This window comes from Euleptes europaea, chromosome 9 (assembly GCF_029931775.1).
Source record: "Euleptes europaea isolate rEulEur1 chromosome 9, rEulEur1.hap1, whole genome shotgun sequence".
In the NCBI taxonomy this organism is placed as follows: Eukaryota; Metazoa; Chordata; class Lepidosauria; order Squamata; family Sphaerodactylidae; genus Euleptes; species Euleptes europaea.
This window is the reverse complement of record NC_079320.1, coordinates 79,165,179-79,309,357: the sequence shown is the minus strand read 5'-3', so window position 1 is coordinate 79,309,357 and position 144,179 is coordinate 79,165,179. Positions and strand designations below refer to the sequence as shown.

At 45.5% G+C, this 144,179-nt stretch overlaps 1 protein-coding gene across 1 annotated transcript; it reads right to left on the bottom strand.

Annotated features, from left to right (window-relative positions):
* Window positions 1–34,600: 34,600 nt before the first annotated feature.
* DHX15 (DEAH-box helicase 15) lies at window positions 34,601–107,635 on the bottom strand. The gene is made up of 14 exons (XM_056855106.1): window positions 107,562–107,635; window positions 95,197–95,533; window positions 89,106–89,299; window positions 81,562–81,721; window positions 78,810–79,028; window positions 72,617–72,784; window positions 68,985–69,071; window positions 67,985–68,134; window positions 65,364–65,472; window positions 60,473–60,664; window positions 57,284–57,406; window positions 52,462–52,652; window positions 43,149–43,318; window positions 34,601–35,184 (listed from the first exon to the last, which is right to left on the bottom strand). Exons 1-14 carry the CDS (start codon window positions 107,633–107,635, stop codon window positions 35,067–35,069), a joined length of 2,292 nt encoding a protein of 763 aa, XP_056711084.1. The 3' UTR covers window positions 34,601–35,066.
* Between the last annotated feature and the right edge of the window lie 36,544 nt (window positions 107,636–144,179).

The window sequence follows — 144,179 nt, the reverse complement described above, 5'->3', positions numbered from 1 at the left end:
TTACATTTCTGCTAACCCACTTGCGCATGCAACCAGCGAAGTATTTTCTGCCCTCTTCCTCTAGTTATATAACTGTAACTACTAACACTTCCTCTTCCTCTTGCAGCCATGCAAAAAATATCAATGAAATTATTTTAAGACCATTGAGGGGATTGTATTTCATCTTACAATGTCTGGTTAAGTATGCTGATATGAACAAATATACTTTCAAAGGAGAGTGGTAACTTCTCAGTTTAGAAAGTTGAATGTTTTGTTTTTAACTGGTATCACGTGCTTATGCTCAATCAAGCGTCTCACTGTTTTTCTCTGGGGCATCAACAGATTTTCTATATAGGGTTGCCAGAATTGGGCTGGCAACCAGCAGGAGACCAAAATAGGGGAACATGGATGAGAAGCCATTCATTGGCAACAGTGGGGTATCACTTCCAGGACTTAGAAAGGTTATAGTTAAATATGTCATACTGTTACAGTTTATATTATTGTTCAAGTATGTTTGGTGCAGGGAAAGCGGCATGATAAAGCCCGATCTCGTCAGATCCTGGAAGCTAAGCAATGTTGGAGACCACCAAGGAAGACTCCATAGAAGAAGACAATGGCAAACCACCCCTGCTTCTCACTTGCCTTGAAAGCCTCTTGCTGGGGTTGCCATAAATCAGCTGTGACTTGATGGCACTTTACACACACACACACACACACACAGACACATTTGGTTCAGTCATGTTGCTCTTGTGGTTGATGGTAATTGTGAATGTGGCTCTCCGTAAGCCACAATGAGTACCACTGTCTTAAGTCATAAGAACAACCACCTCTGCAATACAATTTGTTTAGGGCAGAACTAACAGCAGAAGCTTGACCCAAAATATGAGGTAGCACTGTACTATGTACATAGTACTATGTACTATGGGAAGAACATGCAAGAGAAAACAAGGAAGCTCAAGAACATTATAAATCTGCAATGCCAAGTCAAGGTCAGTTAAAGGGCTGCAAAGGTGTTACCAATTCCACTTCAATTTCTACTTCAGTTACTGAAGAACACTTCCGTACATCCCACCCTTCCTCTCAAGAATTCAGAGCAACATATTTTTCCTCCTCATTTTATCCTGACAACAAATCAGTGAAGTCTGGTCAAAGGTCATCCGCTGAACTTCAAGCAAGGATTTGGACCTGGGTCTCCCTGGTGGTAATCCAACACTAACTGCTACTGTGGTTTACTGTTGGTAGATTTCTATGCTCTGATAGTTTTGCATGAACTGAACAAAATAAATGGGTAAATCCCTCCATTTAGAACATGTAGACCAGAAAGGGCTATACCTGCCATTTAAAAGGGGGATAGAAACAACCATTTTAAGCCCAACTATATTAAATGCTCTGTAAAGACCTTTTTTAAAACCTAAATTCATTATCTGATGATGTACCAAATTTAAAGTAACTCTGCCATAATTGTAACCTACTGTTGAATTTCCAGTTCAAAGTCATACAAATGTATACCAGGAGCCTTAAATGTTAATATCATTATAATCCAAAAATACCTAAGGTAAAGAACGCATGACCAGCAATTTCCATCTACTTTCCATTTTATCTATGGTGTCAGAAATAAAGATAGAAAATCTGTTTTATTCTTTAAATGCAGATGTTGTGCGGTACAATCACCTTGTTTTAAGATAGCCTAACCTTAGTCAACTTTTCTCATAGTTCAAGAACCTATCATTTCCAAATGAAATTAACATTAAACAAAAACATGCTAATTTAGTCAACCAACACTTACTAAATAAGTAAGACCAAGGAGAGCCAGTGTGGTGTAGTAAAGAGCAGTGGACTCTAATCTGGAGAACCGGGTTCGATACCCCACTCCTCCACATGAAACCTGCTGGGTGACCTTGGGCCAGTCACAGTTCTCTCAGAACATTTTAAGCCCATGCAGAGGCAGGCAACTGCAAACCACCCCTGAACCTCTCTTGCCTTGAAAACCCTACAGGGTCACCATAAGTCAGCTGTGACTTGACGGCACACACACATACACAAGGAGAGGAGCTCACAAATTCTTTTAGATTGCTGGGAAGCAATGGGCTTATTCAAAACAGCTGGTGGCCTCATTGACTACCACCATAATGATCTTCAAAGTGTGAGCAGGATCTCCCAAGGAACAGAGGTTTCATACGAGATGTACAAACTCCTCCTGGGCATCTTGTAGTTCCATTTTAGCCAGAAGGTTAAGAGCCATTATTTCTGCTGTCTACATCTGTACAATATTCCAGTATTGGAGTCTTTTCCTGAGGCTGACTGCAATGTTACCAGCACAAGGGACAATCCTTTGCTTCAAAATGTTTAGCTTCCTTCGGGAGCTTGTCCTAATAGGTTTAAAACATGTATGCATGTAGTCCTATTCACTATTTGATGCTAGTGAGCACTGATAGGCAACTTTTGTCTTTGTTTTAGGTAGAAATTCAACTACTGCATGGGTTTGTTTTCTTCCTCTATATTCCAAGAGGGTCTTTGGCCATTTGTAACGGAAGCCTCCTATAATTTTTTTGGGATGTTCTCTTTTCACTTAGAATCCTCAGAAGTAATTAATTTCTTTTCCTCTATGACTGTATAAACAAAGTTCAGTCTAGTCCCATAGATCAATGGGTTTTTCTTCATTACCGAAAATGATTGGCTGGCTGTTTCCAAGGAATGTAAATGTGCTCTAGCTGCTAATGGTTTCATTTCTTGGTTCTGCTGGAGTGCTGCTAGCTGTGCAAATAGAACAATAGTGACACCTAGTGACAGATTACAAGCATTGGATTGGATGCAGTGATCTGTACGGAGAAGGAGCTGATATTTGTGGGTATTTTCCCTCTTCCTTCAACCCCACAATCCCTTCCAAACCCCAGAATCTTGATTCCCCCTGTCTCAGGACCTATGTGGGGCTGCAGTGAGGAGGGGAAAAGAGGCAATATTTCTCTTCTGTCAGCAGAGTTGGAATTTGCTGAAGAGAGAGGAGATGGCAATTTCGTCACTCTCCTCTATGTTGCAGATCCAACCAAACCAGGAATGATCTCTCCTATGATCAGAAGGGATTGCTGGGGAAAGGGGAACATGGAATAATACGCAATCCTTGCATGAAACAGATGACTGCATCCAACCCATTACCAGCAATCATTAAGGCCAAAAAAATGTTATTATTGCTATTAACATCTTACTTGCTTATTTTAAAACTATAAATATATGCCACAGGGTGTGTGTTTTTTAAAAGAGAGAGAAAGACTATGCTATTATTATTTTTAAATGTCTACAATCCTCTGCCACATTACATATATTCCAGATCGCTTGTAAAGAACCTAAAATAATCCAGTAACTCAAATAAGATTCAAATTAAGAATAATATACCTTTACAATAAAACTATTATTCAGCCCGGAGATAGAGTGGGATATAAGACTAATAAACAAACAAAAATAATACTAATATTACAATGCCTATCTAAATAAGATCATTCTTGCTATTATATTTTTATCCAAGGCATAATTTATGCGACAGTCACTTCTTCAATTTTATCATCACAACAACCCTAATTGGCTGGCCCAAGCATGTTCCATGGTAGAGATCTGAACAGAATCCTCCCCAGTTCAACATTCTATATCACAATGACTTTCAATATGGCCTACAACATTTTGTAAAGATGAGTAGAGATACATTTAGGAGCATCCCCCAAAGGAAGAAGCTTGTGTGGGGAAGGAACTGGGACAGAGAGAACACAGTTCCATCCATGCACCTTTTAACTGCACAATGTGGACTGAAGAGATCCTAAACATGGCCATCCTTTAAACGGCTAGGCCAAGGGTCCCCAACCTTTTTGAGCCCATGGGCACCTTTGGAATTCTGATACAAGGTTGTGGGAGCAACCCCAAAACAACTGCCACTGGAGGCAGAACCACAGACACAGAGGAAGCTCAAGCAGAGGGGACAAGAGAAGTAATTTTAAAAATACATTGGCAAAGAGGAGTGGGAGAGAATAAAATGAACACTGTGGTGGCAGCTGCCACCCAAACATTATTTTAATTTGCACAGCCAATCAGATCTCCAATGGCCAACCAGGAGCTCTGTTGGGCATAAGACCCGCCTACTTTCTAAAGACACTTGGCAAGAGCCAGGAAAGTGTCAATGGGCACCATGTTGGGGACCCATGGGCTAGGCTCTAAACACCTATGAGACTTTGGATACATGTTTCTCAAACAGCATGGCAAACGGTATTTGAAACAGGGCAGTTTCAAATGTGTGATACGGTACTGGAAAAAGGGGAGAATAAAAAATCCTTATTGGGCACATGCAAACACTTTGGAATGATCGGACTAGCTCTTTGTATTCCAACTATGTTATACAGCATTCATTAGGACATGATTTCAATGCAGGGAGCCTTGGACCTCCGTTTGGAATAGTCAGCTTGGCACCTGGATTAGCACATGCAATTTCCCTGGTACAACTCTTCTGTGGTCATTTATGCATGTGGTCATTTATGCATTGGACTCATGTTCGCCCCCTGCCTGACTCAATTGTTCCTTGGGGTTCTACATGAGTTTTCCGGCCATTAGAAATGACTTCACTGCCAACCCTTGCAATGCCCAGGTCTTCCCATTCCTCTGTTAACCCAACTCTTCCCTCTCCCCTGAGCTCAGCTTGCTGAAATCTATGTGCAGAAGGCAAAGCACTGGACACAGAAGATGGGTTTATCTCACTGCCAATCAGAAAGCAGTGTGTAAAGAGGCGGGGATTCAAATGCTTCCTGCTTCCTCAGAGCTCTTTCTGAGCAAAATAAAGATTTTTTAAAACCGAGGCTTGGATTTCTTCCCTACACACACACTATTTCAGATTGCTCCGTTTTTTGTTTTTAAAATGCTTTTTTATGCGGCAATTGGGTTTTGGGGGGAGATTTTCTCTCACAGTGAGCACTGTGAAGTAAGCCAATTACAAAGCAGCATTTAAAGGGGTTGGACTTGATTTGAGCCTGGAGACTGTTGGTGTAGAGATTCCCAAATGGAAAGTGCAGGTCCAGCCAACAACGAACCTCAGGTAAAACACCCATGCACAAATGACCTGTGAGAGTTTTATGTTGGTTTTTGTTTTATAAGATGACAAAAAGTATTTTCCCTGAAGAACACTCCCAACAAATCATCCTCATATACCTGGTTCTGAAAGATGAAGATGGTGCTGAAAGATGAAGAAAAGTTTCACGTGCAAGGAATGAGGAAAAAAGTTAAAACCTGTAACATTTTATTTATAATAAATTGTTCTGATTTCAAAGTTGTGTGGTCTTAAGCGCAAAGAATCCTCCTCCACTTAAGAGTTCATTCTATGTTTATGTTCTTTTGTTTATGTACAGTTTTATTACAATAAATACCCCTCTATGCCAGGAACAGTTTTAGCAAGTCCTGGTTGAACTTCTATTGATATTTAAAAAGGATGCTTTCATATAGTATTAGACGCTCCCAGAGTGCATCATATCGATCTAGGAATAAAAAGCTATCTCCCCCCCACACCCGCTACATTCTGCCTTCCCTCTTTATAAAACATTTTGTGGTATACTGAACTTTTGAGGAGTTCCTCCCCTCAACCAAATCGTACTACTACTAAACAACAAAAGCAGGAAACGCTGTAAACTATATTTAGAGAGAAGATACAATATGCACACTTTTGGGCATAGCTTCATGCAAAAGTAAAAGAATGCAGCTGTTTTTGGAATTCAGGCCACAGTACCATCAGTGTTAAAATACCAAAAATAAAGAAGTAAGCCAGTACCCTTTATATATATATTGATTGCAAATTGATATTGAGCTGCTATTGTGGTTCTATATTGGATGAATATGAAATCAAGCAACGTGGCATTGAAAAGCAGTCAGGAGCAGAGAGAACTAGAATGAATATATTTACATACACAAATATAGTGTATTCATATATATAGATGAGTTCATAAAAAACTTAAAACGTGACCATCTTTTCTTGAGGCAAAGGCAACTATGATTAAGGCTTCTGCTCCTCACCCAAATCAGCTTCCCTCCCTATGCACCATGAAATGAAGTTTAAGTACTACATTTCAATAGTTTATATAGGCCTACTAAAAACAGATCACATACCTAAATTATCTTTCTGTCTTTTGCCTGAAATCAGATTCAACATTAGGCAGGTGTTATAATTGAGCAAGCTACTAGAGATTTGTCAGCATTTTTTCCTGTTTTTAACTCACCCTAAAATTCCTTCCAAAAATATATGCATTAGAAAAGACAATTGGGCAAATTTGAGTTTAGTTCTCTTCCCCCCCCCCCCAAAAAAAACAACCCTATTTTAAATTTTGGTTTAAATTTGATTTTTGTCTGTTCTACAGTGAATCATTTCCTCTAGCTCCTCTCCATAGAAAAATATGACAAGACTGATTTTAAACAAACCACAAAAGTATTTCATAAATTACAGGCAGAAGTGGCATATTTATGCATACATATGTTCAGGGCATCACACTGTACTGAAAATATGAATAACGATCCAAATGATGCATTACAAAATTGTGGTACCCACGTACGTTGGGCTACCAAGAATGCCAGCTTGGAAATCTAGTTTGCAGGAAAGCAAAGGAACGAAAACATTGTAAGTCCATGCAGTTTATGGAAAACGTGTCCCTCACATACACACATTCATACAAAGTGTTTGCTTTCATGATGTACCCATGTGTGCTAAAACGAAGTGAATGAAACGTTAGGTTTTGACACATGCCCTCTACTATTCCTTGGGGCTGGAGGGTCAGCAGGGAAGAGAAGATAAAATGCATTCGACATAAGCAAACCCCTCCCCAAACACCCTCCCCGCTTTGCCCAGTCTGGACTTGCAAAGTCATCCATCATGTTGACCTGACACCAGGTGCCTTCCTCAGGGGGAGGGAGCTGATAAATATCTCCTCCCACCCCATACACACTAGGAAGAGTCTGAGACTAATTCTGCTGCTGGGAAGAGTCTGAGACTTATTGCTGCTCACGGTGAAACAGAACGCAGTTGCCAGGGCACCCCACCTTCCTTCTCTGCCGCTCTCCCCCTTAATGCCTGGCTGCTCTCAGACCGGCTGCTCAAAGCTGCTCACGAAAGAACACTCTGTGTTATTAACTCGTGGAGGCAGAGAGTGAGCGAGACAGCGAGAGAGAAATGGTGCGGTGCCTTGATGCCCGGCTACAAGGTGTAACTTTAAACTGGCAACTGCTAGTTTGGGGATTTTGGTTTCCTGGAAACCAGGACTGCAAGCAGAATGTTTTTCCATGAGCTCAGAAACGCTCCTGCCTTGTGGAGAGAAAGAGCAGGGAGCCCTCCCTGGCCACAGCAACCTCTTCCCCCCCACACACATGCTATTACCCCCCACCTGGTGAGCAGAGTGCCAGAGATGCTCCGCTTTACTCTCCACAGGTTTGCCAGGAAGAGGGAAGGGGGGTGTCCCCTGCAACTGGAGCATCCCACCTTCTTCTGAAGCTCCCTATTCCGCCGCAAGTCAACTTTTCCCCATCCTCAGATGTCGTTCCCCCCCCCTCCACACACACACACCCCCATTTCAAGTCCACGACACAACCAGTTTCCCAAACGCCTCCCTTGCCTCTATATTTTCACCAACCGAGCAGTGGGGGCAGCAGAAGCCCGCTCCACCAGCGACTGAATTCCAAGGAAGCTCGCAAAAGGGGGAGGGGGGACCCGCACTCTTTGCAGTCTCAGATCTTCACAGTGTTGCCTGCCGATCGTATGCCTCTTCCTTTCTCCAAGGCTTTTTTTTTAATAGACTTTTTCAAAAAGAAGAAGAAAACAAAAATGGTTCTTTTTTTTGGGGGGGGGGGATGCAAGCCCTGCATTGCACAGTCATCAAAGTGGGTCGCCGTGTTAGTCTGTCTGTCTGCAGTAGTAGAAAAGGGCAAGAGTCCAGGAGCACCTTAAAGACTAACAAAAATATTTTCTGGTCAGGTAGGAGCTTTCGTGAGCCGCAGGCTCACGAAAGCTCCTACCTGACCAGAAAATATTTTTGTTAGTCTTTAAGGTGCTCCTGGACTCTTGCCCTTTTCTACTACAGTCCTCAAAGTTAAGTACGAGGGTTGGAGCAAAAGGGGGGGGGCGGTCAGCATCCCCAGGTGGCGACGACAGGTCAGAAAATGGGGGTGGGGCGATGGCTTCTCCCAGAGGGCAAGGGCCTTCCGTCTTCTTGGGACGAAGACGCGGGAGCCGGGGGTGGGGGGGAGCTTTGGGACGTCCACCTCAGCCGGACTCTCCCCCCCCCACTCTAACCCAGTCGGGGGAGGGGGGGGGTTTGAGGCGAGCGGCGCTCTGGAGTTGCGGGGGGTCCCCGTCCCCCGCCTCCTCCTCTCTGAGGGGAAAGGGGGCGCGAGGCGGCCGGACCGGAGCCCCCGCGAAGGGGCGCCTTGGGGGCGCGCGCGGCCCGGGAAGCCCGGCGGCCCCTCGCCTCCCCCCCACACCCCAGCCCCGGGTGACCCCGTCAGGCGTCGAGGCCAGCCCCAGCCCCGAGGGGAGGGGAGCGCCGCGCCGCCGCCTGCTGCTGCTGCTCCACTCCCCGCCTCCCCCCATACACACACACCCCCCGCCGGTGGGCGCCTCTTTTTACCTGGTGGCTGAAGGGGGCTTCCCAAGAGGCGGCCAGGTTGCAGAAGGGGGAGGCGGCGGCGGCGGCGGCGGCGGCGGGGGAGAAGGCGGCATCTCCCGAGAGCCCGCAGCCGGCCATGCCTGCCTGCCTGCCTGCCTGCCTCCGGGGCGCAGAGCCGCTGGAGCGCGCGGGGACCGGCGGCGACGGCGCGCGGCTGGAGCCTGGGCGAGGAGGGCGCGCGGGCTGGGCACTGGGCAGTGGGGCAGCGGGCAGCAAGAAGCGACTCTGGGCCGCTGGGCTGGCTGGAGCGGCGGCCAGGGCGAGCTGGGGCTCTCCGGACGCTGCGCTCTGGAGAGAGGCGCTGTCAGGAGCCGCCGCCGCCGCCGGGATGGCGTGTGCGCGCTGCCTCCGCGGCCGCCGGGGACAGGCGCTGCGCCCCCCGCCGCCCCTCCAGCGCGCGCCGCGCAAGCAACCCTCCCCACCCCCCCTTCGCCCGCCCCCTCCCTCCCTCCCTTCCCCGCGCCCCGCGGGGCCAGCCCGGCCCGCGCGCGCCGGCCGCTTGGAGAGCTGCTTTGCAAGCCGCGGCGAGGCTGGAAACCGGGGTCTCCCGGGCATGCACGGAGCGCGGGTCTCTCTCCCCGGGGGGGGGGGGTCTTGGGGGGGAGGGTCTGTGCTCGCACACTCAGGGCGGAAAGGTACGGTCGCTTTAGGGCGAAAGGCACGGTGGCTGGAGCCTCCTTTCTTCCCTGTTCCAGCCAGGATGCAGCCAGGATCGAACGCACGGACGTTCTTCGAACGTTCGAAGAATGTTCATGCGTTCGATCCTGGCTGGAACGTTCGAAGAACGTCCGTGCGTTCGATCCTGTTCCAGCCAGGATGCAGCCAGGATCGAACGCACGGACGTTCTTCGAACGTTCGTGCGTTCGATCCTGGCTGGAACGTTCGAAGAACGTCCGTGCGTTCGATCCTGGCTGCATCCTGGCTGGAACAGGGAAGAAAGGAGGCTCCAGCCACCGTGCCTTTTCTCCCTGCGGGGCCCGGGCCCGGCGCGCAAAGGCGGCTCGTTTTCTCCCGCGCGCCCGGGAGCCTCCGTCGCCGGGCTTCTGAGCGTACGCAGAGGCCCTGGCCGCGGCAGGGGGGCGGGATCGGGTGTCCGGTTTGCGCCCCGGGGCCCAGCGCCAGGCCTCGCCTTGGGGAGCGGGGCCGAAGCGCGGCTCTCCGCTCCGGGGCGTTGCGTCCACCCGGCGGGCGGCTGGTTGTCTGGATCCCGGCCCCTCCGGATCCCCCAGGGGGAGAGCTGGCTTTCCCGAGCGCGCTAGGATTGGGCGGAGGGGGGGGGGGGCTCCATCACTCTTTTCTTTTTGCACGCCGCTTGCAGGGAAGAGGGAAGGAAACTTCGGGGGATCTTGATCGGACACGCTTCTCTTTCTCGGCGGCGGTTGTTTCTCTCCCTCCCCGCCCTCCCACTTCGGAGCTCATGGTCTTTTCTTGCCTTTGCAACTCACACACACACCCCAAATAGAAACCAGAGTGCGTCCCCATGTCCTCGATCTGCCTGCTCCTCTGCATCGGGAGGGCACGGTTGGATTTCTGCCCGGGAGGCGTCGCCTGGGCTCCGTGTGCCGCTCTCTGGATGCGCCTTTCCCCCACCTGCATTGCCAGAACTCTGCACGGGGGGCTTGTCGCTGAGTTTGGAGACCCTGGATGGGGGAAACGTGCATCTCGAGAGCGGCCGATCCGAGGCGAAAACCTCCCGGGCAGAAACGGCACACTTGGGACGGGTTTTCTCCTGGCGGGTAGCGCCGTCGAGCAGCCCGCTGCCGCGTGAGCGGGCGGGGCTCGCGACGTGTGCATCGGGCGACGCGTGTCATCCCCATCGTGGCTTCTGCTGTTTGGCCGCGCGACGTCGAGGCGAGGCGCTCTTCCCAAACCCGCGTCCGCCCCCCGCCTCCCCCCCCCTAGGAACAGCTGGCTGCAGAACGGAAGGGGGCGGGGAAAAAGTTTTTTCGGACTTATGAGCCCGACTCTGCCCTTGGTTTTTGCCCATTCCGGGTCCGAAGTGCCAGGCAGCGTCTCCACCGCTGCTTCCTCTCCTTTTATTCCTTTTCTCCCTTAGAAGCTCCTTGCTCCGTTGATCTTGAGCAGCGCACAGCTAGCGTTGGAGGGATGCAAGGACTGCCACAAATCTGGCCACTGACCCTGTCCACCGCCGCTTCAGCGGACTTCGGCGAGGGCGACGTCTTATAGAAAATATGTCATTTCACAGGCAATTCCTTTATGAACGTCTCCCGGCATCGAGAAGGAAAATCCTGATTAATCGCAGAAAGATGGGATGGGGTTCAGCCTGGTGGAAGAGGCGGTGGAAAAGATGGAGAGAGAGGGGGGGGGAAAGGGCTCTTGAGCGAGGCAGAGGGCTGAGGACTCCCGCCCAGGATGGGGTCCCCTTTCTCCAGCCAACTGCCTTCCTGGCGGCTGCCACCCTCTCCTGTTGACACGGGAAACCTAAGAGCGCCCGCATCAGCCCACTCCACAGCAGCCCTGGGGAAACTACCACTAGGAAACAAAGGCCATTTGCGCAGGGGAGGGTTGGCATTGGACTGGCCTGCTCCCCAGATGCAAAGGCTTTCATCCGGATGCCAGAGCGGAAAAAGTTCTCATCAAAGTCCTAATAAACATAAAGAGGAAAGGAGTGCAGGTTTTAAAAAAGAAACTCACAGAACGTATGGCATTCTTGTTTTTCCTTAAGCAACCTGATGCTGTCTACGTTGTTTACAAGTAAATTCCTTTTTATCCAGCAAGTTAGAGAGCCAGCGTGGTACGGGGGTCTCCATCACGGTGCCCGTGGGTGTCATGGGGTCTGCCAACCCCTTTTCTGGCGCCCACCAAGGGTTTTTTAGGTAGTGGGTGGAGCCAGGTGGGGCTTTTGCCCAGCAGGGCTTCTGATTGACTATTGGAGATTTGATTGGTTGTGCAGATTTTTTTTAAAAAATGTTGCTTTGGCAGCAGCTGCCACCACAGCCCAAGGATCTGCACTGTGTCACTGAAGTTAAGCTGTGGCGGCCATTTTGTGGCTGGCTCCGCCCCCTGCGGCAGCCATTTTGTCGCTGCGCCCACCATGTCGCGTCAGAATTCCTAATGTGCCCACAAGGTTCAAAAAGGTTGAGGAACCCTGGCCTAGAGTCTCACTCCCTACTTTGCCACCGAAGATCACTGGGTGACCTTGGGCCAGTCATTGTGTCTCAGCCAAACCTACCTCACAGGGTCATTGTGAAGATAAAACAGAGGAGGGGAGAATAATGTAGCAAGCTGTTTGGGGTCCCCATGAGGAAGGAAAGTGTGACGTAAATATCTAAATATAACGTGCATAAGATTGCAGCTGTAATCAGATTCTCTTGAACGTTCTCCAAATGCTCTTATCTTCTCCCTGCAGTCTTCAGCTGCCCGCCTTCACTGCTTCCCTATCCTACCTTCGTACCCATCAGCTCCATTTTAACTGCTGCATGCAGAGATGCATCCTAGTAAGGTGCTGCTCGATCTTGCAGCCATTGGTTTTGGAAAGCCAAAGCCTTGGCTGGCACACCAACACATGTGGCTGCCTCCCACCCAGTCAGACTCAAGAAAGGCCATGTATGGGGCTGATGTCACAGCAGCGCCCCCAGGCGCTGCACTGGTGGTCATTGTTAGACCATGGTGCTAGGAAACCAGCAGCCCATTGTCACTGGGACCCACTTCCAGGTAAGAGTGCACAGGGGTTGAGTGCAGCCGGAGTCCCAATCCATAAACCTCACCAGGTGACCTGGAACCGCCATAAAGGAACCACTTCTAAAGAAAATGTGAACTTATACTTTTATAGTAACCCAGCTCCACATCCAATCATGGTTCCTACTAATTTATAATTTTCCATAATACGGGATAGGTTAGAAATCTTGTTCTAAAACTATTCCTAACTAGTCTCAGGAGTACATAATTTGCCTACAATTAGAAGCAAAATGAATTGCATTTCTGTGCTTTGCGTTGTCATTCCAGTTTCTTGTCCCGTCTTGGGTGAGAAATCTGAGTCAACTTCAAGCCTTATTGCTTCCAGCACTTATTTAAAGTTAATGCCATTTGGGTAATGGTGCAGATTTTATCAGCATCTCTTGCCTTCCTGCAGTTGGTTTTGTTTGTACCTCGCAGATTGTGCATGTTGTAATTTGTGTGGTTCAAGCAGATTTTGTGTTGAAAAATGCTGGCCAGGTGCTGTTCCCCTTCTTCACCCGTTCCCAGTCCCTGACAACATCTCTGCTTAACCACTCAAATGTTTCTTTTGCTTTTAGCCCATAGGTATGTAAGCCATCTGTGCTGCTGAAGATCCTTTCTACCTGAAGAACATATTTGCAGGTATATTCCAAAATATTTAACTGGATTTGATGTTACTTTACATCCTGTAGTGCTTCTGATGTCTTCCTCTTCCTCTTCCTGCTTTGTTAAACATCTTAATAATATTTCATCTTTTTCATATTGATTTTATAAGTCGAAAGATCGAAATTTTTCAATTTGTTCTATTATGTATCACATCGACAGGTGGGGTTTGAAATTGTCAGCACTATGTCATCAGCATGACTTTTCATTTTAAACTCCTCTCCATCCACTTTTAATCCTTTAATTCTATGTCTTGTCTGATATTTGCAGCCAGAACTTCTACCGCAAGCATAAATAAAAGTGGCAATAATGGACACCCTTGACATATTCCTTTTTCTACTTGAAATACATCAGTTAACACTCCATTTATTGAAAACTTTTCAGGCTGTTTTGTATAAATACTCTGTATCTAGTTTATGAGTCTTGAGCCGCAACTAAAACTTCCAAGTGTTCTCAATAAAAAATTCCAAGCCATATTGTCAAATGCTTTTTCAGCATTTAGAAACATAAACATTGCTTTCTTCTCTCCCCACCCCCCGCCGCCACAAATTCTGTTGCATTAATAACAAAATGTGCATTGTCTTTCATGTATCTCTTTGGTACAAAGCCAGTCTGATCTGTATAAATTAGTTTTGTTATCCATTTCCTTAGTCTCTCTAACATTAAAGCGTTTACAATCAACATTCACCAATGAGATGGGTCTGTAAGAGTGTGGTAGTGTTGGATTGTCGCCTTATTTGTGTATCAATGTTATATAAGCTTCCTGCCAAGATGAGGGCAGTATTTTCTCTTTGCCTATTTCATTCATACATTTTTGCAGTAGTAATATCAAATTTTCTTCCAAGCACTTATAGTACATTGCTGTAAGTCCATCTGGGCCCATTTTCTTTATAGCTTATGATATTTATTGAATCATAATAGTTTGATTCAATATATCCCTATGTTCAGATGTGAACTTCTCAGTATGTACTTTCTTTACATACTCCTCTGTTCCTTGTTCTCTTGCCCTTTTTGTGTAATTGTCCTTTTTGTATGATTGATAGCAAACTGTTCCTGTACCTTTTTCTACGAGTAATTCAATCTCCTTTCTTCACTCCTGTTACCATTCTTCTTTCTGTTTCTTTCCTTAGATAATGTGCGTGACATCTTCCAGGTTTGTTTGCATGTTCAAAATGCTTCTGCTTTAAAAATCTTAATTTCTTCTGAATCTCCTCAGTTCCAAGCAAATCTAATTGGTTTCTTGCTTAATCTTAGTTAAAATTGCTTTATTAAGGCAATTTTTATGCTGTTCCTCCAGCATTTGAGCTTTCCATTATTTTCTTGGTTTGCTCCATTTTTTTCCTTTACTTTTCTTTTGAAGCTATGGCTATTAAGTTCCCTTTCAAATAAGCCTTACTAATTTCACATATCGTTGCAATGGGGATATCATCTGTATTGTTTACTCTAAAAATTCTTCTATATCTTTTCTACATTTTTATTATGTCTTCTTGTAGTAGATAGAAGATTATCATTTAACCTCCATCTTCTGCCTCTGTTTTGTTACCAAGTTACTGCTAACTGATTGTGGTCTGCAAAGATGTTTGGTTGTATCTCTATACTCTCTTGATCAATAACTAAAGTTTTTGATATCGGGCACATATCAATCCTTGAATATATTTGGTGGAAAAGAAAGTATAGTCTCGAGTATTCGGATTTTTGATCCGAGCATCTTGTAATAATTGTAACATTTCCATGTAATTAAAAACATTTTTAGGAAGTTTACCTCCTTTGGTTTTTTTGGACCTATCTTTTTTTTTATCCATTACCCCATTAATGTTTCCAAAGATCATTATCACTCCTTGAAAATCTAATATGGATTGGAAAAAAATCATAAATTTTTTCTCTTGCATTGTTTGGGACATATACCATTACTAATGTGTAGACCTTACCTTCCAGGAGCCTGATTTTCAAAATAATATATCTTCCTTCAGTCTCTTAATTCCTCTATCACATTTATATATAAGTTGTTTGTGTAACCCACAACTCCTTTTTTTTGTTATTTGCTGAGGCCACATACCCTTTGCCCAACTTATTATTTAAAATATGTTAATGTTTTTCTTTATATGAGTTGAATACATAATATATTTGAGGGTTTTTTTAGTTAATTAAATATTTTTGTTCACTTGGAAGGAGAATTTAGACTGTTGATATTTATCGATACAATATTCATTTTGTCCATTTTATTCTAATGCTGTGGCCTGATCTAGCTTATCTTCTTTATCTGGTGCTCCTTTGTTTTGTTCCCCCCCCCCCTTGTTTTCAGAGAGTTTTCTTTTGAACTAACAGGAGTTTTTCTTTCAGATTCTCTCAGATTCTTTGGATGTATTCTTGGTTGACGGTTCTTCTGCCAGCTGCTTAGCTTGTTCTACGGTAGTGATTATTCTTTTGCCCTTGGGTAATGCAACTTCTGTAGCAAACTCGACTCTCCAATGATACTTTATTTCTTTCCTTTGTAGAATTTGTCTTAAGAAATCAAAGTCCCTTCTTTTCCTCAATAAACTTGTAGGCAAATCTTGAGAAATCTGCACTTCTTTGCCTGCCACTTTGAGCAGAGATTCTCTTTGTTTATTCAGTATGGCGTCCCATGTTTTCTTATGCGTTAACCTGACCAGTAGATCTCTGACTGTTGATAGGTTTTGGAACAAAGCATCAACACGTAAATTAAAGTGCGTTAAAGTGCACATTACACACAGCTATATGTTTTCAGAGGCCATGACTGCAAGCCAAGCGGGGGGCATGGCTGTTTGTCCACAGAGCAAAGCTAGATAGGAGGACCATTTTCAGCTTGAAAATGATGAAGGGGAAACGTTCCACAGCCTTTCCCAACTGTCTCCCATAGACCAATTTTCACTAAAAGGAGAAAAATAATTTTAAAGAATATTCCCTGCAGCCCAGCCCCCAACAGTTCAATGCTGAGTTACCTCAAATGGATTCCCTTTGAAGTATAAAGACAAGGACATGGTATGGTATTGCCTTTCCTTAATGTAGCTCAAACATCATCTCCTTGTGTTGATTTGCTGTGTCAAAGTCCAGCTCAGACTTTTTCAGTCCTCGACACACAAAAACCTGGTTTCTCTCCAGGTTGGAGAAGAACCCCAACGTTTGCTTCAAATTTAACTTCAGGTGTGGCAGTTCTAATTGGAACACACCCATGGTTTGACCAGCTCCATGAACCCACAAAATGACCAGGGTGTTCAGAATGGTGTCACCTCAGTCCCACCACATATTTTAAGTGTTTGATTGGGCAGCATAAGTATTCTGCTTTAAGGGGATTAATAACTAGTAAAATCTAGCTTCTGACTAGAAAAGATTCAGAGATATCCAGGAGCTACCATTGTTTAACAATTTCAAGGACTTCTAAGAACATTCATGTTCTTTGTTTTGGATTTTTCCTTAACAGTATTTATAGTAGGACTCTATCCTTATCTGCCTAGTTGCTGAGTAATGCTGGCTTGGAGACGCCTCATTATAGCCGCCTCGTTATATCACGGAGCCAGCTTTGTTGGCCTCAAAGATATTTTGCACTTAGGCTGTGTGCCCATTTGGGGTCCGGAGACTGGACTATTTCCAAAATTTTATTACCTGGCCCCACCCACTTCCTAAAAAACACTTGCCAATAAAGGTGTTGTGGGAGCAATGGTGGCCATAGGCATCACACTGGGGACCCCTGGTTTAGATGAACATAGAGATTCATCCATGACATGCCAAACTGACTTAATATGGTAAATGGAAATAGACAAATATCCATCAGGGCCAAAAAGGGGCACTTTTCAAGGGAGGATTTATTGTCAAGGTCTGTTGTCAGTGTAATTGTTGCTGCTGAGAATCTGATGCAAAGACTAGATCCTCTCTTTCTTCCAACCCTAAGTGAGCGCACAAAACTGAATTTACACTTTAGTTACATATTGAGTATCATTCCCCTCAGATATCAACATCCGGTGTTACCGAAGAAGGAATGGAAAATTCACATTTGTAACTAATACAAAATACCACCTGTATGTCACAGTAAGCAGCTGATCGATACTGGCTGTTCAGCCAAAACAGCAACATATGAATTGCTCTTGACTGTAAATTAAAGTGATGGGGAGCAGAAAAGTAATGGAAACATTCTTTGAAAGCAAATTGAAAACTGCCAAGAGATAAGAGAACAAGATAAATGGATTCAGTTGTCGTTGTTGTTCATCTGAAGTGCATAAAGATCTCTTTGGATTCGACATGATCGAGTGCACAGCTGAATAAACGTTTTTGTGTCTTCAAGTGGAAGCAGCCATTGATGAGGCTAATAACCTCCCCATAATAAGAAACTTTCAACATTACTGTAGTTATTAAAATGAAGCGATAATTGAATGCCCTCCTCAAGCCTCTTAGCAGCGCTTCTCCATCAACATAATTGATGGGTAGTCTTTTGCACCCCAATAAATGGCAAAAATGAACAATTATGCCATTAAAGCCAAACTTGCAGGGAAAACCTTGAACTGCATAATGAAAACAAACTCTTTTTATGGTAGCAAAAATAGAATTTTCTGAGTTTTTTTTTTAAGTGAAAGGGGGAAAGTTAAAGCATTTCCCCCTCTCCCAAATCTTGCATGCAGCTTTTTTTGTACAGATGTGGATCTCCAAAAATTCATACTATACCTCCTGCAAAGAAAGAAAAGACCTCTGGAAAAATTGGTTTAGAAGAAGAGTTGGTTTTTATATGCCGACTTTCTCTGCCTGTTAAGGGGGACTCAAACCGGCTTACAATCACCTTCCCTTCCCCTCCCCGCAACAGACACCCTGTGAGGTAGGTGGGTCTGAGAGAGCTGTGACTAGCCCAAGGTCACCCAGCTGGCTTCATGCATAGGAGTGGGGAAACAGCCAGTTTACCAGATTAACCTCCGCGGCTCATGTGGAGGAGTGGGGAATCAAACCCGGTTCTCCAGATCAGAGTCCACTGCTTCAAACCACTGCTCTTAACCACGGCACCACTACCCTTTTTGTATACGTGTTGTATGAGAGTGGGCGGCTCCAATATATGCTGCAAGTTCACTTGCCCAAACACTGAAAGATCCAAAGTGGCTTAAAGTCTCTGTATCATTCTTGCTCTCCGAAAAGCTCCTCTCCCCACCTTTGCTTTGCCAGTTAAACCATTTCCCCCCTCTAAGTTCTCAGAGCACCTTCTAAGAGGATTTTTATAAAATTGGGTTCTGCAGACGGGTTCTCTCTAAGTATTTGAAAGGCTGTTATGTCGAGGAGGGTAGGGAGCTGTTCTTGTTGGAAGCAGAGGATTGGACTCTCAGCAATGGGTATAAATTATGGGCGGAAAGGTACCGGCTGGATATTGGGGGGGGGAATTACAGTAAGAGGAGTTCAGCAGTGGAATCAGCTGCCTAGGGAGGTGGTGTCACTTGCAGTCTTCAAGCAGCAGCTGGACGAGCACTTGTCAGGGATGCTCTAGGCTGATCCTATATTGAGCAGGGCCTAGATGGCCCTGTATGGCCCCTTCCAACTCTATGGTTCTATGACAGACTTCTCTCGCAAGGCTTGGGGCTAAGAGACAGATATGACGCAAGGTCACAGCACACAAGCACATTAGAAGGGCCTTTCCTTTCCATTTATTTCCTGTTCATTTAAGAAACAACTGCTAATTAAGAAACACACTAAAGCTTCATTAGGAGATTATGAATTTTTCTTATTTTTCTTAACCAGAAAGAAAAGAAGATGCTGGCAGAATATTGCAGTAACTAATCCAAAAGTGATCCTCAACCAGTTTCTTCTTTGCTTAAGCAGTTGCCAACAAATAAAGACGTCACAGGACTTATATGTCAAATCCTCCCCTAGCAGGAATTCACAATTAGATTTGGGGATTCTGGCTGTAATAGAAATGTTTTCTGAAATGGAAGTGATCAGAGGCATCACAACCAGCTAGGAGAAAAACTGTAGGCGTCGCAAAGGCAGTGCCTTGAACGTAGAAGCCAGAATTGTGTGTGTGTGTGTAGAAAAGAGCAAGAGTCCAGCATGGTGCAATGGTTTGGAGCGGTTTGATTCCCCACTCCTCCACATGAGCGGTGGATGCTAATCTGGTGAACCAGGTTGGTTTCCTCACTCCTCCACGTGAAGCCTGCTGGGTGACCTTGGGCAAGTCACAGTTCTCTCAGAACTCTCTCAGCCCCACCTACCTCACAGGGTGTCTGTTGCGGGGAGGGGGAGGGAAGGTGATTGTAAGCCAGTTTGATTCTTCCTTAAGTGGTAGAAAAGTTGGCGTATAAAAACCAACTCTTCTTCCTCTTCCAGTAGCACCTGAATGACTTACAACATTTCTGGTAGGGTATGAGCTTTTGTGAGTCACAGCTCACTTCTTCAGATGCAGCTAGAATGTAAGATCTTCTATCTTTAAGTAGACAAGGGTAAATTCAGACACCCAATGGTAATAGAATGTAAATGTCAATAGCAGGTAAATGACATTAGCAGGCGTGCTTGGATTAGGTGTGATTTGCAGAGAGGGGTGGTAGGCGTGGAGAAATCAGCATCAGTAATGAGACAGGAATCCCAGGTCCCTATTCAAACCAGGAGAATGTATTGTCTTGACCTTCATTATTAATTGTAATTCAGCAGTCTCTTTCCAATCTCCCTTTGAAATCCCTTTGTAGGAGAACTGCTACTCTTAAATCAGCAACTGAATGTCCTGGAAGGTTAAAATGTTCTCCCACTAGTTTTTGAATGTTGTGGTTTCTGATGTCAGACTTATGTCCACTTATTTTGAGTGTGTGTGTTTGTGTGCCGTCAAGTCACAGCTGACTTATGGTGACCCCATAGGGTTTTCAAGGCAAGAGACCTTCGGAGGAGGTTTGCCATTGCCTGCCTTCGCATCACAACCCTGGTAGTCCTTGGAGGTCACCCATCCAAATTCTAACCAGGACCGACCCTGCTTAGCTTCATAGATCTGACTAGCCTGGAGCTATCCAGGTCAGAAGCCACAATTGGGGGGGGGGGGAGAGAGGTGGCAGGGGGCACCCAGTCTCTGTGAGAAAGACAACGATCTGTTCACCAGACCCAAATGGTCTCGCTGAGGCTAGCACATTTGAAGCAGGTGACGCAATGGAGGTTGCAGTTTGCATTTTAAGTCTGTGCGCTGGGGCTGTCTGTGCTACAGGTATGCGACCTTCCTTCCTGCCCCTGCCCAGTGCACAGACTTGAAACCCTTACTCCTTAGGAGGAGGTCCAGAACCAGGCTGCATAAGGTAATCTGCTGTAAACAAGCAGTGCCACCCAGTTTCACCTATCTCCAAATTATTCTCAATTTTAACACGTCCCCCCCCCACATCTAACCTAATTATATTTAATCTTATTTCTTATATTTCATCTAGTGTTTTAAATAAAGGGAGAAGCATACCTCGCTCACTCTAAAAGGGCAGTTCCACCTATTAATTGCCTCAAAAGATCAAATGTTAAATGTTCTGCCTGTAAACATAAAAGCAATAAATCACTGGTATGGGCAACAATACAGGAAAAAAGATCCAGCTAGGGTGAAACGGCAGCCATCTTGAAAGCATTTACTCATAAGATAATGCACCATGCGATACCCAATCCTTAAATACTGTTTCGCATTTTGTGAAAAATGAATCAGTCATCAATCCCTTTTATGATACAAATACTAATTACATTAACATGTAACACAGCAAAACTCCCACTTACTGTATGAGATTCCTAAAGTTGCATTTTTAATATGCAACATAAGGAACCACGTTTGAAGGTTGAAGCCCCCCCCCCAAAAAAAAAACTTTTGACCATCTATCTGATATAAGTTCCTTGATCTAGCTCAAACATAAGAGTATTAAACTAAAGAGAATGCCAAAATGTTGACATGAGTTAACAGAAGAATCACCCAAAGGAGAACTTTCTGACATTCATAGTATGTATGGTCAACCTCAACATTTATCTATAATTAGTTTTCTGGTAGTGACTTCATGAAATTAAGGATCTTTTAAAATTGGTCCCCACAATTCCACCAATGAAATGAGATAGCTCTTATTATGAATGGCAATAGCCATTGTCAAGGGAAGAAGAGTTGGTTTTTATATGCCAGCTTTCTCTACCACTTAAAGGAGACTCAAACTGGCTTACAGTCACCTTCCCTCCCTCCCCACAACAGACACCCTGTGAGTTCAGGGCCGTCTTAACAGCATTATGGGCCCCTGGGCAAACCAGTGTGCTGGGGCCCCTACGACAACCACTCACAGGAATAAAAAGTAAATGGTCGATAATATTAAACATATGGCAAGTCACTTAACATACACAGATTAGCATAGGGCCCCTATGCTCGTGGGGCCCCCGGGCAAGTGCCCATCGGGCCCATGCGTTAAGATGGCCCTGAGGTAGGTGGGCTTAGAGTGTGACTAGCCCAAGGTCACCCAGCTGATTTCATGTGTAGGAGCGGGGAAACAAATCCAGCTCACCAGATTAACCTCCACCGCTTCTGTGGAGGAGTGGAGAATCACAGTTGCTCCCCACCCCACCCCGACAGACCAAAAAGGCTGCATAGATCGGGTCTAATAGATGGTCATGTTACTCTTGCTCTTTCAGGGAGAGTGGCCGCTCATGCAGAATAGGCCAATTCCTCCTTCCTAACCAGATACTTTTTCAACCATCACCACCTCTTTCGTCTGGGGATGCCCAGCATATGGGCCCTCCTTCCAGCCCATTACTGCAGGGGGTCCCCAACGTGCAGGGGATCCCCAATGCGGTGCCTGCTGACACTTTTCTGGCACCCGCCATGTGTTTTTAGGAAGTGGGTGGGGCCAGGTAGGGATTTTGCCCAGCAAGGCTTCTTATGGACTATTGGAGATTTGATTGGCTGTGCAGATTTTTAAAAATGTTGCTTGGGCAGCAGCTGCCGCTACAGCACAAGGGTCTACACTGTGTTATTGAGGTTAAACTGTGGCAATCATTTTGTGGCTGGCTCCACCTCCTGTGGCAACCATTTTGTGGTGGCCATTTTGTTGCTGCGCCCAGCATGCCGTGTCAGAATAACAAATGTTGCCTGCAGGCTCGAAAAAGGTTGGGGCTCCCCACATCACTGCATCCAAACTCATGTCGACTAACCAGCGGTTGAAGGGGCGGGTGCGGTCAACGTAGACAGCACATCATTCCAGCCTGGCTTGGACGTTTTAACACCAGTATGGGGGCGGGGTGTCAATTTCCCCCCTGAAATTTTACTTTGACGGAAAGGGAGAAAAGGAGTTGTTGCAGGGGGGGGATATCTGGGTGCCATTAAAACTGCCCCCAAGCATCTCCCATCACATGGACCCGTTTGCAGAATATAATAATGAACGGCTGACCTTGGCCAAAAGGTGCACGTGGCCTGCAGATTTGCATTAATAGCCCCACTCTTGAGTGTGTGTTTTTAACTGTGACCAAATGACAAAAGTCTAAAAGCAGAAATGACGTAAGAATTCAATGCTATGGAATGACCTAGAGATGCAGGACAGTTTGCGAATGTCTTATGACCGCTATCAGCTATGAATTTGCAGATGCTTATAAACCTTCAGCTATGAGATCTCAGGGTGTCAGAAAGGTCCGCGGAAAATAAAATGATACCATTTTGCAGAACAAAACATTCAAAATCCGACTGTTTCAAGCTGTCACCCTTTAAAGTGTTGCGCACGTTTTGATGCCAAATGCGAGTGTTTCTGTATATCAGGAAAGGGTGATGTGAAAGAGGTTAAAACCCATTTACACTAACATCAAATGAAAAGCTGTTTTTACTGTTGATCTGAAAATGTGAATCAACAGAAGTGTTTATGAAATAGGCAGGTACGCGGGAAACTCTTTACTGCAATCGCAGGATGGCTTAAGTAGGTATTTGAGGCCTCGGACAGTAAAATAGCAACAGGCGAGGAATGTAAAACGGGCTTCCTTTACTTAAAGAAGACAGTACTAATTTTTTTTAAAAGATAATTTAGGCCTACCCACTTTGATTAGCGTAATCTGTAAATCAATCAATTAAAACTTGTGCAAACGAGCGTTAAGAGCACATATTTATGGTTCCACTAAGCTACTGTAATTGGGAATAAGAAAATGTTAAAGAAGGCCTTTCTATGGAAGGAATTGCAGCAGCTTTCATCTCTTTAATGCAATGTACTCCCGTATCTCCAAGAGACACCTGTACTGATGTTTTGATAACATGCAGTCCTCTGCATATTTACTCTGGAGTCAGCTCTACTGAACTCAATGGGATTTACTCTCAGGTAAGCAGAGCAGATGGGCAAAAGAATTCCTCTAAATCATTTAGCCCCAATCTTTATTAACAGCATTAATCAGAATGCACCCTCCTCTTTGCTTCTACACAAGGCAATTGCTGCATAGGTATCAGTGCAAAGAGGAAGCTTTATTAGATTTAAGAATGTAAGAACTCATCGTAGAGGCATTTCCAACACAAAGAAGACCTGAAAGGCTACATGGTATTTAAAATACAAAGCTAAGCTGCTTAAATTAATACCTATTTAAAGCATGCACAATTATAAGAATACTATTTTAATTGCTGGTTTCCATACCACTGTTACTAAAAGCTATAGTCCCCCAAGGCAGAAACAAAGGAATTCAAATGCATGCATGAAAAAAAACGAAGAACTTGCTTGTTTCCAGCACCTCTATTGAAGAAGCCAACGTTATAAAAAGTGGAAAGGAGGAAATTACGGTTTATAAACCAACTGTTCCCTATTGCTTGGGACCTTGTAAAATTTTACTAGAATAAAAAGTGAGGAAATAATGCTGTATTGATTTGAAGGACAATGAATTACGTAGTTCCTAAACACAGTACAGACTCATGAATATTTCTCAGACACACCAAATTTAGAAAAATGAGTTGGATCTTACTACCATCAGCAGAAGGAACACGGATCTTTTCTATGTTCTCCACGCTCCAGTAATCCCTTCTGACCTAGATTCTGGGGGTCACAGGACCTATAAGGAGTTGTGGCAGAGCTGTAGGTAGAGGTAGTCAGGACTTCACTCCCTTCTCCCTCCCCACCGGAACCCCATGATTATTAATCTAGTTTCTGGGGATCAAAAGAAAGTATTGGAGGAAGGGGAACACAACAACTCATGCTGTTTCTGCAGAAGTAGATAGGATCCAAATCAATGTCTCAGGACCCATGGTCAATATTTAAATCTACTCAGTATTAAAATATTGTCGAAGGCTTTCACGGTCAGAGTTCATTGGTTCTTGTAGGTTATGCGGGCTGTGTAACCGTGGTCTTGGTATTTTCTTTCCTGACGTTTCGCCAGCAGCTGTGGCAGGCATCTTCAGAGGAGTAACACTGAAGGACAGTGAAGACACTGTCCTTCAGTGTTACTCCTCTGAAGATGCCTGCCACAGCTGCTGGCGAAACGTCAGGAAAGAAAATACCAAGACCACGGTTACACAGCCCGCATAACCTACAAGAACCTACTCAGTATTTTTTAACACTCGGTTCTTTTGGGTGCAAAGAATGCACAGCCTCGTTTGTAACCTCTTTTTTCCGTTCAGACGTCATGTCAAACCACAGCCAAGGAACCTTAACGGTGGTGTGGCGTGAACTGAGAACCAATGGTTAGCTTAAGAACAGCAAACCTGAATTAGAAGCAACAGCTTGAAGTGGAATTTGCAAATCGCAACTTTGTACCAACTGTGGTTGGGCATGAATGGACAAACCAGAATAACACCTGCTCAACAATCTTTTTTTTTTTTTTTTGCTATTAAACATTTCCCCCCCCCCCAAAAAAAAATGGTTTCTAAGATTTTTTTGGAGAAGCTTGAAAGTTTTCTAAGGTTCCTTCATGAGCAGATCAGTAAAGACAGACAGGCGTCCTTTCATGACAGCTTGTTTGGTGGTCCTGATGAGGGCAGAAAGATGGGATATACAAAATATTGTCGAAGGCTTTCACGGTCAGAGTTCATTGGTTCTTGTAGGTTATCCGGGCTGTGTAACCGTGGTCTTGGAATTTTCTTTCCTGACGTTTCGCCAGCAACTGTGGCAGGCATCTTCAGAGGATTAACACTGAAGGACAGTGTCTCTCAGTGTCAAGTGTGTAGGAAGAGTAATATATAGTCAGAACGGAGCCTTGTTTACTCACCGTGAAGGCTCCTTCTGTTCTGGATTGGAGGTCATCTTGAAACTCGCGGGTATTACCATCACATGCCCAGGGTAGGCAGGACCAAAATATCTTTATTCTACTTCCTGCCGCCTGGGCGGGAACTCCAGTTTACGGACTCGCCGAGCTAAGGAGACAGGTAAGTACAAAAGACCAACCAGGCAACAACAGTGTACCTTATAAACAAAAACATGAACTCCTATAAACACTAACATACCGGGGGGAAACAGGTAAGTGGAAAATACTTGATTCAGGTAAGATGGTGAACATAAAGAGCACTCTGCATTATGCCTCTAACATTAGGCAACCACACCCCTTAGGTACTGCAATGAACAAAAGGAGCTAAGTCTTGGATAACTTGATACCCTTATGATTTTTGGGTGGGCAAGATGACCTCCAATCCAGAACAGAAGGAGCCTTCACGGTGAGTAAACAAGGCTCCGTTCTCGTTCTGGTTGGAGGTCATCTTGAAACTCGCGGGATATCCAAGAGCTGTTTGCCCGGGTGGGACTATGGTGCATCCAAGACGTGCCGCAGGACCCTTCTACCGAAGGCTGCGTCAGCAGAGGCCCTGGCATTAATCTTGTAATGTTCTATTAATATAGGTGCCGTAGACCAATTGGCCGTCCTACGTGTCTTGTCTAAGGAGGCGTGCGTATCAAAGGTCGCCTAGGTGGCTGCACTGTGTACCAAATGTGCAGAGTTGCCAGCAGGAGGAGGCAGATTACTGGCTTTGTATGCCTCAGTAATGCACTGTTTCACCGGGCAACTAATGGCAGCGTTAGACATTTTGACCTTTAGATGGATTGGTTAATGAGATAAATAAGGTATCTGAGTGTCTGATAGGTTCTGTATGACTAAGGTAAACCTTGAGTAGTTGTCTCAAGTCTAAAAGATGCCACTCTTTTTTCCTGAGATGAACAGGATTGGGGCAGAATGACGGCGAAAGAGTCTTCTGTGAATGGTGAAAGATGGAATTCACCTTTGGCATGAAGGTGGGGTCCGGTCTGAGGACCACCTTGTCACTGTGAAAGATAGAGTCCTTCACGCGCTGACAGTGCCCTAAGCTCGGAAACACGCCGGGCTGAAGACACTGCTATGGGGAAGGAGGATTTCATCCTCAGCATCCTTAAGGGAATACCCTTAATGGGATTAAAGGGAATGCATATCAATGCTGTGAGGATCACATTGAGGTGCTACGTGGGAAGCGATAGACTACTGGAGGCTTCCTTTGAACCACTCCCTTAGAGAAGTCAAAATGTGGGGATGCCTAGAAGGAGATAAATCTTCGGAGACCCTAAGAATGGTGGATATGGCTGCCCCCTGTCTGTGCAATGTGGAAGCCTTGAGACCCTGTGCAACTCCATGATGGAGGAACTCTAGGGTCTTGAGAATCCCTGGTAACAATGGATCAATGTGCTTGCGCCTACACCACAGAACAAAGGCTTTCCGGGAGGTATTAAAAATCCTTCTAGTGGAAAGTCTCCTCGCTTCTATCATGGTAGCCATCACCACCTTGCTGTATCCCTCCTCTAAGAGGGACTTCCTTTCATTTTCCAGGTGGTTAAGTGAAGCCATTGGGGTTCTGGATGAAATAAGGGATCCTGATGAAGCAGGTCTGGGATGTTTGGGAGTTCCCAAGGCATCTAGACGGATAACTCCTTCAGGCTGGGAAAACCTGGATTTTCTTGGCCAACGAGGATCAATAAGAATGACGTTTGCACCCTCCTTCCTGATCTTTCTTATTACCCTTGGTAGAATGGAAATGGGCGTAAAGGCGAACAGTAGTTCTTTCGGCCATGGGACAGGAGGGCGTCCCTCTTCACCTCTTGGTGGGAATAACGCGTAAGGAATCGCGGGAGGTGGTGAATGCTCACCGAGGCAAACAGGTAACCCCTTGGGCTGGCCGAATCTCTCCGTGATCTGATTGAAAACTATCCTGTGGAGAGACCATTCCCCTTTGTCCAGAACCAGACGGCTCGCCCAGTCGGCCTGGAGATTGATAACTCCCCTGACATGTTCCGCTGAAGGGACAGAAGATACATTTCTTCCAGGAGAGAATGATCTCGGCTTCCTGATGGAGCCTGGGAGACTTTGACCCCTCCTGGTTGTTAAGGTACGCTTTCGCGGACACATTGTCCGTGTGGATCAGAATGTGTCTGCGATATAGGAGGCTCCTGCAGTGCTGTAGAGCCAGTTGAGTGGCTCTTAGTTGTAGTATGCTTATGTGTAATCTCTTTTCTCTTAGAGACCACTGGCTTTGAGCCATTTGGCCCTGAAAAGTAGCTCCCCAACCCTCTAGACTGGTGTCTGTGTATACCTGTATCTGGACCCCTATGATGAAATGTACCTCTGGTACCACCGCAGGTGGGATTGGCGCAATTTCTGGGGGAGGGGGAAGGACTTGCCCCCGCTGTGTGTGATCAAATCCTGATAGGGTTGTAGGATTCCCTGGAGCGGTCTCGAGTGGAACCTGGCCCACGGGACCAAGGTGAGACAGGCTACCGTCTTTCCCAGCAATTTGGCAAGGAACATGATCCTGCCGTGGCTGAAGCTGATTACTGACTGGGACATGGAATGGATTTTGGTGATCTTGTCCTGTGGAAGACATATCGGGTTCATGTGACTGTCTATGATAACCCCCCAGGTGTTCTAATCTCTGTGCTGGCTTCAGTTGGTTCTTTTCTAGATTGACAAGAAACCCGTGGTCGCCTAGATATGGGAATATTGTAATTCACTCCTGTCGGAGTAACGCCACCGGCATCACCAGTATTTTGGTGAAGACGTGGGGAGCAGAAGCCAAACAGAAGGGAAGCGCCCTGAATTGGTAGAGTCTCTTGGCATAGCAAAATCTGAGAAACCTCCTGTGGGAGGGGTGAATAGAGACGTGAAGGTATGCCTTATTCAGGTCCAAGGAGGTTAGGATCTGGCCTACCTGTAGGGCTTCCATAATGGAACTGAGGATCTCCATATGGAATTTCCTGTATCTAACCCTCTGTTTAGATGATTCCGGTCCAAGATAGCCCTCCAGTTTCCATTTTTCTTGGGGACTGTAGGGAGGATGGAATATACCCCGTAGCCAATTTCGGGATGAGGGACTGGTTCTATGACTTGAATTCGGTGTAGGCGGAATATGGCGTCCAGGGATCGCTGATGCTTTGTCCCTGCGAGGAGATTTTGGGGAGTTCACAATTTTGTCTCTTGGGAGAGATGTGAATTCTATGAGATAACCTGTTGATAACGCCTGAGAAACCCATGCAAACCTTTCCAGCTTGTGGCAGAATCGTAGGGTCTCCCCCCCACACACCAGCTGTGACTTGGCGTCACTGCTTAGGGGCTTTGGAGAACTTGTCTCCCTTGTTGCCCGAGAACTGATGTTGTCCCTGAGAGGAACTAAAAAATTTGTTTCCCCATCTGTGAAAGGAGCCTTTATTATTATTATTCCAAGAACCCCTGCATTGTTCTGGCCTGAAGGGGGCCAGAGAGTGGAAAGTTCTGAAACTGGAGTAGGCAGAGGAATGTCTTCCCTCTTTGTTGTAGGATCTTGGAAGAACCCTTTTTCTTATCCTTGTTTTCCATAAGGATTTTTCTATTCTTTCCCCAAAGAGTCTTCCCCCAGTGTAGGGGTATGACATGGTCAGTGTTTTGGTTTTAAGCTCATTTGCCAGGGACGAACCCACAGTGCTCCTCCGATAGCAATGTTGGAAGAAGTGGCTCGAGCTGTGAGGGACATAGCATCAAGAGATGCGTCTGTCATGAATGCGGATGCCCTCAAAAGTCTGTTAAGGTCTTCCGCAATCTAACGATTTTCTCCTGCATAGAGCTGATAATTTACCTGAGCCACACAATGGAGGCTCTGGTCATAAAGGAGGTTGCTGCTGAGGCTTAGATTGCCAGGGCGGAGGCCTCCTGAACCTTTTTGGAAAGAATCTCTGCTTTCCAATAGAGTGGGTCTCTAACTGACCCCATTCCATCTTCAGATGGTAAATCAGATGAGTGAACTGCCGCTACAGGGGCATCAATCAGGGAAAGTTGAAAAGGGACACGGCCTGTGGAACCATGGTGTACAGTCTCTTGTATTGGTAGGGGACTGTCTACTGGCCAAGGGTTTGTCCAATTCAGCTTGTACCTAGGTTTCAAAAAATTCTGGGAATGGGATCTCCCAGATGCGAGGTTTGGTACTTGGGAAGAACTCCTTGGCCCCTTTTTCGTGGGTTTAGGAATGGAGACGGCCACAAGGCCTGGATCCTCATTGAGGTCTAGGGTTACCAGAGCCCTGCTTAAGAGTCCCTAAAAATCCTCCGCTGAAATAGGCGGGGATGTTGTTCTTTAAGGAGAATGGGAGTGTCCTCATCGGAATCAATTCCCCTTTTTCTCTGCCTTTTAAATGTGGGGCCACTGAAGAGGTATGCTCCAGGGCTTGAAGGGATTGAGAGTGGGGGAAGGGGCCCTGAGTGCGGCTTTAGTGCGCCACTGAGGGTTAGATTGGTCTCCCTGCCCCTGGAGGGAGCGTTGTGAGGTGATTAGAGCAGGATCTGAACCCGTGCCCTGTATGAGAGGGGAAAGGGATTCCTTGAGGGCCACCATCATTTAAGCCTGTGTATCCAACACCTAGTTAAACAAATCCACAATTTCCCGCCGAGTTAGAGAAGTCTCTGCCTCGGTACGCGTTACATTACCCCCTTGTGGAGACTTCGGAATGAGCTGAGAGCAACAATAGCCATGCAGATTAGCCTTGGATTACACACATTAACAGATCACTTCAGGATCCAATGGTTCCATATTAACATACCATACCCTCATTAGCACATTATCTTGATACTTACAGGACAATGATTAGCACATTACTTTTGCAGGACAGTACTCAGCTCAAACCCAACCCCTTTCTGACTATATATTACTCTTCCTACACACTTGACACTGAGAGACACTGTCCTTCAGTGTTAATCCTCTGAAGATGCCTGCCACAGTTGCTGGCGAAATGTCAGGAAAGAAAATTCCAAGACCACGGTTACACAGCCCGGATAACCTACAAGAACCAATGGGATATACAATTTGTAAATAAATAAATGTGTTAAATTTACAACCTGAGAGGATCTGGGCATTCTCTAGTATGCACACTCAGTTGACTGAGACCAATAAGGAGGCTCGAAAGAGATAGCCCTATGTACACTAACACTTTTCAAAATTCACCATGACTCACACAGGTTCAATGTCAAGCATACAAGACTCCTTTGAGAGGCAGGATGATGTGAAAAGGGGTAGTCAGTGCCTTAGGACTATTTTATACTGTAGGTCTAGCTCATCTTGCAATATCAAATCTTGCTGCAGAATGTATACACAGGTCTGCAAATAATTCACCTGGCTCTTCCAGCCATAAGAGTAGGTAGTTTGTTCCATTGTAGGGAAGGGCTGTTTACCCTCTGCCTTGTAAGCCACACAATCCAAATGCCTGTCCAGAATTCCCACCCAATTTGAAGCTGGGCACAGTTTACATATTTACTGTAAGCCACACAGTTAACATAGGCACTGCCATTGAACCAGGACATTCCAAACATGTATCAAGTGAATGTTAGAGTTACCCAAGGGCCACTTGCAGACTGTGAGGGGCCCACCTCCAAGACCGAATATACAACAAACCAGGTCAATAAAAGTATGTGTTTGCACTACGTGGCTGTGAACTGCATTGATGTGGCAGCTTCAGAATTGCATAGACTCATTCCAGATACTAATATCTCCCTAATAAATTAAGTATTATCTTGGGCTGAAGAAACAGTAGAAGAAAGAAGATACCAACAAGCATGAGACTATGACTATTTTATTTCTGAAGGAATGGTAACTCTGCTGAGAACTTTAAAATACCCTATGTCATAGTCCATGACCTAGGCAAATTATCTATGTAGCAATGGATGTTTGATTAAAGTACAGGCCATCTATAAATGTATGAATAAAGACTTCCCTCAGCTTCTTTTCAGACAGCTTGGAGCAAACTAGCTTTTAAAGTACAACCAGTCAATGGTAGACAATGCTTCTTTGTATGTTTACCGATTTTACCAAACCCACCTCAATAAGTTGCCTATGTGCCTCTTGATATTGCTCGACATTCATCCCCATAGCTCCATAAAAGCATCCACGCACCTCTTTAATGTAATAGATTGCAATCAGATGTGTATTTTATGTAGTTGGCTATATACGCCAAAATTAAAACCAATCTCCCTCTTCTTAACTATTTTACAAGCTCGTGTTCAGCAATGTATCTCATTCCATAATTATGTTCTTCCAACTGCTCTCTCTTCCTTAACTAGAATCATTTTGTGATCTTGCACATGTAATTCACTGGTTGAATGTGTATACAAAATTTCCTTTCCAACTAGTGTTTCTCTGAAAGCCAGGCATTCTAAAAGACACAGGGTCCAGATTAGATGTGATGTGGCGGGCATGACAGGCCAAGACAGAATTGGGTGTGGGGGCTTGTTTTTGTGGCGAGTGCGAGGGTGAGCAAGCACATGCACACAAATAATTCAGGAGGAGGTCTATTAATTGTAACTGCGCTTGCAGTCTTTATACCAATAAATGTAGGGTCGGGGGGGGGGGGGGCAAGTATCCCCTTCCCCTTTGTTATCTAGCTGAACTCCAATATTCAAAGCTCTTTTCCCAGCTCTGTTTCAGTGCCTAAGTGAAGCAATTAAGTATAGTGAGGTAAAAGGGGACGTGGGTACATCTGGGGACACTGATCATCTCTCCTGTGCCCTCCTTTCTGGGTAAACAGACTCCCTGGTTTTAATATGAATGTGTCACCTCATTTCATCTAAGCGGGCCCTGCAACTGTGAGAAGTTGAGAGTGAATTAAGTTAGATGGATTCTGCCCTATTGCATTTGGCAAATGACATAATGAAATTATCTACAGCATAAAAAATACAAGTGATCTTTTCTCAGGAGATTACACACATAGTGGTCTTCACAGAGGGTTGGCACCATTTCTCATCAGTAATCATACACTCATCTGAATGCATTTGTTAACTTGCAATAAATATTTAATAAATACCACTGGAGATGGGAAGCCACCTATTTATTGATATTGTTTATAGTTGTAATTGTTTTGCTGTGCAAACTTTTGTACACAACCTTGAGCTATCACAGTTTGTGGGAAAGGCAGGATATGAATATTCCAATCAATTTGCAATATGGAAGACTGTTACAGATACTGTGGACTGCCAAAAAACAACAAATCAGTGGGTTCTAGATCAAATCAAGCCTGAACTGTCCCTAGAAGCTAAAATGACTAAACTGAGGCTACCATACTTTGGTCATATTATGAGAAGACCAGAGTCACTGGAAAAGACAATAATGCTAGAAGAGGTTGAAAGAGAAAGACCCAACATGAGATGGATTGACTACAAAGGAAGCCACAGCCCTCAGTTTGCAAAACCTGAGCAAGGCTGTTAAGGATAGGATGTTTTGGAGGACATTGATTCATAGGGCTGCCATGAGTCGTAAGCAACTTGATGGCACTTCACACACACACACACACACAAATGTTTCAAGCATATATGAAATATTCTAGGCTGTGACTAGGTTTCTATTTTTCAGGAATATATTGAAATGTTAATTATCTAAACTTAATGTATTAATGCTACACCAAATCTATGTCTCTGTGTTACTAGATTAGGTCCATCCACTGTTGGGAAGGGCATTTTTATAGCTTGCTATGTGGAAGGATGGTTGGAAAGGTCTTTTCCCTTTCATCTCCATGGCTGGTCTACTGCCGAGAGGTGGAGCTCCTTCAACCCATGACTACCAGCTCAAGACCTTCTTGTTGCCCTTCTCACACCAGACAGAAAAACACTTTAGATAAGACTAGTTAAAAGACAGTTACCAGCTCCTCTGTCAATCGTTCTGTCTCATCTTTGCAGTTGTATTTTGGGAGAGGAAAATCTAAAAACTGACCATACATTCTTGCATGCTAATTGTTAAGACAGACACACCCTCCCCACCCCTATTATATAAAAAAGTGATACTCAGTGGCTCAGGAGCCAGTGTGGCACCACCCTATGTTACAGGAAAGTGGGCAAGAAAGTGGTTCCCCCCACAAGTCCTTGGCCACAGGCAGTACAATCCTGAAGGAGCAGTTCCATGGCGGCCATGAGTGGCATATCTGCACCGCCTCCTTCAAGGCTTCCCAGCCTCCATCGAGGCATAAAAAGCCTTTTTAAAAAATATACATAGGGGAAGCCCCCATTGCCTCCCAACGGAGCTGCGCACCCCACTGCTGCTCGGGGTGAAAGGCAGGTCCACTCCCAGGAACACACCACCACCACCACTCCTGCCAGCATGGCTGTACTGGCGGCGGGGGCCAGTGGTGCCCGGATGCTGTCATGTTTGCCCCCACGCTGGTACCACCTTATTCTGTGATAAGGTGGCACCTAGGGCAAAGCAGGGTCATGCCGGCTCCTAAGGAGCTTCACCCCCCACCCCACACACTTTAGGAAGGGGCTCTAAGACTACACACAAATGTTACTTTCAATGGCAATATGCAGTTGAAAGAAATGCAGTCAAATGGCAAAGAAATGCAGTCAAATGGCAATATGCAGTTTGACCACAAGCCCATTAGACAAATCAGAGGTTGGTACCAGAACAGCCTTGTATCTCTCCTGTACTCACATCCCACCTATGCATTTTAAGACCTCAGTGGCTTCAGCCTCATGTCAGCAAGTACTCATAAGGATCAAGCCCCTTAATTTATTTCTTTAGCTAGCTATTCCTTAATAGCAACTTTACATATTTGTGATAAGCAGTCTCTGGATTTATGGGAATAATCCTGTCATAGCCTTCATTCAGCAATGACAATTTTAAAGAGGGTTCCTTTCAAAAATTCAGGTTCTGGGGATACTTTCTTAAGGGGAAGAATGGTGGTCAAACTCCCTAGTGTGTGTGTGCTGCTGCAGATATAACCAAGAGCCTAAGTAGATACACAACTATTTTGCGTATACATGCTGCCCAGACAACTCTAGCAGAGGGAGAAAATCCAAAGAAATGCACAGATTGATATGCTTCACCAGTCCAAACTTCATAAGAACATCAGAAAGGCCCTGCTGGATCAGGCCAAGGCCCATCAAGTCCAGCTGTCTGTTCACACAGTGGCCAACCAGGTGCCTCCGGGAAGCCCACAAACCAAAAGACTGCAGCAGCATCCTTTGTGTTCCACAGCACCTGAACTTCAAATGCCATGGTTCTTTTTCCAGGGCAGTTTAAAAGATTTAGGCATTTGAAAGCATGGTACATGTAACATTAATATGTATTCGTTAAATTAGCACTCTTTTCTAGTTAAGCTCCTTAGTTAATTGTCGGGACCAGTTATACGTAATGAACTGAAACAGACCAAACCACTGATGATTTCAGGCTAGAACTCATCGTTTCTTGACAAACAAACAGAAATACTAATTTCCTATTCCACAACATTAGTATAAATAGACTTTATTGAAGTCAGTACCGCGGTACTGAAGCTGAAGATTGTGTCTACATAAGCACAAGTTGTAACGTTTCACAACTTCTAAAAGGAATGTCAACAATTACAACGATCATGCATACCATGGTCGATAATCACATTTTAGAAGCATTTTCAACCATTTCTAAAGAAATGCTTGTAACATTGTTTTATATATATATAGAACTACTTTCAATAAACTGCAAAACATTGATCAGCTTTTCCAGTATGAGCTACAGTGTGAACACAAAAAAGGGAGGCATAAATGTTTAATTTATGAAATCAGAATGGAATATTTACTGTAAAAGAAATTTTTTTTAAAAAGCTTTCAAATAAAGGCCATTATTGAACCAAAGCAAAGAGCACAACTTGGAACTTAAAAGAGTTCAGTTTCATTGTTTAAAGCTGTCCTCTGAGCAACTTCAGTTGAAATAATTAATTCAGTACTGTGAGTATTCCTTGGACTGAAGTTTGGCAATGATGCGGTCCAACTGTCTCTTTGCTTCACACTGTGGGAAATTGCTCATGTCATAATATTGAGGGGCAATTTTCACCAACCTGCCAAAGAAAGAAAGGTTTGTCACTTCCGCACAGATCTCAACATCATGCAGGCAATAGCACCGGCCCAATTAGTAGCTACTTATGATAATTAGATGATCAATCTATTTAATAATGGCTGGAAATATGGAAATCTACTTTGTGTATAAAAAGCAAGCAACTGAAAATACGCTGGGCTGCTTCAAAATAAGAGGCACCTCGAAGTTCAGAAGTATCGATTCTGAAAGTTACCAAGCTGCAAAATAAATGGCTTCCTCAAACGATCAAAACAGAACCTCTGGTAACAATTGTCAAGAGGAACTTTAGAATTTTGTTTGTATATGCGGTGTTAAGAAAAAAAGAGAGGAAGGGATACCCTTTGACCACCAAAAATACTCTACTGGGGATCCTCGGATCTGCACACACAATTGCCATGTGGGACGGGCACCGCAGGAAGGACATCGAATGGGTGGGACTTGAGTGGAAGAGCTGGCTGGATGCAGCCCTCAGAAAGGACAGGCCTTTGGGGTGTGGTTAGCATGTGGGGTGTGGTAGCATGACTGCAACTTTCCTAAGTCTATTTGCTTTTTTGAAAAAATTTGGTCCGAACACTTCCAGAAAACATTTGCAAAAAACAGGCGTGAATATGTACTTTTAGTCACATTAGTCAAAGCATCTTGGCTTGGATCTTATCTAGGGTGAGCACAGCAGGCGCTCACATAAGCAGAGATGTAAAAGTTATGGAAATTTGGAAGCTATGGGGGAGAAAAAGTTTCCCCCAGGGTTTTTTCCACTTAGAAACAAATTTTGAGGGAAATTGGCATGTGAAATATTTACTCCTGTCATACGTAAACTTTTTTTTACCAATTTAACAACAGAAAATGCATCAGTTATAAACCTGCATATAAAATTGTACTATTTGGCATATTGATGGCATTTAAAAGTATTAATGTCTGAGTTTTCTTTTAAAAAGATGCAAATATACCCAATACTTGAGAGAGTGGCAAACTGCTGCACCCTATGCTACCTTAGCACATGTATCTTTGGTTTTTAGTTTTTCAGATGGCAAAAACTAAGGCCGGAAATAAATTCTGTGGTTAACAGAGAAATTGTATTATATGGAAAGAAGCACTCTCATACAATCACAACATGTAGAACTACCAGTATATTTGTATATCAAGTTATTCATAACACTGAAAACACTGAACTCTTTAAATATGTATTATCATTAAATACATTATAGTATATTGCTGCCCAAATTATTTGTCAGAGTCATGCTTATTTCTGTTTCAGAGTCATACTTATTTCTGTTCAAGTGTGTCGGTTCGTTCTGCTGTTCAGCCTGCCAGGAGTCCAGGCAGGCTCTTGACATGAGTTAGGCCGATTCCTGTGCAAGTGTTATTCTTTCGTTTTGTTTCTCTGAACGGGTCAAGCTGCCCCACTCCTTCCCCCTCCCTCTGCTCTGGCCTTGAGCTTCATGTAGGCACTTACAGTATTATGGCTTACTCCCTCCCTCCTTCCTGCTAGGCTCCGTTATCACCTAATTCCCAGGCAGCCTGCTTCTGACCCTGGGATGACTCTGTGCTTAAAGTTATGCTTTGTAGTTTGGTTCACCATTAGAAGCTTTGAACTCGTGGATTGCTCATGCTATGTTCCTACGTGCTCCTTAATAAACGTTTACCTGCTTCTGATTTACCTGTCTGAGCAAGTGACTTACTGGGATTGCCGAGGGTAGATGAAGAACCTCACATTATTTACATGTAAACAATTCAACATATTTTCAAGAATATGTTGAATTTATCAACAGAATACATAGGAATTATTACCTAATGCTGTATGGCTGTCTTATCCATACCATGCATTTTAAATAAAACCGTGTCTTAAACATTTCACTCATTTCAAAAGGGGGAAATGAACCTTTAAAGTTTTCCCCCAAATTTCTGATTTCCGCTGGAAAAGCTGAAAAAAGTACTGACATTTTCATGCTCTACTTTTTGAGGGAGAAAAACCTTGCCTTGATGGATTTCCGCTAGGGCAGTGGAGCGAAGCAGTCGTCTCCCTGGGGGCTCCCAGAGGGGAACCAAGAACGTTGTAAATAGGGGCTTAAATGCGCCCCTGAGTTCGTGGACTCCCCTGAGGGCTTTGGGAAGCGCTAGCTCTACAACCACTTCGTTGATCACTCTTGTAATGGGATAGGGACCTACATATTTGTCACTGAGCTTTTTACACGGTCGTAGAGTTCAAAGGTTTTTGGTGGATAGGTAGACTTGATCTCTCACCTTAAAGTCCCACCCCAGGGAACGATGTTTATCTGCATGCTCTTTGTATTTGTGTTTAGCTCGCTCCAGATTTTTCTGGAGCCAAGGCCATGTGTTCTGGACCACCTGCACCCAATCTCCCACTTCACTTTTAATCCCCTCCTCCTGGAGCAGTTCTACGTTCCCAAAGGGTCCGAAATCCTTGCCATACACCACCTGGAAGGGACTGTACACCCCGTAGACGAATGAGGAGCAGTATTATAAGCATATTCAGCAAAAGGCAGTAAATCTACCCAATCATCCTGGTGATAGTTCACATAAGAGCGCAAATAACATTCTAACACAGAATTGACTCGTTCCGTCTGTCCATCTGTCTGAGGATGGTGTGCTGAAGACAAACCTTGTTCTACCCCCATTAGTTTTAAAAAGGCTTTCCAGAACTTTGCCACGAACTGGGGCCCCCGTCGGTGATTATCTTGCGTGGGTACGAGTGATGTTTCATCACGTGTGTAACGAACATATGTGCCAGCTTCTGGGCTGTTGGTAAGCCCGTACAAGGAACAAAATGCACTTGCTTAGAAAACAAGTCCATCACCACCCACAACACTGTCTTCCTTCGGCTGGGGGAAGATCCGTAATAAAGTCCATGGCAATGACTTCCCAGGGAACGGACGGGACTTCCAAGGGTTTGAGGAGTCCAGGGGATTTCCCCATAAGTCTTTTAGAGGTTGCGCAGGGGGGGCAACTGCGCATGAAAAGGTCCACATCAGCTCTCATACCCAGCCACCAAAATTGACGCCTTAATAAATGCAAAGATTTGACAAACCCAAAATGTCCTGCAGTTTTTGCCCCATGAGCCATCTCCAACACCTCCCTCCAAACAGTTTCCGGAACATACAGTTTCACCCCATGAAACCACAACCCCCCCCCCGGCAAGTAAGAGCTTGAAGAAGCTTTTGGCCCCCTTCTTCTTGGCGTGCGGCTTCGGCCATCCTTGCACGGAAAGCTTCCGGGAGTCCGCTCGCCGGGTCAGAATCCACAGCTCAGCTCTGGGCACGAGTAACCACGGCCCATCCTGGCACCTCCCCCCGTTGTTCCAGGGTGAATAAAGACTCTATGGGGCGGTCGATTTGACAGTGGTATTGGGGGAGTCGGGACAACGCATCAGCCAGACAATTTTCTTTTCCTGGAACATGTTTCAGCACAAATCGAAATTTGGCAAAGAACTGTGCCCAACGAACCTGTTTGGCCGATAATTTTCTAGACCCTTTTAACGCCTCCAGATTTTTGTGATCAGTCCAAACTTCAAACGGAATGTAAACCCCTTCTAAAAAATGTCTCCAGACCGTAAGGGCATGTTTCACGGTTGCTACCCCCTTTTCCAAAATAGCCCAGTTTAGTTCAGCTTGAGAGAATTTCTTAGAAAAATATGCACACGGTTGCAGTTGGCCACCCTCACCCACTTGTAAGAGTGCCCCCGCCATGGCAACATCTGAAGCATCCACCGGAACAATGAATGGTTTTTCACAATCAGGGTGTTTCAACACTGGTTCAGACGTGAAAAACCGTTTTAGCGTATCAAACGCTTGCTGATATTCAGGAGTCCAAAGTAACCTGGCAGACGGCAGCGTGGCTGCAGACCCCTTTCCTTTCGTTCGCAGAAGAGAGGTGAGAGGCAAGGCTACGTGCGCAAAGTTACTAATAAAATTGCGGTAGAAATTAGCAAAACCGAGAAATTGCTGCAGTTGCTTGCGTGTAGGGGGGACTTCCCACTCCACCACCGCCTGAACCTTTTCTGGGTCCATAGCGAGTCCCTGCTGTGACACTATATATCCCAGAAACGTTATGGAAGACTGATGAAAGTCACATTTGGAAACCTTGGCATACAACCTGTGGGCACGCAATCAACTTAACACTTCTTTCACGAGAGCCACATGCTCGTCCATGGTTTTGGTGTATATTAAAATATCGTCCAAATAAACAATCATGCCTTTGAACAATAACTCATGCAACACCTCATTAATCATTTGCATGAAGACACTCAGAGCCCCCGTCAATCCAAACGGCATGACTAAATATTCAAACATTCCAAAGCAACTAGAGAAGGCAGTCTTGTGTTCATCTCCTTCTCTGATTCAAATACGATGGTAGGCTTCCACTAAATCAAGTTTAGTAAAAATGCGACCGTCCTTCAACTGAGCTAGCAGATCTGGAATAAGAGGAAGGGGGTAGATTAGTCTGCGGGACCGAACTGAGTCTGTGGAAATCTATAGAGTCGCAAATCACCAGTCTTTTTCTTCACAAAGAAAGCGGGTGCCGAGTGAGGCACCAAAGACGGACGTATGAACCCCCTTGCCAAATTAGTGTCCAAATAGTCTCTTAACACTGCCTTTTCCTTAGGGCTCATGGGGTAGATTTTCCCTTTGGAGAGTCTGCCCTCCCCCACCACCTCAATTGCACAGTCCGTGGCTCGGTGGGGAGGCAATTCATCACACTCGCGCACATCAAATACATCTGCAAACTGTGCATATTCCTTGGGGAGTCAAGGCAGTGGAGCCTCTGCTGGCGACTGCTCCTGCAACGTGGCTACTTGTTCTCTAAAAGCCACCTCTCTCCTGTGTCGGTCGCACTGAGCTTGCGAAAACACAATAGTCCGTTCTTTCCAGTCTATGGTAGGACTATGACCACGTAGCCAGTTCATTCCCAACACTATGGGGTACTTAATGGTGGGGGCTATGGTAAAATGGAGCTGCTCCCAATGCTCCCCAACTCCCAAGGCGACCCAGGCTGTTCTATGTGTGACCGCCCCCCCTAAAGTCACTATTGTCCCTCTGAGCAAACTGAATGGGCTCGGGCAACTCAACCCTCTTCACCTGTAATTCACGTGCCATCTCTTCATTTATTAAAGTCCGAGCACAGCCTGAATCCCCTAGCACCGATACTCATGACACCGGCCCCCAATAGGTAACGCTAGGGCGACCTTAATGAACACATTGTCCTCATGATCGCTTATCATCACCGGAGCTCCCTGCTCAAGGTCTGGAGCAGCCTGCTGTGGAACTCCCTTTACAGCAGACCGACGGCGTTTTTTGCCGGCGGGCTCCACTCATCCCCCTCACTGGAGGACGAGTCTTGGTTTGTAATCCGCGGCTCCGATGATCCAAAGGAGTCTTGGTTTGTAATCCGTGGCTCCGATGAGCTTTCTGCGGTTCTTGGGTAAGTTGAAGCTGAAGAGTCGTGGGTGTCCCCCATTGTCCCGGCGGGATGCTCTTACGGCGAGCCTGTCCCTTGGTGCGCGCTTTCTCCGACTCCACAGCAGCTGGCTGGACTGGAGCTAGTCTTTCGGGCCGGGATGGGCAACGAGCGGCAAAATGCCCCAAGCCTCCGCAAACGAGACAGGCACCACTCTAGAAACGTTTACTCCGTTCCGCCACTAACAGACCTCCTCCTTGCATTGACTGAAAGTCTTTCGGGGCGCCAGGCCTGTCTCCATGGGGCTTGGTTTCCCGTGCGGTACGCTGCTTCGAGAGTTGCAACAGTTGCCTACGGTTTTCGATGTCGGCTGCATGCCGCACCCATCCCTCCACGTCCGGAGGATTCCCTTGCATGAAAGCCCAGTGTTGCAATTTGGGATTGAGCCCCTCTCGAAAATACTGTACTCGGGTGGCCTCGCTCCAGTCCAGAATTTTACTCAAGAGCAATTGAAACTCGCTAGCATACTGCACAACTGACTTAGTCCCTTGGCGCAGCTGCAGAAGAGCCGTCTTGGCCCGTTCCCCCCGGTGCGGGTCTTCAAACCGGTTACGGAGGGCTATCATGAAGTCATCCAAACTTCTCAAAACTCGAGAATGCAATTTGTACTGTTGCATCATCCATGCCGCTGCTTCCCCCTGAAGCAGCGATGCAACGTATTGAACCCGGCTTTCGTTCGAGGGGAAGGTTGCACCCTGTTCCCGCATGAACACATCCACCTGTTCCCATCAAACGTCACCTTCAACTCACGTCGGGTTGGAGGCGCTGGTCCCGGCTGCCCTGGAGGCGACGGCGGTGGTGGTAGGACCGGTTGGTTTACCTGGAAGCAGCTGAGGCTGCTGTTGCCGCAAGTCGTTCAACTCATGCCACATCTCTTGCATCAAGGTTTGCATGGCATCCATCCTTTCCGCCATCTCCTGCTTCTTGTAGCGGAGTTGCTGACATTCCTCCTCCCACTGACGCTGCCAGACTGATTCCCTCCAAGCCGGGACTTCCTCGAACCCCTCAAGCATCCCGGTAATCGCTGGCCTCCGGCGCCTACTGTCCACCCCCAACCCCATCCACGGTCGGGGAAAATCCATCCAGAATCGAAAAAGAGAAATCTTGGGTACCGTACCCTTCCCGGTGCCGCTCGATTTCTCAGCCACTGGCTTGTCCCCTTCCGAGCCAAGATCGGGCTCGGTCGGAGACACCGTTTTGTCCTTCTCGTCTCCATTCTCCGTCATAGCCACCCTGCGTCGGGTTGGGCGCGGACAACAGAGCAAAAAAGAAGATTAGCAGCTTAATGTGAGGTTCTCCAGCCAACCTCGGCAATCCCAAAAAGCCACTCGCTCAGACAGGCAGGTCTAAAGCAGGTAAACGTTTATTCAGGAGCCGCAGGATACAGCATAAGCAATCCACAGGTTCAAAGCTGCTAATGGCAATCCAAACTACAAAGCGTAACTTTAAGCATAGAGTCATCCCAGGTGCAAACCCAAGCGGCCTGGGAATTAGGAGATAACGGTGCCTGGTAGGAAGCAGGGAGTGAACAAGCCATAATACTGAAGCTGTCTGCTAGAGAGACTCAAGGTCAGAGCAAGGTGAGGGGAAGGAAAGGAGCAGGGACAGTTTGAACAGCTCAGAGAAACAAAACCAAAGAATAATGCTTGAACTGAAATGGGCCTATCTCATGTCAAGAGCTTGAACTGAAATGGGCCTAACTCATGTCAAGAGCCTGCCTGGACAGCATGACTCCTTACAGCTTGCACAGCTCAGAGAAACAACACCACTAGACACATATGAACAGCAAAACCAATAGTTACACTTGAACAGCAAAACCAATAGATACACTTGAACAGAAATAAGCATGACTCTTGACAGGTGTGGGGTAGTTCAGTAGTGAGAACGGGAAGAGAGATTTTGGGTAAATCTCCATACTTCTGCATTTCTCAGGGGAATAGAGATTGAAAGGTCTCTTCCCTCCCAGGTAGCTAGGCAGCAGGAGTCTGTGAAACATCAACTATAGGAGATCTGGAGAACAGAACTTATGTTTGTGAACAAAAGAAACTTAAGGAATGTGACTTGTGTAACATCTAAGCCATATACAAACTAAGCTCTCTCTGAAGTGAATCTACAGTTTCCCCTCAAAATCCATCTTTCAAATTCTGGTTAATAAATTTCTGTTTTCTCTATTAACTTTAAGAAGCTTCTGGTGTCATACTTTATCCTGAAGTAAAATAAGGTGGGGGACTGAAAAGGGAGAAAAATAATTCTCCACATAACACATTCTGGCAAATGGCAAGAAGTAAGGCAATCCCCCCCCTCTCACCCTCAGCATCAAAAACTGATTCCTGGGAGATAGTAGGAAGGAGGGGGGGTTGTCATAGGCCACAAAAAACTAGTGAAAACTAGATATAAGAACAAGCAAACAACAGAAAATATGGTTAGGATCCACTGCACTGTAAATACAGGTGTTTTGTTCTTTTAAAAACTTACCATTCTGGCTTGATGTCTGTACAAGTGCGTATGTAGTTCTTTGTGGTAAGAACGAATTCATTGTAAAGCACCCATTCAGGTTTGTGATCAAGAACTGTAGAAGGATGCAACTGCACTACCTGGTTGTCTTTCACTGTTAGATAATGACCTGTCCGTTCCAAATGTGCCACCTATATTAAAAGACAATGGAAGAAATCACCTAAAATAACATTAAGTGACATTTAAGTGCAACTGGCATTTAAATTTCTAACAGCAGCGCATTCAATACCCCCCGCAAAGCTTTAATAATTAAAGACACATTAAGAAAAAAGGAAAAAATTGAGGGAAAAGAGTAAAACCCAAAAAGAGATAGATCATGATGGGTAGCCGTGTTAGTCTGTCAATACAAGTAGAAAAGAGCAAGAGTCCAGTAGTACCTTAAAGACAAACAAAATTTCTCGAAGGGTATGAACTTTTGTGAGTCACAGCTCACTTCTTCAGAAGTGAAGCTGAAGAAGTAAGCTGTATGTAGTTCACGAAAGCTCATACCCTGCCAAAAAGAGAATATTTTACACATCAGCTAAAATGGCTGGTACCACTTCCAAAAGCCAGGACTCTTGCATGCACGGACTTTACCATGCGTTTCATGGGAGGGAACAGATGAACTCATGTCAAATAATGTGTACATAGTTCTGCTTTCTCTATTGAAATTAATTAGAAGGAACTCCTGTGAACAGGGTTGCTCCTTGTAGACAGACAATCTCCGAATTTGGGACAATTCCAAGTCTCAGTCAGCGCGAATATCAGAAAAAAGATCATCCTGGAGACAGAGGCCCATAAAAGCACCTCCAGAGTTATTAGCCTCCAAGAAAGTACACTGCGTGGTGAGTTTTCTTTTTTACAGTGAATTTTTGTCAGGCTGCTATCTCGGTTTCGTTATTGCCTCCGTCTCTGTACTGTATTGTCTGCCCCCCAAGGTCGCATGCCTAAGCCTGGGAAAACTCAGCTCCTGGGAAACTGTATTCCTGCATGTAATCTCCCGCCTTTCCTGCCTTATAATATCTCCCAGCTAGTGAGCCTTTCATAGCTGTCATTTTATCCGTTTGCACTGTATGCCTATTTGATCAGTAAAAACCACCTGTTTGGATTCTATATGACTTTGTGGTGATTTCTGGTTCTGTGGGCCAAGGGCTGACATTATGACAGCTATCTCACATCTTCACCGTTCTCCTAGCCAGGCTGGAGCCCAGGGGGGTTCGCCTGCCACTTGGATGGGAGCTGTGCAGCTCTCCAGGTGATCTACTACCCTGGAGCCCTTCTCAGAGGACCCTACTCTGTTACAGGACTTAATCGCTGAACTTTTCCGGACGAACCGAGAGGTTTGCCGCTTGAGGGGACTGGTGCACGCGCAGTGGCAATCTCTTACAGGACGTCTCTGGATGTTAACATCGGAGGACACTGATGCTCGTTTAGATCTTCAGGACTTGGATCAATTACTGGACGATGCCCGATTGGCGACTGAGGATTTACAAATATTAACTGGACTTTTGGATACTCTTATTTCTCGACAAACTCTTTCTACCATGGCGGGAGCCCCGCCGGAGGGTTTTTCCCTGATCCCGGATGCGGCCAGCTGCCAGGCTGAGGCCAAGCGAGTCGCTGTTAGCACCGCTCTTCTCCTTGTGGAGTGTACAAAGGACACCCCGGTAGCCACCTTGACTCAAGTTTTGACCCAGACGTTTGGAGCCGAGGCATCCGCACTAGCGGTTCGAGTACAACCTCTGCTGGGCGGGGAAGCTGACCCTATACTCTTGCTCCTCGAGACAGAACTTTTGCCGCGTATTACAGCAGAGGCTGCCCTAAGACTTGAGAACGCCAAAGTTCTTGCGGATCAGCAAGCCGCCGAAGCGGCTAGGGTCGCAAGAGAGAGAGAGGCGGCGGAAGCAGCCAGGGCGGCTGCAGCACGAAATCAGGCGAACGTGGACACGCGCCCCAAGGACTATGTACTGGGACTATCAGGTCTAACTTTTTCCCCGGCGTTTGCCCCGTCGCGTGCGACCCAACGCGCACGCCGTTTGGCTGACCGACGTCGAGACTCAGATGAGTCTGAAGACGAGGATTTATATGGGGATAGCTCTCAATGGGCCACGAGCTTCCGAACCAGTAAGCCTCATCTTACTGGTGGCCCAAGTGAGGAGGTTCATCTTTTACGAGCCCAGAATCGGGAGCTCTCCGACCGTGTTGATCGACTCCAAGAAGTAATGGAACTTATGCTTCACGAGAACAGGCAATTACAACAAACCCTGATAGCTCAGAGACAGCCCGTTCCGATACCGGGTCAAGGGGTACCCGTACAACCACCCGCTAATGTGCCTGCTCCACCCTTACCTCCTGGAGCTCCTGTTGCTCCTCCGCTCAGACCACCTGTGCAGCCACCGGCTAATGTGCCCGCTCCACCCTTGCCTCCTGGAGCTCCTGTTGCTCCTCCGCCCGGACCACCCGTGCAACCGGGTCAGCCCGCGCCCGCCCCTTGGAAGCAACTCAAATTGAGGACTACGTATGACGGATCTCTTGAGACTTTGCCTTGTTTCTTGCATCAAGTGGACAGTTATATGCGAGAACAAGGTCAACTTTTCCCCACGGAAGATAGCCGGGTGCGGTACGTAGCTTCCCTCCTGACAGGCAAAGCGGCTGACTGGATGGTTCTCCAGTTTGACACCCGCTCTCGTGCGATTCGTTCCCTCAACAACTTCATGACTGCCCTGAGAAGGAGGTTTGAGGACCCCTTCCTGGGAGAAAGAGCCAAAACGGAACTCTTACAATTAAAACAAGGCTCTGCTACAGTTCGAGAATTTGCCGATGAATTTCAGCGACTGGCAAGTAAAATTGTAGGTTGGCCCGAGACCACCCTAATTCATCCTGACATTCTGAACTGGTCTTACATGCGGGGCGATCCCGATACCCTCGAAGGCTGGATCCTATTAGCCGAGGAAGTGGAAAGCCGCCGCCGTTTTATTTCTCTCGTCCGTCAAAAGCACAAGGAGAAGGGCACCCCAAAGCCTCAACCCAAGGCACCACTGCTCGTCCCACGAAATCCCCCACGTCCGCTCCAGGAACGTGAAGCCCGATTTCAGAGGGGTGCCTGTCTTACATGCGGAGAAATGGGCCACTTTGCAACCGTTTGTCCACGCCGCCAGGAATTATTTCGTCCCAGCACGACAACCCGCGCCCGAGGTCGTCCACCACGCAGAGGCACCGCGGCCACCCGCAGCGCAGCTCCGGGAAGACCCACACCCTCTGCACTCCATGCCGGGGACCCAGCCTCCCTGCCTGCTTCCAACGACCCCGCCGGGTCTCGGATTACAAGTGCCCCATTGGGGGACAGCTTTCCCTCTTCGGATGAGGAAAACCCTTGGATTTCTCCAGCCTTAAACCTGGAATCTCCCCTCGACTTGTCAAAAAACGGCTCCGGTCTGTGGTGAATGGAGCATCTCCACAGACCTCTCAGGATCTTCCTATCAAACCGAATGCTCCTACCAAAATCAAAGAAGTGGACTCCACCGTCTACGTAGATGCAGTTTTACAACAGCTTAACGGAGGTCCTCAAATCCCCGTCAAAGCACTAATTGACTCCGGTTGCTGTCGCACTCTCATAAGCGAAGCCACATTTGCTACACTCAGAGCCGACTCAGAGGCTTTACCCGCCCCCGTCCAATTTGCTCAAATGGACGGGAGCCAATTCCAGGGGGGTCCAGTTGATCATCGCACCATAGGGGTGGCAATGGGAATTGGTTCCCACTGGGAACAAATAGACTTCACTATAGCCCCTATCCGATTTCAAGTGGTCTTGGGGATTAACTGGATTAAGGGACATAGTCCCAGTATTGATTGGGACACAAACACTATCTCTTTCGCTAGTCCCACCTGCGACCAGCATCGGCAAAACTTTGCTCTGCCATTTCCGCCCGTTCCAGCATTAACATCTACTGCCCCAGTACCACCGGCTCTACCCACTGTGTACCGGGACTTTGAAGATGTCTTCGACCTTAAGGAATGTGATGCCTTACCCCCCCACCGGGCCTCAGACTGTGCGATTGAAGTAGTAAAGGACTGCACATTAACCAAAAGTAAGATTTACCCTATGAGCGCTTCCGAGCGCACTGTCCTCCGGGACTTTTTGGACAAAAACCTCGCCAGAGGGTTCATTCGCCCTTCGAATGCCCCAAACTCGGCCCCCGCGTTTTTCGTCCGAAAAAAAGAAGGCGACCTTCGCCTGTGCATTGACTTCAGAAAGCTCAATGCGGTTACCCAGACCAACGCCTATCCTATCCCATTAATATCGGATATTTTGGGACAATTACAGGAAGGCCGTGTGTTCTCTAAATTAGACTTGGTGGAAGCCTACTACCGAGTCCGTATCCGCGAAGGAGATGAGCACCTCACTGCCTTCTCTAGCTGTTTCGGAATGTATGAATTCCTTGTGATGCCGTTCGGATTAAAAGGGGCCCCGGGGGTCTTCATGCAACTCATCAATGAAATCCTACATGACCTTCTCTATCGTGGGGTGGTGGTCTACTTAGATGACATTCTCATTTATTCAAAAACTATGGACGAGCATGTGACTCTGGTCAGGGAAGTTCTACAACGCCTGCGTAACCATCAACTGTTCGCTAAACTAGCTAAGTGTGAATTTCACCAAAGCCAACTCACGTTTTTGGGATACATCATCTCCCACCAAGGTCTTCGCATGGACCCCGCCAAAGTCCAAGCCGTCCTCGATTGGACTCCCCCCACCAACCGCAAGCAAGTACAGCAATTTCTGGGATTTGCAAACTTCTATCGGGGATTCATCCCTAACTTCGCCCAAGTGGCTCTACCCATTACGGACCTGCTGAAAACTAAGGGGAAAGTAAGCTCGGCTGCCTTGCCCTCCGCAAAAATCCTATGGACTGAGCAATGCCAAGCCGCCTTTCTGGCCCTCAAACGCCTTTTCACTTCGGAGCCGGTGCTACGGCACCCAGACCCAAATCAAATGTTCATTGTGCAAGTCGATGCTTCCGATGTAGCCATGGGAGGGGCTCTCCTCCAACAAGGACCGGACGGTCTTCTTCACCCTTGCGCTTACTTTTCAAAAAAATTTGCGCACGCTCAATTAAACTGGCCCATCTGGGAGAAAGAGGCCTCTGCAGTTCATCATGCACTGACTTTATGGCGGCAATTCTTGGAAGGGTCTAAAGTACCCTTTGAAGTTTGGACCGATCACAAAAATCTAGCTGCCCTCACGGGGTCCCATAAGCTGTCGGCGAAACAACAACGGTGGGCGGAGTTCTTTGCTCAGTTCCGTTTCACCCTGAAGCACGTCCCTGGGAAGCAGAACGTTCTCGCGGATGCCCTCTCCCGTTTACCACAATATCCGGTAAAACTCGAAAGACCCACCAACTCTCTGTTCACCCCTATGCAACGTGGGGCCCTACCTATGCTGGCTGTGCAAACCCGATCCCAGCATCAACACACCTTCCCTAACTCGCAAGCTCCGCCAGCCCAACCGGCTGCCCAGCCGCCACCGCAACAGACCGGAGTTCCCGCCCCTCCTACCCCTCCGACCGCTCAGCCGCCTGCAGTCTGCGCGCCGCCGCACGTAAGCACTAACCCTATAACTGTTTCTCAGATCTCCAGGACCGACGGGGGGGCTCCCTCCAAAATCCCCATCTCCGAATCCTTTTTAACTGTCCTTCGGGACCAGTGCCTTTTAGAACGTTCCGCTCATACCCTACCTCCTGGCGTTTTGGAACAAGGGGGGTCCTGGTACAAAGACTCAAAATTGTATGTACCCAAAGCTCTCCGGAAGGACGTTTTACATTTAGCTCATGGAGCCAAAACAGCTGGGCACTTTGGGTTTCTGAAAACCCTTCACTTATTGCGCAGACAATTCTGGTGGGGGGGAATGCGTTCCGACATTGACTCCTTCATCCGCAGCTGTCCCGTTTGTGCCGCTGCGAAACGATCGCAGGGCAAACCCCCGGGACTGCTACAACCTCTTGAAACGCCCAGCAGACCTTGGGAAGTAATTGCTATGGACTTCATGACTGATCTCCCTCTCAGTGGGGGTAAAACTGTGTTGTGGGTTGTTACTGATTTGTTTTCTAAGCAGATACATTTGATTCCATGTGCAGGGATCCCTTCTGCGCAAAAACTGGCCCGCCTCTTCGTGACGCATATATTTCGTTTACATTCGTTTCCGCGTAAAATAATTTGTGACCGCGGAAGTGGTTTCGTTTCTAAGTTTTGGAAAGCTTTCCTCAAGTTGGTGGGGGTGGAACAGGGATTGTCTAGCGCATACCATCCTCAAACTGATGGTCAAACTGAACGTGTCAATGCTGTACTTGAATGTTATTTGCGTTGTTATGTTAACTACCACCAGGATAACTGGGTAGAACTGTTACCTTTAGCAGAATATGCCTACAATAATGCCATGCATCAATCCACAGGTTTTAGCCCGTTTTTTGCTGTGTATGGACAAGATTTCAGTCCCATCGTTCCTACAGATGATGTAGAGGGGGAGGGGAACCCCGACATTGCCTCCTGGGCACACGCCCTCCGTACCACTTGGCCCTGGCTCGTTAGCAACCTCGACCGGGCCAAACGTAAATACAAAGAGCAAGCTGACAAACATCGCTCCCCCGGGGGTGATCTGCAAGTGGGTACTTTGGTTTACCTTTCCACCAAAAACCTCCGTTCCACCCAACCGTGCCATAAACTCAGCGCCAAATTCATTGGCCCTTTCCCCATTACTCGGGTCATAAACCCTGTCACAGTGGAACTAGCTCTCCCCAAATCCTTGAGGCGTGTGCATCCTGTCTTTCACATAAGCCTCCTCAAACCCCATGTTGCTTCTCCACGGTGGCATCCGGACCCACCGCCTGCGCAACCCATCATGGTGGGGGGGGAAGAACACTTCGAAGTCTCCAAGATCCTTGACTCCCGTATTCACCATGGCACTCTCCAATACCTAATTCGCTGGAAACATTTCCCCCCTGCCTATGACGAATGGGTGCGCGCACAGGATGTCTCCGCCCCCGACCTCGTCGACGCCTTTCACATTGCTTACCCGGACAGGCCAGCCCCCTTGCGAACTGGGAGGGGGCCTTGAGGGGAGCAGAATGTCAGGCTGCTATCTCGGTTTCGTTATTGCCTCCGTCTCTGTACTGTATTGTCTGCCCCCCAAGGTCGCATGCCTAAGCCTGGGAAAACTCAGCTCCTGGGAAACTGTATTCCTGCATGTAATCTCCCGCCTTTCCTGCCTTATAATATCTCCCAGCTAGTGAGCCTTTCATAGCTGTCATTTTATCCGTTTGCACTGTATGCCTATTTGATCAGTAAAAACCACCTGTTTGGATTCTATATGACTTTGTGGTGATTTCTGGTTCTGTGGGCCAAGGGCTGACAATTTTAAAATAAAATTGGGTTTAAACTTCCAATAATTATAACATCATACAGGTTTTATGCCTGATCCCTCCTGGAAAAATACACACAACCACACACTGAACTATTATAGAAAGGTTAAAAAACAGGAAAGAGTCACTTAGGCAAAAGCCGCCAGAGATTCATATACACTAAGATACAAAGAAAACATACTCAAGAGGAGTGTGAAACTCTTTCCAGTTCATTTGTTAATTTTTTTTAAAATGTCCTAAACCGGAACAGGACATTTGCTATATTTGTTGCAAATACTGATGTCAAAAGTCATGATACGTCACCAGACAGGAGATTGCCCTTAATCTCAGTGGTTATAAGTGGTAACCCAGAAGTTTAGGGGCTAGGGCTGCAATTCAAAGGCCAGCAAGCCCACTGCAGGCCCTGGAGCTCACCGAAAAAATCACTCCTGAAGACTGTGGCCCCCTCTAGAAAGGTGAGACGAGGGGCGGCAAGTCCTTAGGGCAATGTCAGCCAGCACTCCACATATACAGTGAAGCATCGCAAGCACATGCAAGATGCTTTTTGTGATCCCAGGGCAGGAAGGCTATACTGTGGGCAGACAGGGGGAGCCCAGCTCAATTCCTTGTTCAGTATTCCCTGTACAGCCCTGGTCAAGGTATTCGGGGCCAATTCTCAGAGCACCAGTTGAAGACTGCATAAACACTATGCAGCATTTAATTGACTGTGCCCCCCCTTCCCCTCAAAAAAAAAACTATTGTGGCTGAAGCACAGGAGAACCCTCCAATTTTGCAAATATTTCTCCTTTAAGAGGAAAGAGAAGAAGAAGAGTTGGTTTTGAAATGCCAATTTTCTCTACCTTTTAAGGAGAATCAAACTGTCTTACCATCCCTTCCTCTCCCCACAACAGACACCTTGTGAGGTAGGTGGGGTTGAGAGAGTTTGGAGAGAGCTGTGACTAGCCCAAGGTCACCCAGCAGGCTTCATGTATAGGAGTGGAGAAACCAATCCAGTTCACCAGATTAGAGTCCACCGCTCATGTGGAGGAGTGGGGAAATCAAACCCAGTTCTCCAGATTAGACTCCACCACTCCTAACCACTACACTACCCTAGAGAACTGAAGGAATCCGGTATAAATGCACACAAGTATATAAGGGAAAGCATATACTACCCATGACACCTCAACCCATCCAGAGTTTTCAGCCAGTATTTGTCTGAACCAGCCATTAGCCTCTCCCTCATTGTTCCTTGGAGTTGTACATTTTTAAGATATGCCACCTCCTTATATGTTTGCTGTATGGGGGCTTTTAACACACAAACTTCTGGCTTCATTCACTTTGGCCCAACCGCTTGTTAATAAAATGAAGGCCCGACTGCTACAGAATATCTATGTTGTGGATTTCAGCTTATTAATAATGGTCGAAATTAAAGCAATTTGTCCAGATTTAATATACATTTACTATCATATAGATTAGCATGTCTCCAAAATGATTTTATTTATAGAAGATTAATAACTGTTTTCAAAATCTTCTTTCTGCAGCTCAGCAAACCATTTATCAACCCCTACCCCCTTTGTATAGACTACCCGAGGGGGTAACTACAGAAGCATGAAAGCATTCTGCATAACTTAAACAAAGAATGGTGCCCATCCACATACAAGGCACTTTAGAACAATGAAAAAAGATGAGGTTCCCGGCCCCCAAGAGCCTGCAATCTAAACTTCAGGGGGAAGGCTCTGAAAAACTTGTTTTAAGATGCCTACCACATCCCTGGTTGTTTACCAGTTTGTCAAAGCTGTCCAATGATTAGCCTACATTAATCACAGCGAGACACAGCTTCTTTTGATCCTGTTGAAGGGTACAGAACTGGAGACTTCCCGGCACTTTATGTGCACGCGTACCTGCATAAAGTAACCAGTAACCAACGCTTTCCTTATATTGATGTAGTAGTCTCTGCTTGTGAAGTCTGTGCTTCTACGCGGCAAATTAAATCTGTCCATGATTCGTGACAGCTGCTGGCGTACATTGTCTGCAGACATCAGGGACCTGTAGTTAATGAAGTTGTCATAACACCACTGAACCGATTCATGATCTGCAATGTTAAAAAAAAGTCATGAATCATCTAAAAATGAGCATTTTACCAAATTAAAACAAATACACAAAAAGACACCAGCGAAATGGTCAGCCCAGTGAACCAACAAAATCGCCTAATTACATTTTTTAAAATTTAAATTGTAACTCCAACACCTTTCTGTTCCTCTCATATTAGGTTAATTTGGCTTTGCAGTCTTCCAATCAGGCTGTGGGGATGAGAACAGCTGGGAAACCCAATGGTTTGTATTCGCAGCAATAAATGCCAAGGAATTAAATGCTAATTGTTCAGATATTCTTTTTAAAAAAAAACAATTAAAGGAAGTCAGGACACTAAGAAAGGTCATGGGAGGAAGATGGCAACCTTCATAAAGGAATTACCCATAATGCTACCACCTGCCTAACCACGGACTGCTTGTTCAGAGATTAAATTGCCCTTACAGGAGGTAGCCTTCACATGGGGAGCGATCCTAAGCAGGTCTGCTTGAAAGTAAGTCTCACGTTTATTCACTGAGGCTTATGCCCAGTAAAGTGATCCCAGGAATGCAGCCACAATGCTTGGGTTAACAAAACCAAGGAAGGAATGCTTCCCCGAGCTCCTTGCAAGAAGGGCAAAATAAAAATGCTTGAAAGTAAGAATGGATCTGACCGAAAATAGGATTTATTTACAATCTTTTCCATCATTTAGGGGTATGAGCCAGTGTGGTGTAGTGGTTAAGAGCGGCGGACTCTAATCTGGTGAACCGGGTTGGTTTCCCCACTCCTCCACATGAAGCCTGCTTAGGCCAGTCACAGTGGTTTGCCATTGCCTGCTCACGCGGAGGCAGGCAATGGCAAACCACCTCTGAACGTCTCTTACCTTGAAAACCCTACAAGGTCAACATAAGTCAGCTTTGACTCGATGGCAAAATCACACACACACACCCCACGAGCCCCCTATTGGCACAGCACCTATACTCAGAAGAAAACTGGGGCCGTACCACTCTGTCATTCTACAAATAACTATGGCATAAGACATTGGGTTGGATCCTGTGCAAACCTTCTGCTTGCACTAGGGCTCTTATGCGGAAACACAAGAGAAAGCAGTATCCACTTATGCTAGGTCAATTTCATTGCATCCCCACTTGCATTTCCACTTGGCCAAGATTTTGTGCAACCAATTTCTGGGCAAGATAATATCAGGGAGTGAAGTGCTACCTGTTGCACCAGATATTGCACGATCTGAACTGCGCTAAGTATTGGTTCTTGTGCGCGAAGTATGTTTTATGCTTCTGCTTGAACAGGAACCTAAACATACAGACCCCAACTTGCATAGGTCTGACCTTTGTGATCTTCAAAATAAGGTCTTAAATGTCCTGGCCTATATTTAAATATGACACCCTCTACTGACTACCAGACAACTAAGGGGAGGAACGGCCAGTAACAATCCCTGTTCCTCACCATACATTGGTTCTACTGCATGCACAAGTCACAGACTAGCAGTTTTCATGTTTTGAAAATGCAGAGAACGGCTTCTTTTCTGAACAGCATGACTTGACAGACGTAGCCCCGATCCAACAGTATGGCAGCGCAGCAAATGAGGCACAGTCTTTTAAAGGAACCTAGAATCATGCTGCACAGTTGTACGGCAGGAAAGGAGAAAGTGAATCTATTCCCCTCTCCCCAACAGCCAAACAGCAAGATTCGAGCTTTCTTAGAGGGCTGACTGCATGCAGCCCTGGCTGTGAGACTCTGCTGGGGAACTGTGTGTGCAAACATGTACAAAGAACCTTGTTTGTATGCATACACAGGCACAAGGAATTCTCCAACCCTGACTCCATTCAAATAAATAATAATAACTCAGCGCCATCAAATTGCAACCAACTTATGGCATCCCCTCCTGGGGTTTTCAAGGCAAGAGATGAGCAGAGGGGGGTTGCCATTGCCTTCTTCTACAAAGCAACCCTGGTCTTCCCTGGTGGTCCCCCATCTAAGTACTGACCATGGCTGACCCATGCTTGGCTTCCAAACTCTGAAGAGCTCAGGCCAGTCTGGGCTATTCAGGCTGCTACCATTCTCATAAAGGATCACATAAATAACTGATAAGGTTGAAGCGTTCTATTTTTATCAAATGCAACAGACCATCACAGTTGAGAAGACCTGAAAGTTATCTATGAATCCTTTGGCAAGTGCTGAGGGATGTTCATACCAATGGATAATCAATACCACCAGCAGTAATAATAATAGCGAGCCAAAAGATATATTTCTCATTCTGCAAGAGAACAAGCATCGTAAAAGACAAGAAGAGCCTGCTGTTTTACTTTCCAACAACCAGCTTAATTTGAGAAGCCCTCCAATCTTGCTTATTGAGCAATTTACAGACGTAAGCCTATTTCAAGTCACTTTTATGAAACACGCTCAGCCAAACCTTTGTTTCCAAATTGATAGTTTATAAATTATGCAAGTGCAAACTCTATGCAAGGGCAAACACCAAGCAAATTTTCATGAAAGCCAAGCAATCCTGCTGTTTCAGAGATAGATATCAGTTTTGACACAAGAGCCATTGATGGAAAATAAAAACTGAGACCTGGGGTGTCATTTACAGTAATTTTTCAGAAGACAGAACTACTTTATCTTTGCTTCTTGTCATTTTGAGCTCACTAACTTCTCAAGCAGAGTTGACTGAAGAGTAATGTTAGTGGCAGACAGAATGCATACAACACGGACCAAACAATATCTCTCTGACAATGTTATCACAATAATTCACTGTCCTCTGAATCACATTGCCCCCCCATTACTCAATCTTCTTCAGAATAATTCTCACATTGTAAATCTTGTGCAACTTTATCTAGCTGCCATATTGAAATGTGACAGCCAATGAAGAGACATCAGGTGAAGAACGAGAGTGAGGGCTTGGCTAGTATAACACCAAACCACTACTGCGTCCAGGCTCTACTCATTTCCAGCTTCCTCTCCATAAGACAAAGCGGAAAACCTATAATATCAGTTATTAAAAAAATATCTTGGACTCCAAGATGGAATGCTACAAGCAAAAATGTTTAACATTAAATCATTCATAATCTCCTCATTTGTAATAAAAATTGTTACTATTCACAACCCCTAAACACTGTAGGTTTTCTATTGAAAGAATTCTCTATGCTCAATTTCAATTCATTAATGAACTTACAGATTCAACATATTCTCTTTTAGATAACTATCTATATTTAGGTCACCCAAACCACATTAGCTAGTAATCACATATGCTAAGAAGCTTTTGAGCTCTGTACTTCCACTGACAAGTTCCCACAACTCCTCAAGGTTAGAATCTTTCAGGGAAGAATCCCACGGAGATACAACGGCAGCCATCAAAAAAAAAATTCTCCCTCTAACCCTGGAGAGTGCAGAGAAGCACTTTCCACTCATGCATGGTGATGGCAGAGCCAGAGTGGTGTAGTGGTTAAAAGTGGCAGACTCTAATCTGGAGAACTGGGTTCGATTCCCCACTCCTCCACATGAAGCCCACTGGGTGACCTTGGGCCAGCTCACAGTTCTCTCAGAACTCTCTCAGCCCACGCGGAGGCAGGCAATGGCAAACCACCTCCGAACATCTCTTGCCTTGAAAACCCTACGGAGTCACCCTAAGTCAGCTGTGACTTGACGGCACTTTCCAACACCATGGTGACAGTAGCACTTATACAAGTTACTGACAACTAGCACTCGAGGGGACATCAAAATAGTTGCTTTTCATACAAAAAGTTAAGAATTCTTAAAACTGATAAAGAATCTACATAACCATGTAGATTAGGTCATTATCGTCCTGGTAATGTAAATTGGGGAGGGGGTAAGAAAAAAGTGGCTTGCCTCAGCTTACCTAGTGGATTCATAGCAGAGATGAGATTTCAACTGGAGACTTCCTGGTTTGTAATTCAGTCTCAACTACTAAAGTCTTTTGCAATAGCTAGCTAGGTAAAGGTCCCCTGTGCAAGCACCGGGTCATTTCAGATCCATGGGGTGACGTCACATCCCGAAGTTTCCAAGGCAGACTTTGTTTGTGGGGTGGTTTGCCAGTGCTTTCCACAGTCATCTTCCCTTTACCCCCAGCAAACTGGGTACTCATTTTACCGACCTCAGAAGGATGGAAGGCTGAGTCAACCTTGAGCCGGCTACCTGAAACCGACTTCCGTCGGGATCAAACTCAGGTCGTGAGCAGAGCTTATGACTGCAGTACTGCAGCTTAACACTCTGTACCACGGGGCTCCTAGCTAGCTAGGCAGACATGCACATATGGTAAGCGGCAATGCATAAGCATTCAGCGCTATACAACATCTATAGCTGGAGTGAGTAGAGCTCACTTTCAACATCATACAAATACATACATCTTCACAGAACACATAGTTAAATTGTGGAACTTCCTGCCCCAGGATGTGGCGATGGCTGCCAACTTGGAAAGCTTTAAGGAGGAGGAGCATGCCTATTACACTAGGAGCTGTGGAACACAGGCAGGATAATGCTGCAGTTGTCTTGTTTGTGGGCTTCCTAGAGGCACCTGGTTAGCCTCTGTGTGAACAGATTGCTGGGCTTGATGGGCCTTGGCCTGATCCAGCATGGCTTTTCTTATGTTCTTAAACACACACATCCCGAGTTTATACTCACTTTGTTTGAAAGCATGGTAGACGTTCAGCAAAGTCAAATGATCTCCATCTATGTGGGCGAACCTCATCTTGGCCTCATCTGCCGCTTTCTTGGCTTCCGTGGGGCGAACAAAACACTGTGGGACTAAACAAGGTTGGTATGGGCCCAACACAAACGCCCATATCGATGAGTCACGCATTCACAGATAGAGGAACAAGGCCTAGCTAGGTCAGTTCACAGAGCATAGGGCAGGGCAGGATGGCCTCCAACTGCATCTTGGACTGTCTACTACCTTGATTTGGCACATCAACACCTAACCACATCTGTAAGACAAGAGGGTTTCAAAGCTACAGAGTGCCTGATTATTTGGATTAGAGGTAGGCATTTAAATAAAAGCTCTATTCTGAAGGCCATCAAAGTCCCAGTGTTCACTGGGCAAATCATGTGACCTCGGTGGGAAACCAAATGCTGATAGCGCTACCTAATGCAGTAGACACATAATGAGGTGTTGTTTTTCCCCCCCAGAGTGGTAGTCTAGGGACAATCGTCTCTTGGGGAAGGAAGGGTATTCTGCAAGAACCACCGGAGACAACCACCAAAGCAATTTCATTGGCCATTAAAATAGTATTATAGGTCTGCCACCAACAGCAGGCATTGCTATCAGCACTGGCGCACAGAAACAAAGCATAAATAAACGTGTCCATAGCAGTCCAGGACTTTGATGATAGCGGCAGTGGTGGAAGGTAGACTGCCCAGCAGCTTTATCAGACCTTAACAAATAAATCTGAATTTGGTGGATTGCGACCCTGCTCGTTCTCCTTACACATTCATTTCTCTTCCAGTAAGTCATTCTCCTAATTTAATTTATAATATCAGAATGGAGTATAATTAATGTCTATAAGCACTGGGTTCTCTATTTATAGTAAGTAAACACTCTGTAAACCAGGTTATTTGATGTGTTAGTGCTCATTTCTTGGCCTTGTATAAAATCATAGGTCTTCCTTTATGATGAAGAAAGAACAAAGTCTTTCTCCCAAAGATTATATTCAAAAATAGCATTTCACTTAGAAGTTGCATGTGTGCTTAAGTGGAACAAATAATCCTTTGGGTGATCAAAGAACAGGATGGAGGTCCCTTACCTGTTCCTTAAGTTCGGAGATATTTTTTGGCTTGGTCACAACCAAAGCTCAGAAATCTCCTATCAAGATTGCTTTGTCTATTGCACACAGTTTTAAAATTTGGACATCATCATTCTAAGAACAGATGCACCAGGAAAAGATTCATAATGATGCGTAAACTGAACACTGCACACAACTGCAATATGCCAGTAGCAATACTGCAAAAGTTGTATTTTAACTGTGCATAATTTGAAGGAAAAAAAGAACCAGAAATCCAAAGAAAAGTGTTTCTTCAAAAACATATAAAGCCCCATATCTAGAAATAGAAACCACAAACTAGTTAAAAGTTGAGGATCTAAAGCTAACAAGATGGCATCATTCCATTAATTCAATAATCTAAGTAATAACTATTACATATTAAAAAATTAATCATGCTCTATACCGCAAGTTGTGAAGAGTAGTATTAATTTTCATCAGCTTAAAATAATTTAAAGTCTTAATTATTTTTAAAATGGAATACTTGTGTTTTGGTAGCTTTGGTCAAGCAATGCTACTGTTCCCTTCCTTATTTCACCTTAATGTCAAACACACGATATTTGGAACATTTTATTAAATCACCACCAAGTTCAATACTGATTACGTCCATTGGCTCTGATGGGGATAAATTTTGGAAAGCAACCTGGAGTTTAAAGATAGCAAAAGTTCTTTTAAGACTGTGTATTCTTAACGTGGTACTCATTCTTAGTTGAATAAAACTAGAATATGTACACATATCCTGTGACGTATCCTAACGGAAGAGGGTGAGATTCCTTCCTCCCAAATGTACAGTCAGAGAATTGCAACATGCACAGCTGATGGTGAGGTCCTAGCTATGGTCAGTCTAGTCTGAAGAAAATACATGGCTCAAAAAGGCAGGCGATCAACCTACCACCACCTCCGCAAATAAGGCGACAATTTACTTTACACATTTAGATTCTGCCCTGCCCATCTGCTCTGAGTCTGAACGGTCATAACTCTGCAACAAACATTGTAGCTTGTTTTTTTTAAAAAAAGAAATATACCGTAAATGTTAATAAGTGGAAATAGTAAAGTGATAGCTTTGTCTTACCCCCCAAAAATCATTATCTTATGATCTACATGAACTTGCCAGTTTCACAGATGACCAAAACAAGGTATTTTTTAGAACTTTGGAAAATGGTACCTATTACTATAATGGCTAGGTAACAGTAGAATACAGAGAAGTTCCTTAGTAAGGGAGTGTTTTAAGCAAAGCATCTTTATTTTGTCCTGTGCTTTTCTGGGGGGAAATAGAAAAGAAACCCTGTCTGGGAACCGAAGAATCACATGCTAACTCCATGTGCCCAAGAGAACTCTGGGCTTTCATTTTGTGATCTTCTGTGCTACATGGCAAACCACTTTGGTAAATTTCAAAGAGCGATGCATAATAGGATGTGGGCGGGCAGTTCTAAAATTAAACAATCCCACCAGGCGTGTTCAGCTCCACGGCTCTACCTTGGTAGTTCAATAGATTTGAGTCCCGGTAAAACCCATCTGCCGTAACAAAAACACACTATTCAGACCAATCGCCTTTATCATCTCTACATCCACCACTTTTTAAAAAGAATATGAAATAATAATATTGTTGTTCTCTTTCTCTGCCATTCTTTTTAACAATGGAAGGAAGTTTATGTAGTTAACTTGCTAAAAACTCTTCTGAAGTCTGGGATTTGCTAGTTATGTAGTCAGCAAGAGGTCTCCAAGTACAACTGTTGCTTAATTTGTAATAAAAACAAAACGGGCATAAGGGTAATTTCTGATAGAAGTGTATTATCAGGATTTAGAATCCTCAATAGACAGAGATTCTTATCTGCCACAAGAAGAGTTAGATCGCACACAATAACTTCTTTCATTTCAGTGTTGATTTCATTTATAATCTTTACTCCATTATCAACCACACTATACAGTAACTTCCGAAGGCACAATTCCAGCTTTTTAAAGATTAAGGTTATGAGTCCTGTTGCAGGAACACTCATACGAGCTTCCCCTAACCGGAGACCTGCGTTTTGATTGGCATCTCTCTCCCTGCTATTACCTGACAACATGGCAGTAATAGATAGAATCTCATTAGAACAGTTGTAGTCGCAACTTGCAATAACCATTTTAGCCAGCTGTGGATCGAGTGGGAATTCTGCCATCATGGAACCCAATTCAGTCAAATCTCCATCATCATTCAAAGCAGCCAGGTAATTCAGAAGCTCTAGGGCTCTCATCAAGGTTTCTGGAGCTGAAAAATTGACAAAAGAACACCCCCAAGTACATAAGCACAGTCCTTAGTGTAGCAGCCATTAGTAAACGACAACACAGCATTTTCCTTTTCTAGTCAACAAACTTCAAAAACAAACTGCAACCAACGTATCGGATAAAATTCTGGAGCTCACTCTTAAATGTTGCATTCAACAAGAATCAAAGTTGGGGGGTTGATAATCAATTAAGGATTGGCTGAAGATGTGCTGATTTGCAAGCTTTGCTTACGTAATAAAGCACAACATGTTCAAAAAATAACACTGCTGAAATAAAAATATAACTCCCTGGATAAGACAGCTAATGACACTTTCTGAGGGGCAGATACTGTGTTATCTGCAGTCAAGTAGATCAGTGAATTGCGTGAGAGATGTGGCAATTTTTCTCTTTATAGTGTCAAGAAAAAAAAATTTAAGTGTGAAATGGGAGATGAATAGCCAATGGCTGTTAAATCTAGGGAAAGGATTATAAAGCACAACTGATGCAATCTGAAACTGACCTAGCGCGTCTCTGTAGCCTAAGGCACGTACTTCCTATCCTTTAGTTTCACAAAAGAACCCCTACTCAAGACACTCAAATCAGAAGCCAGATTAACAGAAAGTCCCATAAAACAAGATCAGCATCAGCATCCAAATGATCCAATTGTCCAAGCAAACGGTGCTAGGGGCTCCTTTCTTCTATACTCTCACTTTCAACAGGGTCGTGAAGGGAGAGCAGATTTCATTTTATATGCCACACAAATTCATCACTGCAGTGCTTCAGCTCACCATTCCCTTTTCGTTTCATGAATTCTGCAAAACATTTCACTATAAGCCCCGCTATACGTATGGAGAGTAAGGTCAAAAGACCTTGAACTAAGCCAACCCAGCATCGAAACTTGAAACCAGCCCCTGAAATGTAGTAAGTTACTTCTTGGGCCTGTCCAGTTTGTGGGATTCAAGTTCTGACAATCAAGGTTGATATCCCGTCTGCTGTGCCAAAAAGCCAATAAGCTGACCAGTAATGACAGACAAGTTTTGTTTTTAAAATATAAGGTTACTCTGGAGCTTGCTGCATAAAAGTTGCTCAACACTGGACATTTTCTACCTGAGAGTAACCTTTGTGCCGTTAGTCAGTTTAATAAACATGCAAAGCAAAAGTATATTACCTGAACTAATTTTCTAGCAGAGATGCTAACACGATAATGCATCTGAACATCTGGGAAAGTAAACAGCTTATTCTGCCACTGCCAGCAGCGTTAAACAAGGGAAATTAACAGTGCAGTCTTGAGAACACTGGGCCATATCATACAGTGAGGGGGACAAGTATTTGATCCCCTGCTGAATTTGCCCGTTTGCCCTCTGACGAAGAAATGACCAGTCCATAATTTTAATGGTAGGTCTATTGTAGCTGTGAGAGACAGCGTAACAACAGGAAAAACCCCAGAAACCCAGAAGACAAAAGTCAGAGATTGATGTGCATTATAATGAGTGAAATAAGTATTTGATCCCGTATCAACCAGCTTGAAAACTGGGCTACAAGACTATTGCCAAGCAGCTTGGTGAGAAGGTGACAACAGTTGGTGCAATAATTCGCAAATGGAAGAAACACAAAATAACTATCAACCTCCCTCGGTCTGGGGCTCCATGCAAGATCTCATCTCGTGGAGTTGCAATGATCATGAGAACGGTGATGAAGCAGCCCAGAACTACACGGGGGGAACTTGTCAATGATCTCAGGGCAGCTGGGACCATAGTCACCATGAAAACAGTTGGTAACACACTACGCCGTGAAGGACTGAGATCTTGCAGAGCCCGCAAAGTCCCCTTGCTCAAGACAGCACATGTACAGGCCCGTCTGGAGTTTGCCAATGCACATCTGAATGACCCAGAGGAGAACTGGGTGAAAGTTTGTGGTCAGATGAAACCAAAATCAAGCTCTTTAGCATCAACTCAACTCGCCATGTTTGGAGGAGGAGGAATGCTGCCTACGACCCCAAGAACACCATCCCCACCGTCAAACACGGAGGGGGACATATTATGCTTTGGGGGTGTTTTCTGCTAAGGGGACAGGACACCTTCACCGCATCGAAGGGACGATGTACGGGACCATGTATCGTCAAATCTTGGGGGAGCACCTCCTTCCCTCAGCCAGGGCATTGAAAATGGGTCGAGGATGGGTATTCCAGCATGACAATGACCCATAACACATGGCCAAGGCAACAAAGGAATGGCTCAAGAAGAAGCACATTAAGGTCCTGGAGTGGCCTAGCCAGTCTCCAGACCTTAATGCCATTGAAAATCTGTGGAGGGAGCTGAAGGTTCGAGTAGCTACACATCAGCCTCGAAATCTTACTGACTTGGAGAGGATTTGCAAAGAGAAGTGGGACAAAATATCTCCTGAGATGTGTGCAAACCTGGTGGCCACCTACAAGAAACATCTGACCTCTGTAATTGCCAACAAGGGTTTTGCCACCAAGTACTAAGTCATCTTTTGCAAAGGGATCAAATACTTATTTCACTCATTATAATGCACATCAATCTCTGACTTTTGTCTTCTGGGTTTCTGGGTGTTTTCCTGTTGTTATTCTGTCTCTCACAGCTACAACAGACCTACCATTAAAATTATGGACTGGTCATTTCTTCGTCAGAGGGCAAACGGGCAAATTCAGCAGGGGATCAAATACTTTTTTCCCTCACTGTAAGAACATAAGAAAGGCCCTGCTGGATCAGACCAAGGCCCACCAAGTCCAGCAGTCTGTTCACACAGTGGCCAACCAGGTGCCTCTAGGAAGCCACAAACAAGACGACTGCAGCAGCACCATCCTGCCTGTGTTCCACCGCACACAAAATAATAGGCATGCTCCTCTGATACTAGAGGGAATAGGTATGCAGCATGACTAGTATCCATTCCAACTAACAGCCATGAATACCTCTCTCCTCCATGAATATGTCCACTCCCCTCTTAATGCCTTCCAAGCTGGCAGCCATCACCACATCCTGGGGCAGGGAGTTCCACAATTTAACTATGTGTTGTGTGAAAAAATACTTCCTTTTATCTGTTTTGAATCTCTCACCCTCCAGCTTTAGCAGATGACCCCGTGTTCTAGTATTATGGGAGAGGGAGAAAAACTTCTCCCTGTCCACTCTCTCAGAACCATGCATAATTTTATAGACCTCTATCACGTCTCCCCTCAGCCGCCTTCTTTCCAAGCTAAACAGCCCTAAGCGTCTTAACTGCTCCCCATAGGACAGTTGCTCTAGTCCCTTAATCATTTTGGTTCTCAAGCTCTGTAATATCCTTTTTTAGGTGTGGTGACCAGAACTGTACACAGTATTCCAAGTGTGGTCTCACCATAGATTTGTACAAGGGCAGTATGATATCAGCAGTTTTATTCTCTATTCCTCGTCTATTTATGGCCAGCATGGAATTTGCCTTTTTTACAGCAGCCGCACACTGGGTTGACATCTTCATTGAGCTATCCACTACCACCCCAAGATCCCTTTCTTGGTCTGTCGCTGCCAGCACAGATCCCATCAATGTATATGTGAAGTTGGGATTTTTTGCCCCAATATGTATCACTTTACACTTGCTCACACTGAATCTCGTTTGCCATTTTAATGCCCATTCTTCCAGTATGCAGAGATCCTTCTGGAGCTCTTCACAGTTCGATTTTGTTTTAACCATCCTAAATAATTTGGTGTCATCTGCAAACTTGGCCACCTCGCTGTTCACCTCCAACTCCAGGTCATTGATGAACAGGTTGAAAAGCACCGGTCCCAACACAGATCCCTGAGGCACCCCACTGCTCACATCCCTCCATTGTGAGAACTGACCATTGTATCCTCCCATCCGCCTGTGGGCCATTGTGAGAACTGACCATTGTATCCTCCCATCCGCCTGCGGAAAGGCATGCCTGGTTTTCCCATGTGCCTCTCCATTGCTGCCGCCGTTTCTGACCCCATAGGAAGACCATTCCTGGGGTTTCCAAGATTCATGCGGAGGAACAGCCATTACGAGGAGGGTCAAAGAGGATGCCCCTCCCCTCAGCAGAGTTGCACTAGTGAACAAGAGCTGTTTTAACTCCTTGTCCTTCCTTCACGCTCCCCACACCAACCCATGCGGCTGTCCCTTTGAACGGATCCTGTGAACCCAAGAATAACATTTCTGAAAGACAGAAAACTCCTGCAGCATTGGAGAAGGGAAACCTACACCTTCCGCACACGGAGACGTAGCCCACAGCCAGGGAATAAGCCCCATTGAAGTAGGATTTTTTTAGGATGATTCTACATAGACCTGATTGGGATTGCCCTCTAGGGCCCTTATTAGTTACAGAATTCAAGCAGCATAAGGCCTGACCAAAAAGTGTTGTTGGCAGGAAAGAACTGACCAGTGCGAACTTGCATGAACTCAGGGCCTTGTTTCAACTGCTAGGCATGGGGAGCCACACTCCCAGCGTAAGAAGGCCAGTGCGGTGGCTGGCTGGGCTGTGCATTTCTAGAGTGCTGAAGTTCCATGTGAAGCAGCTAAGAGTGAAGTTTAAAGGAGACGCTGAGCACATAAAAAATCACACAGGCGTCATCATGTTTAAGCCAGTCTTCAGTTTCTGCTGAATTCCCAGTCGAAAAGAAAACAATCAGGAACTGAAATGCTGCTTACTGCAGCTTCAGAAATACAGTTCTGGAAAACTGATAAAAATATACCTGGTGGATCCATAAAATCAAAGTGAACCAAGTCATCTATACCAAGTTTCTTCAGCTGTAATACCACAGAACCCAAATTAGATCTCAGAATCTCCGGATAGGTGTTGTCCTGGAAAAGAAAACACACAAAGAATTTCCCCCTTAACTCATAACGCCCTCCCAGTCTCATAAATCAGGCAAACGCTGTCACTCTCCTCCGTAACAACCGTGGAGACTGACTCTATCCCAGCTGTCAGTGACGCATCTATAGTTCTGCCATGTGGTCCACATGCATCCACAGCCACACAGACGAAGAGGAAGCAGCTGTTCTGTACTGTTACGCACATTTTTACTCATTTATTCACTGGAGCTTAAACTGGGTGCAAAAACAAGCATATCCAACACAAGGACACCCACGTACAAGAGCGCATTCAGGCCTCCTCAAGCCGTTTTCTTTCAATTAACTTAAGGAGTCTTGTTTTTTGGAATACCCAGGAAACATGAAAAGGAGAGATTCCTACCCTGTAGGTTTTGTTGTTTTCGGTGACTGGCACAGAGGCCAGTTATTTTACTATTATATGTAGTGCCAGTGAGGTGTAGTGGTTAAGAGCGGTGGTTTGGAGCAGTGGACTCTGATCTGTAGAACCAGGTTTGATTCCCCACTCCTACACATGAAGTCTGCTGGATGACCTTGGGCTAATCACAGCTTTCTTAGAGCTCTCCCAGCCCCACCTACCTCACAGGGTGTCAGTTGTGGGGAGGAGAAGGGAAGGTGATTGTAAGCTGGTTTGATTCTTCCTTAACTGGTAGAGAAAGTGGGCATATAAAAACCAACTCTTCTTCTTCTAGCGACAAGTACCGACCCCAAACAAAATATTTTAAAATTAGCACCCTCCCTGCACTCACCAGCAGCCAACAATTAAGGGTTAATTCCTCCACAGTGGTGCAAACGTCTGGGTTGGGGCTTGGAATCTCCAGAGCCCCAATCCTGCACTTTGCAAGACTATGGAGGAACAAATGAATAATGCCGGGGAAGTCAGAGGGCAGCTCTTCCTCCCCTTCGCCCCTTCAACTCTAGTACTACGAAACTTCTATCAACACAACCAATACATTAAAATCGATTAGAACTGAACTGCAAATCCCATTTACATGTGGTCAGCATGGTAAGAAGCGAGATTCTCTATTCATAAAAGTGAGCTCTAACCAGGTAAGTGTTAAAAGCTATGACTCTAATAGCCCATTCCTGAGCTGTTGGCGGCAGGGGACGGTGTTTCCCAGCCGCCGAATGCTTGAAAAAAGCCGACGGGATGCCAGCGGAAGGCCCAGCCGACATCCTTGGGCGGCACTGCCATGGCAGCACCGGGAGACCGGCGTTGGGACCTCCACGCTGGCGTTGAGGCCAGACTCCAGCACTGGGGGCCCCAACGCTGGCACAGCCCCTTCCTGGCCTCCTGAGGACTTTCGTCCTCAGAAGTCAGGAATGGGCTCTAAGTTACGAGCGACTGCAGTTTTTAGTGGTTAAATGTCAGATAATTTTGATTGTAAACAATGTTTTATGCTCGATGCTTTGATAAGTTTCAGCAGTTTAGATAATTTTTTTTCTTTCTGTTTTAATTTGGTACTAAAATGAAAACGTCAACATAAATGTTATCAAAGATTGTTACACGATTTTATAGTGATTTTAGTCCAATTTTTGTATCGGCCTTTGGCCACACACAATAAACCTGAACTTTGAACTATCCCTACAGCCTTAAAAAATGCTGGAACTTTAAAACGGTATAAAATTATGGGCAGTTATTGATCTTCTAAGCTGGAAATGTAAGAGTAAAAATGTAAAAAAGGAATATATTTCCATCTTTGGCAGGTTGCTGTTTACTAAAAAAAATTCTGTGCAATAAGAGCAATCAAGACAACTAAGATGAAAATCCACCTCAACTTCTTAACATTCTTAGTGGCATATACAAAATATGTAAATATAAGATGTCAAGAACTGCTATCTTGCTTGGTAACAGCAGCCAAAATTCTTTATGCTAAGTACTAGTCAGAAATCCCCACAGTTGAGGTATGGGAAAATAATTACATGAATATGCAATTAGGTCTAAATTAACACATTATGCAAGAACTAAAGATTACAATGATGCAATTGTTACAATGAAATCTGACAATTATTTATTAATTATTGGAACAACAAAGCACACACCTCAAGTGCAGTTAATTACCCATCTAGTCTCCTACAAGGGTCATTTGACATATCATGGTCAAGAAAGATAATATTTGCATGTCTGCCTCTCACAGTGCAACCCTATGCACCTATTTTCCAACCTAAGTCCTTTTGAAATGTATATAACATCAAAGTGACATCAAAACAGTTTAAGAACTGTCATTTTGGGGGGGGGGGACATTAGAAATCTTCATGATCAGAGGCATAAGATGGCAGTCCAATAGTTTCAAACTCTAATCTCAATAACAAAAAATGTATAGAAAGGAAGCAGACCAGTCTTCTAGAAAGTAACCATGTTTCCGACTCCAATCTGAAGTCATTAAGGGCTATGGTAAAATGACTTTTGACTTCCCGTATCAAGATCCAACATAATACCTGGCCTTATAATTATTAGATTTAGGTCTAACTCCACACTACATACCTGCATCTCAGTTTTGTATGCCTTCTCTGTATACAGCCGAAAACATTTTCCTGGTCTAGTACGGCCAGCGCGGCCAGCCCTCTGTTGAGCAGAAGCTTTGCTTATTGCCGTCACCAAGAGAGATTCTACTCTTATACGAGGATTGTACACCTATTTGATGGGGGGTGGGGTGGGGAGAAACAGAGAAGAATCACAAATTAACATCTCAAGTTATTATGAATGCCATTTCCATGCCAAACTACCTATTTTTTTAAATGGCCTTAACTGACTACATTTTGATGAAAAGTTAGGAGATAAATTTAATAAATGAAATAGATGGAACTGAACACCATACTGTTTAATGCTTGAAACTTGAATGTTATTGACTCTTACATTTAAAAAATGTATTTTATTAATTTATTTGCCATTCTCTAATAGCTCCCTCTGTTCTTATTTTGGAAGAGGGATCCCCCATCCCAGATACATTACAGTGTTGCCTACATACTGTCTGCTAGAATTATTACCATGCACAATTAGAACAGCTTCAATATACTCAGAAGCTGAATAGTCAAAACACTACTAGGTCAATAAATGCACTATCATGGCTGCAAGTCCAAGTATATTGTTGTTGATGAAGATGCCAGAGCACATTAAAGCATAAATAATTTGCCTCATTAAATAAATCAGCAGACTTTGTGCAGATTTCATTTAGACTCCAAGGTATGAATAATGACTAAAAAATCTATTACAAATTATGAGTTTAATGTCAGTGCTTATGCTTCACTATTCTTCTTTAATGTAGAGTAACATATGCACATTTCAAAATCCAATTTAAAATGCTGCTAAAGAGATCTGTTCTGAAATACGGTTTGTTTTCAAAAAGGCTTGAAATCTTGCTGTATCTACCAAGCAGTGATTAAGAAGGCAAGCAGAAAATGGTAGACAAAATTATTCCACAACAGTCCCATCTCATTTTCAGTGGAGGAAAAACCCTTCTTGCTTTGAAACAACTTGTGTGTACCTTTTGCTTTGCAAATCCGGGATCAATGACGAACACAACACCATCTATTGTTAATGATGTCTCAGCGATATTAGTAGATACAACCACCTGTTGAAAAGAGAGAGAATCAATCTTTCCACAAAATACAGCACAAATGTTGTCAATCTGAGCCACTGAAGAATGCCACACACATAGGAATACATAACTCAGCTATAATGCAGGGTCCTCTTAGTTATTGACCGTAGACCACAGGAAGCAAACTTTCACTACTGTAATCTACACAAGTCTGAAAGGGAATTTCGTTGCTGGTTCTCTTAAACTGCAGTTTTCTACAGCTTTCCAGTTTATGGTCTGTTAATTCAATATCACTGTCATCAAGCTAACTTGAAATAATCCAGGCACTGATACTGTACTTTGCACAAAAAATACTCAGAACAATCGGTATCGTCTGTTGCTCTGGCTCAATTCAGACATCACCACAACACATAGGATGCATCTAGGTGTGACACAACCACAGTTAAATAGAAACATGCACGAATCCACTGTGTTGCCGGGCTCACACGTCTATATGAAAGCAGATGATAGGCGTTATCATTCCTTCTGCTCACCAGAACTGTGAAGAGAAAAACTAACTCCTGCTAACTCATGCGCCTGCGTTGTTATGTTGGGAGTAACCAGAAGAAGATTTTAACCACAATTCTCTGTGTAAGAAGGGAGCAGGTGTGAGCCCGAGGACGAATCCGGATTGTGCACATTTTCACTCAACTGTGGTTAAGTGTGATGTCCGAATGCAGCTTTAATTAACTGAACAGTGTCTTGGCTTGATGTATGAAATGGTAAACTGTACTTATAGTCATTGCTTCACCTGTAGAGGCTACTGCACCACAGAGACATGAAGCTGGGTGCCAAGAGGACAAAACAAACAGATCTAAACCATGGGCTGCTTATTACAAGTTTTGAAGCTCAAGCCATGGCTCAGAACTACGGTTCCTAGCACAAACCGTTGCTTGGCATTATGTCTGAATTAAGCCCATTTTAAGTGGGGGGGGGGAGTTTTACAGGTAACTTAAAACAGCTTTGAACCACAAATCTGCTCAAATCCTTGGTTGCCCTGTCAAAATTTCAATCACCATCATTTTAGTCAGGTGTCTTTGTAGCCTGTGAGTGAACAGTTGTGGTGCCATAAAACAAGCGAGGAAGTCCGTGTTTGCACATCATGGGAAGCCAAAGTTAAGACTTTAAGTAATAAACCAAACATCAGACTGTGGTTTGACAGACCCTAGCTAACCACAGTTAGTACAGCAGCCACATTAGACAGTTGCATAACAGTCTAACCAAACTTTGGTTTCACATGTCTGAACTAAGCCATAATCTATATTAAGCCACCAATGCCAAGCTAGGTATTCCTTGATTTAAGTAGTCACAGTTAATCAATAACCAGATTTCAATGGGACTGAAAAGGCACTCTACGGACCATACCCCATTAAGACATGCACTTTCACTTAAGCCATGAAGTACGTTTTCCAAATATTGCAGAACAGAACCAAAAGGTCAGGTGACAAAGCATTTTCAAGGCAGCCAGAACTCTCAAAGACCAGGGGCACATCACTCAGGCAACACACAACACGCAGCTTCAAATGGCCTCCAACAACCATCTCCTCACAGTGAACATGCATGGTATTTGTGGAGCCATTTCCCAACAATCACCCAGCCATACTGAGACCACTGTACAAAAATAATAATAATAATTGAGCCATGTAAAGCATGGCTCACCACCCCTGGAGTTTTATAAAAAATGGGACTGAAACCTACAAAACAAGCTTTCATAGAAATCGTCCTGGAACCTGAGCCCCCAATCCCGTTTTCAGAACTGCCAGAGCTGGGGGTTTCATAGCATAATGATTATTCATGCATAGGTTGCGTATCCCTTATCTGGACATCCCATATCTGGACTGACCCAAAAACCAGACTTTTTGAGCCGGCATGCAGGCATTACTCACAGGCCCTCAGGAGCACGCCAATTTGTTTTGTGATGGTTCAATGTACACAAAATTATTAAAAGTATTGTTTAAAATTACATTCAGGCTATGTGTATAAAGTGTATATAAAACATAAATGAATTCCATGTTTAGAATTGGGTCCCATCCCCAAGATATCTCATTATGTATATGCAAATATTCCAAAATATGGAAAGATACGAAATACAGATCACTTCTGGTTCCCAGAAGTCTGGATAAGAGATATGCAACCTGTACACCCACTGGGATTTCATTCTTAACATACATCCATACCAGATGGGGGAAATAACGCCACCTCTGTCACGACCCATATTTTAACACAGAAGATTAGATATTATGTCACATATACTCACAAACTTTGCATTGGTATGTGGAGGGTATCAGAATGAGCCTGTGCCCTTTCAGCTTTATTAGGGGGCAAGACAGTGAGAAAGGCCAGTTCTGCCTTATGCTCAATGTCTATATAGTGTTTTAAAAGTTCAACATACAGTACTTGCATAAACACAACACCTAATTTTTACTGCATGTTTCAGCTGAAAGTCCGACCTACTTTAAGGCTTCTTAAGTTCATGAAAGGTGAGACTTTAAAAAAAAGGAATTCTCAACCTCTGTAACATTAACTCTCTGGCTTAAACAAGAAAAACCAATAATTCTGTCAAAGTATAATCCCCATTCAAACAATGCTGCACAAACGCTTGTTCACTGAATGCCAATAACCAGCTTGTCTCTACTCTCAATTCTGTCAGCTTCCGAGGTGAGATATGACAATCTAAACAAAGAAAGATCACTGGCCAAGACGTAAGAAGAATTTTGTCCCCGTCGAACAATACAGAATATTGTATTTTGCACACCCAGAGCACAAAGACGGCAAGGCCAAGGAACAAATCTGCCCAGGGCACACCCACTTTGACTTCAAACAGAAGGCCTTAACTCTAAGTCACAACCTCATTTGCAAGATTCCCTAGACTCAGTAAAAGCACCTCACAACTGTAAAGAGCAAGACTGGTTGGGACCGGCACCACCTTCCGTTTGGGGCTGCAGAGACTGGGAGGGGAAATACCAGAAAAGAGTTACAGCTGCAGCGACCTCTGAAGTCCTGCGAACAGCAGCATGCAATGCAAGAGAGGCATGCACAAAGCTATGCCAGCAAACAGGCTCAGAGGGACAGACTAAGATCTGGGAGGATCAGAAGAGTTGGCTTTTATACCCCACACTTTTCGCTACCTTTTAAGGAGTCTCAAAGCGGCTTATAAACGCCTTCTCTTCCTCTCCACACAACAGACACTTTGTGCAAGATTCGTAGAGAACTGTGTCTAGCCCAAGGTCACCCAGCAGGCTTCATGTGTAGGAGTGGGGAAACCAACCTGGCTCACCAGATTAGAATCCGCTGCTCTTAACCACTACACCACGCTGGCTCTCAGGTTCAAATGCCCACTCTGCCATGGAAATTTGCCAGGTGGCTTTGGGCCAGACACACTCTCTCAGTCTTATCGACCTCAAAAAGTGTTTGTGATGACAAAATGGAGGAGAGGAGAACAGTGTAAACTGCTTTGGGGTCCCCTGCTGGGAAGGAAGGGGGTGTATAAACAAAAGTAAAAAAAAAAAAAATAGGTAGAATATGTTTAATGAACTTACCTTTCGTCCTATTGCACCATTGGGCTTTTTTGGAGGGGGCGGCTCAAAAATCCTCTGCTGCTGCTGTGGTGGAAGCGTCGAATATAATGGAATGATTTTAATATCACCAACTTCAGGGCCCAGATCATCAATTTCACGCTTTATTCTCTTACAGGCTTCATCTATTTCCTACATGGGGGGAAAAGGCAGTGAAAACTAGGTATTTTTCCATCTCTAATGGCTAGGAAGACTTTTTTTTTTTACAAGTTTCACTACAAAACAAGCTATTTTTAAACTAATTTGAGCACTTGTTGAATTTTCAATGGGACTTCCACAGCAGTCCAAGATGCCTCATATTCTTTATTCCAATGAGCATAACAGCCTGATTTGCATTCAACACCCTTTTTCTTTTAGTCGTATTTCCTAATTAATTCTCTACAAATTGTACTAAAATTGAAATCTCTCACCCAGGAATATTAAACTGCACTCATGACCTTTTCAATTTTCACAATCTAAAAGAAATTGATGTGCAAGATATTTTAAATAAGCCAATTAAGCTTTAATGTCACGTATCACTAATGCAATTATATGGAAGATTTGCTTCATTGTACCTAATGAGAACAAACACCTTTACAGTATAAACATGGATGTTCCAAGAAGCAGACCCTTCTCAGTCCAAGTTATCACGGCTTATACTAGAACGTAGAATTCTACCTGGAATTATTTTTGCATCTTCATAAGTAAAGGCTGCAAGGGTATTTTAGGTAGCCTTAAAATACCAAGAAAAACTTTACACGAAGTAGAAAGGCCAAACAACTTCAACAAGCTTACCTCAATTCACAAGGAAGCCCCAACTTTTAAAAAGAGAGAATAATAAGTCTTAATTTTTTTTAAAAAAAATCTTGTTAACCTGCTTTATCAGGGAAATGGCAGGCCAACATAAACTGTCATGTTATTGACAAATCACTCTCATTTTAAACAGAACAGTACTCTGAAACTACAGTCTTAAACAAGAAAATAATGTGCCATTCGAGGAGAAAGCTGTTACATGCTTGGGGCATACATGCGCTTTTTTCACAATTAAGTGTTGATGGACTTGACATTTTTCTTGTTGTTCCACTGAATATTCTAGAATTATACCACCTAGTAACCACTTGACAGGGTATAGAACTCACAACCCTTGGAACAACCACAAAAGGTCTCTTGTTTATGAAAATAAAGCAACTTCTTTGGTGCAGCTCTGGCCTTATTAAGGAGCAGCTTATTAAAAAGCATAAACATGTTTTTGGAACCCTAAAGATTTTTTTAAAAAAATCTTAGTATTAACTGTTTTTATCCAAAAGGATTTCCACATAAAAAGGTTAAATGCCTCTATCAGTCTGGGTTAGCATGCCCCCTACTGGCCTACTGCAGAAGAAACAAAAATTATATGCTGGACTGCCTAAATCACTCATACCTAGATGACCTCTTTGTAGTTTACAGTTCTCAAAATATGCCAAAGAAATGGCCATGCTATGGTATGACTGCCTGGATACCACTTGTGAACGCTGCTGGAAGCAAAAATATGGGTCATGCGAAGCCACCTCATTTATGGACGGCGCCCTGCTACAGAAAAGAGCAAAACCGCTGCTGGAATAGCAAGTGTGGCGGGGAACAAGGCGCTTTCTTCCACCCGAGAGGGCCACTGAAGCAACTCTATAGGGCTCTTTCCACTTCCAAGGAAGGTTGCTAAGCAACAGTGACAGACTCTTAAGGTATTTGTTTCTTCTTGGCACACCGAAGAACTGAAGTGTTGGCTCCCTAAGGAGGACGGACGGAAAGTATTTTGTTCAGCTGCCTTTTCTTCCCTTCCCACATACTACCTTTAAGGGGCGACTCAGCTAGCCAGCATTCCCTTCTCCTGGAGGCTTCAAATGCTAGAAGTTATGGAAAAACAAAACTGGGGGAAATTTCTCCTGCCCGGTCACATGTACATTTGCTATTCCTGAACTAACACGTGAAACTGGCTTCTACTGAATCAGACCCGTGGTCCATCAAAGTCAGTATTGTCGACTCAGACCAGCAGTGGCTCTCTAGGGTCTCAGGCAGAGGTCTTTTGCATCACCTACTTGCCTAGTCTCTTTAAATGGAGATGCCGGGGATTGAACCTGGGACCTTCTGCATGCCAACCAGATGCTCTACCACTAAGCCACAGCCCCTACCCACAACCCCTACTTTGACTATTTTTTCTCAGCCTTGAAATGACACATCAGGTCATTTGGTAGCCAGCGTTTTTGCCAACCTGCGCACAAATACAACTAACTAGGTGGCTGGAAAAGGGAGGTAAGAAGCAGCAATAAAACAGCACAAACGACAGCGGGGACTGAGGCTGGAAAGTGCCCCTCACTCTTCCGTTCTGCCAGAGCAAGGCTCCTAGCGTTCGCTGAAAAGGCTCCAATGGTAGAAAGAGGAGGGGCACCTTTGTCCACTGCCCCCTTCTTAGTGCCGCTACCATGTGGTGTGGCTTTCTGCCCAAAAAAGGTCCCCCCCACCCACAGCACTGCTTTCTTGGTTTCCCAGATGACTGCTGACAGAAGGTAGGGAAAATCTGCCACCTCCAGCGCCTTCCAATCGCTCGACTACAGGCCCCAATCTAAGAACAGCACCTTTCCTTATGCTTTACCGAGCAATCTGGGCTAGCTTCTCACCAACAGTTTGTACTTGGGTACAAATATCTGACCTGTGAGAGATGCAAAGGAGGCGTGTCTAAATTTGCTGCTCGTCCCTTCAAAACACGCAGAAGTCGGGACTGGCAACGCCCCCAAGCTGAAATATTTTGAAGGACAAACAAAGTAACCCTTCAAAAAACCACTTTTGACAAGTGATGCAACATTTGTACATTTTACGGTTGTATCTGAATATCCAAGTAAAGAGCACTGCCTGAGAAATCCACCCCCCAAGACATAACAGAATCAACTACAGTTATGAAATTAAAGTTGCAAACTATGGCCTGAGAGATTATCTGTCTTCCAAGATTCACCCTTCAGATGTCCTTGAAATCACAAAAGAAACAAATGCTTGAAGGCCAGAAACTTTAGACATTTACTGGTGCCTTTGGACAATCTTCATACATTTGGAGCAACACATCCATCCCACAACCATCCCATGTTCTGGCTGCCATGCAGGACTTCCCAATGGCCTGCCATGTGACTGTTATAATCAAGCCGCAGCCTTGAATAAAAGCATGTTGACAGGAAGATTTCTCAGTAGCACAGAGTAAGGGAAACTTAGCAACAGCCGCATGCTATCTAGATGTGTATCCTGTCTCTCTTATGTGTCCAGTCTTTTGGGTAAGAGTTCCAGTATAAATGCATCAGAATGAAGAAGCAGCTAATTTTCCATCCAGACTCTTCTCAAGTATCTTCCAATGTAGCGGCTATAACATAATGCAGTGGTTTATAAAGAAAAGTGGCTCAAAATATGATCGAAAGATTAAGGAACTCGGGACTAAAGGTTACCTTTTTATAACATTAATTAGCTTCTTCTAACCTCTAATCAATCCAAAAATCTAAGGAGAATGAATTGCCAAGCAGTCTATGTGCAATTCCTCGGCTCCAGCTCCATCAAGGATGGAAATACAGTTAAAGTTTCCACAGACACTTCAATCTACCCATCAGGTACTTTTTGTCTTCAGCTGCAGCAGAATACATTAGTCAACTGTCAGGACACATTAGTTCCATCAAATTTAGGAACTACTGTGCGCTAGAAAGTACAGGTGTCTCATCTGAAAGTGAAGAATCAGAAGATGCCAATGAACATTCGGGCATCCGAAATGGTTTTGCTTACGCGTCTAGTTGTAATGAGTACACCAGGGTGCAGTACGGAAGGAGAGTCATTTGGTAGGCAATTTAAAGTGACGGTAGAAGCCTTAGCAACATTTCCATCTCTCTCGTGGTTTATGTCAAGGAGCAGCACATAGGCTGAACGGCCAATTCATTTTCTACATGTGTTTTTCCCCCCAAGGGGATTGATTCCTCAGTCTGACTTTGTCTTCTCTGTAGGAGTTTGTACAGGATTTTTATTTTTCCTTGTCCTACTGCTTGTCACATGGGGGGGGGGAATGTAGTGAATTTTAAACTATGCTCCAGAAAGTCTCTCTCTCCCCTTGCCCCCTCCCCACACACACTGTTTGACTAATGAGGCAATTTCACATTTAATTTTTGAAGTGAAAAAACTAGCATTCCTTGCATAGGGAGAGAGTAATTACAAGGTAGTTTATTATTATTACCCACACACAAGGGCAATTCTGTCTGTACATTCAAAAAGCAGCAGGTTACATGAAAACAAGATATTTCCTTGCACACCCAGATTGCGGGAACAGCTTTATTCTCACAACCTCCTACACAGCATCCATCAGAGGCAGAACAATGCGCGTTGACCCTGAGGGCTGCTCTCTGCAGTCACTCTGCGCCCAGGCCAGCGCCTGGTCCGTCCTCAACCAAAGCATCTGTGGCAAAGCTGGCGGCTTCCCCGATGCTGCAGGAGCCAAGCGGGACCTGCCCACCTCACTCACACCTCGGGAAAGCCAACAGAGGCTTGGCCAGAACTCCCAGGACAGGACTCCGGGCGGCAAGAAGCGGGAGCAGCTAAACGTGAGTCTCGCCACTTCCTGCCTGGGCCCCAGAGCTTCGGACGCCAGCTGATGACGTCATCTCTAAGCACCAGGACCACAAAGACAATGACGGGGAAGACTGAGCCACTGGGCCAGCTGGTGAGCATGGAGGCTGCCAGCAGAAGCCCAACTGGGAGGGGGCCAGCCATGCAGGAACCTGAGAGGACCTGGCTAAAGGCCTCCAGGGAACGGGCCAGTAAGGATGGAGCAGGAGACTGGGGGAGGTGTTGCTCCAGCCCAACCCAGATAATAGCTCAGGCCATGGGGTGGAGTCAAGGGGGTGGGGGGAGGAAGCATAAATGACAGCTCCACAACCAGGCCCGGGAGGAGAAAGGGAGCATTGGACTGCCCAGACAAGGGCAATGCTGCCGGAAAGAGAACGTGGACTTGAGCACCCCTTTCTATTCTGAGGCTTGAGGAGCCCCCGTGGAGCAAAAGCAGCTTGACAGCTGAGGGGCCTGCGAGGGAGGGGCCTCCCACACACAGTTAAGTGAACGGAAATCACCACCCAAACCATCTGAGGCAGGAAAGAGAAAGGCTGGTTTTTCAGACATCCTTCCAGAAAGTCATGCTTATACATATTGCTCTAAATCACAGCCTCAAACCAATGGCTTACCTAGTAACAGCAAAATATTAATAGATGGTGCAATTTCATATCTAGACCATGATAAACATAACCCAGTTAAAACAGGAATCACTGGGGAAACCCCCACAAAATCCAGCAAGGTATATATGCACACAGCCAGTTTGGTTCCAATACACAAAAACCAGTCTGTCTTTCCATACATCGACGCACACCACCTCATACCTGAAAGGAACAGCTCTACTAGAGTTGTTTTTCTGAAGCTACATCTGTAGCCCCTCAGGGGATGGTTGGAGGACAAAAGGGAGGGGGAACTGAATCTGAGATCCTTCCCCTTAAAACAACTACTCTCTCATACTCCCTGCCTCTTATATTGGAGGGCAGGGCTAATAGCCTCTCCAAAGACTGTAATCACCCTCCTGAGTGGAAAAGAGTATCAGTTGCTGGACCAGCTTTTGATTCCATCTGGCGCCTTTCCCATGGGAAGAGCACACAAGGGAGCCACCAGGGCTCACCTCACAGGAAGGAAGCCACTGCACTGCTCCAGCACACCTATACCGGACACTACTGGTCCCCCCGCCCCAAAAAAAGCTGGAGAGCAACCACGATATTTCATATTAAGTAGACGTCTGAAGTACAGAACAGAAGCCAGATGCAAAGTTATAGAAGTGCCCCTGCAGCCATATCTAACCAGCAAGATATAAAACAGAACTCTCTGATTTAAGTGAGATGATAGATTGGCCCCAACTGCCGTTCTGTTAGAAAACACATTCTCCCTGAGATGTGGGCAGAGCTATTTGTAACATACCCTGACTACTGTTCATCGATTCAGAATCTGTCGACGGATGTCTTTATTTTTCTTAATGAAACTCCACTAGAGTTGAAAAATAAGCAACTGGGAGCTCGTAAGAGAGCACACTCAAAATACGCTACAAAATCCTGCCGCATGAGACTAGTCTTATGAGGAACGTGAAAAATACCTCTTGGCCAGTAAGGAAGAGAAGAAGGTCTCCTTCCTCCTCTTCACACATATGAATCTGGATTACTGTACGAATAGCTGCCTCCAGGTAATCTCTCTCTGGTTCCGGAGTATAAAAGATCTCCACAGGATGTGTGCGACCAGGGATAGTGAGGAGAGGACAGTTATCAAAATAAATCTGAAACTTGCCGGCATCTAGAGTAGCACTCATAACTATAACCTGCAACATACAAGAAAAAAGCAACACAAAAGCATTATATGCAAGTTCAAAGTATCACTGACTTTCTGTACAAATTCTAGAATAAAACATCATTTTAAAAGGTAAAATTCAACAACGTTCACTGTCACGCTGTCTGTTGTTTAAGTTACAACCCAGGCGCTTTATTTGAAATAAATATACCCGGCCCTTCCATGAAGCTCAAGGCAGCTCACTGGGGATTAAGTCTTTCACAGTACCACACCTGCCAAAGGCCTGGATCCATCAATACACAAAAGGAAAGATACGGACTTAGCGCAGCTCTTCTTGCCCAACACCTTGCGCTTTACTCCCTATGCTGCCCGGAAGCTGGGCACACACTCTCTGGCACAAGCAGAAATGTAAGCTTGACCTACCACAAGTGGTTACGGGGCCTTTTTCTCACCAGAACTCTAGTGGACGAGGAAATCTGGCACCGATCCAACCCGTTCTGTCCCCCTGTGGTGGTAGCACTCAGTTGAACTAGGTCTACTGAAGGACCCCACACTGCAAGCAGGTGAAAACAGCTGACGCTTGCATCAGGGCCTTTTCATTTTTAAAAAAGTATTTTTTTATTTTCTAACCACCACAAACAACAACAGCACCTTTATTGGCATATATACAATTAATACAGGGACTAAAAACAAGGAGAACAAAAGCTAGGACAAGACAGGATCAGAATTTAGATTCTCAAAGCCTCATAGCTAGCTGTAGAAATCTTGCTATCCATTATATCGGAGTTTTGTCCAGAGAGAAAAAAACTGAACTAGACAATTGTCAGAAACTCCGTTTCATTAATCTAAGAATGACTTTAAAAAATTAGCTTGGATATCAACACAGAAAGGACAATACAAAAAACCCATGTTGTGGTGATTCTACGCTGCTCATACTGCATAGACAGAATCTTTTAAAATATGGGATTTTCTGAAACCTTCCAAAAAGTACAGCTGAGGGTAAAACGTTAACAGCATGCATTGACAGCGTATTTTCTAACCACTAAAATACAAACACGCCTTGACCTGGATGGCCCAGGCTAGCCTGATCTTGTCAGATCTCAGAAGCTAAACAGGGTCAGCCCTGGTTAGTATTTGGATGGGAGACCAGCAAGGAATACCAGGGTTGCTGTGCAGAGGAAGGCACTGGCAAACCACCTCTGTTAGTCTCTTGCCATGAGAACCCCAAAAAGTGGTCGCCATAAGTCGGCTGCGACTTGACGGCACTTTATACACAAAATACAAACATACAATAAATACTTAAACCAAAACAAAAACAGCACAATAAAAGCATAAAAATTAAAATATACCAAAATAAGCTTTAGTTGGGTAAATATACAGAATTCTGTTTTCCTCTTATAATCTACCCTATAATATGCTATTCTAATTTTATAATATTGTATATACTACTTTTTCTTTGCTCATTCATCTTATGATATATGTACTTTACATTTGCATAATATTAAATCATGTTAGCCTATATTAAATCATGTTAACACATTTATAGTTGCTAACGAACTTGTTTCTAATCAATAAGATCCATAATAAACTTTTCCAGTATAACCTTGTAACTGAGCATTTTCATTTCTATTTACACTTTGCACTTGCATAGTAAATCTATCCAAGATTGGATCATACTATCTCATTTCACTAAGTTCCATAACAAACTTTTCCAATATAACCTTATAGCTGTTTTTATTTCTATTTATACATATTTTAAAAGACATTTGAATAGTACAATTTCCAATTTTCTTGAAACTCTTCACTGGGGTTTTTTATTCACTTGGTTTGCCAGCTTGGCTATTACTGTGTACTCTGCCAACTTGTATTTCCAATCTTCTACATGTGGACAGTCTCTTGACTTCCACTTTGTTGCTAACTTCCACACTTGCAGTCGTGATCATGTATCTAACAGCTCTTCTGAGGACTTCACAATAGCAGATGGTAGAATTCCTAACAACATAATTTTAGGATCCATGCATCAGGCCCTTTTCAGTGGAAGCACTCGTATCACACAGCTTGACAGTGGAGGCTAGGACTCCATCGGCTCTGCTGTTTTTGGTTTGTTTTTGGGAAAGTTCTAAAAAGCAGAGCGATTTAGGCAACTATTCTTATGAATACCCCTGCTTCTTCCACTATAGTTTTGTTCAAAGGGATCCGTTTTATGTTCTTTTTAATGGTATCTACTATTGTTGATGTTTTTGAACAGTTGTGGTTTTTAATTGATTGTGTAACATGCCTTTGATCCTTCTGGGAGAAAGGTGGGCAAGAAATACCTTCAAAAAAATCTTGCTGCACTCAATAGGACTTGCTTCTGAACAAGCATTCAGGAGATTGTGGTATGCACATGTTGATAAGGAGAAGACATACTAAAGATGACACACTTAAGGTTGCTTCATGACTATGGACAATTTCAGCCACGCATACACATTTTAAAACCTTATTACAAGTTTGAAAGCTAATATTGAAAACATCCTTTACAGACAGATTTTGGAGATATTCTCCATGGGGAATACACCACTGACCTTTAAATCAGACCTTTGCCTTACAACCTCTTTCAAAACTCCCATCAAAATATCGGTAGCCAAAGTTCTTTCATGGGCTTCGTCAAGAATTATTACTCCATAACGTTCCAGCAAAGGGTCATTCATAGCTTCACGCAGTAACATACCATCAGTCATATACCTGACCAGGAAACAAATATTTTAATTTCAGATAATAGTATAGCTTTCCTTCCTCCCTTACGTCACTCAAAGATTATTTTCTGCTGTCTCCCAACTGCTTCTTCCTGAAGTTGAAATATTACAACCGTACACAGCCTAATGCTTTTAATGTCTGTGATAGCATCCTTCATATTCCTTCCCTTTTCCTTACAACAGCTGATGCTACTAGTCATTAGTTGGGTTCTCAACATACAAGATGTGCTCACTAGCAAAAAAAATGAAAAGATCCACTGCTACAGGAAGCACAACGTCCTTCCCACCCACCTCCCGTTTTCTCTTGACAGGGCTGCAAGATGTGAATATCACCCAGATCCTTCTGCATGATGCGCAAGGAGCCAAAAGTGATTGCCATCCCCACCAAACGCATCAACTAAAAGTGCCCAGGACCAAGGAAAGCAACTTGCTTATCCACTTCACAGACCGGGCATTTTCCTTGAATATCCATCATTAAAATGTACCACATTCCTCCAGTCCAGCGTTTCCCAAACTTCTATCAGCTAAGACACATTGGACATAACTGTATACAACTTAATTCTTTGCTGAGGGAATTCCAGATGATGGGTGCCACTGCTGAGAAGGCCCTCCGTCTGTGCCTACCCACCAGGCCTCCAGAAGTGGGGGCACTCAGAGTGGGACCTACAATGACTATCTTAACTTGTGGGTTCTTAAGGGAGACAGTGGTCTTCTGGGTACTTTGGACCCAGACTATGCAGAATTCTTTTTAGGTAAAAAGTAGCACTCTGAATTGAGAGAACCAGCCACTACTAAAGAAATGTTAATACTAGTGAGATACGACCACTATACCTGCTAGAAGTGACAACACCCCCCCCAAGGGAAAAGCCATTTCTGAAACACACATGAACTGCTTACAACTGATGCAGTGTACACATGTATCTCTTTTACACTTTATCTGAGCCCTAGTACAAAATAAGCCAACCTGGCACTCGATGCTTTGGACAGGGCACTAAACCCGTCTACACATTGTCCACAAAGGCCTTGCTGTTATCCAGCAGCTGGGAGGGGGAGTAAATCAGTGCATGTGGGGGGGAAATGAGATTTCCCCTCCCACACAGGTTATGGCAAGGCAAGCAGACTGAGGGGGAGATCAGAAGGAGGGAAAAGCAGAGTCGAAACTACAAAGGTGGGGGAAGCAGAGGCCAGTGGAGAAGTAATGAGATTTCCCCTCCACCCAGTGTCCTCATGGGACCCCCACCCTTGTGTAGTCCTATCAGCAGTAGCCTACGCTAGAGGTCAACAGCAACTATAGCTCAATTGATTACACAGGACAGGACCACATTCCAACCACGTTTGCATTTATGTTTCTTCAGGGAAACTCCCTACAAACTCCTGGACAACAGAAGATGACAAGTCAGGTTGGCTGAAACAACTGAAGGGGTTAAAAGGGGGATATACAAGGATGCTTTGATTGTCACTCTTGCTAATGATATGTCTACATAAGAGAAGAGGAAGAGTTGGTTCTTTTTCTAATGATATGTCTACAGAAGAGACAGTACCAATGGGGCAAAAATTAAGGTTACAATGACTAGTAAGCTATACTTTGTTTAAAGTAAGAGTAAGACAGAAGTCTCAACCTAGCATGAATCTTGGATGTTCATTACCACTCCTACCCAACCTTCATTTGAACATGGTTCATACTGGACCACCCAACCAGAATTCCTTTTCTTTCCAGAGACAAACTGGTGTTCAAAAGAACAGGCCACAGCCCAGCAAGTTTATTACCTTCTATCTGCACTGAAGGGGAAAGGTACATTGTTTACTCATTGAGAAGGTCCTTTCCGCTCTGAAGTAGAAGGTCATCTTGGAGCTTTGGGTGTTTCTCATCCCATTGCTTGGAGAGGCAGGACTAAATTTGTTAAAAAACTACTTCCTGTCTCGGGGCGAGGAACGCCCATACTTCCAGTTTACTACTAAGAGCTCACGAGAGACAGGGAAAAACAGGTAAACACAACATAACAGCTAGTCGTAATAACTGTGAAAACTGTATAACCATAATGTATTAGAAACATGAATTTAATAAATTCCTATTTAACAAGGAATACATGTGCGCGTTGATTTATTGTCCCCTTGGCTGAGGAGCACATAAGCCACCCTAGAAGATGAGGTACATCTCCAGGTGGGCAAGATGACCTTCTACTTCAGAACGGAAAGGACCTTCTCGGTGAGTAAACAATGTACCTTTCCCGCTCTGAAGGAAGGTCATCTTGGAGATTTGGGATGTCCAAGAGCTATTGTATTGGGTGGGAATCTGAGTCCTCACCTTCCACTATGTGTTGTAGGATACGTCTACCGAAGGCAGCTTCGGCAGAGGCTAAGGTATTAATGTGATCGTGTCTAATGAATGTGGAAGGATTTGACCAGGTGGCCGCTCTGCAGATTTCTTCTGTTGACGCTTGTTTGAAGAATGCAGCCGAAGTGGCAGTACTTCGTAAGGAATGTGCTGTAATTCCTGAGGGCACTGGAATGCCGCTGGCTATGTAGGCTTCCCTAATACAGTCATGGATAGTAGAGCTGATCGTCTGGCGAGACATAGGCATTCCCTTATTAGGCGCAGTTATGGATATAAACAGGAATTCCGTCCTTCTGATGGATGCCGTTCTTGAAATAAAGATGTGAAGAGCCCTGCGTACATCCAAGGCATGCCAGGACTGTTCCTTAGGGTTGGAAGGGTTGGGGCAGAAGGACGGCAAATTAATCTCCTGGGCCTCGTGAAATCGGGACCGTACCTTGGGGCTGAAGGAGGGATCGGTTCGGAGGACCACTCTATCCTTATGAAATATGCAAAGGTCCTTGCGAATGGAAAGGGCTTTTAGTTCAGAAACCCGATGGGCCGAAGTGATGGCCGTTAGAAAAAGGGTTTTTATTCTGATAAATGTTAGAGAGACCTCTCTCAACGGCTCAAAGGGTTTCTTGGTCAGGGCAGAGAGGACTGTGTTGAGCCTCCAGGTGGGGAAGCGATGTACTACGGGGTGTGTGGATTGAGCCACGCCCTTTATGAAGGCTTTGACCTGGGGGTGTGAGGACATAGCGACCCCATCTAAGGTGGGGCAGACCGATGCGATGGCTGCAATCTGCTTTTGTAAGGTGGAAGCCCTAAGGTTTTGCCGTACCCCGTCCTGTAGAAATTGTAGGATTCGTGGTAGGGTTGGTGAGGTGGGGTTGGCCTGCTTTCCATTGCACCATCTAGTATAGGCCTTCCAAGTGTAATCGTATATTCTTTTGGTGGAAGGACGTCTGGCCTGCAGAATGGTAGAGGTCACCTCTTGGGACAGACCGAGATCTAATAGCCTAGCCCTCTCAATCTCCATGCGGTCAACTGGAACCATCCTGGATCTGGATGTACTATCGGTCCCTGGGTGAGAAGGTTGGGCGTAGTGGGCAGCTGCCACGGAGAACAGATTGACATCTCCATCAGTGCCGGGAACCACGGACGGTGTGGCCAGTTCGGAGCTATGAGGATAATCTCCGCCCTCTCTGATCGGATCTTTCGAATGACCTTCGGGAGAGCCGGTAACGGTGGAAAACCGTACAGGAGACCCCGGGGCCATGGTGACAGAAGCGAGTCCATTTGTTCCGCCTCGAGGTGGAAAAACCTGGAGAAGAATCAGTGGACCTGTCGGTTCTGTGAGGAGGCAAACAGGTCGATTTCCGGAACCCCGAATAGATCTGTGATTGACCGGAATGTAAGTGGATCCAGTGTCCATTCCCCTTCTTGAATTGATTGTCGGCTCAGCCAATCCGCCTCGAGGTTGTGGATGCCTCGGATGTGCTCCGCCCTCAATGAGAGAAGGTGTTTCTCTGCCCACGTCATGATAATGGAGGCCTCCTTGTTCAGACGTCTTGATCTTGATCCACCCTGTCGGTTGATATGGGCCTTGGCTGCCATGTTGTCTGTGTGTATGAGGACGTGGTGGTTTTGTAGAATGTGTTGAAACCTCAATAGGGCCAAGCGGATGGCCTTCAACTCCAGAAGGTTGATGTGCACCTTGGTTTCCGATGGGGTCCATGTACCCTGGGCGAAGGTTCCTGGGGCTGTCACACCCCATCCCTCTAGGCTGAAATCGGTAAAGACCGGTATAGGTGTTTCGTGCAGGTAAGGTTAGGTTTGAGGGGCTGGACCACCAAGTTAGGCTGGATCTGGCCTCTGCACTCAGTCTGAGACGTTTGTCGATCTTGTGAGATATAAGGAGCTGGAACGGCTGAAGTGCGGTCTGGAGTGGAACCGGACCCAGGGCCCCAAGCCGATGCAAGAAATCATCAAACCAAGGAGTCTTGCGAGGGCCATGAGACGATGTTGTGGAGCTCTGGCTGCTGATCTGGCTATGGCAGCCAACTTAATTGCCTTGTCCTGTGGAAGAGATACCCGGTTCAGACTGGACTCTATAGTGGCTCCCAAGTGTCGAATATGTTGCGTCGGAGTCATCAAGCTTTTGGCTCTATTTATGAGGTAACCGTGGCTTTCAAGGGTCTGCAGGACTCGGTCTGTACGCTCGATGGCTAGTGCAATGGAAGGAGCGCAGATCAGTATATCATCGAGATAGGGATGCAGCTGGATCCCCTCTCTTCTCAGCGCTGCCACGATGGTGACTAGGATCTTTGAAAACACTCGTGGGGCAGAGGCCAGGCCAAAGGGTAAGGCCTTAAATTGCATGTGTAAGTCCATGTAGTTGAACAGTAAGAATCGCCTATGTGATGGATGAATGGGACGTCGTGTAAATATGCCTCAGTAAGGTCTATTGAGGTCATGTGTGTGCCAGGACGGAGCGCCTCAATGATGGATCTGAGGGTCTCCATGCGGAATTTTTTCTTCTGTACAAAGCGATTCACATATTTGAGGTCTAAAATCGCTCGCCAGTCCCCGTTTTTCTTTGGGACAGTAAAAAATACGGAGTAGATTCCTGAAAATCTCTCCATGACTGGCACCTCTTCTATTGCCCCTATTTCTGAGGTGTGAAATGGCCTTCACAGTTCTCTCGTGCTTTTCCGAATTTTTATACAATGGGGAGGTTAGGAACCGATCTGGTGGTGTTGCTCGGAATTCTATGGAGTAGCCTAGTTGAATTAATTGGAGGACCCAGGCATCCGCCTGAGACCTAATCCACTGTGGAAGGAAGCTTTGAAGTCTACCCCCCACTATGGTGATGTTGGTCTTACTGTTTGTTCCCCCTGGGGAACTTGCCCCTTTAAATTGCTGGGAGGGAGGTGGGTGGCCAAATCTATTGAATCTACGAAAGGACCCACGCTGGGATGACCAGGAAGGGCGCCTTTGGTCTTGCCTAAACCTTGATAGAGTGTGGGATGAGCAAAAGGTTTGAGGATACTGAGCTTGTCTGGAATCCTTCCTTTGAGTCTTAAGCATGTACTTGTTCTTATCTTTAGTGTCAGCCAACATCTTATCCAGCCTTTCTCTGAGCAGTTTGCCTCCTTTAAAAGGGTGAGCGAGGAGAATGGCCTTGGATCTATAATCGACTTGCCATGGTCTCAGCCAGAGGGCCCGACGAATGGCTGTGTTTGATGCTACCGCTCTGGATGCAAATTGGAGCGCATCTAGTGATGCGTCTGCCATGAAGGAGGATGCTTGCAGTACTCTGGAAAGTCCCTCAGCAACCCTCTTATCGGCTGTGGGAAGGAGCTTAATGAGCTTCTTGGTCCATGCGTTAGTGGCGCGGGCTATGAGAGCCGTGGTGGTATTGGCCTGAATAGCTAGAGCAGAGGCCTTGTGGACCTTCCTCGACAGAAAGTCCATTTTTCTGTCTAGCATATCCTTAATAAATCCCCCCCCCCCCCGTCTTCCATGAAGAACTCGGAAGATTGAAGTGCAGTTACAGGTGCATCTACTACGGGGAGCTCTAACATGTCCATAGCATATGGTGCCATGTCATATAGTTTTTTGGCTGTGCCCGAGAATTGCTTGTTATGAAGGGGCTTGTCCCATTCAGACCTTATCAGGTTTTCAAAATGCACAGGGAGGGGAACCTTGATTATGTGGAAGTCTCCCTGAGGAAAGTAGTCTTTGGAGCCCCTGTGCTTAATCTTTGATTGAGGCTCCTCTGAAATCTCTGGCTCACTTAATAGGTCTAGGGCAAATAAAGCCTTAGCCAGGAGAGACTAGGCTGCTGCTCCTGAGTAATTGGGAGCGCCTCATCAGAGATGAATTCTCCTTCCTCTAAGTCATCAGCTACGGATCCCCTGCCGCGAGAGGAGGCATCGTCCCCAATGGTTATGTCAAGCCTATTGGGATTAGCCTTTAAGGTTGCTTTGGTAAGCCTCTGGGTTGTGGCCTGGCTGCAACCTGGTTGTTCCTGCAGGGGAGATGATGATGCAGAGGACTAGGAAGCTGATTCAGAGCTATGCGGTCCCCCATGCAAGTTAGAATCATTCCCTCCCTTTTGGGCTGAAACTATCAGGGCTTGCAGCCTGTGGAAGTGGTCCTCAAAGGTATTCTAGATCAAGGTATTCACCCTTTCCTCAGTTAAAGGCATTGTATTTGGGGCCCCAAACTCAGCAGAGGGTGGGGGTACTTTACCCTTAGACGTCTTGTCCACCCGCTTGAGAGCAGAGGAGCCGGCAGGGACCTTAGAGGTCGAGGCGGCACTCTGTCTATTATGGCGTCTGCACGTAGTTCTTTTCCCGCACTTTTTATCCTTCGGCTTTGCCGCGCTGCCGCTTGCCGCGCCATCTTTTTCGGCTTTGGGGGGGCGGCGGGGGGCCTTCCCCTGGCTCCCGCTCTGAATGCCCGCCTGGGCGGCTAACAGAGGGGTTCGATTTCACCTGGTTGCTGTAGGCTGCGTCATGGTCATTGTCGGATAGAAGTTCTACTTCTTCCGACAGGACTGCGGGGGTGGCCATCTTGGCTCGTCTCCCTCCCTCTACAGCGCTTCTCCCCAGAGCAATGTCGGCCGAAGCCGCTAAGGTCCGGTAGGCAGACGAAAGACAAAATGCAGACAGAGACGAAAGGATGGGGTGGGGTGGGAAACAACTTGGAAAGGAATCGGAGGAATCAAGGCTATCTCTGCTAAAGATAAGTCCCAGCTAAGGCTGGGTCATCCTCTCTCCGCAAAGGCAGGAGAATAACTGAAAGTATGGGCGTTCCTCGCCCCGAGACAGGAAGTAGTTTTTTAACAAATTTAGTCCTGCCTCTCCAAGCAATGGGACGAGAAACACCCAAAGCTCCAAGATGATCTTCCTTCAGAGCGGGAAAGGCACATAAATATCCATGTCTCCTAACAGGCTGACGTTTATTCCCAGCTCACCAGAGGAGAGGGGGACTGCCGCCTCACCACTTCCCTAAAGCGAGCAACCTCCTCTCTTTGGAGGACAGCACTTACTTGAGAATAGTTTTTGCGCTACTGCAGTCTTCAAACCGAATGGAGTAACCCACTTCTTGTCCCAACATCACATCCATTTCGTCAGCAACCCGCTGCGCCACGCTCATGGCGGCCACTCTCCTGGGCTGGGTGCACGCCACACCCCTCTTCGGCCCCGGCAGCGATCGCATGTAGTCGACACACCATTGAGGAATCTATCAATGAAAACAAAAAGGTGTTTTGTTGGATGATTTATACACAAATACAAGTGGCATGGAATGTACAGAGTAACGACTGACGGGACCTTAATTCAAGGAGCTTCGATTAAACAGTGTGGGGGATACACAAACTATACAAGCAAAACCAACAGCACCTATACTTCAGTGGCAATATAAGGAGGCTGAGGAAAGAGTTTAAAAGATAAACGTGCATTAAAATGGCCGTGTACAATGTGATGGAACCCTCCAAGGAGCCTTCCTCCAAGTTAAACAGCTCACCCTCAGCCACTTGAGTTGGAGGACGGCTTCAGAAGTTGGTTGGTGAAGTGGAAGTATCTGCCACAATGCTCCCGCATATGTGTGTGTGTGTGTGTGCGTGTTAAGTGCCGTCAAGTGGCTTCGACTCATGGTGACCCTATGAATCAGTGTCCTCCAAAATGTTCTGTCTTTGACAGCCTTGCTCAGGTCTTGCAAATTGAGGACCGTGGCTTCCTTTATTGAGTCAATCCATCTCTTGTTGGGTCTTCCTCTTTTCCTGCTGCCCTCAATGTTTCCTAGCATGGCTGTCTTTTTTTCCCCACATGCACACGGCCTCCCCATTCTTTCCGCCCCCAACCTGGCTTGGGGGGGGGGGTTTACTACCTGTCCTGGATCTCTAGTGGCTATCTGTGAGTAATTAATGCCATCTTGCTTTTATGATATTGTATGAAGAATGCGATTTTAAAGTGTGTTTTACCTTATGTTTCAAGATTAGAATATTGTGACCTGCTCTGAGCCCGGCTTGCCGGGAATGAGGACGGGCTATAAATGTGAAGAAATAAATAAAATAAATAATTAGTTCTGAAGCAAGTTGCTTAGCCTGTGCCTTTAAGTACACAAGATAAATATTGATATTGCTGTGACACAGGGATGACTTAGACGTATTTCCAAACCATGGTTTGGCACTATACGAAGGAGGTCTTTGCTCACACGCACACTGCTTCCTTCACATGCTTCAAGTCAGTGATTTCACCTTTAGTGCAAACCACAGTTAAAAACCACATAGGAGCCAACAAGCTGTAGTTTATACTTCTTCTCCATGCCAGGCTTGCAAACCAAATTCAAATTTATCCCTTGTATTCCTGATTTGGAAGGGAATAAAAATAGTAGGGTGCCTATTTTGATACAAAAGCCAATTGTAGAATGCATGAAAGCAAATGCCACTGACTCAGACCATGTGAAAGGAGAGGGAAGGCAATGCATGGGTGTAGGGGCCATCCATGCAACATCAAAACAAGATTTGGCTCTCTGTGTGAATAATCTCATAGTTAAGCGACAGGTCAAAGAAAGTCTAAATCTATGACAAAGCGTTTGTAAGATCTAACTCCATTAATCAGTAACACGCCTCATGTATATATTAATAAAGGATATACAAATAAAAATCCATACACAATTAGTCTTTTACACAACAGTGAAAAAAATCCACCAGTACATGTGCGCACTTCTTTAACCCCTGAACAAAAAGCCACATGTCATTTTACAGTAAAGTTTCACATATCAAACTTTATAGAACTTTCTGCAACATCAGGGGGCTGCTGTACATGGAAACACACACCCAAAAAGGAAGGGCAGGAAAGAAGAAACTGGGCTGCATCAAGGGCCAACATCCTCCTTAGAACAGCCAGAGAAAAGAACTTACAACCAGCAAAATCTAAGGGCACTGTCTGCAATCGTGTAAACGTTCTGCTGTGTTAAGCTTGGCAATATCTTGAGTTATGTTTTGTTATTCACAGGAGCGGTAATAAGGTGTTAACACCAAAAAGCTCCTGGAAGATCCAGGAGCTTTATTTTTGCAGTCATATCTGACTTATTCCTTGAAGGTCTCCCATCCAAATATTTGCTAGGGTCGATCCTGCGTAGTGCCTGAGATCTGACCTGGGCTATCCAGGTCAGGGTTAGATTACCGCTACAAATAGATAAAAACACTTGGGGGAAAGGACAAATGAAAAGAAAGGACTGTGAAGGTTCAAGTGAATTAAAATGTTTAGCTTATCAGCTGAACAAGGGAATCCCCATATGCAGAGACAGTGAACCCCTGAATCCTAATAGAGGCAACATCAGGGGAAGGTCTTGGCCTCTATACCGTTTGTTGGCCCTCCAAGGCAACTGGACAGCCACTGCACAAAACAGGATGCTGGAACAGAAGGACCACTGGTCTGATCCAGAGGATAATGAAACAACCTTTTTAACCAGAGACCCAATGGTGACACTATAAGCATTTGCTCAAGACAAACTGGCCTTGAAGATGAAGAAGGGGTAGGAGACATCTTCTTATATACTTGCTACAGTATTCTGGAAGCCAGGATTCTCAGAATCCTGCTCAGCATGCAGAAAACGAACGTATCAAGTAATCCCAGTATCTTATTATGCTGTAGATGTCCAAAATGTTGGTGTAACCCTTTCAAAAGAACATAAAAGTTTCTACTATGTCAAGCTTTCCCCCTCTATGGATCAGGGCTGAATTCTTCCCTTGTAGGGATACATAGTAATGTACTGGAGCACTTCTTTTGCCCACGTGAAAGGTTTTTTTGATCATAAATACAGGAAATAATTTTTGAATTATCTGCCTTTTGACGCAGATTATAAAGGACCTGGGTGCAAGACATGCTTTGCTGCTATGATCAATCTCATTGACACCGGTAGGATTAATGATGGCTGCAAAACAGATGACATGAGGAGATATATCCAGAATGAGAACTAACAGCAAACACATCAGAATATTTCCTAGTGACACCAAGTCCATTTTGGATGGACACAGAGAAAAGGGGAAATTGCTTCTGATTGCTCACACGGGAATGGGGAGTGGTAAACTAAAGTGGGAGAGCTACTTAAGAAAGCCCAAGGGCACACACCAGGCAAGTTGAAAGATAGAGACAGTGTGGAGGTATTTCTATGCTAATGCTAGAAGCCTCCAAGTGAAAATGGGGGCGTTAGAGTGCATGATTTTAAGGGAAAACATAGATATAGTGAGCATTACAGAAACCTGGTGGAGGGGAGAGAACCAGTGGGATACAGTCATCCCTGGTTACAAATTCTATAGAAATGAGAGCAAAGGGCATATTGGAGCGGGTGTTGCTATGTATATCAAGGAAGGCATAGCGTCTAATAAACTAGAAACAATTAAAAGGGCAGACTCGTCCACAGAATCCTTGTGGGTGACGATTCCAGGCCCCTAAGGTCATTTAGTACTGGGGACTTTCTAGCTGCCCCTGACCAAAAGGCTCAGGGTGATGTAAAGATGGATAATGAAATCAGAGAAACATGCAAAGGTGATGTAGTAGTAATAATGGGAGAGTTTAGCTACCCTCATATTGACTGGGTAAATGCGTGCTCCAGTCAAGACAGAGATAAAATTTCTAGACATCCTCAACAGTTGTGCCCTCGGACAGCTGGTCATGGACCCAACCAGAAGGGAGGCCATCCTGGACTTAATACTCTGTGGTGCTGCCAGCAACTTAGTTGAGCCAACTAGCAATAGCGACCACAATGGCATCAAATTTAATTTATATGTATGTGGCAAAGTGCCTGGGAAATCTCACACCATCACCTTTGACTTTAAAAGAGGGAACTTCTCTAAAATGAGAAACCTGGTAAAAAGAAAGTTGAAAAGAACAGTTAGGAGGGTTAAATCTCTGGAAAAGGCTTGGGGTTACGCAAATCCACAATACTAGATTGTATACCGCAGGTCAGGAAAGATGGTATTAAGTCCAAGAGGTCACCACCATGGCTAATGGGTAAGATGAAGGAAGCTATTAGAGAAAAAAAGGCTTCCTTCAAAAACTGGAAGGCTTGCCCAAATGAGGCAAACAAAAGCAAACACCAACTTACACAAAGGAAATGCAAGCAAACAATTAAAAAGGTAAAGGTCCCCTGTGCAAGCACCAGGTCATTCCTGACCCATGGGGTGACGTCACATCTCGACATTTACTAGGCAGACTTTGTTTATGGGGTGGTTTGCCAGTGCCTTCCCCAGTCATCTTCCCTTTACCCCCAGCAAGCTGGGTACTCATTTTACCGACCTTGGAAGGATGGAAGGCTGAGTCAACCTTGAGCCAGCTACCTGAAACCAACTTCTGTTGGGATCGAACTCAGGTCGTGAGCAGAGCTTTTGACTGCAGCTTACCACTCTGCGCCACGGGGCTCCTTAAGCAAACAATTAGAGATGCAAAAAAAGATATTGAGGGACATATCACTAAACACATCAAGACCAACAATAAGAAATTATTTTTAAGAACATTAGGAGTAGGAAACCAGTGAGGGAAGTGGTTGGACCATTGGATGACAATAGGAGTAAAGGAACAATCAGGGAGGATAAAGCAATTGCTGAGAAACTAAATGAATTCTTCTCATCTGTCTTCACTGTGTAAGATTTAGGGCAGATTCCTTCTCCTGAACAGAGGTTTTGGGGAGGGGAGAATGAGGAACTGGGGCTAATAGCGGTAACAAGGCAGGAAGTCCTAGAATGTCTAGACCTGGGGCGTCAAACATGCAGCCCGCTGCTATCATACTGCCCTTGTACAAATCTATGGTGAGACCACACTTGGAATACTGTGTACAGTTCTGGTCACCACACCTAAAAAGGATATTGCAGTTTGAGAAGGTGCAGAAAAGAGCAACCAAAATGATCAGGAAACTAGAGCAACTGTCCTATGAAGAGCAGTTAAAACACTTAGGGCTGTTTAGCTTGGAAAGAAGGGGAGACACGATAGAGGTCTATAAAATTATGTATGGTATAGAAAGAGCGAACAGAGAGAAGCTTATCTCCCTCTCTCGTAATACTAGAATGTGGGGTCATCTGCTGAAGCTGGAGGGTGAGAGATTCAAAACTGATAAAAGGAAATATTTCTTCACACAACACAGAATTAAATTGTGGAACTCCCTGCCCCAGGATGGGGTGATGGCTGCCAACTTGGAAGGCTTTAAGAGGGGAGTGGACATGTTCATGGAGGAGAGGGGTATTCATGGCTACTAGTTAGAATGGCTACTAGTCATGATGCATACCTATTTTCTCCAGATCAGAGGGGCATGTCTATTATATTAGGTGCTGTGGAACATAGGCAGGACAATGCTGCTGCAGTCGTCTTTTTTGTGGGCTTCCTAGAGGCACCTGGTTGGCCACTATGTAAACAGACTGCTGGACTTGAGGGACCTTGGTCTGATCCAGCATGGCTTTTCTTATGTTCGGTAAATCATTTACAATATTTTATCCTGTCTGTGAACTCCCAAAGCACACTGTTCCCTGAATCTGCAGCTTTTGACAGAAACACATTCAGCACACCTGTATCACACTGCTGCCTACAGAACTAAATCCCCCAGTTACAAATGAGACTGCTATCTCCATATGTAGTACATTTTTCTCATTTTGTATTTCCAGGGGTTTAAGGGAAAGTAATTCAGTTGATATCAATGAACAAGATTCGGAAGCCAAATAACGGCAACATATATTTTTTTTAAATCAGCACTCAAAATACTACATACAAGAAAGCAACCAGAATGTCATCTATTTGCAGATTAACACATGGTTGTACTGAGTAATTCAAACGTCACTGAACTTCTTATGAAAAAGTAACAGACCCTGGAGAGACAGGCAGACTACCAGAGGTGGTGGGGAGGAAAGTGAAATTTCAGTACATCATTTTCTAGTCATTAAGCAACTGAAAAGGTTCATTAAACAGATCTCGCTCAAAAGGGTAAGACCTGCAATGTGTCAGTGCACAAGAAATTTCTTTAAGGATCCTGAAATATTGCTGGTACAACAATGAATAATGTCAGAAAGTCTTCAAAATGGTTAATACAAATTACACTCCACAAAACAGTTATGAATTATCATAAAGGCTGGGGGAAAAGACGCTCACCTGTGTTGTTTTACCAGAACCCGTCTCACCAACCAGTACAAAAGACTGGTGCCTGATCAAGATGTCAGTAAACCTTTCCTTATACTCCCAGACAGGGAGCTGAAGCCGCTTCTTTAGGATCTCATAATAACGAGGTGTGTGCGGTAGGTTTGTGAACGGGTTTATACCCTGTGGCAGTACAGCTGGCTTTAGAGACGGCAACCCAACATTAGCAATCAGTGCAGAATTGGTTGAAGGGCGTAAATCCTTTTCCTTATCTCGTTCCCTCTCACGATCTCGATCTCTTTCTCGGTCTTTGGAGCGGTCATCGCGTTCCCGTTCACGATCCCGATCCTTCCTAAAGGTTTTCGGGACACAGGGGAGGAAATGTAATATGTATCAAAAGCCACCGTATATGAGAAGACAATACGAAGTTAACTTTTTAATTTTTTAAAACACAAATCCCAAACCATTTTCAAACAGCTTTTATACTAATGGGTGTTTTCAAAGGACCAGTCTAGGACAGAGGTCAGCAAACTCATCAGTCAAAAGAGCCAAATATCAACAGTACAACGACTGAGATTTCTTTTGAGAGCCAAATTTCTTAAACTTAAACTATATAGGTAGGTACACTGTTTATTAACTTAATAAACTTTAATTAAAGTTTTAAGTCTTAATTAAACTATAGGTACACTGAATAAAACTTGATATCATACTTAATAGTGATCTTATTTATTGATAAAAATTAAATTGTAAGTCCCTGCCATTTCCCCCTCCCCATCTGGTCCTCGTCTGGAGGTCTGGTCTACCACCATAAAAGCCTATTGGTAGACCTGGCCTCCGGCTGAGTCCCATTGGGAGGCCAGGTCTACCCATTGGCTTTCTTGGCAGTAGACCTGGCCTCCGGAGGCCCATAGAAGCCAATGGGTAGATCTGGCCTCTGAAGGGGGACTTTTTCCCCTCCTCGGAGTCCAGGTCTACCGCCAAGAAAGCCAGTGGGTAGACATGGCCTCCCAATGGGACGCAGCTGGAGGCCAGGTCTACCAAAGGAAGCCCGCCCCGCCCAACAGCTGATAGGTGGGGGGGGCAGGAACCGCCGAGCCGCCCGCCCAGCAATCGCGCGGCTAGAGGGGAGGGGAGGCTTTAGCCTCCCAACCACTGAGGGCAAGGGAAAGGGGGACCTGGCCATTCTCCACGCCGGGGGGGGGGGAGAGACAGCGCACCCGCTCCCCTGCTCTCTCATGCTCGATCGCTATCTCAGGCGTCCGGCTCCGCAGCCCGGCTGCCGGCGAGAGCAGGCGCAAGAGCAGGGGCTCCGAACCAAGTTCGGAGAGCCGCACTCAACGGGCCAAAGAGCCGCATGCGGCTTGGGAGCCGCAGTTTGCAGACCCCTGGTCTAGGGAGAGAGGAACTGGGAGAAGAAAAGTACAAGGACTGATGGTTTGGCAGTCGTAGCAAGATAGCCACTATGTTCTTTTAGTTCTGCCCACCCAGGCATAGTTCCACCTACATCCAGCAAAAGAACGATCCTCATCTTATGATAAAGCAGAGCCATAGCTACAAATGTGGTTGTAGTTTTTCTCCACTTCTCCCAAGGGCAGGCCTTGACAAATTCTCTTTGGCTTGAGGATCCAACCCAAAAACCTGGGGGGGGGGGAGAGATCCATTTCATTGAACACTGGTGCCAATACTGAAAGCAAGAAATGAATTCAACAACCACAATTGATTGTTGCAAACTTAGCATATAAATAAGCTATGACAAGAATTTTATGCAAATGTATTTTTATGTAATGCAACAAACATTCTGATGTGAAATGATAAATAACCTTTGTAATTCTACTGAGAATTGCTGATGTACAATAAAATCAGGGCTAAAAATACAAGTAGAAGAAGAAGAGTTGGTTTTTATATGCCGACTTTCTCTGCCACTTAAGGAAGAAACAAACCGGCTTACAATCACCTTCCCTTCCCCTCCCCTCCCCTGACACCCTGTGAGGTAGGTGAGGCTGAGAAAGTGTGACTAGTCCAAGGTCACCCAGATGGATTCATGTGTAGAAGTGGGGAAACAAATCCAGTTCACCAGATTAACCTCCGCGGCTCATGTGGAGGAGTGGGGAATCAAACTCGGTTCTCCAGATCAGAGTCCACTGCGCCAAACCACTGCTCTTAACCATTATACGACGCTGACATTTACAAAAATCAGAGGATCTTAATTTATACTACTTTTTGCTGAAATATGATGTCTGTTCGGTTGATACTAATATGCATACTTTGAATGCGGACAAGCTGGAACGTGTCCAGAGGAGAACAACAAAGATGGTGAGGGGTCTGGAGACCATGTCCTATGAGGAAAGTTGAAAGGGCTGTCATATAGAGGATGGTGCTGAGTTGTGTTCTGTTGCCCCATAAGGTCGAACCAGAACCAATGGGTTGAAATTAAATCAAAAGAGTTTCCGGCTAAACATTAGGAAGAACTTTCTAACAGTTAGAGTAGTTCCTCAGTGGAACAGGCTTCCTCAGGAGGTGGTGGGCTCTTCTTCCCTGGAAGTTTTTAAGCAGATGCTAGATGACCATCTGTCAACAGTGCTGATTGTATGACTTTAGGCAGATCATGAGAGGGAAGACAAGAATGGTTGCATCAGTGTTTGGCTCTCCTGGCCCTTTCTTACATGCCCAAGGTAATGCTGATCGCCACTTTGGGGCCAGGAAGGCATTTTCCTCCAGGCCAGATTGGCCAGGGATCCTGGAGGGGGTGTTTTTTGTTTTGTTTTTTGGCCATCTTCTGAGCATGAAGTAGGGGTCACTGGGGAGAGGATTGGACTAGATGACCTGATGGTCCCTTCCAACTCTATGATTCTATGAATGTAATGTCAGTCCGTTTCAGAAGGAAATAAGACTATATTCCTCGGAGGTGTGCTTGTACAAGTCTAAACATACTTTAGTAACAATCTAATTTCATGGGCACAAAGTCCATTTGGATTACATTTTAAAACACATACCCGGGCTGATAAAAAATTCTAATCAATCTCTTTGTTCAATTTGTGTGTATGTGTGTGTAATATGTTGTAACTAGACCACTGAAGGCCTGGGAGCCAAAACACATTTGGCACGTGGTTTTAAATCAACCCTGTATTTGCTGCTATAAGGGCTTGGGTTTTTTTTAATATATACATACATATACATATATATACACACACATACACATGCATGTGCACTTTGTAATAAATATCTAATTAATTGGATTTTTATTTCACCCAACCTTTTGGGTACCCAACGCCAGAATACCCCCAACCAAAGTAAGGAAAAGCCATTGTTGGTTTTCAGAATAGTCACCTTAGGGATTATTGAGCTATCCAAGCTGTTCAGGCTTGCTTAGGAGAGCCGATATACACAAAGCATGGCATGTGAAATTTCACAATAAAAGACAAGTTGTAATTATGGAATGAGGCACAGCAGTTTTCAAATTTGCTTGCTTTAGGAGCCCCTTTTCTCACTGACATCTACACATGAGACCCTGCAAATCTGCTGGGGACCTCGCTGAATTCTTGGGAAAGTTCTGAGGTGCACGTTCAGTTCATGCAAAGCACTCTCCTGGCCAGCTGGCTTTCACTGTCACAAATTTCAGGTAAAATACCTTGTAAAGTGCATTTCCGGATGTGTTTTTGAACAATCATGTTTTGTATAATGTGACCACTGAGGAAGGCTCAAGAGGCCAAAACGCGTATGGTTTATCGGTCATTTATATTTTGCATACCATCGACAGTGTTATTTTTGTAACGGTTTATACTTATGGTTTTATATGTGACCTGCAGTCCAGGCCCAGTGTTTTTATCCATTTTATTGTGCACACCTAATAAATATATAAATATACTACTTAAAAAAAAATTAGTTCTCAGCTCAACCCCTAGGTTCCCTTCACTGTCACACCCCATGATGAGCTAACCTCAAACACATAACTAACCCCCCTCTGCCCACATCAGGGGCCACACTTGGGGTCACTGATCTTTCCAGCGAGGAACCCCCATTAATCTTACAAGTACGTGAACTGATTTAAATCACTGATGTTTACTAAAAAACCAACCTGGAATCTTGATTTAAATAGCTGATATGTCCTTTCCACTCATGGTAGGTACTTCTGCTCACAGCACGGGGGGGGGGAGTTGATTCCCCCATCTCAATACAGACTGTGATGCCCGTGAGGTTGCTGGGAGTCCACTGACCTACGTGGGCACAATTTGGGGGGGGGGGGTACAGAAAACTGCAGGAGGAAAAGGGAAGCAGGAAACCCACTGAAATGCCAGCTCCTGGCTCTTGACAGTTTGCTACTAACACCTGCTGTCAAGAGCCTGGGTGCGATCCTTGATGCCTCCCTATCAATGGAGGCTCAGGTCATAGCAGCAGCCAAGGTGGCATTTTACCATCCTGCTGGGCAAGGCAGCTGGTGCCTTATCTCTCCCGCCCCGACCTGGCTATGGTGATCCATGCAATGGTCACCTCTAGGCTAGATTATTGTAATTTGTTTTACGTAGGGTTGCCCTTGAGACTTACCCGGAAACTCCAACTGGTTCAAAATGCTGCAGTGTAGGTCCTTACTGGGACCCCGCTGAGTTCTCATATTCAGTCAGAACTTCGACAGCTACACAGGCTTCAGGTGGAGTCCTGGATCAGTTTCAAGGAGCTGGTTTTAAGATTTAAAGGCCTAAACAGTCTGGGACTATTGTATATGTGGGACCACTTCTCTTTATACGCCTCCAAGAGAGATTTGCACTCTGCTAACAACAAAATGCTGGTGGTCCCTGGCTCGAGGAGTGTCCAGTGTCCTCGGCCAGGACTTTTTCGGCTATGGCCCTGGCCTGGTGGAACTGAGACCAGGGCCTTGATGCAGTTCCGCAGGGCCTGTAAGACTGAGATGTTCCGCCAGGCCTATGGTTGAGGGCAGCAACGGTTTATGGCTGGCCTCCCCCCCGCATTTTTGTCCATCCCATCTTATTGATTATGACGGGGGGGGGGGGCTACAGACTCTCTATGGCCTAGTGTTTTATCACCGGCGCTGATTAGTTTAATCACATTTAATGTTTTTTTTTAATAACTGTTTTAAAATGTTTATAATTTTTATTGATTCTTGGAATTTATATATTGGTTTTTTTCAAGTTGTTAGCTGCTCTGAGCCCGGCCCTGGCCGGGAAATAGAGCAGGGTATAAATTGACTAAAATAAATAAATAAATCTCCCACCAGGAAAATGTCAACTACTATTCAAGTGATCAGTAACAGCAACGTCTACACCAGTATCCTTCAAAATTTTCAGGCGTAGCACAAACCCCTAATTCCAAAATTTCCAACATGAGCCACTTACATTTTTTCATCTATTTCCCTTTCCGTACCTAGTTGCTTAGGGATAGGTCATGCAGGCTCTATAAGGATCTGAAGCCCGCTGCAAATAACCAGGCTGTGAAGGCATGATCAACAGCAAACAGTGGAGCAGAGAAGGGCACATAACAGTGGCAAAAGATGGCATAGCCCAGAAGTTGAACCTTTTCTTTTAAAAGTCAACAGAAATTATGGTAATGCCACTGCTATAAACCAACCATGCACCACTGTAATTCACAACCCACAAAAGAAACATCATCTGGTATTAACACCACTAAGCAACATTCAGGACAAAATGCACCTAATTACACACAAACACAGGATTACATTGTTCAGGAGGTGGAAGAAAATGGTAATTGAGTCAACCCAACTAAAAGTTAAGGTTCCATCTTGAAAGTGCTGGGACTACACTATTTTTAAAACATTATTTAGCTCTTTGCCCATTCCATCATCTGTTATTTAAACACTTCCAGTTAGTAAGGTTAGTTAAAAGTTAATTAGTTTGTTAAAAGTTTGATTACGTCCTTAAAATATACTACTAAGACTATTGCATGAACATTATACTACAGCTTGTGCCATCTTAATAAGTGGGCTCAGGATATTCTATTTGTACAGCAGCCTCACTGCACAGACATCATCCACTACTGCAAGGTGTGACACAGCAGCAGGCAACAGAAATTCACCTTGGTATTTATCCACTTTAGTAAGACACAGGGGACCTTTACCTTTTTAAGACACAGAACAGCTAAATGCTTGGCTTTATTACTGCACAGTTAATCATTTGGACAGGGGTACTGATCAACTGATTGCCTCCTTTTTGATTGAAAGCAAAACATTTTCAGACTATGAAGTTAAGTATGTCCTTAAGTGGCAGCTGTCCTCTTTTTACTCCATCATTCTCAACCCTTCTGGAGCCAATTTAACAACCATATACACCATTCATTTAGGGATAGTAGCCCTGTCTCCAGAGAGCCTCTACCCTTACTCTTCCCACAGTCAAACTTCCTCATCCAGCCTCTGCACATGGCAGAAACTAGGGTTGCCAGCCTCGTTAATCACCCCAACACAGTGATATCACTTCCAGATTTGCGCCAGAAGTGATGTCAGGGTGATGGCACACCAATTCCCCCCAAAAAGTTGCTCCCACTTGTCCACCAAGCAGCTCCAGGAGCAATAGGGTCTGGCAAGGGAAATATCCCGCTGTAGCTGGAGACCTGGCCACCCTAGCAGAATGCCAATGAATACTGTGCTGCTTCATGCAATCCCAACTCCACCCAATAACAGAACAATGGAAGTCTGTCACCATTTTGCAGGTTATATTTGGCAAGACTGCGTGGGAGGCCTGACTCTCTCTTTCTCAGACAAGCATCCGCCTGCTTTCACTCCCAGGCTCTCTAATAGGCCCTACAGCACCTGTGGGATCAGTTGTCCTCTTGGGAAGGCAGGCAAATTTAGTGTGAGGCTAGAGAAATAAAGGCCCAGGGGAGGAAAAAACAAACAAACAAACCATATAACAGAAGCAATTGGGGAGGGGGTAAGGGAAGCATTATTTTTCCTCCTGACATCTTTCCCCCAATTCTTCCCATGGACAAACTGAAAATTTGGGACACACTGGGGGTGGTGTTGGGGAAGAACCCAAACCCTTCCTATGAAATATTTCTCTTTTGAAATGAATTAAATGCTTTTTAAAGCAAGGTTTATTCACTTAATGTTACATACATAGAGTTTAATACGGTCCAAGACCAACAATAAAAACTTTTACATAATAAAAGAATGGCTATATACATCAATGAATACTTGTCAAACATAATCATACACTCATAAGAGAACCATTAAAAACTAAGTTTAAATAAAACACAGTTACAGTCCATATATAAATATAAACACACTCATCCATTAGGTTCGACCCATGCTCGCCTAGTCTTCATTACTCGCCATTCAAATTTGGCCATTTTAAAGGTTAGCTCGGTGTCCTTTTCTGAGAGCATGTTTAGAGAGACGAGTTGCTCGAGTTCTCCCTGGGTAGCCAGCTATTACAAGGGAAATGTCTTCTCTAATTTTATTATAAATTTTGCATGTTCAAGGGTCTTTATGCCCCCATCAGAACCAGTGGGTCTGATTCAGTATAAGACATGTTCATGTGTACACAAGTGTCCCTATTTTTCTTGTGGTACATTGGAGGGTTTGGAACTGCTCTGAGTGTACTCAGTACTCCTGTTTGTGCTCAGAGGTACTGCTGAATCCAGTAGAACTTACTATTGGGTTATTCTGCATAGATCAGTCTTACATAGTACCATGAGGGGTGAGAGTAAGAGGCGGGGAAGGAGGAGGAGGAAGAATCTCCTTCCTTTCCTCTCCCTACAACAGACACCTTGTGAGGTAAGTGTGGCTGAGAGAGCTCGAAGAGAACTGTGACTAGCCCAAGGTCACCCATCTGGCTTCATGTGTAGGAGTGGGGAATCAAGACTGGTTCTCCAGATTAGAGTCCACCGCTCTTAACCACTACACCATTAAAATACATTAAAAATGTAAAATATGTTCAAAAATAAGCCTTGCAAACTAAACAGGACTCTGCGTAGAAGAGTGTACATTCCATCAGAACAAGAGGGTTCTTGTTCACCATAGGGTAACTTTTTATACCTCCCTTCCAGTATAGCTGAAGGGAGAGCATTACCACATAGCAAGGTAAAGGCCCTCCTATAATCAGGGTTATCTAAATGAAAAAGACCGGCAGCAGCTCTCTAGAGTTCCCAGTGGAGGTCTTTCACATCACTTACTATCTGATCTTTTAAACTGGAGATGCCAAGGAATGTACACTCTTCCACGCAGGCAACAGAGTTGCACTGTACTAAATTATTCAGTTACTTAGGATAAGTTATTAGGGACTGTGGTCTATGCTACTGTGTATAACTTGCTGAAACTAGGATCTACTATGTCATTTCGTATCATTTAATGCATTAAGACTTATGTTTTGCTTTAGTTCTATTTTTAGATTTCTGATTAGTTCTCCCACCTTAATCATATTGTACTGTTTGTTGAATACCCACCTGTCGATTGTATTGACTCATTCTGTGTAATCCACCTTGAGTCCAAGTGAGAAAGGAGGACTATAACTGACGTAAATAAAAAAATAAATAAACCTGGGACCTTCTGTATGCCAAGCAGAAACGCTACCACTGAGCCAATGTCTCTCACCTGAAGCTGTTTTATACTGAATCAGACCCTGGATCCATCAAGGTCAGTGTTGCCTACTCAGACTGGCAGCAGCTCTCCAGGGTCTCAAGTAGAGGTCTTTCCCAGATCCAGCGTGCGTAGAGCAACAGACTCTAATCTGGAGAACCAGGTTTGATTCACCACTCCTCCATATGAAGCTTGCTGGGCTAGCTTGGGCTAGTCACAGTCTCAGCCCAACCTACCTCACAAAGTGTCTGTTGTGGGGAGGGGAAGGTGATTGCAAGCGGCTTTGAGACTCCTTAAAGGTAGAGAAAAGTGTGTATAAACATCAACTCTTCTTCTTCTACTGCCTGGTCCTTTCAACTGGAGATGCTAAGGATTGAACCTGGGACCTTCTGCATGCCAAGCAGATGCTCTACCACTGAGGTACCATCTCTCACATGAAGTTGTTAATACCAAATCAGACCCTGGATCCATCAAGGTCAGTACTGCCTACTCAGACTGGCAGCAGCTCTCCAGGGTCTCAGGTAGAGGTCCTTCCCATCACCTACTGCCTGGCACTTTCAACTGGAGATGCTAAGGATTGAACCTGGGACCTTCTGCATGCCAAACAGATGCTCTGCCACTGAGCCATAGCTCTTTCCTTTTTCTCACACCAAGATTTATTGCCCCAGTTCCCTTCTCCTTGTTACATTTTGCTGAAGATTTTTCCTGCCCACTGTTGCCCACTGGGTGACCATGGGCTAGTCAAAGTTCTCTCCAAACTCTCCTGTCAAGCTCTGGCTTCTGGAGCAGATGTATTAAGGAAACCGACAACAGTTGCTTTTGGCTTGTTTTTAAATTACAACAGTTGATTTTGCCACTTCTTCAAGGGAAGGCAAATAAACCTACTGGAGATAATTTGAGAGTGCCCCTAGCAGGCACTGAACACAAGGCAACTTTGGCTGCTGCAAAGTTTTTTCCCCAAGTTACAGCAAGATATAATAATATGAATAAATAAATGAGTCCGAGTCTGGAGTCAGGCTATTAGGATTGTTTTTAACTTTATCAGTGTGATACTGCTCAAAGCCATGGTGTTGAATTAGTAATTTCATTTAAGTAATTTCAACCATCTTTCTTTTTCACTGCCCTTTAGGTATTCTGCATATTGTTTCAGTTTCACAATAAATCCAGAGGAACAGCTATGTTAGTCTACTGAAGCAAAATTATTCTAGCGTGAGCCTTCATGAGTCAGAGTTCACTTCATCAAATGTACACAGCATACATCCATAAGAAACAGATTTATAGTCAACACTACAGTATAAATCTATTTGCAATGGATGCACACACTATGTATCTGGTGAACTGAGCACTGCTTAATCTTCAATGCTAGAATAAATTCTTAATCTTCGAGGTGCCACAGGACTGCCATCAAATTTTGCTTTTAACTTTAGTGGAGCCAGCTATACTTGTACAGCAGCTGCCACCATAACACTTCCAGCAATTTTTACTATGGACAGAGAAGCTTATGCAGCTTAACGGCTAAGAGACTGAGCTGTCCATCAACAAGTGCCCAGTTCAAATTCCATCTCTGACGTGGATTCACAGGTTGGTTTCAGGCAAGTCACTCCCCCCCTTGGCCTTGAGTTTACAGGACAATATACATGAAGCACTTTAAAGTGTGAAGTGGGTTTTTTTTTTTTTACACCGAACAGCCACACTTAAAACATTAATAAGCCCACCTTTCTCCCAGGTAACAGGGTTTTATATCAGTCTGTTACAGCGAGGCTACACATCTGTGCTCAGTACAGGACTGAGACACACACACAGTTACCTTTTAAAGTTAACTCACAGTGGGTAGCCATGTTAGTTAGCAGTAGTAGAAAAGGGCAAGAGTCCAGTAGCACCTTAAAGACTAACAAAAATATTTTCTGGTAGGGTATGAGCTTTCGTGAGCTGTGGCTCACGAAAGCTCATACCCTACCAGAAAATATTTTTGTTAGCCTTTAAGGTGCTACTGGACTCTTGCCCTTTTCTACCTTTTAAAGTGATTGACTTCCTAGCCCTTCCCTTCCTTCTCCCTCTCCTCCCCCCTCATATATATGAGACTTATAGTCAAGGTACATGTTCTTACCCCCTTCAGTATCCCTGCCTTCATGCTTCTAACCTAAGTGGACTCTGGTCCACAAAAGCTTGTGCCACAATACGGTGCCATAAAAAATGGGGAAAGGGGAGGGCAGAATGTAGGCAAGGTTGGCGTACCCTTACAAAGGCCCCGACTCCCAAAAGGAAAGGAAATGCTGGAACCAGGGGCAGCGATTTCCTAAGCCCCAAACACAGAGAAGACGTAGAAAAGGGCAAGAGTCCAGGAGCACCTTAAAGACTAACAAAAATATTTTCTGGCAGGGTAGGAGCTTTCGTGAGCCACAGCTCACTTCTTCAGAGACCTGAAGAAGTGAGCTGTGGCTCACGAAAGCTCCTACCCTGCCAGAAAATATTTTTGTTAGTCTTTAAGGTGCTCCTGGACTCTTGCCCTTTTCTACTACTGCAGACAGACTAACACGGCGACCCACTGTGAATTATGTGTGTGTATATATATATATATATATATATATATATGTGTGTGTGTGTGTGTGTGTGTGTGTGTGTGTGTGTGTGTGTGTGTGTGTGTCTATATATATATATGTGTGTGTGTGTGTGTGTATATATAAGCTCCTACCCTGCCAGAAAATATTTTTGTTAGTCTTTAAGGTGCTCCTGGACTCTTGCCCTTTTCTACTACTGCAGACAGACTAACACGGCGACCCACTGTGAATTATGTGTGTGTGTATATATATATATATATATATATATATATATATATATATATGTGTGTGTGTGTGTGTGTGTGTGTGTGTGTGTGTCTATATATATATATGTGTGTGTGTGTGTATATATAAGCTCCTACCCTGCCAGAAAATATTTTTGTTAGTCTTTAAGGTGCTCCTGGACTCTTGCCCTTTTCTACTACTGCAGACAGACTAACACGGCGACCCACTGTGAATTATGTATATATGTGTGTGTGTGTGTATGTGTGTGTGTATATATACACACACACACACGCTCATCCCCTACCAGAAAATATTCTTGCTTGTCTTTAAGGTGCTCCTGGATGCTCCTGGACTCTTGCCCTTTTCTACTACTGCAGACAGACTAACACGGCGACCCACTGTGAATTATGTATGTGTGTGTGTGTGTATATATATATATATATATATAAAAGCTCATCCCCTACCAGAAAATATTCTTGCTCGTCTTGAAGGTGCTCCTGGACTCTTGCCCTTTTCTTCTACTGCAGACAGACTAACACGGCGACCCACTGTGAATTATGTATGTGTGTGTGTGTGTGTGTGTGTGTGTATGTATATATATATATATATATATATATATATGTGTGTGTGTGTGTGTGTGTGTGTGTGTGTATATATGTATATATATATATATATATATACACACACACACACACACACACACATATATATACATAATTCACAGTGCGTCGCCGTGTTAGTCTGTCTGCAGTAGTAGAAAAGGCCACGCCAAGCGGCAGCCCCAAACAAAGAGGCCGCCGCGCCTGCGGTCCCCGAGGCGGCGACGGGCGGCTGGGGGGGGGGGAGAAGGCCCAAGGGCGCCGGGCCGAGGCGGCGAGAGACTCGGCCCCACGCCAGTCCCTCCGTCCGGCGCGGCCTGTTGAGGGCCGAGACAAAAGCGCCGAGGGACGGAGCAAAGGCCTAAAGGGGGGGGGGTTAAGGAGCCGCCTCTCCTCCCTCCCCCCCCCCGCGGCCCGCTTCCCCCTTCCCCCTTCCCCCTGGCGGCTTCTCCTTACCCGTCGGCGACGGCGACGCGCTTCTTGCTGGAGGCGTAGTCGTCCCCCAGGTCGAGGCGGTGGCGCTTGGACATGATGGTGGCGGCGGAGGAGGCCGCGGCGAGAGGCAGACCAACTAAAATGGCGGCAGGAAGGAAGCGGCGGCGGCCGCGAGGAGGATTCCCCCCCCCCAGCAGAGAGGTTGGGGGGAAGGTCCGGCTGAGTAAACGTCCGGGTAGGAACGGTCCCTCCCGGGCACTTGCGTTCCGCTGAGCGCGGCATGCAGTTCATCCCCGGGTTTAGAGCGGGAGACGCGCCAAGGGGGGGGAGGGAGGGAGAGGACGAAGCCACGCGGATTCTCCTTTTTCACCTCTGTTTTTCCCCCTTTTTAATTTATTTTTTTTTAAAAACGCACACAAAAAAGCATGATACGCACTTTGAATCAGATCACAGTGGGTCGCCGTGTTAGTCTTTCTGCAGTAGTAGAAAAGGGCAAGAGTCCAGTGGCACCTTAAAGACTAACAAGAATATTTTCTGGTAGGGTAGGAGCTTTTTCTTTTTTCCTCTGTTTTTTCCCCTTTTTAATTTATTTAAAAAACACACACAAAAAAGTATGATATGCACTCTGAATTAGATCACAGTGGGTAGCCGTGTTAGTCTGTCTGCAGTAGTAAAAAAGGGCAAGAGTCCAGTGGCACCTTAAAGACTAACAAAAATATTTTCTGGTAGGGTATGAGCTTTTTCTTTTTTCCTCTGTTTTTTACCCTTTTTAATTTATTTAAAACACACACACACACAAAGTATGATACGCACTTTGATTTAGATCACAGTGGGTAGCCATGTTAGTCTGTCTGCAGTAGTAGAAAAGGGCAAGAGTCCAGCTCACGCTGTGGCTCGCGAAAGCTCATACCCTACCAGAAAATATTTTTGTTAGTCTTTAAGGTGCTCCTGGACTCTTAGGTTTAGTTAGCTAGTGACTGCCAAAAAAAGAACAAATCAGTGGGTTATAGATCAAATCAGGCCTCAACTGACCCTAGAAGCTAAAATGACTAAACTGAGGCTGTCGTACTTTGGTCACATTATGAGAAGAGTCACTGGAAAAGACAATCATGCTAGGAAAAGTTGAAGGCAGCAGGAAAAGAGGAAGACGCAGCAAGAGATGGATTGACTCAATAAAGGAAGCCTCAGCCCTCAATTTGCAAGCTCTGAGTAAGGCTGTTAAGGATAGGACGTTTTGGAGGACATTGATTCATAGGGTCGCCATGAGTCGGAAGCGACTTGACGGCACTAAACACACACAGTGAATAAGAATGTTGATTAAACAGTTGTTCTTAAATCTGTATGAACTTAATACGGTTTTTGTATTTACACTTTTTAAAAAATAAACTTTGATATGATATATAATATAAAATTAAAAGGGAAGCAATGCAACATTTTGCTTCAGGACCTTTTGGGAATATGAAGCTACCTATTGGATAGCAGCAACATAGAAAAAAACAGATAAAGCCAAGTTGGAGAGAATGGTGTTAAGAGAGCAACTCTAAACAGGTCTATTTGGAATCCTGTTCAGGTCTGTTCTTAAGATTGCACTGTCTCTTGCTAAGATGTCAGATGGCCACCCTAGTAATGAGTTCCCACATTGGTAGGGTTGCCAGGTCCGGGTTGGGAAATATCTGGAGATTTTGGGGGTGGAGCCTGAGGAGGGTGGGGCTTGGAGAGGGGAGGGACTTCAATGCCATAGAGTCCAATGGCCAAAGCGGCCATTTTCTCCAGGGGAACTGATCTCTATCGGCTGGAGATCAATTGTAATAGCGAGAGATCTCCAGCCACCACCTGGAGGTTGGCAACCCTATTAATTGGCTAGTTGTGGAGCTCAGAATTTTGTATTTTACTGAAATTTATCCCTTTTCAACCTTGCATGGGGACTTCCACACAGGCTTTTTGCTCCAGTTTGTCTTTCCAACTGCAACAGATGGTTTCAAAGCTTCCACACAGCATCACTGCCCATCCGTTGCCTTTCCATTGTTTCCCTTGTACTTTCTTAAACCCTCCTTTATCCAGTGTTCCTTGTATGACAGCTAAGTCTTCTGCTCCAGTGAGAGACCTCCCACATGCATAGGATGGCCAGCTCCAGATTGGGAAATACCTGAAGATTTTGGGGGTGGAGCTGGAGGAGGGCGGGGTTTGGGGAGGGACCAATGCCATAGAGTCCAATTGCCAAAGGGGCCACTGTCTCCAGGTGAACTGATCTCTGTCACCTGGAGATCAGTTGTCATTACGCGAGATCTTCAGCCACCGAGCACACAGCTTTGGGTGGGATGCACATGGAGCGGTGAGGGAGGAAGGGGACACCCACCTAGCCAGCAAGATCAGCTGAATCAACCCTGGCAACCAATGGGGTGACAGATGTCACAGCCAGATCGCCCTCACATCCGGCAGGCAATGGCAAACCACCTCTGAACATCTATTGCCTTAAAAACCCCACTGGGTTACCATAAGTCTGCGATGGCACTTTCCACCACCACTGACAAAAAAAGAACAGTATTTACTAGTTGTGGAAAATATGGTGTAAACTATACCCTAAATGTCCTGAACATGAAAACAGCATTGCCAAAGAAGAAAAGGATGAAACAGAAATAATTTAATAATGCAAAGTCTGAGCCTGAGAAATCATGTCCTAAAATCTCTGGTTAGCCAGAGTCCTTATTCAGAAGGAATGTTTTCGATGCAATTTTGGACACGGTCATCTGTGCATTAGAGCACAGATTCAAAGCACAGCATTTGCTTTGTATTCCATTCAGTCCTAAAACATGTGGCTCTAGAGAATGGGGAAATGGAAGAAGTTTATAAATGCCTACTTCACAAGTATCCCACAGATCTTTCTGTCAATTCACCTTGTGAAATGTTGCACCTGTTAGAAACCTACTTTTGGAAAAGAATATGAGTGTGAACTTGCAAGAGAATTTAACTTTGGGGGGATAATTCATGATTTAGCAATTAAAAAGGCCAGAAAAATTAAATTAATTGGCCCAGTGTTTGCAGCCATGTTGGTCCATCAGAATTTTTTTTTTTAATCAAGGCATTAATAGAATAAAGACCAAAAAGTTGCAAAATAATTAGCAAATTTTTAGGACTCTGTGATATATTGGTAAAGGTCCCCTGTGCAAGCACCAGGTCATTCTTGACCCATGGAGTGATGTCACATCCCGACATTTTCTAGCCAGACTTTGTTTATGGGGTGGTTTGGCAGTGCCTTCCCCAGTCATCTTCCCTTTACCCCCAGCAAGCTGGGGACTCATTTGACCGACCTCGGAAGGATGGAAGGCGGAGTCAACCTTGAGCCGGCGACCTGAAAGTGACTTCCGTTGGGATCGAACTCAGGTCGTGAGCAAAGCTTTTGACTGCAGTACTGCAGCTTACCACTCTGCGCCACGGGGCTCCTGTGTTATATTGGTACTGTTGCTTTAAGGACAACTCCCAGAGGCTCTCTAGGACAGAGAGTCTTGTGACTATAACTGGAGGAGGGGTTAGAGTTACTGGGGCGTAGTTATGGCCTGTTTAGTTAGTTAGTTGTTGTGTTACAATAAACACAGTTCTTATGTCCACTACTGGCTCCAGCACTGGTCCTTTCCCTCCTTAAAAGGCATAACACTCTCAGGCTGGGTGTGGCTAAAGCAAAAGCAGGCAATTTTCAGAAATCCACAATATGTACTTTCAGAATTCAAACAATTTTTTTTCTCAGCTCATGACATAGTATATATGAGATGAGGGATTGTGGTGTTGGTTCGCGGGGGGGGGGGGGGTGTTGGTTATTACAAGTTTCTGCTGGGCCTGAAAAAGCAATGCTTGGCCAATGCTTCACCATCACCAACCTGCTGGGCTTGGAGGCGGAGCTGCAGCTGCCCGGCCTGGCCGCCTTGTCGAGCTGCAAAAGTGGCAAGCCGGCCAGCCTGGGCGGAGGCACCTTGCCACTGTGCCACCCCCTCTGCATGCTGCCCTGGGCCCTGACCAGCCCCAGTATCAACACTGCACATAAGCAGAGGGAGGGAAAGGGGTGCTGGGGCAGCTGGGATATGTAGTTCTGAGCGGTAAGGGGAAGGACTAGGGAGAGCACCTTTTGCCATCCCTGTCTTAAGTGCCCCCCAGGGCAGGTGCCTGTATTGCCAAAGGGCAAATGGTTCTTTTCCCTCGGGTATTTCAAAAGCAATGAGTACAACACCGGGAGAATTTAAGCGGTTTTATTGCTCAGTAGCTTTAAGCAAACGGAATTACAGACAGAAGAATACCCACGTCCCTTTCCTTTGCAAGGACCCCAAAATACAGCTCTGATATAGACTCCCTACACAAAGAGCAATGTTTCCACAACGGTCTGGGATGAAGAGGTTCTGTCCTATCAGAGAAAACAGCCCCCCCACACACACACCTACTTATAGGAAAGTAAAAGTGTGTGTGTGAGAGAGGGAGTTCTAGTGCCTGGCACCCTGGGATGGAGTTCTCATGAGATAAAGGCAGCTGTGGCATGCCATGGCCAGGTGCAAATTATCCCCTCTTCCTCCCTCTGCTGTTGCTAGGGGAGAAGATCGAGTGCTTTGGTGTTGGGGTTATTAATTAATACTGCTACCATTCAGAGGGCGGTTTGGGTCATTGGCTATTGAAGTAAAGTCACACCGCACACCTTTTGATTTGGGATTTTTCACTGGAGACGAAAGGATTTTACAAACACCTAAAGGAATCTTCCTGTGACGGAGCCAGCAGCCTTGTCTGCCACGGACAGGTGCTAAGCTTACTCTCGAGTGGGCATTCTTAAAGGACAAGATTGCCTCTCCATCCTTACAGGCTGGTATCGAAACTCGAACAGATAACTGCTTTCGCTTCTACACAAAGGAAAATGCAAAAGCAGTAAAATGCAGATTGCTTGTGTACGTGACCATTTGGCTAATTAACACATTACATCATTTCCTTGAGCTGGTCAGCATCTATACCTTCAACATTGACTGTCTGACATGTAACAAACCTCTCTACTTAACACCCAACATTTGGCCCCATTAACCCCTTCCACCCCACTGCTGTCATAGGGCGAGGTATGGATTGGGGGAAGCCTGTGGCTCACCACTCTCTCCTCGTATTACAATGGTCTTCAGCAATTTTCCACTACAGTGCCCCCCTTTGCCCCCCTAGATCTGGACCTGACAACCCTAACCCGCGAGGTACTTTTTTTTTTTTTTTTGCCATCAAGTCACAGCTGACTTATGACGACCCGGTAGAGTTTTCAAGGCAAGAGATGTTCAGAGGCGGTTTGCCATGTCCTGCCTCCATGTCATGACCCCGGTATTCCTTGGAGGTCTCCCATCCAAACACTGGCCAGGGTCAAGGCTGAGAGAGTGTGACTGGCCCAAGGTCACCCATCAAGTTTCTATGGCGCCAGTGGGGATTTGAACCTGGGTTTCTCAGGTCCTAGTCTGACACCTTAACCACCAATACACATCCCCACCCTGGTGCCTTGGTGGATTTTGCCTGAAGTCTTCTAAAACAGGGGATAGGAGTAGCATCCTGACTGAGCCAAAAAAATGGAGTTATCGTATTTCCACCCAGGATGCCACACCACAGCCCATGATTTAAGCTGATCAAGCTATTCCTGTCTGAATGTGCTTCAGTCCCACAATATTAAGCCTGTCGGCATGCTAAGCATGCATTGAGCTTTGTAGAAATTGTTCTTTAGCTTCTTTCTTGAGCAGTAACAACAATATGTAAATTGTTAGAGGAAAGCAATGCCAAATAGGTGACCTAATTAAAAAAAAAACCGCAACACCTGCTAGGTTAATGAAGCCAAAAGAACTGGAGGCTAGTCCATACCTTTCTGATGAGGGCGGAGAGAATAATTAGCTGATCCTGGCAAGAAGGGAACGTTTGGAAGAAGAAATCAACCTTACAGGCGTACTAGAATCAAGCTGCAAAGCTGCCTGTGCGTATTCAGCCATCTCGACTTCTGCAGAAGCCTGGAGCTGAGACGTTCAAAATGGCTGCCATTAATATGAGCCTTTTCGTGTGGACTTGCCTGCCACAGAACCTCTGTGGTATACCGACAGGGTTGCCAACCTCTAGGTTGGAGATCTCCTGCAATTACAACTGATCTCCAGGCAACAGAGATCACTTCACCTGGAGAAAATGACCAATTTGGAAGGTGGACTCTTTGGCATTATACCCCACTGAAGTCCCTCCTCTCACCAAAACCCACCCTCCTCAGACTCCACCCCCAAAATCTTCATGTATTTCCCAACCCGAAGCTTGGCAACCCTCTTTACCAAGGATAACAGGTTCACTTTAGTGGAACTGGACAAGCTTGTTAGACTGTTCCCTTGTGAATGATCTCTACAACCACACTCAACACTCTCCTGCCATGGTGCGTTGCCATGTGATAGGTATATAATATGCCATGTAATATGGTGCATTGCCGCATACAACCCGGTATAAAAAACAACTCTTCTTCTTCCTCTTCCTCTTCTTTCATTCATTCCAATGCTGTGCATCTAACCCCCACCCCATATCTCAAAGTGGGGTTGGCCGCTGCCTGGAGGAAGAATGTCCTGTTACTTTAATAGAGGGTTAAAAGGATGTAATTTACCAGGTGATTAACCTCCATGCCATGAAAAGCTTCCACTGCCCATGGCCACACTTTAAGGGGTCAACCACATGTTACCTTTCTTCACTGGTTTACACTCATTTTCTCATTCTCCCCACAGCGACACAGCAGCTGCAGGGAACTTCTTGGTTTTTTTTTTTTTTTAAAGGAGAGCCTGCTCATGCCTCCTCCCTCCCCAAACAGTATTTTCATGCAAACACCACCGGGGTGGGTGGGGAGGGGGAGGTTGGTAGACCTAGGACTAGGGTTGCCAGGTCCCCCCTGGCCACTGGCAGAGGATAAGCTTGCCAGCTCCAGGTGGAAAAACATCTGGAGATTTGGAAGTAGATCCTGGGCAGGCCAGGGAAGTCAGTGGGCTACAATGCCATAGAGTCCACCCTCCAAAGCATCTCCATTTTATGATTTGTGTAGTCTGGAGATGAGCTGTAATTCTGGGGTTTCCCCAGGTCTAGGGTTGCCAACCTCCAGGTGGTGGCTGACGATCTCCTGCTGTTACAACTGATCTCCAGGCAATAGAAATCAGTTGCCCTGGAGAAAATGGCCACATTGGCAATTGGACTCTATGGCATTGAAGTCCCTCCCCTCTCCAAACCCCACCCTACTCAGACTCCACCCCCAAAATCTCCAGGTATTTACCAACCCAGAAGTGGCAACACTACCTAGGTCCCACCTGGAAGCTGTCCTCCCTACCTGTGGCCCTACACTGACTTAGATCTCCCCCACACACACACACTGCCAACGAGTAGAACTAGACCTAAGCAGAGAATGTCTTACCAAGAATGCTGCTCTTATTTTCAGGCTCTGAGGAGTAAGGCGATATTTCAGCAGCCTCATTTTCACAGGTGCTGAGTAACCAGACCTTTACCATGAGAGTCAACGGGAGCTGCAAGTGGTCAGCTTCAGCATTTTTGAAAGCCCAGGCTACACATGTCAGCAGAAAACACTGGACTCTCATTCTTCGGTCTCCTGTAGCTCAGCTCCCAACTGAGAATTGCATGCGTGTAAATAAATTCACTTTTTTTTTTTAAGTTCGTAGTAATTGCAGGCCATAAAGCTCATGCACCCCCAGACAAGGCAGCATCAATTTTCCGTGGCTGCTTACTCTTTGGGGTGCTTCATTTGCAAGTCTGACAGTGTTTATTCTATATGGCATTGTTCTATAAATTTAATCATGTAGGAACACAAAATGTATGCCATTCTGTTCTTCAAAATGGTTTTGACTTGGCTATTTTAGGGTTGCCAGGTCCCTCTTCGCAACCGGCGGGGTTTTTGGGGGGCGGGGCCTGAGGAGGGCAGGGTTTGGGGAGGGGACTTCAATGCCATAGAGTCCAATTGCCAAAGTTTTCTCCAGGGGAACTGATCTCTATCGGCTGGAGAACAGTTATAATAGCAGGAGATCTCCTGCTAGTACTGATATGCCTGTATTATTATTTAGTAGCCAATGATAATAACACAGCAGGAGGTTGAAAGATTAAACAATCTCTTTATTGTGGCCAAAATAAAGCAGCTGGGTGCAATTGCCCCAAAGCACGGGACCATCCACACCGAGAACAAAGGATTGCAACATTTATAACTTTTGGTCAGGGGTGTTACAAATACGTAATATAGTGCGTAGATACACAAAGATCCAATAATGGATACATTTGGATTAGCATATCCTATTAGAGAACCGTAGGCATTACATCTAGATAACAACTTGAGCCTCAGGCAGAATCGAAACTACATTCTTGAGTGACGCCCCTGGTAGCCTCAATCACTAGTGGACCCCTTTATGGGGGCTATCTGTACCAGGCAAGACTAGCATCTTCTGTTCTGGCAGCTCATAATGCCGTCTTCCAGACTCATGCTAAGTGATTACACATTAGGGCAACTGTTCCAAGGATTAATACTTCACCCCTTATACCTGGGGCTGCATGTCGATTACATATATGTGCTCTCACATGGTATTGTGCTAGATGCTAACCCTTATACCCTGGGCTTAGCATCCTTATAAGTGCGAGTATGCGGACTGAGCATAAAAGCATACATTTCCAATAAGAATGAAGATTATAGGCATTGCAGTACCTGGGGGTTGGCAACCCTACACTCCACCTTATCACTGTTGCTCGGCAGGAAAAGACTAAATTGGCTTCTGTTCCTCATGGCTACTCTCCAGCAGGGACAGAGGGACAAAGAAGGTAGTCAAGCGACCACACGGCTAAGGCAGCATGCCACCTTGTGTGTGTGTCAGAGCTCACGCTCAAGGATAAACGCAAGAGCGATGTCCAATCAACAACAACTTGAAGGATCAGCTCAACAAGCTGGCAGCAAGCCAGCCTCTGCTGATATATGGGTCCCCAGTAGTTTGCCGGCCACCAATGCTAAGCCTGCCTGGAACATGCCCCTTGGGGAGGCCGACGTACAAGTTAAGGCATGTACTTCATAGCCATAGCGCAGGAGAGTCAGTCCAGAGGGAAAGGCAATCACAGTTCTGGGCTGAATCCAGCTGCGGAAGACCAAAACAAGGAAGCAGAAGAGCAGAGAGACAGGCGGGAGGGGGCAGACTGCCAGCCCCCCTGGGGCTTAGTCAGAAATCCAAGGGGCCAGAGACAAGCAAGCAAGGTTAAGGGCAGGCAGTTCTCCAGATATGAAGACAGAACAGGTGATGGAGGAGAACAGGCAAAGTCAGGTTTCCTTAAAATCAGCAGAAAAGAGCAAGAGTCTAGTAGCACCTTAAAGACTAACAGAATGCCAGGGCATGAGCTTTTGTGAGATATCTGAAGAAGTGAGCTGTGACTCACGAAAGCTCACACCCTGCCAGAAATTTTGTTAGTCTTTAAGGAGCTACTGGACTCTCGCTCTTTTCTACTGCTACAGACTAATACTGCTACCCACCGTGATAAAATCAACTGGTAGAATAGGAGAATGTCCTAGTTCCGCTGTACACTGCATTGGTCAGGCCGCACCTGGAGTATTGTGTGCAGTTCTGGAGGCCTCACTTTTAAAAATATGTAGACAGAATCGAACGGGTGCACAGGACACCGATGAGGATGATCAGAGGCCTGGAGACCAAGCCCTAGGCCAAGGAAAAACTGAAAGAGTTGGGAATGTTTTGTCTGGAGAAGAGCTGGTTGAGGGGGCCCATGATTGCTCTCTTGTATTTCAAGGGCTGTCACTTAGAGGAGGGCAGGGAGCTGTTCCTGTTAGCAGCAGAGGATAGGACTCGCAATAATGGGTTTAAATTGTGGGCAGAAAGGTACTGGCTGGATATCAGGAAAATGTTTTACAATAAGAGTTGTCCGACAGTGGAATCAGCTACCTAGGGAAGTGGTGAGCTCCCCCTTACTGTCAGTCTTTAAGCTGAGGCTGGATAAACACTTGTCAGGGATGCTCTAGGACTAGCCGATCCTGCATTAAGCTGGGAGTTGGATTAGATGGCCTGTATGGCCCCTTCCAACTCTATGATTCTATGACGGGGTGAACAAGACCAGTTGTGTTAAGTTTAAGTTTCTAGCCTCAAGGAGATAGGCTGATTTCTCTTTATGTCAAACTCCTCCCTGAGGCACAGTCAGGTTCTTTCCCTGACCTGCCACCCTTTATACCCAGCAGTCACCACTAGAGGGTCTTCTCTTTTCTGACCAACACGATCCCTTGCATCTGAAGCTCCGGTCTCCAAGATACCAGTGAACTCTACTGACAAATGATAAGGCTTAGAGGGGGCAGGGGGGAGAGATGATCTTTTACCAGTACATTCAAAAGCCTCTCATTTGCCCTGTATGTCCTTGTTCCTGCTCTCTAGCCATTATCAGAAAGCTGAAAGACCAGCAGCTGGGGCTGCCAACCTCCAGGTGGTGGCTAGAAATCTGGGATTTCCAGGTGAAAGAGATCACCAGCGTGGTGTAGTGGTTAAAAGCGGTGGATGAGCAGCAGACTCTAATCTGAAGAACTGGGTTTGATTCCCCACTCCTCTTCATGAAGCCAGCTGGGTGACTTTGGGCCAGTCACAGCTCTCTCTCAACTCTCTCAGCCCCACCTACCTCACAAGGTGCCTGTTGTGGGGAGGGGAAGGTAAGGTGATTGTAAGCCGGTTTGATTCTCCTTAAAAGGTAGAGAAAGTTGGCATCTACAAACCTCCTCCTCTTCTTCCTCTTCCTCTCCTCCTCCTTCCCTGGAGAAAGTGGCTACTTTGGAATTGCATTATATAATTGCATTATACCCCACTGAACTCCCTGTCCTCCCCAAACCCTGCCTTCTCCAGGCTCCGTGGACCCCGTTTTACTTCATGGGTAATTCCATTGACTTCAGCAGGACCACTGATTAGACCATGCACATTCCAACATCTTGTTTTACGCAGTGACCAGCCAGATGCCCACTGAATGCCCACAAAGCCAGGCACGGAGGCCAAAACCTCCCCTTTTAGTTGCTACCTGAACATGGAAATTTATGCGCACTTACTTGAAGATGAGTCCTGTTGAACTTACTGGGTTTTTTTGTCTGATAACCATCCATAGGATGAGCTGCACATTTGAATGTGAACTCTGGGCAAAATGTAGGTTCCATAGGTTACCAACTTTAATGGAACTACACTGGTATAAAAGGTCAGAAATGTACTTTACAAGACCGAATTCTAACCAATGGAGTTCATGAGACCCCAGAGTTTTCAGCCTGATCCTAATCATATTTTTGACACACTTTTTTCCCCACAGCTGACTATTCATTCTATACTTAAATGACTCCTATTGTATTTTGCCTTGGTCAACACCTATCAATAATGGTAGCCCTGTATATGTACTAGTTTATCATGCAAATATGCTTTGCCCAGATGCTTAAAATTAGGCTCATTCACCCACAGGCTTTCAATGGAAATTGCACTGGTTCATAGCAATAATCCTTCACTGCAATGTGTTTTATGACTTTCTCAGGTTCCAGCAAACTATAAGAATGCACTAGCACGCACCCAACACCTCTTCTGCATTGCTGGGACTAAAGGAAACTTGACACAAAATATAGAGCTGCCATGTAAAAAAGGAAATGCTTTGTTATGCTTAAATTTCCCAATTCATTTCATGCAATGCTACAGGGAGAGTTTGGCCTAGAGGAAGGGTCCCCAGAGCCAGTGTGGTGTAGTGGTTAGGAGCAGTGGCCTCTAATCTGAAGAACCAGGTTTGATTCCCCCTCCTCCACATGACTGGCAGACTCTAATCTGGTGAACCAGGTTGGTTTCCCCACTCCTCCACATGAAGCCTGCTGGGTGACCTTGGTCCAGTCACAGTTCTCTCCAAAACCTCTCAGCCCCACCTACCTCACAAGGTGTCCGTTGTGGGGAGGGAAGGGGAAGGTGATCGTAAACTGGTTTGAGACTCCTTTCGGTAGAGAAAAGCAAGGTATAAAAACCAACCAACCAGTACTCCTGAGACACAATGGATGCTTTTAAAATGTTGAGAAAGTGTCCTGGGTGCCACCACAAAATGTTTGCCATGGAAGACAGGATCAGCCACAAAATGCCACGCCAAGGATGCAGAGGCTCTATTGTCTCTCAAAATGCCTTTGCAGAGGAAGTGAGACCAAACAAAGAAATCATTCCCGCCCCAGCAGAAGCAACTGATGTCTCCACCTGTACACTCTGACGCAATTGTAAATAGCACAAATGTTACAAAAGCACCATCAAACCATAGAACTCTTTCTCTGAAGGAACCCAGGTAGAAGAAGTAGAAGAACTGATTTTTATATGATGACTTTCTCTATCACTTAAGGAAGAATCAAACCAACTTACAATCTCCTTCCTTTCCCCTCCCTACAACAGTGACCCTGTGAGGTAGGCGAGGCTGAGAGAGTTCAGCGAGAACTGTGACTAGCCCAAGGTCACCCAGCAGGCTTCATGTGGAGGAGTGGGGAAACCAACCCGGTTCACCAGATTGGTGTCTGCCACTCATGTGGAGGAGCTGGGAATCAAACCCAGTTCCCCAGATCAGAGTCCACCACTCCAAACCACCACTCTTAACCACTACACCATGCAGGTAGTGCCACCAGGGTTGCCAACTCTGGGTTGGGGAATTCTTGGAGATATGGAGGCAGGTTCTTTGGAGGGCAAAGTTTGAGGAGCTCAGGGAACTCAGAATGGGCATTATGCCACAGAGTCCACCCTCTGAAGCTGCCATTTTCTCCAGTGGAACTGATCTCTATAGTTTGGAGATCAGGCCCCAATGCACACCAGTAGCTTTCGTGAGTTTTCATCTCACATAGAAAGACAACCATCCAGCGGTAGTGGATCCCCAAATTCACCTGTATCTTTGAAATCAAAAGTGAGCAACTCTTACGTCAATGAAATAGTGAATAAGAGCCAAACCTATGCTGATTCTGGGGCCTTGGGCAAAAATCCTGGATGGAGCCCCAGAATCATTGCCACCCCACCTTCCTCCTCACCACGAAATAGGGTTACTAGGTCCCCCCTGGCCATTGCTAAGGGATGGGGGGGATAGGGTTGCTAGTTCCAAGTTGGGAAACTCCTGGAGATTTGGGGATGGAGCCTGAGGAGGACCTCAGTGGGGTACAAGGCCATTTTGTCCACCCTCCAGAGCATCCATTTTCTCCAGGGGAACTAATCTGTGTAGTCTGGGGATGAACTGTAATTCCGGGGGATCCCCAGGTCCCGCCTGGAGGCTGGCATCCCTACCACCAGAGCCAAGAAAGGGATGTCCCTTACCCCACAGCTGGGTTGCCAGCTGAGGAGGGTGGGGTTTGGGGAAGGGAAGGACTCCAGTGGGATATAATGCTATAGTGTCCACCTTCCACAGTAGCCATATTCTCCAGGTGATCTCTGTTGACTGGAGATCAGTTGTAATAGCGGGAGATCTCCAGCCACCACCTGGAGGATGGCAACCCTAGGTTACAGTCATCCTTAGGAAGGCCTGCAGCAGATAGGCAAGCAAACCTCCCTTGCCAGTTCCAACTGCGCATTCAACACAAGCAGCAGGGAACTGGAGAGATGCTCCAAGGCCTCTCTCAGATGCCTCCTGTTTACTTTACTGAGGGTGAAAACACATGGCTGTTTTGTCTTGCGATTCTCCCAGGAATGTAGCAAATCTCTGTTGTCCAAACGCATGGACGTCTGCCTCCTGTGGGACCAACCCAAGCCCGTTGCGAAAGTTTACCTGGTTTTCCAGTCCTGGTGTTGTTCCAATTTAAGGTGAAGAATCGCTGAAATTGGGAGTGCTCGCTGGTGCATTTCCGCATGTGGGTCGACTCCCCTTCCTTCCAATGCCCTTCTCTGCCCCCTCAGCAGGCTCTCCTCGCCACCACCTTCACTGCACACTTCCAGCTGCTGCCACCACCTCCACCCACCTCTGGGACCCTTCTAGGCCAGGGCTGGTGGGGTGGAGGAGCGCAAGGCCAGGCCAGCGGAGAGGCCGCCGGGCAGCGGAGACAGAGCAGTGGTGGCTCCTTCCGGCATCCCTTCTTCACACATAGGACACCCCTGAAGAGTAATGCCGGCGCTGGTGAGAGTGGTGGTGAGTGGAATTAGTGTGAGCTTGTTTCGGGTGGCTGGTGCTGCTGCTCTTGCAGGCGAGAGGGTAAGGCAGCTTCGTCAAGCTCTCAGCATGCGTTCAATTTTTTGAACGCAGGAGGTAAAAGTGTGGGACATAACAGGAACAAACCAATGACATCCCAATCATGCATTAATGGACTTGCAGCAACGGAGCTGGGATTTTTCGTCACTTTGTTTACAAGTACGGATTTCAGGAAGAAGAAACAATGTGACCCTATCAAGCCCAGAATCCTCTACGTGCCCGGGCAATTGCCACTTTCATCCCTTATGCTTATTTCTTTGTTTGCAATATCGATTTCTTTTGAAGTCCTGTTCCTGCCTGCCTCTTTGTGGAGCTATTGTTAGCAGCGCAGCGCAGCCTAATTTCTTTTGTCCCACTGACTCCTGCAGTCAAATGCAGCGCCACAAAACCCTGTGAATCCAATACAATAGTTATATGAAAGGACACTCTGCGGATGATGCCGTTGCCTTTCTTACATTGCCTTCAGCCCTCTGGAAGAGCTATCCTCTGTCTCAGACCTGGGCCTACAAAAACATTCTTCTGGGAACTGCCTTTAAGAACAAAGAAGAACAATGCAGAATGCACATTGAAACAGTTGCTTCAGCCAGCATGGTGCAGTGGTTAAGAGCAGTGGACTCTAATATGGAGAATCGGGTATCATTCCCCACTCCTCCACATGAGCTGCGGACTCTAATCTGGTGAATCAGGTTGGATTTCCCCACTCCTACACATGAAGCCAGCTGGACCAGTCACAGTTCTCTCAGAAATCTCTCAGCCCCACCTACCTCACAAGGTGTCTGTTGTGGGGAGAGGAAGGCAAGGCAATTGTAAGCCAGTTTGAGTCTCCTTAAAGGTAGAGAAAATCGAGCTATAAAAACCAACTTTTCTTCTCCATGGCTGGATTAGGACACCCTTGAGTCCTTAAACTATTGTCGTTTATGCATGGGAGTTTTACCTGAGGTTCATTGCTCACTGGACCCATACTTTCTATTGCAAATCTATGCACCAGCAATCTCCAAGCTCAAATCAAGAAGCATTTGAGTCCCTGCCCCCTTGAAATGCTGCTTTGTAATTGGCTTACTGTGAGATAAAGCCCCCCCCCCGAAACCCAATTGCCATATAAAAAAGCATTTTTAAAAAGGAACGCTCTAAAAGGAATGGGAGGGGGGAGAAACCCAAGTCCCATTTTTAAAAGCCTTTCTTCTGCTCTTCTTCAGAGGAAGCAGGAAACATTTGAATCCCTGCCCATTGACACGCTGCTTTGTAATTGGCTATAGTGTTTTCTGTGAGAGAAACGTAACCCCCCAAGCTCAGAGGCGATGGAAGAATTGGGTTAATAGAGGAACAGGAAGTCCCGGGATTTGTGAGGGCTGGCAGCAAGGTCATCCCTAATGGACGGAAAACTCATGCATAACTCCAAGGAACAACAGAAACAGACCGGGGGCAAACATGAGTAAAAGTACCCATGAATAAATGACCTGTGTCAGTTTAAGGCCCTTTATGCATGGCGCAGCCACTCCCAACTACTTCAGAGATTTGTTTTGATTTGGTTGCCTTGCTCTCCCGCACATTTCCTCCGCATTTTCTGGATGCTGTTTAGCCTGCATCCAGAAAACGTGGGGAAAACACGCAGAAACACGTGGGGAGAGCAAGGCAACCTCTGAAGGTCGAAAAATGCATGCATAATCCAAACAAAGCCCTGAAGTAGTCAGGGATGACCGTGCGGGAAACAGCCATGCATAAAAGGCCTAAGAGACTTCATCCAATAAAAATATAAGATGCTGTTGAGAAGAGAATAGCCTCTGAACACTAAAGCTATGTCCCTTTATAACTGGTTTTGCTCCTTCTTGATCCTAAACCAAAGTGTGTTCCTCTCAATCCAAAAGAGAATCCTCTACTGACAGCTTGTAGGTCACCCCGCAATCTCCAACTCTGTATGTTAACAGCTTTCTTTCAACTGTCAACTGTCAGTTTTCTAACTGCTATCCTTAGAATTCCATTCAAATTTCCTGTCAATCAAAGGGTTCTACGACCGGGACAACTCATCAGAATGCAGCTGTCTGTCACCCTGGTGTTTAATAGGAAAAATCTAAACAGCAACCCACCCTTTTTATTAGAATCAATCTTTCCTTTTCTACAGTACTTTCCAAATACAAATTAAAACATTAAAATAGAAACAAAACATTAAAATATACAATATCCTTCCACAGTTTAACAGGATTAATTTTTAAAGAAAAGAACCAAATGAAGCAATATTCACAATGCAGTGTATAAATGTTTAGAGTTGCATGGTGGATGGTCTCGCTTTCCTATCAAAACAGAGCAAAAAAAGAATTTTGCAGGGAAAAGCAGAAATTTTACTCAATGCATCTGTATGTCAAAGTGAATGACACTTTAGCATAGCAGGTCTTTGCCTGTGGGGATACATATTTTATGAGGAATATAGTATTACAAGCAGGAAACCACAAGGACTTGGGGAGGTAGAAATGATATGTCTCCTGCCACTATTTATCTTAAAGCTACAGGAGCTCCTCTGATCGTTTTTTTTTAAAACCATATGTTTTTTAAGATTTCAGATTTTTCTGCAAACCTGGGACATTTTTCAGATTTGTAGAAAAATCTGTCTTGTCTGTTTACAGCTTCAGTCACCAGATTTAAGTATCCTCTAATCTGGCCAACTTCTCTATTAGAATATACAAGTGGGGACCAGCAAGAAACTTGTGTGGAGGGTGAATCCCATCCCCTCTTTTGCTTCCTTGTCCTATTTTGGAGGACAGGCCTGTTTATTTAAAGCAGGTGACCAAGAAGGATCTGTGGTATGTACTGAGTGGATCTTGTGTTGTGACGTTTGGATCACCAAAGGGGAGCAACTCTTAATGTGATTAAAAGGAACTAGTGGGACAAGATACTCAGGACAGCAGTTGTAAAGAGAGTCCCATAATGAGGAGTAAAATTAAGTTGAAAGCTTAACCGGATCAGTTCTTTGACCACAGCATCTGTAGTCCATAAAGCATAGCATTTTTAATTCATGTATCTTTCTCCCCATTGGGTATCCAAAGTGGCTGACATAGTTCTCCTCTCCTCCATTTTATCCTCACAATAATCCCGTGAAGTAGGTTAGGCTGAGAATGTGTGACTTGCCCAAGATGACCCAGCTAGCTTCCATGGAAGCATGGGGGATCCGAACCTGGGTCTCCCAGATCCTAGAACCTGCTACCCTTTAGCTCTGACACCTTATCACATGACTTCCACTTCTTTGTTTGGTCAACAGCACCAATCACAACCTCTTGCCTGACATCTCCCGCTACCCGAAAAGCAAACAAACAAGGTGCCCCTCGGCATAAAAATAAGCATTGGGGAAAGCTTCTCTTGATAACTGTTGGCTTTTAAGGCTGCTTGCAAAGGCATTTATAAAATGGCAATTTTACTGGGTAATGGCCATCTCTACCCTACTAGTTATGTGAGATAACTGTGGTACAGCTTTGGGTTTGATTAGGGAGCCAATGCTTCAGAGTACCACATGGAGTATTTTGTGCATATGCAACTGCAAAGTTATGCAAGTAACTCCTCACCAGGGCTATTTTGGCTTGGGAAAATGGAGCAGAGGGGAAGGAAGCTCCTCTCCCCCCGCCCCCATGCTGTGGTCTGGGCCGAATCATGCTCCTGCAGGCTTTTAGAAGGAAGTTCCTGGTGTGTTGTATTTAGGGTTGCCAACCTCCTGGTGGTGGCTGGAAATCTCCTGCTATTACAACTGACCTCCAGCCAGTGGTTCAGTGGTTGACACGAATAGATGCAAAAGGAAAGTCCGAAGCTGTTCGACGCATATAATAGGAACATGGAATGTGTGGAGCATGAATCAGGGTAAGCTTGAAATTGTTAAACAAGAAATGAAACGTATGGACATTTCAGTCCTGGGAGTAAGTGAATTAAAGTGGACTGGATTAGGACATTTTCAATCAGAAAATTACAAAGTGTTTTAATCAGGGAATGACAAAAAGAGAAGAAACGGAGTTGCTTTAATAGTGAGGCAAGATGTAGCAAAGGCAGTCAGGAGCTATAATGCAAAGTCTGACCGAATAATATCAATCAGACTTCAGGGAAAGCCTATCAACATAAGCATCATTCAAGTTTATGCTCCAACTACAGATGCTGATGAGGAAGAAATTGAAAGTTTTTATGCCAGTGTTCAGGAAGAAATTGATCAGACACCTAAACAAGATATGCTGATAATCATAGGTGATTGGAACACAAAAGTAGGAAACAAAGCAGAATCAAATGTTGTTGGCAGATTTGGGCTAGGAGCATTGAATGAAGCAGGAGAACGCCTCGTAGAATTCTGTGAAGACAACAATCTGTTCATTGCAAACACATGTTTCAGGCAACCAAATAGACGATTGTATACATGGACATCACCAGATGGCCAGTATAGAAATCAAATAGATTATATAATTGGAAACAGAAGATGGAGAAGCTCTATTCTCTCGGCCAAAACAAGACCAGGAGCCGACTGCGGTACAGATCATGAATTGCTAATATCGAAAATCAAGATAAAGCTTAAGAAAAACACCAAAACATTCATAGCACCAAAATACAATCTAAGCAATATTCCGGAAGAGTTTAAAGACCATGTAAGGAACAGATTTGCATTACTGAGTTCAAGTGAATGTAAACCTGAAGAACTATGGGTGGAAACTAGAGATATTATCAAGGAAGAATGTGCAAAGACTATTCCTGTAGCCAAAAGAAAAGAAAAACCTCAATGGATGTCTGAGGAAACTCTTAAAATTGCCAGAGATAGACAAGAAGCAAAAGTAGAAGGTGACAGAAATAGAATCAAAAGTCTAAGTGCAACGTTCCAGCGACTCGCACATAGAGACAAAGAGACCTATTATAATAACCAGTGTAAAGAAATGGAAGAGAACAACAAAAAAGGAAGAACAAGAGATCTGTTCCACAAGATCCAAGAAATCAAAGGGAAATTTAAAGCACGGTTAGGCATGCTGAAAGATCAGCATGGAAATACATTAACTGAACAGGCCGAAATAAAGAAAAGGTGGGAACAATACACTGAAGAACTATACAGAAGAGATGAAAGGATAAAAGATTCTTTCCAAGAAGAATCTTTTGAAGAAGAACCTACAGTTTTAGAAAGTGAAGTGAAAGTTGCATTGAGAGCAATCGGGAGAAACAAATCACCAGGAGCAGATGGGATATCAATAGAGCTATTCCAAGCCACAGAAACGGAGTCCATCAAAATCTTGACAAGAATATGCCAACAGATATGGAAAACAAAACAATGGCCCACAAACTGGAAACGATCCATTTACATTCCAATTCCCAAGAAAGGAGACATCAAAGATTGCAGCAACTATTGGACCATCGCATTAATTTCTCATGCAAGTAAAGTGATGCTCAAAATCTTACAGCAAAGGCTGTTACCATATATGGAACGAGAAATGCCTGATGTTCAAGCTGGTTTCAGAAAAGGAAGAGGCACTAGAGATCATATTGCAAATATACGCTGGTTACTGGAGCATACGAGAGAAGTTCAGAAGAATATCAGTTTGTGTTTCATAGATTATAGCAAAGCTTTTGACTATGTGGATCATGAAAAGCTATGGCTGGTTTTAAAGGAAATGGGTATGCCACTACATCTGATCATTTTAATGCGCAACCTGTACTCTGGACAAGAGGCCACAGTTAGAACAGAATATGGAGAAATGGAATGGTTTCCAATTGGCAAAGGTGTCAGACAAGGATGTATTTTATCTCCCTATCTCTTCAATCTATATGTAGAACATATAATTAGAAAAGCAGGATTAGATTTAGATGAAGGTGGAGTGAAAATTGGAGGGAGGAACATTAATAATTTGAGATATGCTGATGACACTACATTATTGGTGAAGATCTGAATAGTGAAGATCTGAAACAACTACTGCTGAAAGTTAAAAGAGAAAGTGCCAAAGCAGGACTACAGCTGAACATCAAGAAAACAAGAGTAATGACTACAGGAGAATTACACAACTTTAAGGTTGGCAATGAGGAAATTGAAATTGTTCAAGACTTTCTATTCCTTGGCTCCACCATCAACCAAAAGGGAGACTGCAGCCAAGAAATCAGAAGGAGATTGAGACTGGGAAGGGCAGCCATGAAGGAGCTAGAAAATATTTTGAAGTGTAAGGATGTGACTCTGGCCACCAAGACTAGATTAATTCATGCCATCATATTCCCTATTACTATGTATGGGTGTGAAAGCTGGACAGTGAAGAAAGCTGATAGGAAGAAAATAGATTCTTTTGAAATGTGGTGTTGGAGGAGAGGGTTACGGATTCCGTGGACTGCCAAAAAAACAAATCAGTGGGTTATAGATCAAATCAAGCCTGAACTGACCCTAGAAGCTAAAATGACTAAACTGAGGCGGTCGTATTTTGGTCACATCATGAGACAACAAGAGTCACTGGAAAAGTCATGCTAGGAAAAGTTGAGGGCAGCAGGAAAAGAGGAAGACCCAACAAGAGATGGATTGACTCAATAAAGGAAGCCACAGCCTTCAATTTGCAAGATCTGAGCAAGGTTGTCAAAGATGGGACATTTTGGAGGACTTTCATTCATAGGGTCGCCATGAGTCGGAACGGCACTTAACACACACACACACACACACACACACACACACACTACTTTGGCCCTTAGCCAACTGTAAGGAGATGGAAGCCGCAACAAGAACAAAGAATGGCTAAAAAAAAAGGTGAACTTGCAGACCCAGGGCTAAGTGGGAAGGAAGGCCGGAGCGCTAAAGTTATGAGTGAATACATCAAAGAGCAAATTAATGCAACACAACTTTATTAAACAACAACATACATCATATTTAGTTAGAAAAGGAATGAATAGATAATTGGAAGGTAACAGGCCACAACTTGGAATTGGCAAGAGCTGCAACCCCTTGTGGCGCAGCATGAACCCAATGTGTCAGGTACCATGGCCAACCCCAATGCGGCCTGGTGTGCCAACCAGCCCACAGCGATCCTGCTGTGGGCAACCATTGCGGGGACCAAGAAAACACCAGGATGATTGCCACTGGGTGTTTTTCTCCCGCTGCTTGCCTGCATTAGGAAAGCGACCCCTCCAGCTCGCTTTTCCCTCCAACTGACACATTTCCATGCCTATCCATCAAAAAGCTGCGCTGGGCCCCCGTACTCACAAGCCAGTGCAGCTTCCGCCACATCTCACAGCTGAAGCCAATTCATCAGCCCCCCCCCGAATGTTCTGCAGCCAAAGATCCATGCCCCAGCTGGTGAGGTGCACGCCGTCCCAACGGTATAATGCCGCCATGTGGAAAGAAATGTCCCATTGCCGGATTACCGTTCCGCCCAATCTGGTCACTGCTCTGCCAATTGCATTGGTGACCTTCCTCCTTGCCACATCGATACGCTTGACGTTGCGGGCACCTCTCCAGGACCTCCTTTCCAGACAATCCGACCACAAGATCACCATGCCTGGGCACGCTGACGCCAAAGCTGCCAAATCCGTGCATGCCTCGCAAGCTGCAGAGGTTGGAGAACCAAAGCTTGAGGAGCACCATACTCCTGTACCCACTGTAGCATCACCGGCAGGAACGAATGCCATCGCATGCCTCGTTGGCCCAGCCAAAAAATCCGCACCTCACGTTCCAGGCCCAAATTTCATCCCCAGCCTGCCGCCGTAGCATAACGTCCACTCCAAAAGACGATACTGTGGCCCACGATCCACACCAATCAACAGTGCCCTGAAACTCATAAGCACAATTAAAAGAAAGCCTGGTCAGACCGGACATAATTCTTGTATGCCGCTGACCGCCAACGGCCTATAGCCTGTATCTGTTCCGGTGCCATGCCAGCACTGGCTGCTGACGTGGCCGCTCCAATGCAGAATAAATGTCCCCCGTACTCGGCTGCAGGGAAACCCAACCTTCTTAACGTGGTTCGGAACACGCTGACAAATTGATATTTCGTCAGTGGTGTACTGTCAGCATGGATAAACAAATACCCATCGCCTTTCGGGCGCATACTCAGAAACTGGCCCAAAGCCAGGTGTGGGCAAGGCCCCTCTTTGCCACTGGCATGTAGCTGAATCGATGCCCCTCTACCGCCCTGGTCCGTTTTGGATGTTCTTATCACCAAGGTTAATGTCTTAGCTGTAATACGTGCATCTCCCAGTCTGAGTGCCCTTCTGGACACATCGTGGCGGGATTGGGCCACTAGTTCTCCAACCCTGAGCGCCCCAAAGAAGGCGATGGTAAATGCTGCTTCGAACAGAACGACCTCGTAAGGTGACCTGCATGTCCTGTGGAGAAAAAAGTTAATTCCGGCCAGCAAGGCTATCGTAACAGGTCTCCTGCCATCTCTAGCGACAGGCGTATTCCGCTGCCAGCCCTTCACGGCTCGGCTCGCCCGGAATGATCTGCATGGGTCCGGAAACCCGTGGGCTTTGGAAAAGAACGATATGGCTGCCATATGAACTCCAATGATCCTGGCAGCATACCCTGAGTCATTTAGCTGTGCTAAATATTGCAGAGCCATAGTTTCCGTGACTGACCACGAACTGGGTCCCCCCGTACGTAGCTGAAAAGCCTGAAATTGTGCAGCGGCTCTGTCGTATGCCCGGGCCGTGGCGGGGGCAATAGAGTTTCGAATGTTGTTCATGATAATGTGTCCCCAAGAGCCCACAACTCCTCCGGGCAGGGTAGCGGAAGGCGATCTGCCTCTGGTGCCAAACAATGGAATTTGTCCAGCTGTAAACGAGACAACGCATCAGCTAAGCAGTTGTCCAAGCCAAGTACATGTTGTGCTATAAAGGTGATATTATTTGACAAACATGTTAAAATCATGTGCCTAACTAGTCGCATAACTCTTTCAGACCGAGATGTTTGCCTGTTAACGACTCTCACTACTGCTTGATTGTCGCACCAGAAACGGACCCTATTATTCCTAAAAGACCCAGCCCAGATGGAGACGGCTACTACCAATGGGAATAGCTCCAGGAAGGTCAAATCTCGACAAATGTCGGCCCCCTGCCACCTGTCCGGCCATCGCCGGGCGCACCACTGCCCGTTAAAATATACGCCGAAACCGATGCTGCCGGCCGCATCAGAATGGACCTGCAAGTCTCGGCCAGTCTCCAAGCAACCCTGCCAGAGTGAGGTGCCATTGTATTTCTGCAGTAACTGTAACCAAATTTTAATATCCTCTTTTATGCTGCTAGACACCCTGATGCGACGGTGTGGAGCGGTGACCCTTCGAGTGGCCCTGTTTAAATGGGTGCAAAACGCTTTACCCAGGGCTACCACCCTGCAGGCAAAGTTCAGGTGGCCAATGACGGATTGCATTTTCCTTAGGGTGCATTTTGTCTTATTTCCCACCGAAGTAAGCAGGGCCCGAAGAGCCAGAAGTTTCTCTTCCGGCAACCTGGACGTGCCTGCCAATGTGTCCAGCTCAATGCCCAGAAATGTTAAAATTGGGGTGGGACCTTCCGTTTTCTCGGAGGCCAACGGCACCCCCAGTTCGTCCGCCAGCTCCTTGAAGGAGGTTAGTAGGTTGGCGCACAATGGGCTGTTCCATGGCCCCACAAACAGAAAGTCATCTAGGTAATGTGTAACCGTGGGGACCTTGGCTCTGTGGCGTATTGCCCATTCTAGAAAAGTGCTGAATGCCTCAAATGCAGAGCATGACACGGAGCACCCCATTGGCATCGCCTTGTCTATATATGATGACCCTTGAAACTGAAAACCTAATAAACAAAAATCATCCGGGTGTAACGGAAGTAACCTGAAGGCAGACTGTATATCACATTTTGCCAGCTGGGTTCTGTGGCCACAGGAGCGAACTAAACTTAAAGCATGGTCAAAGGAAGTATATCTCACAGCCAAGAGCTCGGCCAGAATCCCGTCATTGACGGAAGCCCCTTTTGGATATGACAGATAGTGTGTTAATCTGAATTCCCCTGGTGCCTTTTTGGGCACTACCCCCAAGGGGGAGATCCTCAGGTTGGGAAGAGGTGGTGAAGAAAAGGGGCCCGCTATTCTGCCTAGCTCCAGCTCCTTCTTGATTTTCCTGGCCACTACATCTGGCATTTCTTTGGCCGATTTGAGGTTACCTGCCTGCATGGGAACTCGAGCATTAAAAAAGGGGATACGGAAACTGGCTGTGAAGCCATTCACTAAATATTGTGCTGCAGCCTTATTAGGATAGCTGATCAGTAATGGTCTTAAAGCGTCATTTTTAATAGGTGTGCAGGCCAGGCCCCATAACACCTCCACTTTATTTGTTGGATGCGCTGGTGTTGGTGGAAGGGCCGCCCTCTTTCTTGTTGTTGCCAGGGCCTGACCTGCCCCCTCAAAAGGGAGGCTGGTTTGAATTGCCACGCGGGCATGAAGAGCGGGGGTGAGGGCCAGAACACGTCTCGCAGTAGTGTTCGAACCTGCAAGCTTTGCATTGGGATTTGCCGAGGCCGTAGTCCCAGCATATGCGCCTATTGGCATCCCAATGTGGTTTATTTGTCCAGGCAAACCCGCTGCTGGTGGTCCTTTCTTTTACGTGAGGGCCGACTTTTACCAGCCAGAGCTTGTCGTTGATGAGGTCCCAGCGGGTCCTCTCATTCTGAGAAGCCCGCTTCTGAAAGGACTCATCGTAATTGATGGCAGTCGAGTCACCATCCAAGGCTCTGGATCTTAAAACGTTGCCCAGATGGTTGAGAAGATGCCACCCTCGCCCGGGGTACGCCGAGGCTACCACCCTGGCAAATATGTTGTAGCCTGCCAACCACCTGTCAAACGACCTGTCAGCCGGCCCAGATTTCTCTTTCTTCTTATCCCTTGATGAAGGCCTAGATCTCCGCCCTTCTTCTACTTCTAGTTTACTAATACCCAGTACATCTACATAGTACCTGTTGAGAATATCCTCCCTTAGCCTTCTGGGAAGGTGGATCCCTGGGGGATCCTCCTCATCTTGGAACGTGGGAGGGAGGAAAAAGCCCCTGTCAAGTTGTGCTGGCTCCCACACATCTGTGGCCTCTAATTCCCCATGACTTTTTGCCTGGTGGCGCCTGCGCCTCAGGGCCCAAGCCGGTAAGCCTGGAACTGAAGCTGCTGCCAGCCAGTAGTCCTCCCCATTGGCCTGAGAGGAATCACTGGAGGAAGATGTCTCACCATCTGAAGTTGAGGAATCAGAATCAGAATCAGCTGCCATCGACTTTTTTGCCACCCTCCTCTTGCCTTTCTTGTTAGCAGGTTGACCTTTGCATTTGGCACGCCGTGGTTCCCTGCTGGACTCTGATGAGCTAGAAGAAGAGGGTCCCCTCTTCCTCTCTTTGGGGGCGGCTGAATGTACACAGGCCACTAGGGCCGGGGGCATCCCCAGCTTCAGGCTGCTGGGTGGAAAGCTGCTCTACAGTGTAAGAGAGGTCCTTAAGGGTGGCTGCACGTGGCCGATCCCTGGACCCCGTGGCGGATGTTTGGGCCCTAGATGAGGCAGTTTGAGACCTCCCACCCGAACGTTCTGATTGGACCAGTCTGGGTGTAGTGCTGCCACTAGTTACAGCAGCGCCTGCCCCCTTCCTGGGTACTGTGCGCCTCCCATTGCCTGGAGTGATGTTAGCCTGGTGGCGGCCCGCCCCCGGGACGTCCCAGCCGAGCGTCCAGCAGGGGCGAGGCTTGACCATGACCGTCTGGCTGCCCCGGCTCTGCCCCTAGTGTGCGGGATGGAGCCACCTCTTTTTGAAGTGCTTTTACGTTTTGGCGGCATGGCTGAGCAACAAGACTCGTCTATGTCGCCTCCGTATGCTTATTAGCTTTTAGAAGGCTCTGCAGCGTACTGTAGTCAGCTGTGCCAAAGGCCTTTGACAGCTGGAACCCTGAGCCTGTGCCAACCAGTGACCTGCAACAAGGTGACTGCTGCGTGACTCCCAAGCCTGGATGTTTTGACCTTGCAACTGCTAGAGGCTAGCCACCTTGTAACTGCTAGAAGCTTGCTAAATTAAAGCAAGCAGGGGGGTTGCAGTATGATGCAACTGCGTATCCCCACTGAGCCTGCGCCTGAACAATTGCGGGCTTGTTCAAAACCTTGAGCCTGCGGGCTTAAACCGGAATTGCCTCCAACAGGAGGAGTGATATTCGAATGCCGCCTCCAATAGGAGGAGCGGTAAGTCCTAAATAAAGGATTGTATGAGGAAGGAAGGGGATGAAAACTGCCCAGTGCTAGGCACGCTGTACCCAAACAACCCCTTATGTGGATTGGGGCGATACAAAAATTTGCCTCCCAAGTAGCGATGGGGGCGGCTTATGACTGGCCGGCTCTAATCATTGAGCACTGTCGACAGCCAAAGCTGGCCGGCCGATTGCCCAGCGACCCGCTGCTGTCCCCCCTTTCCCGCTTCCTCTCCCCGTCTATCTGTGCTTGTCCGCTTCTTAAGTGTCTCTCTCTCTAGCTTGTCCGCTCACTCGCTGTCTCTCTCCGCTCACTCGTATCTCTCTCGCTTGTCCGCAACGTTTTTCTCTCTCTACGCTCTCTATCTCGCAAAACCTCCGCTCGTGCTCCGTCTCCTCAAAAGAAAAGATGGAATGAGCTGGGGGCGGGCCGCCCTCCCCGTTATATACTAACGTGGGGGGGCTAGCCCTGCCCCTCCCTTGCTCCCACCCATAGCTTCCATAGGCTTGGGCCCCAGGGGAGCAGTCAATGGGAAGCTGTTGCTGGGGAGGCCGGGGCCGGCACGCGCCCAAGGGACACGCGCAACAGCACATGTCGGCCGGCCGGCCATTTTACACCCCGCTCCCCACGCGCTCCAGCTTGCTTCCCGCCGCGGGCTGCAAACCCGCCTCCCGTTTAGGCGGGAACCGTAGCTTTTCAGTTCTGTAACCTTGGGGGGGGGGGGGCTTGTATACCATAACTGGTATACCCAAAAATACTTCTTACTTCTTCCACTGCTCCAAGCAGCAACATGTCTGAAAATCGTCTTTTAAAAAAGCATTGGAGCTTCTTCGTCTAAAGCTATTGTGTCCAACAGTGTTAACTGTTCAGTCAGGAACATCGACACAATTTTAAACAACTCCTTATGCTAACGCTGCGCTGACAACCTCATTGATAATGTTGCTGCAGCGCATAAATAAGAACGTCAACAGAGCAGAGCTGGGCTGGCTTGTGCCCTGCCAAAAATATGAAAAATATCCTTCTTTGCAAAAAGAAAAATGGCCAACGTTGAGGAAAGACATGTTCGCTGAAAATATTTTAACCAGGCATTGCAGCTGCAGCTAGGAAGTGGAGCAGGCTCAGAAATGCCCAAGAAACTGCAACAAGCTGATGCAATAGGTAATTCAACCCGGGTTTGGCCAGAGGATCAAGCCTTTTGTAGGATCCAAAGGGCAAACCAAAGGGATCCTGGCTAAGAGCCTGTAGTGCTCCGGATTTGGAGTACTTTTTCTTGTTTATTTAATTATAAACTTTTGCATTTTGTAAGCTGCTTTGAGTCCCCATCAGGGAGAATGGCAAGTAGAAATGAATAAATAAATACTCTCAAGTCTGCCATTTTAACGTACACATGCCCTTCCAGCCTCAGTGTCCCCCCTTCCTGTGGGAACATGCCACATAGGGTTGCCAATCTTCAGGTGGTGGCTGGAGCCCTCCCGCTTTAACAACTGATCTCCAGACAATCAAGATCACATCACCTGGAGAAAATGGCCGCTTTGGAAGGTGGACTCTATGGTGTTATACTCTGCTGAGGTCCCTTCCCTCCCCAAACCCTGCCTTCCTCAAGCCTCACCCCCAAAATCTCCATGTATTTCCCAACCCGGAGCTGGCAACCCTAATGCCACCCCACCCCACATTTGCTGACTTTATGGTGTGCTTCACTGCTTTAGTTAGAGGGCACTATCTTAAGGCTCGTGCAAAAACTTTACGGGCTTCTTTTCAAACCCCTGCACCAGCTACCTGACAGAACACAGCTTTCTCCCTCAAACCGATATAAAAGAATCACTCAGAATCAAGCCGAAGCATGCACTGAGCACCAGAGTGCGGCCAGAAAGACAGACAGCTCACTTCTTTTTTTCTGCACGGTATCTACGTGTCACATTTTACTCGAGCCAACTTATCTTAAATTACAGGACATAATTCCCTCCCTCCCCAATTATACACATTTCCATTCTTTCCACCGCCAGGCCTGTGCCAAAGAAATTTGCAGAGGGCCTCTGAATGAAAAGAGGGAAAGCGCTGATTAATGAGCCATGTTTGTTCTGTTGCGAGTGATCAAACAGGGCACAGCTCTACAGCCATTGATAAAAGCAAGCAAAGCACAGTAATATCTGCAGACTGTTATATTTGTCTGCTTAAAATTCAGGCGCTCTGAGTGCCGGAATAATTTTCTCTCTACCATCTGGCAGCGGCAAGCTGGGGGGGTGGGGGGAATCCCAGTATATGGAAATACTGTACTGGAGTCTGCAATTTAAAATTATGGATAAACAGTTCACTATATATAATATGAATTACAACATTCCTGCAGCTGAACTGTAAACAATCCTACCAATGCTAATCTTTGGAACATTTAGAAGCAAACTTATCACACAAGTACAGCAACGCCTGTGACTTTTTATGTGGATATATACAGCATATTAAAGTCCATAAACCACCGTACAGCAAGATACATTGACTGCAAACACATACATTTAAAAAATCCTGCTCCAGCATCAAATATGCATACGTCTTTCCTGCAATCAATATCAACAAGGTGAACTTGGGAGAACAAATCTTATTCCCGTATTTGTAACTTAACGCGTGACAATTTTGTTGAAAAGGAGCTTCCAACCTGCATCCCTGCTACATCTAACTATCGCAATGGTCAAAACAGGCTCCCACCCCCCCAATAAATTTGAGGAAAACAAGTTTCTTCAACTAGAGCATGACCCCATCTAGAGGCAGGGTTGGATGAGTTCTCCCAAAGAATTGTAGTTTGGTGGTAAGAATTCTGAGAATTATCTGTGAGTAGGGTTTTTGGGGTGGAGCCTGAGGAGGGTGGGGTTTGGGGAGGGGAGGGACTTAAATGCCATAGTGTCCAATTGCCAAAGCGGCCATTTTCTGCAGGTGAACTGATCTCTATCGGCTGGAGATCAGTAATGGTAGGAAATCTCCAGCCACTACCTGGAGTTTGGCAACCCTATCTGTGAGAAACCCTTAACTTTCTAACCTCCAGCTACAATTCCCAAGGGGGATAATTGTTACACGGGTTTCAGTTGGTGGTGTAGATAGGCCTTAAAGGTGCACCGGCGTGGGTTAGTGGTTAGAGTTGGCTCTAGGAGACCTAAGTTCAAATCTCCATTCTGCCATGGAAGCTTGCTTGATGATTTTGGGCCAGTCACACCCTCTCAGCCTAACCCATCTCACAGGATTTGTGAGGAGAGAATGATGTTAGCCTGTTTGAGTGCCCAAGAAAGGTGTGGTATAAATGAAGTAAATAAATATATGTCTTAAGTTCTGCTAAATGCTCTACGTGAGGTACAGTTGCCAGGCCTTGCACTAAGGGATTGTCTGGCCAGTGTGCTGAAGACAGAGAAATATTGTTTGGGAACCAGATGGGTTGGAAAGAGAAGCAATGTATACTTACACTGCCAAAATACCAGTTATATCAGTGAAGTTGTCATAGGGCTTTTCTGCAATCTCATTTTCCTTGCTTGTATGTTCCTGTTGCTTTGGAGTTTTCTTCCTGTTCTGCATCCATTTTGCTGCCTCCTGTGGTCAATTTGATATTCATTGCTTTATGTCCAGCATAAAAACCTGCAGTTTGAATCTGAAGGTTTTTATGCTAGACATAAGCTGGTATAATATCTAACTGACCACTAGAGGAAGCAAAACACATGCAGAATAGAGGGGAAAACCCCGAAGCAACAGGAACATACAAGCAAGGAAAATGAGAATGCAGACAGGCCCAAAGCTCTGCACACACCCCATATAAATTTGCACTTTATCCATACCCTCCAGTGTTTCAGAGATGAACACAAGGATGCTTGTGTACCAGTAACACCCCTATTCTCACTTTTCTTTCTCTATGCCATGCTTAAAGCTCCTCCCCTCCATCAGCTGTACTCTGCAACCATTTGTTCCACACCAGTTCCTGAAAGAGTGTGTTAGTAAACCGTTCATAACCATTTTGAGATTTAAAAATTCAACCACATTTAGTCGAGTGCTCCATCTCACAGGAAACATGGCTGCCCTTTCTGTAGAATGGCTCTAACGTGAACACACAGGGCTCCATTTACTCTTTGGAGAGCTGTGGCAAAGGAATTTTTGGTCTTCCCTTTGCCCCCTGCTTTCTCCAACCCACAAAATGTATTGTCCATCTGTACATGTATTGTTATTAGCGGCCTGTGAAATATTCTTCAGGTGCCTCAGAGTTTCTTTGCAGATTAAATTTGGGACATGATCCAAAGTGGTGTAGTGTTTAAGAGTGGCGGACTCTAATCCGGAGAACCAGGTTAGATTCCCCACTCCTCCACATGAAGCCTACTAGGTGACCTTGGGCTAGTCACTGTTCTGTCAGAACTCTCTCAGTCCCACCTACCTCACAAGGTGCCTGTTGTGGGGTAGGTGGGAAGGGAAGGTGACTGTTAACTGCTTTGAGATTCTTTAATGGTAGAGAAAAGTGGGGTATAAAAACCTCTTCTTCTTCTTTACATTTTCCAATCCCAAGGGTTTTCTCACTGGAATGGCCAAGACATACATTGGCTTAACTTTGGCTGGATGGTGCCCTTTGCTTTAAAAGCGCTGAGCATGGCTTGCCAACCAATTATCTATGAGAGTACTGGGGGGTTCCTTCCGCCACCTGTATAACCATCCTTTTTATCACCCTCTCAAGGCTGCACCCAAACAATGTTCTCTACCGAGGCCAGTAATTTGCCTACAGATCATCCAGACATGTTAAAGAAGGCCTAATATTTTACTCCCACAGGACTAGAAACCAGAGAAATGGCCAACCGTCCTCCCAGACTGCTGACAGCTGAGCTCTTTGCACACCACTCTGAGCTCAACTGAACAAGGGCCCTTTGATGCGGATGAAAGGACCAGCAACCTGCTGAAAAGCATCTCGTCAGGAGTGGCTGTTTGTAATGTGAGGAGAGGAAGCAGACAGCACACAAAAGCATATTAATGTGGGGAGGGTGACTTGGGACTTGACTGTGATGGGAAACAAGTCAGATACTTGGAAAGGCAAAATTAAACACCAATTTGGGGGAGCTGACTGGACAACCACAGAAGAGAGGTTATCGTATCTAGTAAGGTGCTAGGCAATATGTTTGTTGGGTGGCTTTATGACTGTTACAACTACAGTTACCACTTTACGATCCAGGTAGGGCTCTCAGCCCGCAGGTGGGGACTGGGGATTCCCTGGAATTACAGCTCATCTCCAGACTACAGAGGTCAGTTCCCCTGGAGAAAATGGCTGCTTTGGAGGGCGGACTCTATGGCACTGTACCCCACTGAGGTCCCTGTCTTCCCCAGGATCCATCCCCAAATCTACAGGACTTTCCCAGCCTGGATCTGGCAACCCTACCCCACATCCCCCTCCGGTGGCCGGGGGGACCCAGCAACCCTAGATGCAGGGGACCCTCCGTTGCCTTAAGAACATAAGAAAAGCCCTGCTGCATCAGACCAAAGCCCATCAAGTCCAGCAGTCTGTTCACTCAGTGGCCAACCAGGTGCCTCTAGGAAGCCCACAAGCAAGACGAATGCAGCAGCATTATCCTGCCTGTGTTCCACAACACCTAATACAACAGGCATGCTCCTCTGATCCTGGAGAGAATAGGTATGCATCATGACTAGCATCCACTTTGACTAGTAGCCATGGATAGCCCTGTCTTCCTTTAAAATGTCAACTACTCCCCTATTAAAGCCTTCCAAGTTGGCAGCCATCACTACATCCTGGGGCAGGGAGTTCCACAGTACTGATCCACACAGTACTGATCCATTGTCTGAGGTTTTGTTGGTTTTCTTTCTTTCTTTCTTTCTTTCTTTCTTTCTTTCTTTCTTTCTTTCTTTCTTTCTTTCTTTCTTTCTTTCTTTCTTTCTTTCTTTTTCCAATTTCTATGCTACTTTTTCACTCTTGATAGGACCTTGAAGGTGGCTCATTAAAAAAAAATGTAATCCAAATGCAAAAATCAAAACTCACAATAAAAAACTAACAACGTCTCGGCAAGAGAGCAAATGGGAGAAGCCTGCTGAGTGAGCTCGGAGCCTCCTGCCCTGTTCCTTCCTTTGTTCTATTTTTCCCCATGTGTGGAAGTCAGGGGGCTTTTAAGCTCTCCCCTGCCACAAGCAGGAGAGATTGGGTGGGGGGAATGAAATAGGAGACGCAGTGATACCACCCAGGGTATCTTCAAGCTACCTTTGAAACATGGAATGGCAGCATATCGATTTCCTAGACAAATGCATGCCTCTGCATCAGTACAGTTAAAGGCAGGGCTGAGTTGTTCACTTAGTCCTGTGTTTTTAGAAATGAAAAATCACCCAAACTAGGAGATGCCCTTCAACAGTCATTGCAAATGTTATTTGCATTGTTTGAGTGCTTTTCAGCACTTGTATGGTCCCCCTGGGTGCTGATGCTGCCACTTTTTCTGCCTTCGCTGTCCTTGGCCTCATTCGCCCCCACTGCTGCTTAACTGATTGGCTGCAGAAACCCATGGGAGTCAGTTTGGGAAAGGGAATATTGGGGACAGGGAAAGGACGGTCGGTGCATGATCCGAACACAGTGGCAGGTGGGTGTTCCAAAGAAGAGTTTGGAAGATGACATAGAAAACAATCTCTGTGAGGATGCAGACTTCGTAAATATTTGACACAGCGTAAGAGTAGAAGAAGGCGCCCCATGGTGCAGAGAGGTAAGCTGCAGAACTGTAGTCAAAAGCTCTGCTCACGACCTGAGTTCAATCCCACGGGAAGTCGGTTTCAGGTAGCCAGCTCAAGGTCAACTCAGCCTCCCATCCTTCTGAGGTGGGTAAAATGAGTACCCAGCTTGCTTGGGGAAGGCAATGGCAAACCACCTGTAAACAAAGTCTGCCTAGTGAACGTTGGGATGTGATGTCACCCTATGTGTCAGTAATAACCCGGAGCTTGCACAGGGAACTACCTTTACCTTTTAATAGTAAAAGGCGACTCTCCAGGCAGCAGGTTGGTCATCAGTTCCCTTCTAAAGAACAGGAGAGGAAGCAACTTTGACCCTAGGAACTTCAGTAGGGGCTGCCGTGGGCTGTTGCTCAGTAAAGTTCTCTTCCTCCCACCTCCCTCAAATAACACTGGTTTGTCACAAGCCTCAATTTGGTTCCCCCCTAAGGTTGCCAACTCCCGCTATGGGAAATACCTGCAGGCGGAGCCTGGGGAGGAAACTCAGCAGAGTATAAAGCTATGGAGTCCACCCTACAAAGCAGCCATTTTCTCCAGGGGAACTGATCTTGATCTCCTGGAGATCTACTATAATAACGGGAGTTCTCCAGGTACTGCCTGGAGGTTGGCAACCCTATTTCCCCACTAATTTTGTGGCTTCGCTAGTTATAATGAATGAAATGCACCAGTAAGGGTTAAAAAGGTGCTACCTGTCTTTCAATAACTAATCTCAGCATGGAAGGATCCCTCATTAACTGCTGTCTTAACACTCCCATGGTGACTACATATTAAAGGCCCACGGTGCTGTCTACCCAGAAATTTGCATTTCCCAGTTTTTATTGTGTCTCCCGTGCCCCCCCTGCCCCGCCTTCTCCACAATCTCAGTGCTACATCCATGCACCTTTAATGTGTAAATATATTTATGGATGCAATAAAGGTTGTGTGCAAATGCACAATTCTGGATCTGCATATTTAACAGGCAAAATATTTCAAAAAAGACCAGCCACTAACAGTAAAGCAATGTTCGCCCTCCCACCCCCCAATTCTAGCATACTGTAAGTTTTCAAGATAGGTTCTTTGTGGTTCACAAATTATAATCCGCCTGACAGTACATGCGCATGCAATTTTGTTCTGCGTTGTCAAAACCGAAACCTGACTGCCACCTTTCTGGGTGCACAGTTCCCTTGCTCACAACACTATTAAAGATACAGCGTTATGAGCGGATTTCTGAGGATGCTCTTAAAGCATTCCACAGAGCACAGTACATGCTTTTTGTTGAAGAACACAGACATGGTAATTCTGTGTGGCCCGATGCTCTACCCAAAAATGCCCCCCCCGACCAGCTAATATATATTTTTGTTTAGAAGAAGAGTTGATTTTTATACGCTGACTTTCTCTACCTTTTTAAGGAGAAGCCAATCGACTTACAATCTCCTTCCCTTCCTCACCCCACTGATCTGTGGTGTTGTTGCGCTTTTACAACTAAAGGTACTACTTCTTTACTCAACAAGTAATTGACACCCTTCTAAGTCCATTGACCTGGATGGCCCAGGCTAGCCCAATCTCATCAGATCTCAGAAGCTAAGCAGGATCAGCCCTGGCTAGTATTTGGATGGAAGACCTCCAAGGAATACCAGGGTTGTGACGCAGAGGCAGGCAATGGTAAACCACCTCTGGATGCCTCTTGTCTTGAAAACACTATAGGGTCACCATACGTTGGTTGTGACTTGATGGCACTTTCCACCACCCCCAAGTCCATTGAAGACAATTGGCTTAGAAGGGTGTGCCGCAGCTTAGGATGGCTAAGTTAATGGAGTTGGGAGGGAAATGCTTCGGACAAACCACAGTGTGAAAGACAAGAGAAAGAAGCAGGTTTTGGGTTCTCTCACCTGCCTGCTCAGTTTTGTGTAAGGGAAAATAGTCTGCTCCCCCATTTTACAGGCAAGACGTGACTAAATATATATGGGTGCCCCATCATCTGTAATTGGGCATTCAGAAGAAGAAGAGGAAGAAGAGGAGGAGGAGGAGGAGGGTTGGTTTTCATATGCCAACTTTCACTACACTTAAGGCAGAATCAAACCTGCTTACAATCACCTTCCCTTCCCTTCCCCCAACAGACACCCTGTGAGGTAGATGGGGCTGAGAGAGCTCTAAGAGAGCTGTGACTAGCCCAAGGTCACCCAGCAGGCTTCATGTGTAGGAGTGGGGAAACCAACCCGGTTCACCATATTAGTGTCCGTCGCTCATGTGGAGGAGTGGGGTTAAAAAAATTGTCCTGAGGATAAAAACTGGAAGGAGGGGAGAATTATATTGCAAAAGACTTTGGGTTCCCATTGAAGAGAAAAGCAAGCAGGAGTGGACTGGAAAGTGCAAACCACCCTGGAGCAAGCCAAGCTGAGAGGCTCCCGTGGTGCTAAAAGCCAGAGCTTCAAGGGTCACTCAGCTCAGTGGTGCAAACAGTGGCCATTAGCTCATCTATTGCTTCGTCCTGAAAACTGACAGCAATGCAAGAAAATACAACTGGTAAACTAGGGTTGCCTGGTACCCTCTGGCCACCAGCAGGGGATGTGGGGACAGGGTTGCCAGATCCAGCTTGGGAAACTCCTGGAGATTTGAGGGTAGACAGGGACCTCAGTGGGGTACAATGCCATAGAGTCCACCCTCCAAAATTATACATTTTCTCCAGGGAAAGGGATCTCTGTAGTCTGGAGAGGAGATGTAATTCCAGGGGATCTCCAGGTCCCACCTGGAGGCTGGCATCCCTAGGTAAACTGATACCAATTGCCATTGCTGATGAGGGGTCTAACCCACACAGTGCCTGAGGGTTGGCTGGGGCTTGGCTCCGCTTGCAACTGGCCATCAGTAGCCCTCTAGGGCAGCGGCCCACCAGGAAAGTTCCCTATAAGTTAAATCGCCAAGCCTGAAAGCAGGGTGTCGATATCTAAACAAACAAACAAACAAACAAATGCTCTCTCTGAAACTGTTGGCTCCATTTAACAGTCCTACTGAAACCTGTTAATACATGTCCTGCCAGACCTCTGGTCCATATAACTCAGCATTGTATGCTTTAGTCTCGCAGTGCCCATCCAAAGCCCTAAGAGATTCTCTAACTAGAGATGTGAGGGATTGAACTTGAAAGAAATCAGTCCGCTGAGCTGTGGCCTTCAGAAAAAGTATACCTTTAGAAAGAAGACAGCTCCACTCTGGTGAGAGGAGACCAGACTGCAAGACGGGATTTCCTTAACATCCTTCTATTAAAGAAGGTGGGTGGAGAGGTGCCATGTCCTTTGCAGCGAGGTATAGTGGTTAAGAGCGGTGGACTCCAACCTGGAGAACGCAGTTTGATTCCCCGCTCCTCCACATAAAGCCAGCTGGGTGACCTTGGGCTAGTCACAGTTCTCTCAGAACTTCTGAGCCCCACCTACCTCACAAGGTGTCTATTGTGGGGAGAGGAAGGGAAGGTGATTGTAAGCTGGTTTGAGACTCCTTAAAGGTAGAGAAAATCAGGGTATAAAAACTAACTCTTCTTCTCCTTCTCCTTCTTCTTCTTCTTCCCTCCCTGACCCTTGCTTTCCTTTACCAAGGTTCTCAT

Excerpts from the sequence above, each read along its gene's own strand:
- DHX15 (XM_056855106.1), bottom strand. The coding sequence starts at position 107,635 with ATGTCCAAGCGCCACCGCCTCGACCTGGGGGACGACTACGCCTCCAGC. Across the intron at positions 79,029-81,561 it reads GGCAAAGGTCTGATTTAAAG|GTTATAGTTATGAGTGCTAC; the intron begins GTCAGTGGTGTA and ends TGTATGTTGCAG. Across the intron at positions 60,665-65,363 it reads TGATTTTATGGATCCACCAG|CTCCAGAAACCTTGATGAGA; the intron begins GTATATTTTTAT and ends TCAATTTTTCAG.